This window comes from Myiozetetes cayanensis, unplaced genomic scaffold (assembly GCF_022539395.1).
Source record: "Myiozetetes cayanensis isolate MyiCay16 unplaced genomic scaffold, myiCay2020 scf5-8, whole genome shotgun sequence".
NCBI lineage: Eukaryota > Metazoa > Chordata > Aves > Passeriformes > Tyrannidae > Myiozetetes > Myiozetetes cayanensis.
The window spans coordinates 23,892,900-24,036,169 of record NW_026087742.1 but is presented as its reverse complement, the minus strand read 5'-3'; the positions used below and the strand labels follow the sequence as shown (position 1 = coordinate 24,036,169).

At 44.5% G+C, this 143,270-nt stretch overlaps 3 protein-coding genes across 3 annotated transcripts; 1 reads left to right on the top strand and 2 right to left on the bottom strand.

Moving 5' to 3' along the window:
- The first annotated feature begins 46,124 nt into the window (after positions 1–46,124).
- ARHGAP31 (Rho GTPase activating protein 31) lies at positions 46,125–105,116 on the top strand. The gene is made up of 12 exons (XM_050333151.1): positions 46,125–46,979; positions 82,801–82,903; positions 83,404–83,548; positions 87,931–88,013; positions 88,635–88,742; positions 90,422–90,567; positions 92,308–92,506; positions 94,294–94,418; positions 96,839–96,898; positions 97,717–98,340; positions 98,666–98,976; positions 99,877–105,116. The coding sequence occupies exons 1-12, from the start codon at positions 46,880–46,882 to the stop codon at positions 102,325–102,327; spliced, it is 4,455 nt and encodes a 1,484-aa protein (XP_050189108.1). The 5' UTR covers positions 46,125–46,879; the 3' UTR covers positions 102,328–105,116.
- Positions 105,117–113,786: 8,670 nt separating this feature from the next.
- Positions 113,787–119,289, bottom strand: UPK1B (uroplakin 1B). Its single transcript, XM_050332921.1, has 7 exons — positions 119,214–119,289; positions 118,463–118,663; positions 116,831–116,905; positions 115,982–116,104; positions 115,505–115,684; positions 114,646–114,729; positions 113,787–114,020 (listed from the first exon to the last, which is right to left on the bottom strand). Exons 1-7 carry the CDS (start codon positions 119,280–119,282, stop codon positions 113,970–113,972), a joined length of 783 nt encoding a protein of 260 aa, XP_050188878.1. The 5' UTR covers positions 119,283–119,289; the 3' UTR covers positions 113,787–113,969.
- Positions 119,290–132,828: 13,539 nt separating this feature from the next.
- On the bottom strand, positions 132,829–138,015 carry TEX55 (testis expressed 55). Its single transcript, XM_050332920.1, has 4 exons — positions 137,601–138,015; positions 137,251–137,313; positions 136,480–136,544; positions 132,829–135,409 (listed from the first exon to the last, which is right to left on the bottom strand). Exons 1-4 carry the CDS (start codon positions 137,751–137,753, stop codon positions 135,397–135,399), a joined length of 294 nt encoding a protein of 97 aa, XP_050188877.1. The 5' UTR covers positions 137,754–138,015; the 3' UTR covers positions 132,829–135,396.
- Between the last annotated feature and the right edge of the window lie 5,255 nt (positions 138,016–143,270).

The following is a 143,270-nucleotide window of genomic DNA, read 5'->3' as shown; positions in this document are numbered from 1 at the left end:
TTGAAAACACAGATGGATCCTCCATCTCTTTACACCAAATCGATGCAGGAACAGCTTTTGAAAGAGACCCTGACTTTGATGAGGAGACGTTGCCACTCAACACACACCAACCACAGCAGCTCTCTCTGCACTGCCATTCCTAACAGCCAATATTAATCTCATATCCAGAAGGATGTGAACAGCCCTGCTTTCCACAACCACTCTACTGACAGCGATGTCAAGTCCTTCTTTTTCCAAAAGCAGATCATGACATGTCCTTTGTCTGTTCGTTCTGGGAGGTGGAGGGAGGATGGGGGTGGAGAACAGAGGGCAGTTGTCACCCAGCTCCTTGGCTATATGAGAAAGTGGCTTCTGTTTCCGAGCTTCTCTCTGCTCCACATCTTTCATCGACATCCCATTAAACAAAACCTTCTTTTGTACGAGGGGAATGAATGGTCCGTGTAAGGGTCAAATAGCACTGCCTGCACAGGCTGGGACCTGCCTCACACAGTATGGGCTTGTCCGGGAGACACACAATCGCCATCAGTTGTATGTGCCCCTAAGGCTGCCTTCCCTCCTGGCACTGGACACATGGGGGCAGAGTGCATGCATCCATCCAGGCAGGGAAGGAGGCAAATGTCAGGGCAGTGCTTCCCTCTTCAAGATCCAGTGCTGTATACCTGCAACATCTAGTGGGTGGTGAGGGCTTTTCTGCACTTGGTGTCCCCCACCTGCTATGTTAGCGCTTGAGTGAAAATCTGGGCAGTTTGGTGGAGTTGCAGATGTAAAGTCCTGTACGAAAGAACCACACGTGAAGGTCATATAGGAAATTTTTCTTTATCTGGTGGTGTTCTGATCTCAGTAACAACTCCAGTTGTGATTTAAATGAGCAGCAGCTACAAATCCCTATGGATTCTCCGAATCAGCTGCACGCCTCCTCCAACACAAGCATGCAAAGAGATCTCACAAATGCCACAGAAGCTTTTGATCACCCTCTGCTAGAACAGAATCTGCCTCCTGCTGTACTTTATGGCCTCACAGAAAGGTGCATAAGATGCACGCTGATCTTTGCTGGTATGTACTTAGATGTTTGTTCATCCAGCCTTCTTGTGCCTGTGGGTCCCTCTGACTATGTCAGCTACTGATGCCAGCCTTGTGAGGCTGGGCAGCCAAATCTGGGCACAGCCTTCCCTCTGGAGAGGGATGAATCTGTTGATGAGAAAGCAGAACTTGTAAAGGCAGAGAAGTACATGGTTTCTGTCCAGTTTTATTTGCAATGCCTTTTCCTCTAAGCCTGCAAGTTCTCCCTCTACCACTCCAATGCAGTCCTGCTTAGGTTTCTGCTTGGGAGATATCCTGGACATTACTGAGTCAGTGCATTCAACACTCCTTGCTTGTTTTCTTGAAATCTTCTGAGCTCTGTTCAGGCCAAGGTGATTACAGCTTTGGTGAATGGTACAGCACAAAAAGAAAAAAAGAGTTGAATGCCAAGATAGGCTGTTTCCATGTCCATCAGCAGTGAAGACACATTTGTCCATGGGCAAAATGAGGACATGAACAGGACAACAGGCTGAAAATGTAAGTGTCTGTAGAAAAACTAAGGACTCCTGGTGATTGCTATCTTGTGCTGTACTAGCAGATGGAAAGGACAGTGTGCTGGGCTCTTTGTTAAAGGCATCTCAACCTTTAAGTTGTCAGTTTTGAGTGCTTGTAATGCATAGCTGGTTAAGTTGCTTTTGCAATGTGAAACTCTCTTTCTAGCCTGAAATAGAGTGTTGCAAAGTAGTGCTGGGCCAATGTGAGGTGACAATGACATAGGAGGGCTCAGAAAGCCTTCAAACCTCTGGACAATCCTCTGCATGGGATATACTCATGTTTGTGGGCTGCCTTTAAGAACAAGAGTCACTGTCACCCAACCTGAAACAGGTGGGAATACTCTATGTCCTTTGCTGGTGGGCAAAGCAATGTGATGAGCTCATGAACACTGATATGGAATTCCCTTCCTCTCCATCCTCCTCCATCTGTCGACCTCATCTCAGCACTGCAGAGGCCACTCTGCGTGGGAGACTCAAACGTTAATTCAGACTTTGGGCTTGCTTGGCTCTTAGCACCTCGCCCACACAAATCCTGCCAATAGTCATTATTGTGATGTCTTCAGAGCTACTTCCAGTGAGAAATATTGGGAGAAAAATGATGGGTGGGTGTAACGTAATGTGCTGACATCACATGCACCTTGTACCCCCTCTTTATTTCAGTCTCATTTGTGATGAAAGGTCTCCTTGTTATTTCTGTGCTTCCCATCCCAGAATCAGCAAAGGATCAGGCCAAGGACATGACATAAACATAAATATACAGAGGCCCTGTGAATGTGTGCACCCGTGTGTTTTTCATATGTGGACCTGTGTGCTCACCGACACTACACAGCTGTGCTGCACAAGAAGTAAAGTTAATGTGTTAACTCCTCAAGCAAGTCACAGTTCATCCTTCACCAGTCTTTGCAGGTCTGATTTTGTCAGACAAGACTAATTTTATCAACAAGGCGTTTATATGCAACCTTTACCTAAGGAGAGCTAATATTCTCAATAAGAAGAAGTGTACGCATGTACTTTGTATCTTTTAAGACTTGAATATACTGGGAAGTTGGTGGTGTGGCAATAGAATAACAGTTATTGCTCTAGCTGTGAGTTTGTTTTTTTAACTCCCTCATGTGCATAATCTGTTCTGGAATAAGAGTAATTACTCTAAAGTAAGAAAATGCTTTTATTCTAGAACAGCATTTCCCTGAGGGTGAATTATACTAAGAGCAGAGAATGAACTAGTTTTTATTTCCTTGCCAAACTTCAGGATGCAAAAATTGTTTTCTGATCTGCATCAGAATGAAATCAGATTGAGATTTTTATCCACAAAAATAAATCAGAGAGGTCAGGAAGAGCTCCTTAGCAGCCTGCTGATCAGTGTCAGCAATGGGTGGAGGATCCACAATTTGAGGTCCCTTGACTGATTCATGGATAAACTTTTACTTGGAAACTCTACTTAGAGAGAAATGTCCCAGAAACACTTCACTGTAGTAAGTGTATGTTCTGACTCCTATTGTCTTTTTTTTTTATTATTAGTTGAAATGTCCTTGTCCTTGAGAAAAATTTCATCTTTGATAAAATCAGTTGGTATTTTCCAATGAAAAACTGGTTTGTTAAAAAATTCATGACCAGCCTTAGTAGTATTAGCATAGATTTAATGGTATAATTATCTAACTATAGTTATGCTGGTCAGTTCCCTGAGGTACTGAAGCTCTAAGCTCATTTTTTCATGTGCGTGCGAGCACAAATGATAATGCAAGTCAAGTAATCTTCTCCCTTGAATACCAGTGTCTCATCTCTTCCCTGCAACTACCCTCACTAGTGGGGCTCCGTAGGACCTATGTCATCCTGCCTGTGCCCCCTCCTGCCATGCCCTTCCCTGGCTCCCCACGCATTTGCTAACATCTGGGATTCTCCTGAGGCTTCTGCAGACACTCACCTTTCTAACACGCAAAATCCCCAGCCACTGCATCCCTCATCCCCGTGCTCTGTGTTTGCAGCATTTGCTAGCACCCAGGAGCGCTCTCAGGCTGGTGACCTTGAAGCAGCAAGCTCTGTTACCTCCCCACCAGCCCGCCTGCCCGCCAGCTCGCCTTTGCCTTCCTACTGCATCCTCCCCCTCCACGGGCACACTTTGAGCTTGTTGTAGCATCTGCTGCCCTCTCATTTGGAGTCTCACAGTGAACGCTGCTGCCCTCAGCTAACTGTCAGTATTTATCATGACATCCCATTAGCACAATCCACACTAATGACTGTGAAAGACGCATCTATTTCCATTTTCTAAAGGGCTTCCACTGGCTGAAATCCAGCTGCAGGGTGAGGCTGGGGAGGGTAGCAAGGGGACAAATCTTCGTGTTGACAGAGCGGAGCGTACATATCATTACCAAGTGCTCTTCTCCCTAGCGGCTCAGCAGCTGTCAGGGGCGAGTGAGAGATTCCTGTCTCGGCAGCTCAGCGCTCAGTCAGGGCGCTGCGAAGTGTGAACCGGCCGTGGGAGAGGGGGGAATCGCCTCTCTTTGGCTATCTGCACGCATAGAACAGGTTTCCAGTTAACCAGACCGCAATTTTCCAAAGCTGCCATCTCTCTCTGAAGTGTGTGTTAAGAGTTAAATCTGCAGTCGCATGCCCAGTGTGGAAGAGCCGGGAGTCATTATGCAAAAGGTTAGTAGGCAGCCGTGTGAAGTGTCGTGGGGAGAGTAGCCAGGACTGGGGAGCCACGATGCAGCCCCTTCCTACTGTCCATAGCACTCGGTTCACCCCAAATGTTCAGGTCTCAGCTCCTAGGGTCTAAAATGCTACACTTGGATTTTTCCTCCCCAGATGGCTCCCCGTGAAGAAGGATTCACTTCTCCCAGTCATCCAGGGTCTTTACCCACTCCTTTCCAACACCTTCTTAAAACTAATCCTATTTGTGTCCCTTTCATCTGGCTGAATGGGACTTTACTGCAAAGGAACTGAGTGACTTGTCTATCGCTCTTGCCTAGAGGGGAAATGGGTTCATGGGAGATACTTCTACCTCTTGCTGAGCTAGAGAGTACCTCATTCTAGCTAGAGATATACTCAGTTCTGTTGCAATGAGACCAAAATTAAGGGTTACAAGGAGTCACGGTTGTATTCTGAGCCAAACCCTGATCTCTTGCAGCAATCCGTGGTGGGTGTTTTGGTTCAGGTGAAGGTAGAAGAGCATATGGCAGGCAGAGACTCAGGGCAATCAAACATAGTAGTACCATTCTCTTCTTAGGACCTGACACCACTTTATTCTTGTCCCTCTCACATACCGACTCCAAAACCTCCCACCCACTGCTGGCACAGATCACTCTGCTACCCAGCACATAGGCTACCATACAAGAGAAACCAAGTAGAGAGAGCTTCCATTTCTGCCCGCAGGAAACTTTTCCACAACCCAAATCAACTTTGGCCATGTAACTTACCTCATGCTAAGTTGGAAATATCCTCTTTTGCTCCTACTTATTCCAGCTTGTCTCTCTGCCTCCCTAGCAGCCTTGCCCTTTAGCTACTGATGAATAGCTCTGTTTGCTTTTGGTCATCTATTATCCCACAGATATAGATTTAACTTCTGTAATACTTGCTGTAAATTTGACCTTCTAGCCTCCTGACTGGTCTCATCATTTTTCTCTGATCTACAGTTCCAGAAATTGCCAGAAGTGCTACAAGTAAACAGCTGATGTAAACCCTTGCCAGAGTCAGATTTCCCCCCATCTTTCTCAGGCACCCAAAGCAACAAGAACCATTTTCAGCACATTTTTGTATTAAAACCTTCTGTTTAGTTGGTGCTTCCTCTCACCAGGACCTATGCTCTTATTAGAAACATTTCACATATCTTCTATTTGCTGAGTATGTGCTAGCAATATTTTAGCCTTGACTTTTTAAAATGAATCCCATCTGGACATTTCTTGCTGAGGTTTCCAATCTCTCTCACTCTGTTCCTTGTTTGCTTTGGTCTTCATTATTTCATCCCCAAGGATCCACAAAATAGTTGTATAGTCCGCCTTTGATGTCTATCCTTGTCTCACTGCCTGTGCACTCTCCTTTTGCATTTTAATTCATTGAGAAGTTTCTTGCTTATCCAAATGGGCCTTATGCTGAAATACCCAGACTTCCTGCTGAATAAGATTGTTTGTTCCTAAGCTCTCAGTAATTTTGCTTTAAGAATCGGTCAGTCTTCCTGGGTATCTTAGCCCCTCATAGCAGCTTCTCAAATGATTCTACCTAGAAAGGCTCTAAAAAAGTCTGAGTTTGCTCTGTGAAAATCTGGAGTATTAACTGTTTACCTTCCAAATAATTCTGTACATCCTAAACACGATGATTGTATGGTTACTGTGGTCCAAACTACTTTCTGTGACAACATTCACCACCACTTCCCTCTGTTTGTGAGCAGGAGGAGCATTGCTTAATCCCTGCTAGCATTATGAGGTTTCTAGGACATACCTGGATTTCCTGTTGCCCTCCCAGCAACTGTCTGGATGGTTGATATTCCCTGTGAGGATCAAGGTCTGCACTAAGGAAACTTCTTTTATCTGTTTTTAGAAAGTTTCGTTTATTTCCTCCTCTTGGTCAAGGGGTTTGTGATGGAACCCAGATACAACATCCTCATGTTTCTTTCTCTGATCCTGCCTGTCCTTCCTAAAAAACTTGCAACTTATCCATGACCGTGGCTCCAGTTATGAGTAACATCCTACCATTTCTCTGTGATCTCACATGATCCTTCCTTGCTTGCTGCAGTCTGAAAGATGGAGAGGAAGCTGGATGAAGGTACACACAGTTTTTTGCATATAACTTCCTTTGGGTAAGAAACCTCTTGCACTGTGCTGGTTCCCAGCCATGTTTCCTCACCTTGTGATCATCAGTACTGTGGCACACTGGTTCCTCCCCTGCTGCAGTCTGAAAAACTATTGTCTGGTGTTACTGAGCAGAAGGAAGTGTTTTCTAAGGCATGACACTGAAAAAACATTAAAAAAAACCCCACAGAAAGATAGATATTGAGGTGTTCAGATTCAGAATAAGTCTAAAAATAATAAATAGGCCTTAACAATAAAACATGTTACAGCTATAACCCATTTTTCACTGCTGCCCTCTAAAAAGATGGGTACTATACATCATATGCTGTGACAGGGTGGTCTTGCTAAAAGCAAAATGATGTGTGATGTGAGTGAGAGATTCATGGCACATTGGAGACTGTCTTGTCTTGCTTGTCTGGCTGAGCTTTGTGTGAAACTGATATGCTCTGATTATCTGTGATAATATAACCTGATGGCCAGAGGGAGCTCCATTACACAGCACTACAGCAGAAAGAGCTCTGCAAAGCTTGGCTGAACATTTCTGAGTAGGCTGAGAAACTCTGATGGAGTAGAGGACTACTTCCAGTCTTTCTTCCCCCAAGAAAAGCCATTTGAATGTCTTTTGATCATCACTGGGTGGAAAAATTAGCCAAGAAGATGAATCAGGCCCTAGGAAGAAATGTAAGCAGGTGAATGGGGCTCGGGTGATTTTTGTCCTACATTTTGTGTGCCCAGTGGGAGGTTGCACACAATTCAGCAGGACCTTCCCTGTTTGATGTATTGAATGGCAGACAGCCTAAAGCCTTCTGGACCTCAGTCCAAAGCTAAACCCCAAACACTTCCATCGCAGTTTAGAGATAAGTGAGAGAAGCGTAAGGAAAAATCCCAGACAAAAGCAGCAAGGCAGGCTGGCTGATAAAACTAATCAGGCTGGCAGTGAGGAAGAGCTTTATTGTTACTACCTGGAACTGAAGATAAACTACCAACAAAATGGAAAGAGCTGTTTGGGCTGAGCAGGGAGGGAGAATGGGAAGATTATGGGATGGAGCAGTCCAAGGAGAATCTTTGAAGCTGATTTACTATGTCTCTGGCCTGAATGAAATCCCAGGAAGGTCTGAACTGTACTTCAGAGGTGGGGAAAAAAAGACTGGGTTTTTTAAATTTTTTGTAGGTAGGGGCACACTGTTGTCGAGGGAACAGGGATATATAGCCAAAGGGACAGCTAGCAGGAAGAGCTCACAGCTTTAGTAAGTTTGTCAACGTGTTTGTACACAGGCAAAGGCAGATCAATGCAGGGCAATACATGATATCAAAAAGACATGCTTCCTCCCACAAACAGTCTCCAAACCTGGGCTGAAGGAAGGAAGCAACACAGGTGTTGGTGTCCACAGATAACAGAGTCACTGCCTTTTCTGTCTTTTCATAGACTCAGTGCTCAGAGCTGGCTTCTGCTTTGAAGCACCCATTACCCTCTGCTTCACTTGAGTGGTTGACTAGATGTGCAAAACAGATCCAGATATATCACCATACTGGACCTTGCCAGTGTGTATGGCCGATTGCCCTGGGGTAGGGATGTAAATGTAAATCTGCTTTGCCACCTTTACAAGATTATACTGATGTCCAGACTCTCCAGGCCACAGGCAGTGGCCTTCCAGCATCTTATGGTTTTATTTCTACAGCTCCAAGTGGAGAGTACAGCAGCCTAAAGAACATCATCTCTTACAGAACTGATTGCAGCAATGTTCAACCACAGTGAAATAAGTGAAAAACTAAATGGTCAAAGTCGGTGTGACTATCCATAGCTGCCTTCTTTACCTTCCTGCTAAACATACACTGACTGGTTCAGAAAGCCAGTACTTAAAAGTATCCTGAGGACACTAGAAAAATCAAAACCAAGTAGTTTCTAAAGTTGGAGTTGTAGGGGAAGTGCTGAATTCCTAGCTTCAAAAAGCAAGACAATTTTAGGGGTAGAAGATTATTATCAGACATCTATTTTGGATTTTTGCTTATTACCATGTTCCTCTGACCAATTTACTGGAAAAAAAAAAAAAAGCCAAAAATAAGAGAAGTAAATTAGATGGAAAAATGTCAGTGCACCTTTGATGCAGTAAAAGAAGTCCTGAGACCAGAGCCAACATTGATAAGCTCTGACTTCAGGAAGCCATTTATAGCACAAATGTATATGACCAAAATAGGGTTGGGAACAGTAGCCAAAAGAAGGACATGAAGAACAGTGTATTTTATATAAGGAAGAAAATATGCCCTTGGGAGCCACGGAACAGTACTGTAGAGAGGCTGTCTGGCACTAAAACAGTTCTGCAGAGCTTTCAGGTCTGTGCTTGTTGCAGTGAGAGGCCAGCATCCTCCAGCTTGTTTAAATACACAAACAGACAAGGGTACACGTATAGCAAGGTGCCACTTAGTTTCACAGTCCTGAGGTGAAAAAAACAAACAAGAAGCATATAAAAAATGGTTAATCACGAGAAGAATGTAATCCATGCATATGGGGAGCAACTGTGTGTGTACACTGCACAGAGTGAGGGAGGCAGGACTGTCAGTCTATAGTGACAGTGGGCTTTTGCATCCCCCAAAGTGTAATGGTTCTGCTGAGGCAGGTTACCCGTGCTGGCAGCCAGCCTGATAAAAGAAATCTAATTGCTCACGGGCTCCTGCATAGCCAGCAGTGAATGAGAGAAGGAAGTGCTAGCTCTAGTGTGGGAAAATATTAATGTTGCTTCCATGAGGAAATTAAAAGAACTGGAAAGTTATTCTGATTTATTCCTGAGATAAAGCTGATCACCATTCCTCAGGAAAAAAATAATCCTCTGACTATATGAAGCCAGATCTAACACCAGAATCTACCAAACACTACACACAAACACACACCTAATTGCTCAACATCAACAATGACTTTTTGCTCACAGTAAGTTTAGACCCCCCCATCCTGCCCCTGGCTGTGTCCCTGCCATCAGCCCTAACTCTCACACAGGAAAACAAGCTCAGCAAAGGGAGGTGGCTGTCTTCGAGGGTCACACAGTGAGTCAGACACACAGTGTAATAAGCAAACGTGTGACTTTCCAGATGAGTGCCCAGATTTCTGGCAATACCTCCTCCCCAAAACTGCCCCCAGGCCCTGGGTGGGATTTCACTGCTCAGTGAGGCAATGCACAGTGCGTTTGCAGAGATGAGCCGCAGAGGGTCAGTCATTTTGCTGACAGGACACTGCTTCACCTGAAGGTTGCCAGAATTTCCTCTTCCCTGCATTGATCTTCTCTTAAATGACTCAAGAAAGAAGCAGCCGTGGAGGAAATGTTGACTACCAGGCTGGCAACCTTGATGCAAATGTCCAAAGTGGCCAGGTCTGGGGGACATTAATCCTTTCAATGAAAGATAGCAGCAATAAATCTCCATAAGAGGTGGCGAGGTCTGATATATGAAGACAGTTTGAAACAACTAAAGTGTACTGTAGCTTGCCTGAACGATTCACACCTGCCAAGTGACACCCACACATTTCATTGTGCCTGTCAGTCTACCCAAGCCCAGAAGGGAGAAAAAAAAAAAAAGTGGTTTTTTTGTTTTGTTTTGGTTTGGTTTTGTGGTTTTTTTTCCCTTCTCCAGTTACTGCCCTTCTGCGTGTTTGTGGGGCAGGTAACCTCCCTTCTCCCACTGACCCATTTGCCACAGTGGCTGTCATGTTGAGATGCTGCATCCAGAAAAAAGAAACCCAGCCAGGTACAGGGTTTTTGAAAAGTACGTATGTGAAGGGTAGCAGACACGCACTGAGGAGCCATTGTGCCAGGGCTTCCCTGGGGCAGAGTAGATGGGAATGTTATCTTCCAGAAGCAGTACACAAAGATCATAGCTTTTTATAGATCTAACTTCTTCGGACCAAAACTCCAGGCCAGAGAACTCATTTTTTTCCGAGCCTCATGATTAGTGTCTGACTACAGGTCCTGTAGCATTAATGCCTGTCTGAACACAAGCCGTGCCTGTGGCATGCAGAGCTGATCTTCCCCAACCTTGCTTGCCTCCTGGGGCAGAAAAACCAGTGAGGGCTCCAGAGGAATGCATATTCTGCCTCTGCCGCTTGCTTATTACTTCCACACATCTTCTCTAAGGAAGAAGGCAAGAGACAAAGAGGGAATGCACCTACCTTTCCTCCAAGACCTCCAAGAACAGACAAATGCAATGAGAACTAAATGTGCCCAGACTTAACCTCCCTTGTAGGCTTGGGAAGGGAAAGAGGCTATGGCTAATGCCACCTTGAGATGGAGGGTTTCAGAAAGGGGAGAGAAGAGCTCAGCCAGGAGCTGCAGGAGCAGATCTGGTAGAGTTTGAGGTTGCTCTGGAGATGAGGGTCTCCAAAACATATGCAGGAAAGACAGTGGTGCATACACAACTTTTGGGGGTAACGTAAAGGAAGGTAGAAGCACCCATTGAATGAAGCTTTAAGGAGAAAGCTGGGACCTCTTCATCTTCAATAGGGACTGAATTACTTTGGCTTTATGTATTTTGGACAGTGAATGTAAGGTTTTTTTAATTCTCCCTGCCACAAACATGTAGATGCAGAGAATGGGGGAATGTCCCTCTGCATATGTGTGTGTGTGAGAGAGAGAAAGAGGACTGAAAAAATACACAGTCATCTTCCTTGCTTGGTCTAAGGTATGTGAACAGGGATCTGACTCAGCATTTGGGGTTAGGCACTCCACCAGGGAAAGAAGTAACTCAAGACAAAAGTTGGAAGACAACAGAGTTGCAGGGAATCTTAACATACTCTTAACATATGGTTTCATAAATACTATTCTTCTGGTTCTCTGATTGACAGCAGGTTGTGGTCCATCTAAAACCAGGGCAGCTCAGAGAAGTCTGGCTGGAAGACAGAAGGGGGTGGTCCAGCAGCCTGGCTTAGCACTATATCATTTAAACAGAACTCTGCCTTCAATTCTTCCTGTGAGATTTCATGCATCTGATTTAACATCCTAAATAAGATATCAAATATTAATACAAAATATTACCTCTACCTCAGGGACTCAAAAGCTGTTCTTGCCATAAACTCAAGGCTTTCATTAAATAGGCTGGGGCTGCAGCTGTATTATTCTTATAGAAACAGATCACTTTTTCTGTGTCAGGGCACCGCTGTGGTAGAGTTATGAGAGAGGGAATATGAGAGAAAACATTATGGAGCAAAAGAAATGATGGAAGAAGAGATAGAGGGAACAGAAACTGGAAAGCAGGAGCTGAGGAAAGAGGGATCAGAGAAAGGAATGAAGGTGTATAATTATGGGGAGGGGAGAAGAGGCAAAAGAATGAAAAAAAAAGTGTGGCAATATGTTGCAAGAGAGAAAGAGAAAAGCTTGTTTCTGATTCATAAGGCTATGGCATAGTCCTGAGGGACCAAGGAATTACTCAGGAAATGCTGGGAAACTGCATATGATTAATAATTAGCTACAAGATGGAGTCAAATTTTTTCCCCTTGGCTTTTTCCATTGTTTTCCTTTTGCTCAGATTGCAAGCTGGTTACCAAGCAAGTTAGCCAGATCGACCTTCAGGAGCCAGCCCCTGGGCTGGCAGTCAGAGAAACAGTACACAGGCATTCATACCTCAACTAAGAGGTGAGGTGCAGTGGTGTCCTCTGGCAAACAGACATTAGGACATGGTCTGTCAGTGGTTGAGATCCCTCATAAATCCAGGCAATCCTTACCCTCCTATGGTTTGGGCTATGCGGTCACTCTGACTCAATGAGTAAAACAGCCCCAAACTGCTTTGACTTATCTTGGACTGCAGTGCTGTTTTATCCTGGGAGTTAAAGACCTTTCCTGGCTCTGCAGCTGCCTTTAGCTGGTCCTGCCTTGTACAAATTCTTTCCCTGCTACACTACAGCACAACACAATCTTACCAAGTAATACCAAAGAGTTTTAGTTAAAGACAGTCTTCCAGATGAGAGAAATGAGTTCAGAACTCTCCACAATGCTATGCCACAGATGATCTTGTGCTTATGTTATGCTGATTTTTAGGGATTGCTACCCAAACCTCTAAAGGCAACAATAATGAAAACAGGTGAAGGAGCAGCACAGTGTGAGTTTTGATTCTCCGAGCTCCCCATCTGCTTCCCCAGTGGATGGTCAGTAGAGAGAATAACACATTCACAGGTGGCAGGAAAAGACCTTCTCTTTATTTTTTGAGATTGGATTTTTACAGTGTGACTCACTTGACCAAGTGAATGTAAATGCAGTTCCCGGGTCTGCTGAGTTTCAGGCTAAAAGGAATCACAGTTTGATCAAGCAATCTGACCTTCTGTGCACTGCGGGTCTTTCATATTCTTATTCTGTTGCCACTGTAATGACAGGAAGAACTTGTGTTTCATGAAAGCATCGTTTTTTCAGATGAGTATTTAATCTTGATTTAAGGAGAGCAGGGGATGGGACGTCCATGTCTTATGTCAGCATCTGTTTCCTGGTTAACCACCCTTTCTGTTGAAATTCATGCTTTGCCTCCAGCACAAATTTGTCCAGCTTCAGCTTCCATTCAGTGACTTCTGCACTGTTTCTTTTCTCCTAGATTAGATATCCCTTTAGTAGCTAGCATTTTGTCCCCATGAAGGTACTTGTAAGTTGCAATCAAGTCACTTCTCTGTTCTGGTTTTGATAATCTAAATAAACTCAACACTGAGATTCTCATTGTAAGGCACTTTCTCCAGCCCTTTTAACATTTTAGTTTCTGTTTTCTCTTTGATTTTTTCAGCATCCTTTAAGCAGCAGACATCAGAGCTGAAGGTATTATTCTAGATTTCATCTGACTAAGACTGTTATACAAACATAAAATAACCTCTCTACACCAGAGAAGTAAGAAACACTTATTTCTTCGTAATTGAAAGCTGTTATTATCCCTCTTTGTCACATGGTGGTACAAGATGTTTATGCCTTGTCTGGCATTGCCACTAGATCCTCTTCAGAGTCAGTGTGTCCTGAGATACTTTTGGTAGGAATATCTTGCACTCTTTCTTCTTAGCTTTGCATTGAACCATGTCAAAATTCATTTTGTCCGTAAGCATCCACTTGCTATTGAATGTAATTCAGGGTCCGTGACCACCTTTTCTCTTATATTTAGTACTCTGCCAAACTTTATGTCTCTATAAACTTTACTGGCTGTGATTTTTTGTTTACTTCCAGATCATGAGGCATCAGGCCCAGTTCTGGTTGTGAAGATGTGTGAGACACCATCCCCATTTGAAGAGCTGTTCTCCCTGACAAGTCATTTTAAAGGCCTTACAGCTATTTATTCTTAACCCATTTATGATGTGCTTTGTGGATGTTATAAAATCATCACAGGTCTGTTTTTTAATCAGAATATCATGTGCTATTAAGTGAATAGAAATCTGTGTGGTTATGTTCATCAGCTAAACTTGTGAATCCAGGAAAATCACAGGAGGTTTGACAAGTTCTCCTTCAGTAAGAACATGTTGATTGGCGTTAATTATATTTTTGCTCATTACTTTGTCAGCAGGTGACATCTAGCTATCTGACCTACCATTACTTGGAACACGCTTGCATCTTTTGCTGCATTAATACAATGTTAGTGTTCTCTTGGTCTATGGAGATTTTTCCTCCGTGCCAGGATTTGTTTACTGTAGATTACTCAATAGGTGACACAGTGAACTCTTTCAGGCTCTTGGGTACAAGTCATTCAGATCTGGAAACATTAAAATATCTAACCTCAGGAGGTGATGTACAATAGCTTCAGATGCTAATGGACTGGAAAGCACTTCTTCATCCTCTTATGATTTTTGATTTTTGTTTGTTTGTTTGTTTTTGTTTGGTTTTTGGTGTTTTGTTGTGGTTTTGGTTTTGATTTGGTTTTGGTTTTTTTTTTTTTTTTTTAATAATACAGACCAGAAGAAGTATTTAAGTAAGTCAGTCTCCATTTTTCCAATATGTAATAGAATATTATCTCCACTGGTCATGAACTCATGCAATTGATAGAATTTATTTAGTTCTTAACACACTTAAACTTCTCTTTTATTGTCCTTAGCTCTACCAGACACTTGTTTTCAACTTGCGATTAGTTTACTTTATCAATTTTCTTTATTCACAACTTCTAATTTATATTGATTGTTGCCTGTTTCCTGATACAGTATAACCCATTTGCTGTACATGTCTTACCAATTTCTGATTGCTGCTTTGACTTTGCAGCTGAATAAGGATGATGAGCTCTCAGGCAAAGCATCCCTTTTGTTGATTGCAAAGCTATACTATTATTTCTAGCAAACTTTTCTGTAAGACCTGCCAATTTTCATTCATCTTTCATGCTTAATTTTTCCCCATCAATTTTGCTTGTATTTTTCTTCTACTCTTGAGAAATTAGCCCTTTGCAACTGCCCTCTGTTTGCCCACATTTAATGTAATCATCTTGCAGTCATTATCATCTATAATTTTAGAAACATTTAAACTCTGTCAGCACCAGCATACATCCTTACAATCAAAGCTCATTAAAACAGTGATTTTATTTTTTTCCTTCTGCAGTAGGTATGAAGAAGAGACAGGTGCCTAAAGAATAACCCATCTTATTTTCTGCTTTGATTTAACACTTTGGAACATCCCTGTACCTGCCTGCCTCCTGAGTTTTATTAGGTAGTATATTAATCCATATGCATTCAACATCCTTTGGTTCTGGATTATCAATAACTCTAAATCAAGTAATGATGTCTTTAAGGCAGACTGCCACCTCCACTTCTTTTTTTTCTGCTCATTTTTTCCTAAACCAATTAAACTCATGGATTTTAACATTCTAGTCGTGTGAATTGTCCCACCACGTTTCAGCAATGCCAGTTATATCAATGAGAATTTCTAACTCTTTTTCTTGTTACAGAGTCTCTTTGCACTGCAACATGGGCAGCTGAAACATTGCTTCCCATATATGCTGCCATATCAGCGTAGTTTCTCTGTGATGAGCTGAGTTCAGTGTCAGTTTGTCACTCCTGCACTCTGTGGCTTCTCACAGGTTGTAGGATGTGTGATCTGGTATCGGGATGGTATCAGCATCCTTGTTTTGTAACAGTGCTAGAGGCTACCTTTTGAGATGGCTTGCTCTTTTGCCTACAAGAACCAGAAAAATTACTGCCTTGGAACTAGGCACCTCTCAAGTCTGTCTTCAGTAAGCTCATGATAGGATATTTAGTGCTGAGACATACTAAATAAGGGAAGGCAAAGATGTCTTTGTTTCTCATATTTACAGATGCAGGGAGCCTTGTGGGGGTCATTGGGAAAGGTACCTCTTGTACTTTGGTCCAAAGATGATGAGATAGAGTCCAGGACACAGCTGGGATCTGTGCAACTGCTCTGGAAGACAGGGAGTCGCTTAGATAGTAGCCATAAGGTAAGTCAGAATATTTCCCTCTGTGCTTCAGATAAATGTCTTTCTTGCCTGAATTGCTCTCCCTCTAGTTAAATATCACAGGGTTCATTGAAACTGGCCCAGTGGTGCTGGCCACGTCATATGCTTTGTTGCTTAGTAATAGGCTGAGAATCAGTGACACCTCTCCATCTTCCCAAGGGTTTTCAGAGGGCAGTGTTTCAAGTTGTGCAGGCAAGAGCTTCCAAGGCAGATGAGCAACTGTCCATCATAACAGGATGCCTCCTCTGTAACCTCCCTGGGAGAGATGGTTAGATGGGACAAAAAACTTCGCAGCAAAAGACATCAAACATCAATAATAAATTTCAGACAGGAGATCTGTAAATGCTGATAGTCATACACTATATAAATAAGACTAATAATACAGATTAGAATTTCTTTATAATCCCTTGAAAAATTCTTGGTTTTATAAACAACCAATCCCACAAGTGTTGTGATCTCACTCATCGATTTCAAATCCTTGGGATCACCAGGAAAGAGAAGTTGACCCAATTGGCAAGTGTTTTCCCAACCCATAGCAGGTTTGTTGGGTTCTACAGGAACAGAGTATAGGGAGAGAGGCAGCATTGGTTCTTCCTGGAGCAAGACAAGCACCTGCTTGGCCAGTATCCTCACCTCCTCTGTAAGGGAAAGACTCTTTTGTTACACTTCAGCAATGGCTAATAGGGAACAAATCAAAGCAAGAAAAATCAGCTCTTCCTAGCAAAACACATACCTTTATCAGAAATTTGCTTTTGGTCTATGCTTATCATTAGACTCTCAGCCACAATCTTTTATCACTAAGTGCAACACCAGACAGAGCTGTTATTTGCTCATGTGCCTCAGCTTGCTCTTGTTCAGCACAAATAAACAAACAGTAAACACTCAAGAGGGCAATGAGTGGTTTATCTGGGAAAGGCAGTATGTAGAATGGCAATTAGTCTAAAATCTGATTCTGGTGTATGCTTACAAAACATCCATGCAAAAACATGTGGGATATTGTTGTCCAGCTTGCTGCAAATCATAGCTTCTGTTGCCACTGAACAGGGGTCAGGATGGGTACCTCATTCCTTTGCCCCAGACTGCTTTCTCTGCCTGCCTCTGATTCATCTCTTCCCCTGTCACATTCAATGCATTGTGAACATCAGGTCACCAAGTACTAGCGCTTGTGTCACTCCGGGCTGAGGAAAAGCCCAGGTTCCTGCTGCAATGCAAATTATTCAGAAGATGCTTGGTCACCTCTCTGCTGAGTCAAGCATTTAAAAGAGGATACATCTCAGGAAGGGGAAAATCAGCTGTTTCCTCAGCCTTTCATCTGTGTCTGCATGGTAAAGTGGAAGGGGAGCTCAGCTCCATCTGAACAGTATTAATCTGGCTGGATTGTCAGCAGTGCTATAGGCAAAAAGGTTTAACAGCAGTGTGGCTGAAGAGAAGCATATTTGTCACAAAACCTAGGGCTCCTTAATGCTGGCAGGGGGTTCTGGAGTGAAACCCTGGGATGATGTGGATATGTTGTCAGGTGGTTGTTACCTTTCCTGATGTGCCAGGGCAGACTACTGAAAAAAAAAAAAAAATCACACCATTACATTGTAACATGCCTTGATGGTGCTTAAAGAGCACGCTTGGAGGGAGCCACCTCAGGCCATGGGCACTGCAATTCATACTGCCTAAGCTCTGAGCAAAGCACTGTTTACACCCCAAGTCTCTCCATGCAAATGTGCCCCATGCCTTCAGGATTGGAGTGTCAGGATTTATTCTACCAGACTCTGAGACAATATGACAAATTTGCATCTTCAACTAGATCTCACAAATTCCACTACTTCCCCCAGCATGTAGCTCTACTTTGTTCCATCACTAGCAGCTCTTTTCATTTCAGCAGGACAGCTGAGGGAATAAGATATTCATTGTGAATAAAAGAAATAGCAGATAACACTTCAGGAAACTAGAATGTGTAAACTGTCCTGTGGGTCATATGTTCAGCCTTCAGCAGGAAGAACTGGGAGCACGACCAGAGCTTTACCTTTCAATGGAGCAAAATGCTTCAGGCTTTCATAATTGACACATTTTACTATTCTGCTGCTAGATGTGCAATGATTTAGGAACATATGAAGGCAAGGGTTCTCCAATGTGACTTAGTCTAGCCCCTTCTAACAAAAGCAACTGTACCACAAGGCTTCCTATAAACTGATCAAGTCCTAAGTAGCTCCTCTCTCCCTGGACCCCACATAAGACCAAAGACTATGAAAGCCTTTGAAGCATCTAAACAAAGAGAGGAAATAATTGCCATAGTGGCAGAGAAAGTTCAGCTGCTGAACACTGATACATTCAAAGTAATCATCTTACTGAGCCCTAAATGTTACAGAACCTAAATTAGGTGTTCCTAACAATCAGGTTATTGAAAACTTGTGCTTCATTCCAGCATTAGTCAAAAACAAACAGAGGAAGGAAGAAGAATACAGCACTTCTATTTGTGTTGGTAGAAATATTTATTGAAACTTATGTTTGTGATTGCAGAATTTTCATTCTGTGGTGACTTGTGCTGACTGAGAGTGGTTACAGCTGTCCCACAGGATGGTGAGGCTGAATGCTGAGTGGGTGCTTCGTGTCTTTAAGTCTGTCTATAAAGCACACAGTTTTAAATGATGCTGTATTAAACTGTACTTATCATAATAATATACAATAAATCATATGCCAAAATTATCCAGGCTGGGAATTTTCATAGTGTTTGTCTTAGCGGGAAGAGTCCCAAGAAATGCTAACTTTACTTTTCCTCTTCCAGTTGCTGTTTTATGCTTCCCTAACCTAAGTGTTCTTATTTGTATCTTCTTTAAACTAAGGGATCCCATCCTTCTCAATCTTTCTTTAACAGCAGCCTCCCAAGCAGATAATCATTCATGGCACCTGTCTCTGAAATTCTTCCATTTCTACTGCCACTGCTTGATGGCTGGTGGCTAGGAATGAACACAATATTCCATGTGAAAGCACATTGTTGATTTATTGAATGGCTTTATATTTTCAGTAATCTCTTTCATGCGCACTTTCATGCTACTGATGCTAGAGGAGTAAATGGATAAAAAATGTCTCTCGAATGCACTAAAATGGAAAATCTGGAGTACAATCTCTTCCTCCCCCCTGGAAAAGTAACATATCTGACACCCTCTGTGCTGCACATCCATCTTTCTTTTTCAGAGAGGTGAACTTTTGACTTTCAGTGTGACTTACACAAAAGTTGGCATTTATTGTGTTACTGTCCATTTTCAAAGTACCTGAGAGATGGGATTCAGTCAGCTGAAAATGTAAGTAGCTTTTATTGGGCTGAGATATGCTAAAGAAGGGGAAGCTAAAGGACTTTTTTTCTTTGCCAGTAACCATTTCTGTAAGTGGATTTTAATATCAGGCATCTGTAACTGTTTAAACAAAGTATTCTTTTTTTTTTTTCATATAGAATATATGGGTCATCCATAACATTTATAAAGATATATACCTACACTAAATTTCTGAAATCAGGTCCAGAATATGTTCAGAGGCACTTAGACCAAGTATTAAACCCCTCTTTTTCTTTATGGCCTTTGTTCTGAAATTCCCCCTATGAATATACCATCCCTTGGAATGCAGTACATTAGCAGATCAAAAATGTGTTACGCCCTAAAAAAATAATTTTAAGAGAAGGAGACCCTGTTCCTCCCCATATCCTGTGGAAAATAGAAATCAAGAACTTTTGGGAAGTCGAGAGTCACTGATTCCTTCTGGGCACCTCTGGCATGCTCTTCTCAGCCATCTTATGAATCCCTAACAGGTGCAGTTGGACTTTAAGAGTAGAAGGAGCATTATCCTTGTGTCCCTAAAGTAGCAGTGTGGACACACTCACAGGCATCTGTGGACTGACTGCTGGCAGCCTTCCTGCTGACTCTGAGGTTTTTCTGCTCCTGTAAGGACTTAAAGATGAAGATTCTAGACATACAGGCTCTTCGACTCTATCTATCTTGGCATATGCCAGTGTACATAAAAGAATATGTGGCTCTGTGCTGTAGCTGTCTGCTAGAGCCAATTGACAACAAACAAATGAAAAATACAACTGTTGTCATTATCATCAATTGTTTTCTAGACAATAAGGATCACCCTTACTGACCAGGAGCCCAGTCTCACAGAACGTGTGATGAAACAGGCAGTAAGATGACCTTGCATCCACCTTTCCATCTATTGTCTTCTCCAGTGTACAATATTACAGTTTCTCAGTGTACAGCCATACAGCATGGTCCACTAATTGGTCCAGGAGTTAGTCCTAATAAAAATAGGCAGCTGTGTGAATAAGGACGTCCAATTTACTTTATTTTTGGCATTGAAAGTCACCTGAAGTTATCATTGTTGGTGTAGAATCAATCCAGTCTTGGAGAGCAACCTCAATTTCCATTATAGCCATTACTACAGAAATGAACACGAGAAATTCACAGAACTTTATGATTCACTCATGATTCGCACATTTATTAGCAGGTCTGCTGTACATAAAGATCTTTGCCAGGTACTTGTAACAAGCATTGAGTTATTATTCTGGGCTGGCAAGTATGAATCTTTAACTCTGAGTGTATCTTGGGGATTAAGAACAGTTGTGCTTCTGAATTTTAGCCAACGTGTATTTGATGCCAACCTACCTATCAGCAGGCAGCACAGGTGCTTAACAGACATGGATCTAAAAAGTAATGTCTAAGGAAATTAGAACTTCATGTAAATACCTTTGGATTAAGAGTTTGCTGGATGATACATTTTAAAGTGACATGGAGGGCTTCTCAGTCTGTTATTTGATCTTGCTGATGTTTATCACCAAAGAATCTGAATATTTAGCAGTGAATGCACACAAATCCTGCAATGAGACAGCAGAGAAGTGGTGAGCCAGCAGTGTAATTATCTGCAAGAGACAGTTCCCCTCTGTACAGCTCTTTTAGCATCGCATTCTCCTGCTATGATTAGAGATATTTGGAAGTGGGAACATGAGGAGATAAACAGATGAATAAAATGGATTAAATGATTCAGTATGATAAGGTTCAGGTCAGCAAACATTAGTTTGATTGGTCCAGAGCAGCCTCCATCCTTGTACGTTTCCAAGATCAGAGCGGACAAAGCCCTGAGCAACTCAGACTGATCTCATGCATGACCCTGCTTAGAGCAGGGGATTGGACCAGATGATCTCCTGAGGTTCTCCCTTTCAATCTGAATTAAATTACTCTATGATCCTGTTGCCAGGGTCCCAAATCAGTGTTCTAATGCCAGAGCTTCTTCAGTCTGGCATGCTTTCTTAGCAGACTTCAATCTTGCTATTAGTTTCACTCCTTGCAACAAACACTTTGCATTCTGCATTCAGTGAAACCAAGGGTCTCGAAAAAGAATATGAGCAGGGGATATGTGGCTGTGAAATTCACAGCCAGAGCTCTGACTAAAATTGATGAACAGTAACCATAAAATCCCATCAACTTTACGCAAACACATTTACCTTTCATTAGGAATAGCAAACTACGGTGTCTGTTTTCCACTCATGACATCCCCTCACAAATATACGTCTATCATCTTTTCTTCTAAGTTTCACCCACACTCCAACTTGTTTCATTTAGTCATGAACACTAAATCATAATTTGTTTCATTTGATGTGGACCATCTTTCATCAGTCATATTAAGCAATTTAATTCTATTTAATTTCTAATATAAAAATATTTGTTTGTTTTAATACCCCTTCCTCAGCCTAAACAAACAAAAAATTGGAGAAGAATCAAGTGCTTCTTTCATTCTGAAGAATTAAAATCTCTAAGGGAACAGGCATTTCTCTTGAGCATTTGTTCCTTTGAAAACTCAGTTTTTGTTCAGAAAAAAAGGAAAAGCAAGCCTTTGATGAACATATTAGCAGTTCATTTTAACCAGGAAAATAAATGAAAGTCTCTCAAAGCAAAAAGAGCCAAATAGCCTCTTGAAACAGGTAACTGCCTGCAATGGTTTTTTATGGACTGGTGAACTTGGCACAGCATGCTCCTAACATTGCTTTCTCAAGACACTTTCCCACCTCCAGCTTAAGGCTACTGTGCTATAGAAATCCCTACACCATGGCAGAAATCTCACTGTGAATGTCTGCAATGCATATAGGGGCTATATATAGTCTGAAAGCAGGTTAATTGTCTATAATAGTGCCCTTCACTCTCTTTGTCAAGTTCATTGTTGTTGAAAGATGTCACCCTGACAACTGCTGAGACTGAAATCCCCCATCCTCCACAGGAGAATGGAATATACTCCAAATGTAGGACAGGCTTCAGCAACTTTTCATCCCTCCTGATGACACTGGGTACAAGGGGGGCAGCTGTGGTGACAGCTTTAACCTTGACAGTTCCTCAAGAGCATCAGGAGAGGACCGCTCGTAAGAGATAACCATTACTGGATGGCAGACACTTAGGGTTACTTTTGAGTGGAAGAGATTTGAGGTAGTCACATGATTTCAAAGTCAGAAGCTTCACACCTTTTTGGGTATAAACAGATTTCTATATCTTTTCAGCTCTGTGAACTCCTGGTGCAACACTGTGGGTAAATGACAACTCCTTGGAGTATGAACTGCTGTTCATGGCACAAAGCAGCCAGAAGAAATTATTATCACAAAGGTGATCACAGCCCTGGTGGTGCCCTCACTGACCAGGCACAGTCCCCCAGCACCAGAAAGGGTGTTGATGGAGGCAGAGTCCCCAGACAAGGCAAGGGGATGAGTCAAGTCCAGGTTTCCACCAGGGAACAAGACAAGGCTTTCTACAAAGTGGACTCAGTATATCTCTAGAGAAGAAATTAATTAAGCCAGGGCAGTGCTGAGCACAGGTACACAGGCAACACAGCCCAGGAGATTTATTGAAGCTCAGGTCTGGACTAATGGGCAGAGGTAAGTCAGCCAGGGCAGTTAAGGTCTGCCAGTGCCTTCAAGGCATGGCACATAAAATGTTGTAAATAAAGGGGAGCTCCATTAAACAGAGAATGTGAACACCAACCACAGAGAGCTGGCTCATACTATCTTGTGAATAATTGCCTTAGGGCAAAGTGTGAACTGATTATTCCAAGGTTTTTTGTTGTGCTGGTTTTTTTTTTTTTTTTTTTGTAAAAGATAGAAAGCATTTTCTTTTTGCATTGGGCTACAGGCAGTAATACATGGGCACAAAGGATACACATCACTCAGCAGAACAGCTGTGGATTCAATACAGAAAGGTATATTAGGAAGAAATCATGGGCAGGGGGAGAGGAAGAGTTTAGCCCACGCAAAAGAGCAGAATTTGCAGGACAACCCAGGAGGTGAAAACAACCACTGCTGCCAATTTTCTTGTGCCGAGATCTACATGGATCACCGTCAGGAAGGCATTTCTTTCCAACATATACGTGAAAACATGAGACGCGTCATCAGCTATTTTGCTACGTCTTAGAACACATCTGTCTGATCATTTTTCAGGAGAGGATACTGGGATAGATGATGAACTAAACTGCTCTAGCATATAAACTTCTGCTATTCCTCTGGCTGCTTTGGATATGCAAAGCTTCATGTCCCAGGGAGATAGGTTGGGGGAACCTGAAACATAAGGTGTGAAGATGAGGCAGTAACAGGGATTATAATAACCAGAAGAATCTTTACTTCTGTCTGGAAACATGATTAGGACTTGTTAACTTCTGTGGTCCAGTCCCTAGAAAAATGTGGCATACCACTGTCTCCAAGCTCTCCCTGCATAACACTTCATGTGTTATTTGCACATGAGGAGGAGACTTTGACAGCAGATGCTGCAGGAAAGGGAATCAGTGAATATTTATTCAGATTCTGCACAGCTGCTCATCTCCATTCCTCCCCCACTCTCTTTTGTTTCTTATTCATGAGGACGGGTGTGAATAGGGTTCTGCCTGGCATGTACGTTTGGGACACAGCTGCGGTAGGGGTGTTTTCTGCATTAGGAGAGAGAAGTCTTGTAATTAAAAGCATTCTGACATGCAGTTCAAGAGCTATAAAGCACAGTACATCAGCAAGGGAGCCACTTACATGGCCTGAAGAGGAGAGGGGAGCAAGCTGCAGACACCTCCCATAGACTGAAGTTTATTTGCATGAACCACTCATGAAATAATTACCAAGAGCAACAAAAAGCAAAGTCTGTTTGCTAATGATTCATGAGCTGGATAAAGGGTTGAATTAGTTGGATAATTTATTTGTTAAAATAATCTAGCCAGCTGTAATTAGAAGGCTGGATAGAGTGATCTAGAAAGAGAAGGGAAACATTCCCAATGGCATATGACCTTCCAGAGGGTATTGTTTTTGAACACAAGCATTCCTAAGAGCCTGTGAGCTTGCCTGGGTGCAGGGTGGATCTGGTGGAGGCCTAGGAACCAGGATGCCTATTTTTTTTCTTAGCGTAAGGATCCTTTCCTTTCTTGGCTTTGGCCTATTTGAGCAGTTGGTGCTATTCCCAGTGGCTTTTGGGTATAGATCAAAGCATTGCTAAAATCACTTTCAAGTCAAGCAGAGAGCATTTGGAATTAGATCAGCAACTAGCTTCATTTTAAAAGAGTTAGAAATTTTCTGTTGATTTTTTTTTTTTTTTTTAGATATAGTAGGGCATTAACTTTCCTACAAGTCTTTCCATACGCTTCAGGTCTTCTCTCCAATTCCAGCTCTTTAACTACAGAGCTGAGACAGGGATGCCCCTTGTGTGAGGCACCATCCCCTGGGGACAGTGCATCTAACCCATGATGAATATCTACAGGGCTGTGTGATCGATCCCAGCACTGCTCTTTTAGCTTGCCAAAGTGCTGAGCTCAAATGATTCCTTGTCTGTCAGCTGGCCTGACCCTGACACCAGCAGCAGAGGCTGACAATTCTGCCTTGTCCTTGGCTTTGCTGCAGGGCTGTTTTCTTCTCCACTGAGTGGGGATCATGGAGGTCAAAGAACTTGGCTGAGCAACAGCAGGAGGGGAAAGGGGCCACAGGCAGGTAGGAAGCTCTCAGTGGTGTCATGATAGTGTGAGAAGTAACCCACCTCTTGCTTTGTGCAGAACAGTCACCTCATCCTCAAGAGCTGTCAAGCCAGCTTTTGCTACCGACCTCCTCCTCAGCATTCACCTCCAGCCACATTCGCATGCTAACAGCCATGAAAAAGGCGGAGCAGCACCCTTGGAAGTTATCTGCCTCCCCTGGGCCACTGAGGAGTTCCTCTCTGAGCCCTGTCTCCCTGTTTCAGCCTAGCAAGCTGTGGGACTGGAGACAGGACCCTCCTCTGTCGAAAGAAAATCTCCTGGACAGAAAACAAGCACTGGCTGACCCAAACATCAGCAGTTCTGTCAAGCTCACCTCAGCTGGTCTGTAGTTCAGTCATCCCTCTATTTTCACTGACCTGTCCTGAAGCCCTTGGAACAACACTCAAATGTGCCTTTCCTTGAAGCTGCAGTGGAATGTTGAATGGATTGTTGCAGTTACCTGTTGCAAGATGAAGCAACGAGAGAAGATCATATGCTAACTGTGCCCTTGGTTTTCTAACAAAAGTCTTTTCTAAGTGTTCTCCCTCTAAACTATAAGAATACTCCCTTGCACTAGGAGAGGTGACAAAACTCTCTTTCATACATGTGGGATGCTGCAGTTCAAGACAAGCCCTTCCAGACCTTCCCATTGCTGGAGTGAGCTCTGTTCAGCTTCCAGGGAGGGCTAAGGCTCAGCTGGTGCCAGCCAAAACAGGGTGAATGCTTCATGTAGTGGTTAAAAAGACTTCACGTGGAGAAGCCTATTTTTTGAACAGTTATGCAAATTGATGTAATCATTTCTAGGATTTGGAGATTGGTCTTCTAAGGTATATCTGGGAGCTACAGGGGATTTTGCATCCCTCCCAGGGGAAAATCAGTAGCATTCAAAGAGAAACAAGTCTCTTAGATACTGAAAAGCAACTGTTTGTTGCTATCTATGTAACAGTCCTGTATAGAGGGGTTTGAGAAAAGGGTGGGTGGGGAGGGTTTCCACGAGATCAAAATAAGACTGTGAATCATCAAAGTCACACTGTTGTGAAAATGTGTAAGACCATACTAAGACGTATGGCTAGACTCCTGTTAAGAACTTGGGAAGTAATCTTGCAGCATACTAGTATTGGTATGATCTCATCTTGACAACTGGCATCACACTTCAGAATGTTTGTGGATCAGCTGGGCAGAGTCTGGGAGGAGGGTGCCAACAAAGGGCAGTGGTCAAGAAACCAAGATGTGTGAGATGAGACAGAAAGTACTGGGCTAGCCTAATCTAGAGATGACATTGGTTGAGGAGGAGGATGTGAAGCACAGTCTTCAACACATAAAAGGCCACTGCAAAAAAATATGGGGAAAAGAATTTATATCTGTGCTGGGAAAAGGAAATGTAATGAACTGCGGCAAGAAGAATTCCAGGCTACGGATGCACTGAAGTAGATTGTCTGGGATGGGTGAGTTTCCATCATGGTAACTTTAGATAAATATCTGCCAGGAATGGCCCAGATATAAGAAATTCTCTTTCGGGCAGGAGGTGGATAAAAGGAACGTTTGAGGTCCCTTTTAATTCAAAATTTAATAAATTTTTTTTTACTTGTCTGCATTCAATATGATAAAACCTCACTCAGGGCTTAGGATTTTGGCACTGGAATATGGGGAGAAGGACTGGACATTAGTTCATTGAGCTTTGAGAAGGGAATCAGAGAGTTTTCAAGTCAGAATATGCCATCAAAAACATTAATTTCATGCATTAGTATGCCAAAGAGAATGCTGTCCACACATCATTAGGAGTCAAGACCTTTAAAGTCTGCTCTACACTGGCAGAGAAAACCAAATTTGCCCCAGTAGCCTGTGTAAAAACCATAAAAATAAAATTCTCCCTCATGCCCAATTATAATGCACTGACTACTGAACCTGATTTGTTTGTCACCCTCCAGCCCAGTGATGGTTGCCTTCCAGCAGTGCTGCAAGTACAGCAGAAAGGTGTGCAGAATACTTTGGGATGAGAGTTTCTCCCTACAGAGCCATATGGCCACAAGCAGATAACGCTGTGAGCAGCATTCATTAACAATTTCCAAATCTGCAGCAGCTGGAGCGTGGGATCATCTTAAAACATGACTGATTTACTTCCTGCAGCCTTGAAAAGGAGGGATCGGATGGAACCCATATGCACAATACATTTCTCTGAACTTATCAAACAAAGCCACATGTATCTCATTACCATCACACACACACTCACAGGAGTTACCTCTTGGGGAGGGTACTGGAGAGGCTCACAGGACAGATGTCGGAGCAGCACTGGCAGGAGACCAGGTATCCCAGTTGCTGGTGTGGCTCCAGAAACTGAGCAGAATAGAGAGAGAGAGGAAAGAGTATCTATAATAATGCTGATGAAAACAAAGTATTGGGCTACTATTTTATTTGAGCTACAGCAAGAACAACAATAAAAGCTCTCAGAGGCAAGGACTGTTCTTTCAGCAAAACTGTTCTGTGAAGGCCTGTAATGAGCTGCACTCACCTAAAAATAGCGTTCAAGTTAACACAGTGTACCTTAATTTGTGGGACAGTGATCCATCTTTGTGTCCACCAGATGTTACTTCATTAATTATTGACAACAACGTGGCATTTCTGTAGCACTTCATAGTGTTAAAAGAGTTTTATAAATAGATAGATAAAAAATTAATCAATCAATTTCGTTAGACAATTAACTAGCATCCACCATTTTAGGCTGAGATGATGCCAAGATTTTTTTTTTTTTTTAAAGCATGCAAGAAGGGAGAGACTGAGCTTGCCAGAAAAAAAGATAAATACTTCCAGCCTAAAAAATGTGGAATAATTTTTGAATGTTAAGCAATAGGGTTAAATGTTTAGAGCTTCCAAAAATTTTGGGCACTGGGACGGAATTCATCTCCCTCCCTTGATTGAATGCAGACATTTGCATGTAGGCTCATCATTGTGGACTTCCTTTATAGTCAGCAAAAAGAAGTGAACCATGCCCTTCAAGTGCCTGTTCCTTGTGGCTGATCATAAAAAGAGATATTGTAGATGTCAAGGTCTGACGTAGGCATTGCACAGCTGGGGGAGAAGAATCCTCCCCTGACATCTCCTTTGAAAATCTGTCGGGCAAACGTTTTGAGCTCCAGCCCTGGAGCTGCTGCAGTTTAATTCTTTAAAGATGATGTGAATGGTACCTCAGGGGAAGGACGGCAGGGCAGGGCACGTGGCAGGCACAGGTCCCAGCTAGCGCAATAATGGCACTTCCTCTGCAAAGGCGTTGCGTAAGGAAGGCACCTGCCAGAGGGCATGGAAAGCTCTGCTCCTCCAGTGCCTCCGCGTGGGCTCTGCCTGTGAGCTGCACTGCTGCAGAGAGTAAGTGTCTGATGCCTGGGTTGTGAAGGAAACTGTTGCCCGGGAACACGCGTGCAGGTTTATCCTGGCTTTTGGGTTGTGTTTAAATTGTGGCAACGCTGGGGCTCTTGCCAGTAAGCACAATGGGTAGCGGTCACCGGCAGCTGTGCACGCTGACACCCCAGCTCTGTGCACAGTCTCTGTGGGCTCAGAGGGGCTGTGGTGGTGACAGGAAGCTACAAGCTGAACAGGCATTACTGATAATGGGGAGGGGAGGGAGGAGGGGAGGGAGAGGAGGGAGGGGAGGAGGGGAGGGGAGGGGAGGGGAGAGGAGAGAGAAAAGAAAAGAAAAGAAAGAAGAAAAGGAAAGAGAAAAGAAAAGAAAAAAAGAAAAGAAAGCCTGATAATAAAAAGAAGAGAGTGAAATGCAAGGCTTTTAGGAAACTGCATCTGCAGATTTCTTCGATTCCCCACTGGGAGGGGATGCTCAGTATCTCTCCTTAGAATTAAGGGTCTCATTAGGGAAACGATGCCAGCCCATCTGACTGTCTGAGGAAGCAAGCTGTTGAGAAGTGCATAACAGGGCAGTGAAGAGAGTCTGAAGCCTTGATTGACTGAGCTACTCTTACATTCAGACCTTGTGGCTTTTTATGATGCATGAATGAACCATAGGACAGAGCAAGAGCAAGGAAAATAGAAAATTTCCTTTACCACAAGCCAGTGTTCACTGCTGCTTCTTACTCCTTTTCACCTCTTGCACCTGGAGACTTCTTGCAACCTGGAGAATTACTCGTAGAAGAAATCTGGTTCCCATCCACCTGCCAGGGAAAATTAAGCCATCCTGACTCTTCAGCCAGCCAGGCCATTTGCCTGATTTACGTACTGAACAGAGGAATACCTCCAAGCAGGCAGGCTGATTAAGCTGGCCAAACCTTTTGGCCTTGTCAGTGAAATCTCTCCATATATATCTGTTGGACACTCACAAATCTTGGGTTTGTTTCTCCCAGGAAAAAGCTGAAAGGGTAATTTTCAGGTGACCAACTGAGCTACATCCTGGGAGTTAAAACTATCCACTCCAGAGACAGAGAAATTGCTCCTGAGGGAACAAACATCATTTTACTGCACCCGAATGTTGTTTGCACCATAGCACATAGGGCTCATGTAATGATGCTGCAGAGCCTGGGGATTGCTACCTACCTTTATGCAGAAAAATGGTTTACTTCCCCAAGAAAGAGGGGGAATTTCTCTACTCTGCTACACCTCGAGGACAGGGTATGCTATTTCATCACCTCTAATAGATAATTGCTATTCTGATTATTTTTATTTTCTTTCTATAAAAATAAACAAAGAAAACAATTGCCCTAAATGCTTGAGACCTCTTTATATAATTTCTAGTTAACATTTATTCTCTTTGTTTCCTCAGCTGTGCACAGTGGGCCAAATTCATCCCTCATAAATTGTTACTAATCCCTGCATACACACTTAATCTAATGTTTCCAGAAGACAGAGAAACTACATGACCACTCTCTATCTGCACAGGTTGATTTTAGTGGTAAGAAGCAGATCTTGTAAGTCAGAAGAGCTTCTCACCCTTGCAATCCAAGCTGAGTCTTAGAGCTAGAAACCAGACAAACTTTTTGAGAACGTGATTTCCCAGGGAGATTTTGAGTGTAGGTTGGGTTAAAATTGTGTTTCTTAAGGAATAATGATACTTTCCCATTATGATTGTAGTAAATGTGGAGAAGTAAAGAACAGAGAAGATTTCAATCTTTCTGCAGCCCTCCAGAAGTGTGACTTTGGACTGCTGCTCACATCACCTGAATCATGTTGCTCTTCCCTACATTTTCTTTTAATAAAGACTGCTCTATCAGTGCATTCATTATTCAGTTCCTAGCAGTGGATCAGCTTCACAAGACTCTCCTGCTTGCAATCATTAATAGCGCCAATCAGACCTGAAGCTGAAATATTCCAAATTTCTTTAAACTCAGCCTCCTACCACACTTCAGAATTAACTATTTACACATCTTCTGTTGCTTTATTTGGGTTCAGAACTTCCTGCTATTTCTTCATTAGCGTGGTAAAAGCATGCATAATGATCTAAGAGTTTATAAGCAAAGAGATCAAAACACAAATCTTAAAAGATATTACTTTTCTGCACGAAATATGACCTGGGTCTACCTCTTAGCTGTTTTTCTCCTTTAATCAAAAGTCAGTGCAGGAGAAGAAGATGTATAACACTGATGTGTGTGGCTGTACGCGCAGCATACAAGCGTGTACTGGGGATGATGGAGGGATCCTCCCTCAGTTTGCCTGATGAGGGACTGTAGCCCTTGCACTTCCTAGTGTAAACTCTGGGATTATACCACACGATACCACTAGATGTCAAACTGTGTCCCAAATCCCACAAGTGCCTCTGGTGTCAAGTGATGGAGGCCCTTACGTGCCCGTCCTGCTGCAGCCTTCTCAGCAAAAGTGTCAGAGTAGATTTCAATTTTTCTTCAGGGGAAAATGATTTACAAACGATTGAATTAAAGGGCTTTAGTTACCGCAGACACAGGCATTTCTAAAGGGGTACTTTGCCCAGAGAGGCAGGCTCAGGTGTTATGAACAGCTGCTAACTGTGATTTTGATCTACCTGCTTGGACCATTAATGAAAAAAGAAATTAACACAGGTCCATAGGGGAAGAAGTTCACTTATCAGCAAGAGAGGCTACATTATTTCTTTGTTCTCTCTTGGAAAGTTTCAGCTGCTCTAAAACAAAAATCAGTAAGAAAAACTGAGGAGACTTTGGCGTAGGACTGCAGCTCTAGCAGCACTTGTACATGAAGCACAGAAGTCGTGATTGGCATCTGGATCAAGGATTTCCCTGCACGGAATAAAACCAACAAGAGTTGCTAATTCCTTTGAGTAGATTAGCTGGAAACAGTGGAGGTGCTCTCTTGCAGATGAGCTGAGCACTGAAGTCCCTAACAAAGGGTGTTAACTACCAGTGACGTGTTTCCTTCCTCGGGAAAGGTCCATTGCACTGTTACTCTGGACAGGTTTGAACTCACTGCCTGCCATGAGTTTGATTTCTCAGATGTGTGCTTCTTTTTGTCACCTTTACATTAAAATGACAGCCCCAGATAGGGTTGCTTCTCAGTAGGAGGTGAAGAAAGTCCCATCTAACCGAACGCTTTTTCCATGGAACCATTACTTAAAGGATGAAATCTTGCCTTTACCATGCGTCAGAAAATACAGTTCGTTACGTGTCAGCTTCTGAAAGGACACCGCTTGGGGTCTTTTCAGCCTCACCAGCATCCTTCCTGTGCCTACCAAAAATAAACACACCGAGGCTTTTCTTCTCTAGCACTTTTAAACTTTCTTGGCTTTGTCACAAGTTGTGTCACAGGATGTCCCACACCACCACAACATACCACATCACCACAGCGTGAGATGGGCTGAGATCAGCCATGTGTGGGGAAGTGGCTGGGCCTCTCCTGCCTCTAGTTCCTCATCGTCATCTCCCGGCGGATCAAGAGTGACCAAGTATACCGAGCGCAGAGCCTCCCTCCACAGCCTAATAAGGAGGATTTAATCATCTGGTTTTGACCTTCTCATTTAGCAAAGGTGCCTTACACGTCTGAAAGGCACCCAAGCTCCGGCCCTAAATATAGACACAGTTCTTCCCCTGTCCATTCTCCACATGTGCTCAGTGTGCAAACAGAGGTTAGTCATGGCTCATGTCCCCATTTGGTTCCTCCTCAGCTCCCTCCTCCTGTGGTCCTTGTCCACGGCTACCAAGCTGGTAAGAGGCCCTGAGGCACAGCTCTTTAAGGACAGATGGTCTGTCCAACATGGCATGGTGGCTGTCTGCCTCCCACACAGGCCATGGAGGCTCTGGATGTAGAATCGCCAAAGAGCTGTGTGGGAAGGAAAGGCGGTCTTGGCCTGAAGTCCTTTTCTGAAGACATTATGTAAAGGCCCACAGTAGGTCCTCTTTGGCAGCCCTGTTTTAGTGTGCATGGCACCAGGTCTGAGAGGAGGGTCTCCTTAATAAACAGGCTGCAGAACTAGAATGGTTAGGAAAGCTGCTGGGTCTAGTTACTTGTCCCCAAAGCTGTCTCCTCAGCCCAGAAAATTTCATCTTGACACACAAGGAGGGCCTTCTTAGCAAGTGTGATCTACCAAAACCAGCAAAAAAAGGGCCTTGTGCCAACAAAACCAGGCCAAAACTATGCAACCAAACCTCTAGCATGTTTAAAAATATCTCTGGGTCCCTGTGCATCCCACTTCTCCTGGCTTCCTTTCCAGCCTGCTTCTCAATGTGAGGAATGATTCTCTAGCTAGCCGAGGTTTGGGATGTGGTTGAGACGTTTCTGTGGTAAAAGGGTGGAGTTCTCATGTTTTCTTCTTTTTCTGCAAAACACTCTGGCTCTTGGACAGTGTCTGTTCAAAAAAACCGTCTCGCTATTCCTCTCCACACCCTGGCTCTCCTTCCCTCACTGGAAAGGTAAACGAAGGAGTTCAGGGATGACGGGAGCATGCAGCAAGCCTGCACTTTCCACCAGAGCTCCCATTACAGCAAGGTGTGGCCAGCACACAACATCAGAGGCCAGCCAAGACAAGCACTTCCCTTCAAAGGGCCCTCCTTCACATACTACACCGATGTTGGGACACCCTTTCATGGGATTTCCTTACTATGGCAACCCACACCCACACGGTGTTTAAAGGAAAGATCATTTTGGTGTTATCCCTGTGTCACTACCCGCTCCACTTGCCTTAAGAGTTGCCTCCAGCAACTGAACAACAAATTGTCAGAGGCAGGGATGGGGTCATGGAAAACATCAGGGTGCCCCAGGATAGCAATGAAATGAAGCAGCTTTTGGCCGCTTGACAATATAATTTCTCAGTCATCAATTCTCTCTCTGAATTTTATATCTGAGGCTATATCCTGTTCTGAACATAATGGAAAAGTTATTCCACACAGTCCCATACTTAAAGGACTCTGCCTTCAGCATCCTTCTTAAGTGAAAGATACAGGTGTAAAAGTTAACAGCAACTGAAAGTAATAATGATGATCTTTTTACAGTAAAACATTGGCATGTGACTGTGCTCTTATTTTTCTCAGGCCGTGCGGTCTCACTCGTCACAGCTGGCTCATATGCCTGAAACCACAACTAGTCAAAGTTCAGAGTCAATCCAAGGAGGAGAGGAAGAAACTGCAGAAAACTTGCCAGATAACATAAGATAATAAAGAACCTGAGGAAATTTCAATCTGCTCTGGGATACTCCAAAAAATGGAAAAAGAAGTGAGATTCGCTGAATAAACAATTCATTACAAAATTATTCACTGAGCTTTAGGAGCCTAATGAAAGGAGGGAGAAGGATCCAGAATATTTTACAGTAATAGAAGGTATAATGGTATTGGCACAGAAGGAATATACTTCCTTGGAGAGATGACAAAGAGGATCTGTCTCCTTATTGGTGTTTTTCAGAAGCAGAACAAGAGGTAAGACTGTAGAAGAAAAAGAGAAGCTGTTTTTATCCACAACCTATAGATCCTGGGGCCCCAGAGCTGAGCTGTCACGTCTCATTTTTATATCCTACTCCCAGTGTGTGAGTGTTTTACCAAGATGTTTTTTTTTTTTCCTCCCATTTCATATTTTCAGCAATTGCTATTGTTCTGCAGTCCACAAACGGGCTCTGGGAACCCAAGGACAGCATGAAAAGCTGAAATACGGGAAACATTGTACCCGGAAAGGGCAGGGTGACAGGGGTGACAGAGACTCCAAGGTCCTCTGGAAATGCGGCGCCTAACTACCCCTGATGCAAGAGCTGTACTCAGATGCAGTGGCATTTCAAAACAGGTTCAAAAAATGTTTCTAACCCTCAGGTACTGCGTGGCTGTGGTTTCACATGCCTGTAATAACAGAAAGTAGTGTTAGACTATAGTGAACAGTGTTTTGTAATTTTTTCCTTTTGTTTGGAGACATGCTAAGCACATACTAAGTGTCGGGGGTCTCCACTGCTATCCACCTCTTCTCTGCCATAAAGAACGAACAAAACCAGCAGACATATGAGAAATTGTGCTATTTATTGCAAAAGTTAACCTGAAAAGAGATGATTCACCTCCAACTCATTTGTGAGTAGCCTAGATAGTTTGAAAGGGACACAACTGTGAGTTGGCACAAATTGGGGTATCTTAGAAAAGCATTTGTAAAGTTTCCACATGACTGATATATGATTATGTCTGCTGAAGACAGTGTGATTTAAAAATATCAGATAGCAAAAAAAGGATGATTGATGTAATCTATTTTAATTATGCTTCATATTTGTAGTTATTTCCAAAACTCTATAAAAATTACCACAAAACAAAACTAAACTAAACTAAAAAGGTTGCTTCCTGTTAGCTGGTAATTAAAACATCCTGATTTCAAACTAAATATAGCCTTTCCACTAAATTTGGTAACTTTTTGCTAGCTTGGGCTTTCTGCACATGTAAATAGAACAATCTAATCACTCACATTTATTCAAATCCATAATTTGCATTTACTTATGTTAGAAAATAGTGAATGGCTTTGCTTTTTTACATGATAATTAATTTTTTTTTACTTTGATTTGTGTCAAGCTATTTTTGGATAAGAATTGGAATTCAATTAAGATGCAGAAAGACAGCATTTTTATTCTGCTTTTCATTAGAAAATGGAGCTACTCAGTACTTGTGCAGGATATCCAAGTTGATAAAAAATTATTTAGCAAGATATATCTGTAGGTAATAAACTGAATTGTTTCTTTTTGGTTCATATGTCTTACAAGGCTTTAGAGTGAATAGATCTCACCCTTTCAAGGCTCACTTATATTGAGACCAGTCTTCCAACCTGCTATGAACTTTACAGTGCTAATCAGAGTATTGTTTATTGAGTCAAAATAATAATAAATAATAAATCAATTTAAGCAAGCCTACTAGAACTTGCAGAAAAAGATGCAAATTTTAGGGAAAGGAGCTCTTGGACTTCAGCAAAATTCTCCTAGATGTTGTGCTGGCGACTTGCCTCACTTTGCTGGTGTGAGAGTAGGTCTTTAATATACTGTATCAAAATTTCACATTCATTTTTCAAACAGCTTCATTTTCTAAAAGGAGGATCCATTTCATTTAAAGCTAAATACACAATTAACAAAAAAATAATAAAAAAAGGCTGCTATGATTTTTCCCTCGGCAGTCCTCCAATTGCTCCTACTCCATTTCACATCTACACAGAAGTTTCTGGAAGAGGCTCTTCCCAGAACTGGGTCCACCATCCAACCTCCACTCGCAGGTTTTTGTTGCAAGTTCCCCAAAGAATTAGCACCACCTCAGTAGCGATTTCATTGCCGTCCCTGAGCTTCTCAGAATGTCATTAATCCACCTTCTTCTCCTGATTCTCCTTTTTCTGTTTCCCCTTCAGCTGGAGCTCAGGACTTCCACCACCTAGCTGTGCTGCCACAATAGGTCACAAAAGGCCCACAAGTGTAAAATCTCCTTGGTCAGGCAGTTGCCCAGTGGCTTTCTTATAGGTAAGAGGCTGCAGCACTCTCTTGGGGAGAGCCAGAAGAGGGATGTGGCTGCAGACCAATCCCTCTTGCATCTCCTAAGCAACCACCAAAATAGATGAACAGTCTTTTCAAAATGGCATCATGATAAAGTGATTTGGCAAAATGAGGATATAATTTCCTGTTGACTGTTAAGGCTCCATAAATGATCTTTAGTGATTGAGCACAGTGGATCTGTGTTCTGCAGTAAACAGCAAGTATGAAATAACTCCCTTCTTTATTGCAACACGAACCGAGAGGATCGCACATTTCTTGTCCAGCCTGTGTGCACTAAATCAGGAGCTGCTATAGAGACAGGCCTTTGTTTTTCAGCCTGACATCCAAAATTTTCCAAGCTTTTAGGGTTTGCATCTTTAAAATTTCCCTGTACACTAATGATAGCTGTAGCTTTTTTGATAGTGGTTTATACTGAAATCTGAGAATCTTACAAGAAATCCCCTGACTACAGGAGCTAGGACTTTAAGACGGTTGCTATGTATGACAATAAAATTACAACCCAGAAAACCCAACACATATTGGGTTTTCTAATAACGGTCTTATTTTCTATGACAAGGGACATTCCCAATTGACTCTTTCAGTTTTATTAGGGACGTTTGAGTTATTCAAGTTGTCTTCTGTGATATGTTGAAGTGCAACAGCGTAGGGTCTCGCTCACTGTATCCCACAGACCCTGTCTGCTAGGGGTCAGTCTGAAATGCAGCCTCTCCTTGCTGCATTAATTTCTCCCTCTTACCCGTAAAACTTGAATTGTAACACTTGAATTGTTCCCTGTACTCTCCATATATCTACACATTTTCTCCAAGACTCTTGTGCTACAATGCCCATAAATCAGTGTTGTTTGCCCATGGTGTCAAAATATTATTATCTACTTATTTTCCCTCCAGCTGCATTTTTCCTGCCAGCATGCGTTCCTCCTAAGCTGTTCTTAAAACTTGGTTCTGTTTTCAAATTGCAAATACTTGCTACTGTTACAAAAAGATGCTATATAACTATAACTGAAACCACTGGATTTGTCCCAACATCTCTTAAATTTGTGTGTATGTGGTGATCAGTGGAGTGAGAGTATGATGGCATTGGGGTCACACACACTCCTTCCCTATTCTTTACAGGAGATTAACAGTCCTTTTCTCAGGCAGGACTAGCAGATGCCTGTATGGTTTAGGCAGATACATTTCTAGATTTCTCTTTCCCTAAACTATCATTCTGGTGCTCAGCACCTTTCTTTCCCAGCTGGAAATGTTGGCATCTGGTTTTTCAGGGTTTTTGTTTGTTTGTTTGTTTGTGTGTGTGTGGGTTTTGTTTGGTGTTTTTGTGGGGTTTTTGTTTGTTTGTTTGTTTTGTTTTTTGGTTTTGGTTTTTGTTGTTGTTGTTGTTTTTTTTTTTTAAGTTCTCACCTCTCTAATGCTTGTGGGTCTAAAGGAAAACCCAATCCAGATCCAACTGAAGGATGTTCCTGGAATCTCCCTCAGGGATACACATGTCCTTTTGCTGGCTAGAGAAATTTTGGCTCAGAAGGCCAAAAGAAGCAACAAAGTTGGAACCTAAGGTATGGAACAAAATCAGTTTTGGATGAAAATCTGTGATTTCCAGGCTCTCATCATTTAGGTTGCTGGGGAGCAGGCAGACCTCTCTGTCTTAAAAGAAACTTCTGCTCATTCTCTCCTCTGCCTGTCTGATGGGGTTTTTTGTTTGTTTTTTGTTTTTTTCCCTGCCTTCTTTGTTTTTTACTTTGGCTCCATTTGTTTAAAACAAGCAAAAGTAATCTTAAAGTGGTTCTTGCTTTGCACACCGGTAGAGCTGGGGCTGCTTTTTCGCTTCTCTTACAGTGCTGATGTTGCGGAGAATGGTGGCCAAACACCACAAGAGCACAGAAAAGAAAAACGGGGTGAGGGAGAAGGGCATCTGACCGCACCTGTAACCCTATATGTACATGACCAGCTTCCATTACAATCAGGGCAGATAGCAAAAGCTTTCCAGGAACAACCTGCCACTGAAATACATTCTGACAGGAATACAGGATTAGGGGTGAGGGAGAACAGAGAGCAGATCTTACAATGCTCCTTGCCATCCTGATTTTGTTTCCTCTTGGCACTTCCCCCTTGTCTTCTGACACCTCCTCAAACACAGTCCCTGGGGCCAGGCCACACCACATAGCTCTTAGCACGGGTAAAAAGCCCGTGCTGGAGGTTGAAGCAAAGAGGCACAGTTGCTCCCCGTTTCCCAGTACAGTATGTTACAAAGGGCTGTAGCAAAGCTTGGCCGCCTGACAGTTTCGTTTGCAAGAGCATTGGCTCCTTTCCAAGCAATTCTTTCAGGTCTCATTGTTTGGTAGGAAACAAACAAGGGGAACAGCACTGGGTGGGCACACCAGAAGAGGGTCTAAATATAGCAGGGCAGCATTGAGGGAGCCAGGCTTCTTGGCAAAAGCTTACTTTTAAGACGACAAAACCACTTAGCTAGTCTACAGAAAAGACGCCAGGTCTGCTGTAAGCACCCCAGTTACACAGGAGAGGGTTCTAGATGTCCTGACTGTACTGGCCAGCTACAACAATGCTACACTAGCCATGAAAGTAGCCAGTATAGCTGTGTAAGTAAATGCAAAGCACAGAGAGAACATTACTGGTTCCAGCCTGAAGTCTTCTGAGTACTTTCTGCTATAATTCACACCCAGTATAACTTCAGCATGAGTCAGGAAATAATCTGAACTACAGATTTAGACAATGAGGTGTCAGCAAGCCAAGCCCTTTTGACCTGAGATGGAAAGAGGATAACTTTGTGCCACCTTTGCCTGGAGGTGTTGAGACTCAGCAGGATTCAAACTAAATAATGTTGCTGACAGCACTGCAGGGCTGGTGACGTTTCTGAAAGCAGAGGAAAAGAGAAAGCAAGTGTGCCAAAGAAGTTTAAAAACATCCTCCACAACTTGGCACATCCCCACTGAAAACACATTCCGCTAGAACAGCCAGGACACAGGTAAGGAAATGTTAAAGGAGAAATGTGGCTTTTCCCGAGGGAGTATATGGAGAGCTTTAACATTATGCATCCTGAGAGAGGGGACACTTAAATCTCAGGCAAAAGGAATCTCCCCACATAGCTGATTTTCCTGCCCAATACCTTCAGCATTTGAGAGCACAGTAGAAAGGCAAGTTGTTTTTCCACTTAACCTAGGCACATGTCTGACCATTAAGAGAGGTGTGATGTAAGGCAGGAAGAAAAAGCTTAGAAGGAAGAGGGGATATGATCAGCCTTGCAGAGAAGACAATAGTAGATCATTTGTGCAGACCCACCAGTGCATTTCCTACGGGGATTTAGCTCAGTGAGTAGAAATAAGAAACAACAACTGTGCCTGAGTCTGCCACTTGCAGAAACACCTGGCCATGCTTGACACAGCTGCAAGCACTCCACCCATCACAGCTGACAGCCCTCTTGTAGAGGTGTTTGCAAAGGGGATGTGTGGCTTTTGCAAACTGGTATTTCCACTCTTTCCCTCTTCCTGCCACCAAATCATACTTTGCCTTGTTAGAGACATAGAGAAGGGGTGAAGTAGCAGACTGTCCTAGTTGAAGATCACCACCACAGCTGGTGATTCTTCATTGGAACTCATCCTTGTGGTAGATGTTCAGGCATAATAAAAGGAATCTTAGTTGAAAGCCTGTGCTAAAACAAGACATAGCTCTCTCATAGAAAAGATGGTTCTTGCAAGTGATCAAGAGAAGACCTCAGAATAAAAGAAGTCAAGTTTTAAGTGACTTCTAAAAATAGCATGAAACAGGCTAGCTTTTATCCCTAAAATAGTGACCATCCCCTGAGCTATTTGTTGCCTTTTTTTTCGCAACTGAAAAAAAGATTATTATGAAACAGCCCTTATCTTCTACAGAAAGTGATCAAAATGGATGATTGCTTGAGTGAACCGCTAAACTCATTTCTTTTCTCCCTTTCAGCGTAGTTCTTATAATATAGATTATCTCTCAGCCCTTAGCCTTGCATCACTGTTAAAATAATGCAAGTGCAATGGACTGCTGTTTTCATGCAATCAGGTTAACCCACAACTTCCTTCTCCCACGGAAACATGATCAGCAGAACAGATAATAAGAGAGGTACATGTGAAAGTAGAAATATAGGCAGTGAAGTGGGTGCTGGTGTGTCTTCTGAGTGGTGGCGAGCTGGGCTAATCAGAAATTATATATGTGGAGTCTTTTACAGAATACTACTAATGCTGTTGTTTGGCACAATTGAGAGAGACTAACTGACTAAATCGTTTCTCTTTTTGCATTATAGGCCTCTGGCTCAACAGATTTTTCATTACTGTTAGGACAGTCTTTATAGGTTAAAGGGTAGGGGAAACTGCAATAAAACCAGTGGGTTGCAAATGTGGAGGAAGAGATTGATACTTGAAACTCTTCTGTTATCCCTTAGACTGTTACAGTAAAGCTGCTGGACATAGTGACTAAGCAGTGGGTGTCTGAAGGGATAGATAGATCTCCTCAGGATTTTCTTCCCCAATGAGCTGAGTTTTCTCAGCTCCTAGAGTTTCTATCTGCGCTTGAGAATCCTGGTTATCACTTGTGTTCACAGTCTGGTAAGACATGAGAAGAAATGAGCTTATAGTTAAGGCATTTGCCTTGTTTGCAGGTGCTGTTGATTTGGCTTTTTGCTTTGCTGTAGAGTCACAATGTAGTTTTAAGCAAGTTGTTTAATTTCTGTATTTCTCTTTGGTTAGCTGGTCAGGAGGGAAAAAGCAGGAAAAACATGATCTGGTTTGGTGAGAATCCTTATTTTTGTTATTTGCATTGATGCAATGTGTTGAAGAAATAAAATCTCTCTATGAAATACTACTTTGCTTGTACTCAGCATAGAGTTGCCAGCGCCTCTTCCATGTTATCCTAAAAATTGCTGGCAGGATGCTCTTGAAAAGGCCTCTGTGATTTTGAAATGGCTCCATCATGTGAGGTTTGTGGTCTTCCTGCCTCACCAAATGGGTCATCTCGTTGGTAAGATACTTGGAGAAGATTCAGAACATGCCTCTGAGATGAAGGAATACATTGCTAGCTCTGTGGCTTGTCTAATAGATTTTTTTTTTCTTTGAAAGTTTGCTTTATAACACTATCATATATTATCGAGCTATCAATAGAGTTTTACACAGAGAGACACAAACCCTTTCTGTAATGGTCTTTATGTTGTTTAAATAACAAACAATTGGAGATCCCCGTCAAGAATTAGGGTTCCTCCATGCTAGATGCTGGACAAACACAGGATTAGGCAAACGTCAACACAAATGGTTCAGACAAGTTTGTGCTCTGAGAAAGGGAATGGAGATGTGTTCCTCATCTTGTTTTCTGTATGCAAGATGTCTCTGAAATGACCGTGAAAAATAAAAGAAGGCAATCTGGCTAAAAACATATTTGCACGTTTTGTAGTTGTGCTGTGTATGGTCAGTACTGAATATCATGCTATTTTAGGCTACTTAGAATCATAAAATCATTTAGGTTGGAAAAGACCTTTAAGATAATTGAGTCCAACCATTAACAAAGCACTGCCAAGTCCACTACTAAACCATATCCCTACGTGCCACATCTACGTGTCTTATGTACCTCAGATTTCATTTCACCTGGGACAATAATCAAGGAGGTAGCCAACTCAGAATATTCTGTGATTCTGTAAATATATCTGCTCCCAATATATCAGTGACTACATCTGGTCCTCTGGTCGAAAATCCTTGCCCTATGCCCTAACCAGCAAAAGGGGAAAAAGTACCCTCCTGGTAGAAGGGGCATTCCATTTATTTTCTGGTTGCTGTCGATGTGATTGATATCACAGCATGACGCAGACTCATAACTAGAACCTTCTGGGCAAAGGACTGTTTACCTCCTAGTTACACTGTCATGTCGTGGGCAGGCAGCCAGCAGCAAGGAGAATCAGTAGCACATGTGAGGTGCCTCCTTCACTTGTAACTGAAGTGCTGGGATCTGCAAAGTAGCTAACAAAACAGTTGCACAAGGCAGACAGACACACAGAGCAAGGTGTGTCACGATGGGTCAAGAGGGTCCTCTGGAAGGCCAGAAAGGGAGGTGAGAGCTGAGAACACGGGGCTTGTGTGGCTGGGAATGGGTGAAATTAGGAACAAAGAGTGGTAGGTGCCCTGTGCCAAGGGTCAACCCCATAGTCTGTGGTCTGAAATGTACTCAGAGAAACAAAAGCCTTCATGCCAGCCTTTGGCTTCACAATACTCTCCGGCTTTGGCTACAGAGATGGGAGTAGACAGGAAACTGGGCTGGAGAGAGGCAGGAGAGGAAGGAGAGTATGTTGAGGGGTGGGGAGGGAGGGTGAACTGCCGTGTCAGAGTCTAACAATGAACTGTCTGTGTCAGGAAAACAGACGTACTTGGCAGGGCTATTTTTAGGGGCTCAGATCTCCCCCTCCCTGGGTCTTCCACGCCCCCTCTTCTGTGCTGAGTGGCGCCTGGCAGATGGAGATTTAGAGGCCATAGATAGGAAAGAGCTCAAACACAGCGAAGGAAATGCATCAGGGAGGGGAGAGATGAGTGCCCAGAAATAGCCTGTGCAACGCCTCTGCCGTGGCCCCCGACTCTTGCAAGGGGAAGAAATACTTAGACCTAATGGCCAAAGCTGTTCCCCGGGCTCTCTGATTGCTTTGGGTGTCCCAATACCTTGCCTGTGAGAGCAGAGAGAACTGTACAGTAGTTATCTGTACTGCGTTCATTGACACGCAACACTGGCTCACCACATCCGTTCTCAAGCCGAAGGGTGGGTGAGGCACTGCCGATCAGCAGTGAAGCGGACTGGGGAGGGGCCACACGTTCCTGTGTGAACCTGTGGCCCTTGCTGACAGGGAGGCCTTTGTGACTAACCTGAAGTCCTGACCTATATTTACAGATTCAAAGGGAAGGAATTAAAGTAATGTCGTGGCCCATGGCTTCAAGATTTTGGCTGTGGTACTGTGAGGCAGCTGGCCATCACAGTGGGCATACGGCAGCAAAGACAAGGAAGGAATCTTTACAGGGAGATGATTGTTAGGAGAGCTCTGGCTTGGCTTTGTGTTGCTCTTATTCTGCAGACTCACTTTTTTCTTTTTCTATTTTTTTTAGGAGGGAGAGAAATTCCCCCTTCTTTTCCATCTGTTTCAGCTTTGAACTCTGCTTTGCTTTCCTTACTTTTTGCCTGAGCTCTTTTCCTCTCCAACTTTGCCTGATCTTGTCTGTGAAAGCTTTTCCAGGAGGGGCACTGGCTTACTCCTTAGCCATGCTCACTCAAACTAGTGCAGAGACCTGGGTTGCGCAAATCCAGACTTCTTATTTTTTCCTCTCCGAAGGAGAACATCGCCTCTTTCCCTCAGAAAAATCCCTTGGCTCAGCACTGATTTCAGGCTCCGATATGAAGTGCTTTGTTTGTAAAGCCTCCCTTGTTTGGCTCACGCTCACCTTGCCTGACCTTCTCCTCCTTCTCCTCCTCCTCCTCCTCCTCCTCCTGGCCACAGGATCCCTAGGCAATCCTGCAGTGACCTCCCCTCTGTCCTCTTGCTGAACCTCATCCCGGCACGGGAAAAGCCACCCCAGTAGAGCAGCCTGCCTGGCAAGATCTCTCCTGGAGCTCCTCATATCGTCTTTCACTCACTGCAGCACATGCCTCTTTCACCTCGCTTGTCATACCATTTCCTTTCTTCATCTCTCTCTTTCTTCTGTGGGAATGAGGAGCTGGGCATCAGCACAAGGCAGCAGGGAAAGCAAATCTACAGTGCCTGAAAGAGCCTCTGTGAATAAAGTAAGAATGTTCCCTGTTTTCTTTCTATCTCCTCTTCTTTACTTGTGCTTCAAATACTGCTTTTTCTTGTCATAGGGTGGTAGTCTCTTTCCTTTGCCCACCACAGCACCCAGGTGGCAATGGCTGCTGGTGGATCCTACAGCCTGTCTCTGGATAGTCATGGTCCAGTGTCCTGACTGGGGTCAGGCAGCAGAGCACAGTCCCCAGATAATCAAAATCAGACAGCAGCACGCAATTACTGCAGTGTTCATCGGTCACCAAGGCCCACCACCATGGCTTCCAAAGTTGTCACCTCCCTCAGTGGCTGCAGGCAATGGCCACAGAGCCAACTCCAAGAAATAGCTTCCAACTGAAAACGTCTACTGGCCTGTAAGAAATACCAAGGTGTGAGGGTGATGAGCTGACCCAGCAGTGCTGCTGAGTGCCCATGCTCTGGGCCTGTGGGCTTTGGATCAGGGCTGTGCAAGGGAGGAGAGAGGTTCCATGCTGCATGGGATTCTCCCCACTGCCCTTGAGGCCATAGCTCCCTCGCTGATGACACAAGGAAACTCTATACATGCAGGGGTTAATTTTATTTATTAAATTTATTTTTTTTTTAATGAAGCCATCCTCTTTTGCGGACATCCTGCTTGGATAAACTTGCAAGGGAGGAGTGGAAAACCATATCTAGCACAAGGCAGTTCAGTGGAAGTGAGACAGGAGTGTGGTACAGTGGGTCACCAGGGAGAAGGCCCAGGTAAAGGCTGTGGACACAGACCCTGTTAGTGATGTGACCTCCATCTTATGTAGAGCAACAGAGGAGACAAGCACAGAGAGGTTAAACATCCTGTTTGGTTTGTGGAGGAAGGGGTCTGCAGAACTTCAAAGAAGATGGTATGGTTCTTTGCCGTGGTGAACCTCTTTTCCCACTGCTGGTCCAGTGCTGGGACTCAGCCATGTGGGAGAGGGCTGGTGTCTGCAGGAGGACATGCCTGCTCCACAAGAGGGCAAGGAGAGGGCTTTATCTTCTTACAGAGGGCAGCCAACCACCCGGGCAGTGGGAGGATGGCCTGGCAGGACATCCAGGCCTGAGCGTCCTGTTGTCTGCCCAACCCGTCTGAAGTCTGCCCTTGGCAGGCAGGCAGGATGCGCTGTGGCACGCAATGGCTTTGGCGGCACGCCGGGACTGGGAGGGATCCCGTGCACTGACTTGACATCAAGGTGCTGTGAGAAGCCCAGAATAAATTCAAGGAAGTTTTAAGTGTTTCATGAGGACTGAGGATTCCTGAGAACAGCCACTGGTCTGGTGGTGAGAGGTCAGTTTCCTCCTTAGCCTGGGAGCAGAAGGCAGGGATATGGCAGGCCAAACATCTCTATGACACTTTCAGCAAATCATTTTCCCCTCAACCTGTCAGTCATCAAGCTGTAAAATGGGGATAATTATGATAATTGCAGTGATAAACCGTACAATAGGAGTTATAGTTGCGCAAGGTCCTTCACTGGGGCTCTCAATTGGTTTTCTTGTGTGTAAAGTGGCAACATCCAACACTTCTAAAGAAAACAAAATCACCATTTCAACAGACAGAACCTGAATTGATTTTGGTGGTGGTCAGATCACAGACAGCCTTGATTTTTCTGAAAAATTACTCTGAAAATAAAGGGGTGCAGTGGTGAGTTTGTAGAGGGCTATGGGAGGAGATGGGGTTTGTCGCTGTGCCAGGGTGCAGAGTCCAGGGTTGTGGAGGGATGTGGGTTAAGGGACTCCTTTGCCTTGTTCCTGGAGAGTTTTCCTTTGAACCCAAATTACTCTCCTTGTCTTTGGTCTGATTTTTGGTGAAAAGCTGCAATTTCCTGTTTTTCATTTGCTTGTTTATTTTTCCACCCAGACCCACACAGCTACATTTGGCACAGTGAAGAGGGATCAGTGAAGACTTAGCAGAGTCAGTTTTGCCTCCCTAGGTATGCTGGTGGGCATACACAGCCCTTTAAAAAAGTTTGAATTTCCAGGATAAAAAAATGTGGAGTAAGTGCAAGTGACTGCTCCTATGAGTGGAGGTAGGCATGCACTGAAAAGTGAACTAGAAAAGTGGTTCGTGAGGGAGAGGGGGGAGATGACATAGACAAGACTCACGGCCTGAAGGCAGACCTATCCCGTTTCCCTTCTTGCTGCTACTGAGTCATTTCAGCTCCTTATCTAAACTCCCTTTGTTGGTGAAGGGGAGCCTTTTTTGGGAGCTCACTCAAAAGTATGTGAACTTAGATGCCCGGACAGCATCTGTTTCTGCTTGCCGGGGAGGAGGGAGCTGAAGGTTTCCCTCCTCCCCCCTTTTCTTAGTTTCCCAACTTTCAGCCCCCTCCTCGAGCTTCAGTAGCTCCAGCCTGCACCGTTGCAAGGGAAGGCAAATCCTGAAGTCACAGAGTCGTGTTTGAGGGCAGGAAGCCGCCTCGTGACGAAGAACAAGATGAACAGAGGCAGAGATTTACTGGACAGGCTCCTGGTCTCTTTCCTCCTCGCTGGACCCTCCTCGGGCCTTTGCAGAGCTGAGCGTTGGTAGAGCAGGAAGCGCCTGACCGCTCCACAGGCTGCGTCCCGGCTCGCACTGATTTCCTCTCAGGCAGCCCGTTATCTGCCGACCGTCAGGACGAATTTTCCCTCTTCCTCCCCCTGTCCCCGTCCCTGTCCCCCAACTCCTTTCCCTGCCTTCCCTCAGCCTCTCACGCACACACACACATTTAAGTGCCAAAAACCGTCCTCCGCCCCCCTCCTCAGCTAACTTCCTTTCAGCATTTTTTTGAGCTGGATAATCCTAGGATTTGTAAAACGGGGGAAAGGAGAGAGCGAGTGAGCGGGAGTCAGGACAGGAAGCTGGTTTCTCATTCCTCTAACTGTCCAAAGGCAGGAGGAGGGGAAGGGGGGGGAGCCAAAGAGGAGCCTTGTGCAGACTCTTCCCCGGCCCCTTTTCATTAGTCCGTTTGAACTTCCAGTCTCCTCCGAAAGCCAAGAGGAGGACGACCAGACTGGGACGCTTTCTGCTGGAAGTGGCGACAGCGCAACTGACGAAACCCAGAAGGTGGCCGTGGAGGGTCCCAGGACTGCGCTGAGGGCAAGACATCCCCCCTCCACCTCCTGCCCCCAGTTTGCCAGCTCTGATGCGGGCACCCATCCACCACCCACTTCCCTCTGATGAGAACCCTTCCGGGCTCAGGCTATGATCGCTGCTGCTGCTGGCTGTGGAGCCTCTTCTCACCCTGACCTTCCTCTGCCACAGGAGCAGCCCAACATCTGGTGGGGATTAATGTTTACTTCTCTGGCTGGACGCTGTACAGGACCCCCGATGTTGCTCCCCGGGAGCGGGACACGGGCGGTGGTCTGAGGAGAAGAGCAAGATTTTTGTCACCCAGCGTGAGGTTGGGGGGAGGGGGGCAAGGCAGGAGGGGAGGCGAACCTCTTTTGGGACTAACCTCATGAAGAACAAGGGAGCCAAACAGAAACTCAAGAGGAAGGGAGCTGCGAGCGCATTCGGCTGCGACCTGACGGAGTATCTCGAGAGCTCTGGGCAGGATGGTAAATGCTTCTTTATTCTCACTATGGTTGCAGAGAAGCAGAGTGCACGTCCCTCTTTTTTGACTAGTAGGACAGCAAACCAGATCTTTCCCAAGGCTAAGGGTTAGACAACCTGGAGCTGGTTTATCCCTGGGAAGTGGAGTCACTGTCCCATTACTCACAATGAATGAACGATCACAAGATTGCTTTGGTGATGCGTTTGCATGACCCTTGCATGAGTAGCACTGTGCATGGGGAAAGGACTGGGCTAGAGCTCTTGAGCTGTCTATGTGTGTACAGAGGCAGCCAGACATATGTTGTGATGCCCTCTCCCATCTGCCTGGCTGTGGAAAAGAGTAGCAGGCTTTTAGAGAGTCAGGTTTGAAAATCTGAGCTGTGCTTGGTGTTGTCTCCTCCATGACTTCAAAATCCTGCTGAAGTCCATGAGACTAGAATTTTGTAGTTCCCATGTTGTCCTTTCACTGCTGGAGAGAGACAGGACAGAGATTGGGGTATGGGGTAGAGTAGGGTATGTGTAGGGGGCAGCTGAGCTAATATGTTCACTACCCTACCTGTATCTTCCTCTCCTCCTCCTCCTGACCTCAGTACCCCCAGGTATCTGATAAGAACACTGTAGCTCAGACAAAAGGTAACTCCAATAAAGTCAGAGGGTCCTGAGTTTGAAATGGTTAGTCACTGATGAGGGAAGGAGCAGAACGATTTTTAAAGTGGTTTGGATGACGACAGAAGCTGTTGTGAGTTTGGCAGGCAGAAAGACCTGCAGTTTAGCAAGAGGAAAAAATAAATACATGCCCATTAACCATCTCTGATGTTAGCATTATGATCCAGGCTTAGCATTATGTTCCAGTTTGAATTAACTAACTTTTACCAATGTCAGGTTACTCTGAGCAAAAAAAAAAAAAAGACTTCTAGCAGAAATGTCAGCTTTGTACAGGCAGGGCTGTACAATCAGGTCTTTCATTTGCTGATGAGCATGGCTGATGAAGTGCAGTGTGGAACCGCACTGGCAGAGGGATGGACTGCATAACAGCAGTCCTTTCCATTGCACAGTGAAGAGGGCAGTACATGTAACACTAAGATAAAATGTTATATATGTACATTTACTTATAAATGGGGGAAAACCAGTCATTCTATTTCACTGTGGATTGTCCGCAATAGGTACTGCACCTTTTAACTTATATGGCCCTCAATGGCTATTGAATTGAGATAGGAAAATTTCATGAACTGTTGTCCCTTTGGCAGTGCGAGGTGCAGATAGGTGAATTCCATCCAGTGCTAACATGAACTGCTGTGGTGGATGAACTATTCACAGCTGTTTACAGGACCACTGGAAAACAACTCAGGGAAGGCAGGCACAGGCAGTATATTTACTTGAAGCAGCAAGGGGAATTTTAAAGGGAGAAGCATAGCTACTGCAGTAGAAATTAGGCTAGAAGAGCTAAAATCTATGTTTGCTGGGGAGGAGGGAGCTCAAGGATTCACTCCCCCCTCTCCTTGGTTTCCCAGGTTTCTACCTCCTTCTTGCACTTCAGTAGCTCCCATAGTTTTTTGAAAATAGTTGTTTTGAACACAAGAAAGGACTTTGTCTCAGTTCTCATTTGTGGGTTGGTTCACAGTTCCAACCTACTTATGTCTCTGTGCTGGGGAGCAGTGGGGGAGAATATGAAGTTCCTTTCCCTTTATGCAGTACTGCAGTTTGTTAAATACCACATCCCATTGCCCAGTGCGTTGGGATCCAGAAATGAAGGACTCACTTGTTATAGGTTTATTGGCAAGGGTGTAAGCTAGACTGTACAGTTCGATTCATCAGGACAGGGAGAGAAGAAATGAAAGTATTAGAGATATTCATTTCTTTGCTAGTAGGGCTCTCAGGATCAATAGGAATGTGACCAAGTATGCCAAGGTGGGAAAAAAGGAAGGTTCAGATGTCATCAGGACATCACAAACATGCAACCTGTAACTATACCAAATTAGAAGAGCATTTAGGGTATGAGAGATGATTGATTTGGGGGACAATTGAATTGTCCCGCTAAGAATTATTTCCAGTGACAAGTAAGTGCTCCTGCAAGCAGGAGACTTTGATAGAGACATAAAGTGGTAGTTTTCTTTCTGCTTTAGATAGTACTATGTGTTTAACTGGTGGGATACAGGCTCAGGTTGTTCCCTGCTAGGAAGCAATGAAGTTATAAGACTGTTCATGGTATCTGGAAGTGATGAGGAGCAGAAGAGCACTTTGGCTGCTGTCCAGAAAATATTTTGTTCTGGGGTTTTCTGAAAGCAGGTTTTAAAGTGCACCCAGAAGGGTTAACTGGAAAAGAAGATGCTGTAGGACAGGCAGGACATGAGTCATGTTACTTGTGGTTTTGTGCTCAGGTATGCTTTATGCCATCCTACAGTGCTGTTTTGTGTGACTTGTCCTGCACAGGCAAAGGGATGTGTAGACCTGCTTTGCTGGTGCTGGCAAAAGGAACACAGGGGATGGCCAAGGCTGGTGTAGATAATTCAATCTGACTTTTTTCCCTCTTGATGAGTACATGGCCTTTACATTTAGGGGGTGCTACACTAGTTGTATGTTGTTTTGTGCAGGAGAGGCACAACTTGAGTCTCTACATGCTTGTGGTTGTTGAAGAGCAGCTTGAGCTTTCTGCAAGGACCTTAGTCCCTGTGTTGTTGCCAAATTCCAGTGGAGCGAATTATATTCTACTTAAGGTATCAGCATTTCCTCTCCTCTCATTTAACTGTTTAATAACTTGCTATGATCCACTTCAGAGATGGCTGAAGATCCTGCTGTCTCCCCTACCAGGCAAATATACTTAAGCCTCTATTAGAAAGAACTTCATAATATAATAAAAACTGCGACAGAACTACAAAGTGTTTAAAAACAGCCAAATGGAAAGACTTTAGCAGGTACAGTGGGGTAGCTCAGGAGGCAAAAATGTGATACAAAGCCTAAGTCAGTTCTTCAAATCTGACACAGGTCAGTGGTGATGGACAGATGTTGCTGTCTGGTGGCTGGTTAGAATATCATGTGTTAAATTTACTGTGTTTCAAGACAGTTCCCGTCACTACCACATTTGACCCTACTTGGCCTTTTCCTGCTGGCAGTCTCTACACAGACACTGGTCATGCTCCTTATGGGGGCAGACTGCTATCAGTGCTCACAAGCATTTGAAATCATGACTCAGGCCACAAAACCCACGACATTAAATAAAAATCAGTGCTGGGTTCTTTGTCTGCTTTCTGTTTTCTGAAACTTCAGTGTGCATCTGAGTTATTTTTTCAAATCTAAGCCCTCTGGTAAGAGGGCCAGAAACTTGGGGAAAAATCAACTTTACTTCCTCCCCACTACAATTATCAAACAATGACTTGAATAGCGGTGTGTTTGAGGCCAAGCTCACATAGGACATAAAGGCATGGTGGCTGGAAATACCAATGAGTAAAAGTTGTCTAATTTTACATAGTCCCGACTGTGTTGCTGTCAGCACTGAATCCACATCGAAAGTCAAATGATCGTTTGGATTATCGGAGCTTCACTAGAAAGCAGTGTCTATGCCCAGGCTTTGGACACGGATAGGCACCAATGCAGGAGGAAGTTAATGCCCTCTTCTAAAACATTTTCCTATGTCAAACTTCATTGAAGTGTACAGGTGCAATGGGGCTGACAGATAACAGCCTCGAAGGATTAACATTAGAATGAGGTTTTAGCCTCTTGATAACCAACTTGGTTTCCAGAGGAGAAAAACACATTGTGCCTCTACTGAAGTCAATGGAAGCTGCACGTCACGCCCTCAGTTTCTGTAATAACAACAGTATAATTTCCTAGTGATGGATGGGCCAGCAGAGAAGACAAGACACAAAGTTGTGCACCGTCTTTAGCTGGGGCAGGACAGTCTGAACTGGTTAAGAAAACAGTCAGAGAGAGCAGTCTTGCTTCTGGTTTTATCACAGAAGTGTTGTAAGAGGAGGCTGTTGTAAGAGTCAAAGCTGTTAAAGTGAGAGGGACTAAGTCAAAATGGAGTTTAATATTCCCAATGCTTCTAACTGTGAGACATTCAGACTGGGATTTCAGATACACAACCAGGTACAACTTCCCTTTTTAGAATGGAAATATACACATCATCTAGAGAAATTAGATTGTGCTGGTAAAAGGTAGTCCAATCTTTTGCACAGTAACTTCTTCCAATCTGCACCTACCTTTGCTTCATTTGCTTAGAGCCAGGAAGAATAAGGCTAAATTGTTTCCTTCATTTTTCAGTATGGTGGTGTCCTGATGATGTGCTAGGAGATGCTGCCAGGACCGCAAAAAGCAAAGTCTCAGATTCGATGCCTTGTTCTTAGGGTGCAGGTCAGCTCTATAAGTCTGAGATTCCCCTATTTGCTGGAGAGTTAATTCTGCTGTTGCTGTACCCCTCTGTGGTTTCTTCCACATCTGTTTCCTGCCTGATGTTGTCTGGTTGGGATGCAATGAGCTCAGCTTTTCCTCTCAACCCCCTCCCACACTCCCCACAGCTCCCTCAATGACTCTCATCCTGAGCCTGTAGCACCCAAAGCACTTTCTAGCCCTTCATCTAATGCTGCCTATTGGCTTTGGTGTTTTTTGTTGTTGTTGTTGTTTTGTTTTGTTGGGTTTTTTTTGCTTTAGAAAAAGGGTCATGTCATTTCAGAAGCTTTGAAGCTACCAACTCCCTTGTGCTCCCCACTTGAAGCTGCTTCTTGCCATGGCAGAAAGCAAGGCCAGCCAGCAGCACTCCCTGAGGCTGGGGAGGGAAAGGGAGCTGTTGTCTGCAAATGCAGCACAGAGAGATGTGAGGAAAACCTTACAAGACCCTGAATTGAAGTTTGGGAAAGGAGACAATGATATGGCTAGCCCATATGATACTCTTTTACGCTGTGTGGTTGTGCAATGACTGCTTCTGTGTTGTCACAACTGCATTTGAATGAAAGGATAAGGGAAGTTTTAATTTATCGCTAGTGATCTCAGAAACATGGTAGTGCTGGCTCCACAATCAGGATCCTAAATGTTGTTGAGAGCTGCAGTAGGTACAAATTTCGCTGTAGGATAGGCAAGTAGTTCTGAGGGAAAATTGTAACTGTAATTTCAGCAATAATGTGCTTTGTGCAAAGGAAAGATGGCATTGGATACTCTTTAGGCTGTGTTGGTGCAGCCCCTTAAGCATATTAACTTCTGCCTGATTTTGGTGGTTTGTATTTCATAGTGAAGCTGCCTTGTCCATCCTTGAATGGATGAAAAGACCTGTCACTCAGTAAAAGAGTAGTTTGCTTTGAGAACAGAGTCCCTTTGGAGCCAATCATTAAACCTGCTACCCAGATGTGAAGCAGCTTTTCTGGGTCATGTGGCTTCTCTTTCTCACACTTGCATGTGCAGCTGCATGTGTTTATGGGATAAGAGCATGCAGATACAAGCAGGAGAGTGCTTGCAAGTCCATAGCACAGGTAAGTGTGTACCACACAAAGGTGCATTTCTGTTTGCTTAGTACGTTCTTTTAAGCTGCCTCTCTTGTGGTGATATTTCAAAGTGAATGCATACCCATACTTTTGGATAGGTGCTTTTGGTTAGTGATGCATGCAGAAAATCCTGGGAAATCTGCTGAAGGGTCATTAATGGCAAAGTGGAGGAAAAAGACGCCTTTTTTTTTTTTTTTAAGTCCCCTTGGAAAAATGAAAATGCCACACGCTCATTTAATCTGCTGCAGAAGAATGAAGGGCTGCATTCATCCTGCTCTCAAAATTAGAAACTGTGGCACTGGGGATTTCTGTCTCAAAAACTGATCAAGCTGAAAAGAAACCTTTTTCTGTAGCCAAATTGCTTTCAACCTAGATCTCTTCCCTGACCTGCCTTACTCTGTGGCTATGCAAACACTTGTCTCCATTCAAGGAAGGAAGTGGCAGGGGCTGGGATGAGAACAGGACAAGAATGGCCTCTTGGGCTGGCTTGGAAATGCATCATCAGTCCTTTTTTATTGTGTGATGTGCTGTTGTGGTCTGTTCTACATTTTCACAGTGCTGATATGCTGAGAAGCCCCATGACCTTCTCTCTATGGGGTCTATTCCTGGCTATAGTCATGCAGGCTGTGTGGATATTTAAGGATGCATCCCTCATCTCTGTGATAGGAGTAAAAGGGACAGCTCTGAAGTTGGGGGCAAAAGAAGTGGGATTGTACTATTGCACAGTATAGGAGAGCTGAGGCAGAGGGGCGCTGAGAGGTGAGTACATGTATTGGCAGTGAACAAGCTGGGCTGGGCTTGAAGGGAAGACAGCTCCTTACCCTTTCAGAGACTGCCAAGGCATGTCCAGCAGACAGCAGAGTGAGAAACTCTGCTGCCAAAATGGACAGTGTGAGGGAAATTATTAATAATGTAAATCTTGCTTTTTCTCCACCCGCTCTCACAAGCAGAGCATCACATTTTGAGTCCCAGATACCAGCCTCTATGGCAACAAGTGAGAGCAAAAAGACACTGGGAACAACGGGAGCAGAAGCCATCTGCTTGCTTCTGCTACTCTGCTGTTCCTCCTTGTTTTGGATGATGTTTGTGTTACTTGCTCAATCTGTTTCTGGTTCCTGGGAGCTGGATTTTTTGTGTCTCTGTAGCACAGTGTTACTGCCATTTAACATTCATGTTGCGAGCTCAGCTCCTTGTTCTGTATTGACTTTCCATTGCTAGCAGTGTGTGATTAGCAGAGAGCTCTTCCATGTTGCCTCCTGCTTTACATTTTCCTTACTGAGGACCACAGGAGGCAGATGTGTCGTTTGCATGCACTGAGCCCCACTTTGATCCTGCCTTCTCCCCCACCCACTGCGAACAGCATGAATCACATGTCTTGCCTGCACGTTTGAGATTAGAAAATGTATTTTGATTTAGCAAGTGTTTTCTCTTTGTTGGTAACAGCTGATTTCATCTGAACATGGAAACCAAGGAGTGAACCAAACTTCACTGCTTGTGGTATCACAGCTCTCAAAGGTGGATGAAATGCTGGCACTGCACAGGGTGGATGTACAACACAGGCTGATTTAGACATGATGAAAAAGCCTGGGAGATCCCCATTGGTCCGGGGGGCTTGGATCCAAAGTTTTGGGTTTGGAGAGCTCATGGCACAAACAAAATACTAGAAAGCTCGAATCTGTAACTTGGGCTTTGCATATATATGTGACGCAGTTCTACAGCAGCAACATTTGCTGTTACTCAGGGTTGTGCCAAAAATTTATGTTCCAGTGTTTCTCCTTTAATGGTAGTAAGAGAAATGAAAACAGCCTGCCAGTAACGGCATACCCAGCCCTGCTCTGAAGGGCCTGGGTTGGGGTGGCTGGCAGATGGACTGCCCACATCATGGCTTGGACTGGATCTCTCATCTGGAGAGTGATTAAAGGATGCAGAGCTACCAGCATCTGCCTCCAGTCCTGAACCACCACCAAGGCACCAGACGCACTTAAAACTTTGACATGGAAACCTACAGATACCTTATTAAAATGCAAAGGCTGCTAAATAGCTGCACTGCTGGTTGTTTTAAGGGTGAGTAGTGTTGCTAGCTGCCTACTAGTGGCTCCTCTCCATACATTCCCAGAGCCTCAAACCCCAGCTGTCTTTTGTTTGTATGCCAGAACCTTCAGCTTCTCTGCTGATAACTTCAGTTAATGTGTTTTGCATTGTCAACAAAAAAAAAAAAGGAAAAAGAATGTGCAGCATGTTTACAATGGCCACAGACAGAGAACAGTGTAACATAAATTGAATTTAGTGTTAAATGAAATAACGTTGTGCAACCGTGCTGACTTTATTATTAACTTTCATACTTAATTCAATAATGTAGACCTCTGTTTTCTATATTTATCTGAAACCACAAGCAGTCTGTCTAATCTTCTGCACCAGTGTGATTTCAGATATGAAAGTACTTACCATGGGCTTAAAACCTAGCTTATTGTCAGATTTTGTGGCCTGTGCATATAATGAAGTTAAAGACACCAATACCAAAGTTCACCCTCACTCAAGTTGCAGATCAATGCTATCCTTGTGTGTGAGGGTGAGGAGTTCAGCCCCTAATGCTACAAGTCTTTTGGCACGTAAGAAGACAGGAAAGTCCCAGTCCTCTTCTGTTTCATCCTCCTGCCTTGAACATGACACTGCAGCTGGATTAGATTCCCCATTTTCACCTCAGTGGAGGCCCTTTTGATTTTTACAGTGCACCAAGAGGGGCAGAACGAAATTCATGCTTTTTGCATTTGCCTTCAGTTCCTCTACCTCAGCTGCTGTGTTCCCATTTGGGAGCAGCAGCCTGGCCTAGGCTCAAACCAGCCTTCCTCCATCCTGCTGTCAGCAGCTGATAATGTGTGTGACAGACCGAGTTCCAAGCAATGTTGGGTTGGCTTGGTGGCTGCCTTGACTTAGGTGAGTTAATGTTCATATAGGAAGAGTTATCTTAGCAGCAGCAAAAAATGTTACAGAATCACATGACTACTGAGGTGATCAGGGACTTCTTGAGACTCTGTACACCAAAACCTCTGCTCAAGTAGGGTCATCTTGAGCCAGTTGCCCAGAACTGTGTCCAGCTGAGTTTTGAATATCTCCACAGATGAAGACTCGACAACATCTGTGATTACCATCACAGTAAAAAGTATTGTGTTCAGATGTAGTCTCATGGTTTTTAATTTGTGTGTTTTGTATTGTCAGTAGGCACCACTGAGAAGAGACTGGCTCCCTTTTCTTCACTTCCTCCCATCAGATATTCATTCACATTGATAGATCCCTCCTGATCCATCTCTTACCCAGGCTGAACAATCCCAGGTTCTCCTCATATGAGAGATGCTCCAGTCCCTTAATCATCTCTGTGGCCCTCATCTGAGCTTGCTGTAGTAAGTCCTTCTTGTACTGGACACAGGATTCCAGATGTGGACTCAATGGTGCAGAGGGGAAGGATCTTCCCCCCTCAGCCCCCCTCCTCCTAATTCTTCTGGTGTTCTTAAGTAATTGATACAGTTACTTATCAGAAATTTGCCTTGCTATCCCATCTTAGGCTGTAAAATTCAGTCAATAACTAATGTGCAATTGGGACAGTGTAAAGGATCCTTTCTGCCCTGGTAAACGCTTGAAATGAATTGTCTTTTCATAAAGGGTCCCTGTTCTTTAATGGTTTCTGCAGTTTTGCTGCTGGCCAGCTCAAATGAATTAATGTATGCTTTATATAATACACTGATATGCTGCATCTTCTGAAAGCTGAGTAGAGCCTTGGCTTAATAGAAAGTCTACAAATAATACTTTGAAGCACCACCCTTTCCTCAAGCAGTGGTTGTAACTATCCCACCTCTCCCTCCCCAAAAAGCTACTGTGCACTGAACCAGGACACTGTGGCCAGGCTTCTTTTTTTGTGGTGGCTGTTACAAGCCCTTCTCCAGCACAGGGATTGAGCAAGGGGAAGGGAAACGTGCATCCCTCTGCAGGATTCTCAGCTGTGGCTGCTGCTCTTAGAAATACGCCCTGAGCAGCTGAGTTGGTTTCGTAGCCATTTATCTCTAGCTCCTCTCACTGCCCTCTTCTACACTCAAGGCTCAGCTAACTAAATGCCTTTGGAAATGCTATTATCTCCTGTGCTCTCTGGGGCCAGGAGCAGCGTGAAGATTTATCATGTGGAACAGGAGGCTTTGTTTAGTTCTATAAAGTACAGAACAGTTAAAGAAAGAACAAAAAAAAAACAAACCCTAAACCAAATGCAAAGCTCTCTTTAAATCTTGTGTCCTCTCTTTGCTCTCTCCAATCTGGGAATGTACACGTATTTGGTTTTATAATGTCATTAAATACTGGCACATGAGGAAATGGTTAGCGGAGATATACCTCTATCTCTGAAATAGGGATTGAACATCCAAAAGGCCAGAAGATGTTCGTGATGTAACTAAGTTGTTTAACTTATTTCCTAAAGAGCATTAGACAGGAGACCAGGTCAGATTCTCCAGTATAAACTTCATTTAAAGGATACCACTGCTGGTTTTCACTAAATACAGCAGCATTGGTACTGCCTTTCTATCTGAAAGGTACTGAACGTGCTCACAAATTTTCTCTACATCTGGAATCCAGGGTTGAGAATCTAGGCTAGGTCTGTGCCTGAGCTCGCCGTCTGTAGTCACCGGCTCATAGAAAAATGCTGATTTAGCAGACACAGAACACTGGGAGAGAAGGGGTGTGGGTGTGTGTATGTGTGTGTGAGTATCTGGATAGGAATATTGAAGCTGGGATATTTTTGATACTACTGGTATTTTGCATTTTACCATCTCAGCAGCAAATGTGACTGTCAGTACTGTTGCAGACAGTCATCTTGGCAGCACAACATGGCCATCCAGCATGTGGAAAACCCTTTGCTCCATGTGCAACTAGTGTTTGTTTTTCTATTCATCTTTCATTATGGTGCCACTGCTAGTGGTGGCAGTCACATTTCAAGAGGTTTGGAGGTGTGATCAGGCAGGGTGAGCCTCCTTCTGGAGCCATTGCATTTGTGCTGCAATTTGTGTGAAATAAATAAGCTCTCAGTGGAACTGAATTGTTTTCTTTCCTTGTGCAAATTCAGAGAGGGGAACAGCTTCAGCACTTTGCTCTTTCTCTCTTTATCTTCTCAGTGTGCTCCCCTTGGCACTGCATTTTCCTTACCCTTGCCCTGGTCAGGTAGTTTCAGATACTCAAGAGGCTAAGTGAGAACAAACTCTCTTGTGAGATTTATTGCATCTTCTGCTTCTAATCAAGCCAGAAAAATAGAGCAACAGACTTCCTTCTATAATCCTGTTCTCTCCATTCCAGTCCCAACTGGAAACCAGAAGTACAACAGGGAGGAATGCAGGGGAAAAAAAAAAAAGTTAAAACAAATGTCCTGGAATCTCTAAAAAGAGCGTGGAGGCCTGAGGCGATGGCTCAGGGTTACAGTGGGGCTGTGGAGGATTCTCCCTTCTCTCAAGTGTTTTCGGTTCCCACTATTTAGTTGGAGCTTTTTTTTATCCCCTCCTGTCCCCCTCCATTTCAATAACTTTATTGCCAGGATGGCAGCATGCACATGTTGCCAAAGTCAATACATCAAGCGTCTGTGCCTAAGGCAGGCTTAGGCAGAGAAATGAGAAGAGCTGGTTTTGATCCATTGAGTCCATCATTCTTCCCTCCTGGCTCAATAGTGGGTTACATACTGCTGGCTGAGCTTTGCTGTGTAAAGCCACAAACGGGGTCCGAGTCAGGAAATTCAGTTCTGTATCCCAGTAACTTTAGTTTGGGCTCACTTTCCAGACTTGCCAGAACCTAGATGAGGAATGAGATACTCCTGCTGCCAGATCAGGTGGATGCAGGTGACCCAGTGCCTACTGTCCTCGGAGTGGCAGACACAGAACGGTGGTGCAGGCAGCCCTCTGTTGCTGCTCACAAACCTGCTTGAGGTGGGGAAGAACTGATGTGATAAATACAAAGAAGGGCTATAAGTCCTAATTAGGCCTCATTTCTAGCCTGCTAAAATACCCATCTGTCACTCTGCTGCAATAATGAGATTTGAGAAGATTAACTGGATACTACTTAGGCTTCTCAGCACGGCAGCTCAGTAAGTGTGCTGCTGTTCAGCTTTAAGCCACGCTTGCAGCAATTACACCCTAAGCAGGTTTATGTCTGGTTAGTGCTTGTATGGGAGTGGCCAAAAAAAATCTGCTATAGGAATGGAGTGAGTGATTCAGAAGATGGCAAGCGTGGTTATTGATTCAGTCAACTTGCTGCTTTGGCATCATTTGGAGAAATGTTGCCATTTGAGCACAGGGTAAAACAAGGACCTCAATGCTTTTAAAAAAATCCCTGGCCATTTTTTTTTTCCTAGAGGATAGGGCTTTTTTATACATGTACATGCTGTGCTGTTTCTTTTCCTTCACAGAAGCAATTTCTGCTGGAGCTAGGACTTGTTTTTTTACCCGCTGTCCTAAACTGTCACGTAGCGTTGCGCTGCCTGGCTCAACAGCTGCCACCTCCCAACCTAGAGGTGGGTGGAGTGAGTCTTGTTTTTGCCGTTTGTGAAATATTTCAGGATGTAAGGCACTCATTAAATTATTGATGTTAGCTCTTGGGCATTAAAGACAGACGTGAACTGTGGCTCTGCATCCTAAGTGATTTGGAGGCTTACCCCTGCCCTAATAATGGTTCCCTGCGTGGGATTTTTCATGCATCTCTTACTACAGATTTGAACTCACTGCAGGATGGTGGCAGGATTTAACAGGTGGACAAAAGGCGACAGCAAGGCTTTTATTTCCAACATTATATACCTATGAAGCCAATCTAATTGAGCACTGGCAGAAAAAGGGTAGAGGCATATGTATGTTTTCTTCAGGAGAATGGGAAAAAACAGAAAAATACCTTCCTGCCTCTTGACAGAAAATGTTTGCAGGATATAAAAAGATTTTGTATAGTTGCGATTAAGAAATAGTGCAGGTGCACTTGACATCAGTCTTGTGCTTAAGGAAAGATATTTTATCTTGTGAAGTGCCTTGTTTCTGTCTCTTTCTCCACTCGTGCCTCCTTGAAAAGAGGCTGATAGCAGTAGGACTATGTGCTTTACCTCACAGTGACGCCAGTGTGGAGATTGGGGCATTCAGTGCAGTCCTGTCTCTACAGTGCTTTCAGCTCTTTGGTTGAATTGTAGTGGGGAAAAACAGGATCTTGGCTGATGTGGGACAAGGAAGAGAAGGCAGCAAGCACAGCACTGTGTGCTGCTGAGAACTCTGGGTGGCTTTGTGGGCTGCTCACAGGTTCCCAGGGAACCAACTGCAAACAAAACCCTATGTTAGGGCAGGAAAATCCTCTCCTGTGTTTGCCATGGGTTCCTGTATTTGTGTTTGAATGGGATGCGTTTAAGAGACTTCTCCCTTCACCTCCCCTTCCCCACCCATTCTCCCCTCCCTGTTTCAGGGTGTTGTGGTGGCACAAAATCCTCCTATTTATATGGGAAAGAAGAAGGGGTGAGGGCCATCTCTGACCTTCTCCTCCCCCTGGCAGTTTGCATGTTAACTAGCTCGTCCCTACGAGACAAGCCCGCAGCCCAACAGAGCAGCGATTCAGTGTCTGAACAATGTCCAATTATCCCAGCCCGGGGAGCAAGAGGCCACTCCCTGACACGTGGGCTCCATGTCCCTGGCCAGATGGCTCCTCGAATTCACTTGGCCAGGCCAGTAACGCTGCCTGGGGAATTTGACACGTGTCAGCAGTTTTGGCTGAGTGCTTTTGCGAGCTACCAGCAGCACAGTTGTCTGAAATATTGGGTAGAGCTCCACGTGTGCCCTGAGCAGTGCCGTCCTCTCCACGCCCTGTGCTGAGGCAGTACTGGTGGCTACGAGGGAGCAGGGATGTTCATGTGTCAAATAAGATTTTGCACCCTCAGCTTGGCTTCTTGTGTCGCGCATCCAGGCTAGTGGAGATGTAAGCAGCTGGTGGAGATGTAAGCAGCTTAAAAGAACACATTTTGCTTTTCTCTTTGGATTCCAGTGTTTGTACACAAATGAAGGCCGAGTTTCTCAAATTGGAGTTTGAATTGCATAAAGGAGGTGGCAGGAGTCACATAGATGGCATGCCACAGGCTATGGCAAGCTCTGCTCCTGACACTGCATGACTCAGTGAGAGACCTCAGGGCACTCCTTCATTTTCCAAATCCTACCCCCCTCAGTTATTAAATGATGCTAGTATGTCTTCTTTTTGGTTCAGAGTTCTCAGTACTATTGTTGCTTATTATTATTATTAAATGTGAAGAGTCATAGATGTTTTCATCCCCCAGTACTGAAAAGTGGGCTCTTGCAGCTATGGAGTGCCGCACTGGATGACAGTGAGGGGAGAAAAGCATAGGGCTTGCCCAGCTTGCCTGTCTCAGGCAGGTCCCATACCACAAATCTCAGAGGGAGGTGTGAGCATCAGCAGGGTGGCATTAGTTATTTAGATTGAAAGGTTGCTAGTGCTTCATTCTGAGCTGGTAAGGCCTCTGCCTCAATATGTGACATTTTAGATTTTAAGGGAACATGACAGGCATTTACCACCCAACCTGTGGGGCTAGGAAATCGAAAAAAATTGTGCAGCATGTATCTGAAGTAGCAGAAGAGATTACCCTAAACAGGAATTTGGCCAGGATGCTGTCCTTAGCTCTGCTAATCTTGCAAAAATTAAAAAAAAAAAAAAAAAAAAAAGAAGAAGAAGAAGAAGCAGCCAAGCAGAAAAAAAAAGTGCTACAAAGAATTTCTGCAAGACCGCAATCTTCATTTTATAGACTCTTATTTAGAAAGGAGAATATGCAATAACACAGCTTTCTCTTTGCACACCATGGGACATGGTTTATTACTGGCTTGTGGATAGGACTGCCCCTTACAAGTCACCAGCATCAACTCCAATTGATTCTGGTTTTGGGACCAGGCCCAACCTTAATTTATGGATAGAAGCTAATGATAACACATCCAAAGAAACAGCCGGGAGGGAAGAAGTATGGCAGAGAAATGGAAAAGGACACTGGAGGGAATGGATGGAGAATAAGGGCAAAGGTGGAGTGGAGAAAAGCATGTGAGGAAATTCCAATATGCTTGACATGGAAAAGGGGGAGGCTGGAAAATTAGTCTGAGAGCAAAACTTACTGTATTGGAACAAATGGAGACTGCCAATGAATGGTAGGAGACAGAGGGCTGTAAGCGGGAACAAAATTCAAAATCTTGGCAGCTTTGGTAGTAGGGGTAGAGCAGATGAAGCTACTTTTCTGGGTACAGTCAGCTGGAGGATAGACAGGAGTAAAGGAAGATGCTTACAGTGCCAACAACTCTTGTTATCCAAAACTCCTCTTCCAGATTCTTACTTGAGACAAGGCAAGAGGTAAAAAAATAATTTCTGACTCCTTTCAGCCCTTGAAGCAAGCTTGGCTTTGTGAAGTGCAAGGAGATGCCATTGAGTTACTATATTGTGAGCAATGCATTTTTTCATAACCTAACTACATTTTTTCATTGCCCTTTTGGTGCCTAACTGATGTTATAATGAGCTGCAGTCTCAGATCAGTTCCAAAGTCTACGGATGTGAGCAAGAGCAGCTTCGTCTCACTTGGCTAAGCTTTCAATATTAAGGTTTAAATATGCTCAGCTACATCACCTGCTGAAGGATGCAGTGCCTCATCTTCCTTTGCTTTGGAAGCCTATGCTATGAATCAAAACTCTTCTGATTTTACAGTCTCCAGCAAGTTCCTGCTTTTAGATCATTCAGCTCATCCCCCTCTGAGATAGACCTGTGCAAGGGTGTGAACTTAGCCTGGCATTTTTTTCCCTCTGAAACACGTCAGGCATGTACTAAAATCAGGATACAGGTCATGGACTGAAGTGTGTGACTCCACTGTGTTGGCCGTAGAGAACTGCAAAGGCAAAGAGATGATTGACTTGTATGGCAGTACTGTAGCTATCAAAATCTAAGGAAGTTTGATTAAGTATGATCTCAACGCCCTTTTCCTGCAACACCCCTTCTTGTGTTTGCAATGTGTTTGTTAGTGTCTCAAAACCCTTAGTACAGCAAAATCCAGGAGCAAGAAAGACAAAAGAAACACAGTCCAGAAACACAACTCCTGGGCATATGCCTTTGAAGGAATGTAATGCATTAAAAGATTTTTTTCTTTTGTTACTTCCTCTTTCCTTGCTTCCTCCAATCTTTGTTATTCCCAGCAATGACTGTATTTACTTATTTGCTTCTTCCCCAAACCACTGGACAGACAGGGGCTTCGTCAGGGATTGGTTTAGCCGGAGTGGGCAAAACAATGGGGCTTTAATCAGGGTGCCTCCAGCAGCCACTGCTGGCCAGAGGTTTCTCTGAATTCCCAACATGGAACAGTTGTCTCTTTCATGAAGTGCCTGTGGGATGAGCACAGGATTGCTACACCCAAAGCATTTTCATGCAGCAACAGCTCTCTGAAAGGAAACGCTGCTGAGGACACTGCCTGCAACGCCCCAAGCTACTGGGGTGACCAGTATGAGACAGTATTTCTTCCAGGCCTGGGCTGTGTTTGCCTTCCACATGCAATCTGTGAATAGCCCAAATCTGGAAAGTGTTTAGGAAAGCATCTAACTTTTCCCTTAAAGGAGAAAAAAAGAAAAAAAAAAAAAGAGGAAAAAAGAGAAGATGTCAGGGATAACGAAATAGTTTCCAGTGACTTGATGCAGTGTGGCCAAACCATTTGTAATAATTTCCTTTAAATTTCTTTTATATAGAAAGAATTAAATATGAAATCATGAATCAGGAAGCAGTCATCCTGCCAGCCAGTGACATGTACAGAGAGATCAGAGCAAAGTGAGAAAGACACAGAACAGCAGGAGACTTGCAAAAACCCTTTTTTAGCTCTCTTTTTCTTCCTTTTTTTGTTTAGTGTACACATCCATGTAGAACTAACATTTCTTACCCAAAAGAAGCTGCAGGAATCTCCTGCTGTTCCTTGTCTCTCTGATAGCAGCCCTGAACCTTCCTGTCTTGATGTGTCTCATCTGTCTGTGTTTCCTGATAGATTTTGCAGTCCCCAGTTGTTTGGATACCTGATTCATCTCAAAGGGGCCTCTGAAGCATTAGGTATTTTTGAATGCCTAACCTTATAATTGCTTTGTTTAACTTTGCGACATTCTGAACTCATATAAGGCAATAATAAAAATCACTGCTGTTTTCCTTCAAAGTTTTTTGCTGTTGCTGCTTCTAAATTTGTGTGCACACAATTGCTTTTGCCTTTGTGTTAGCAAGGTTATAACATTCCTGTTTCCTGAATTCATATTCTTCCAGTGTTTTTTTTTCAAACCCTCTGTAAAGATTCCAATCAGGAGTGCCCAGGCTGTTGTGTAAAAGAAGACTGGAGTTAAGCAAGTGCTACCAAATTGATGTTAAGAAATTTCCTCAACGAAACCTGAAATCTGAAGAAACAGACCTTACGTGTGTTGTCTATGAAGGTCTACAGGCCTACAAAGCTGACTTGATTTGCACTTGAGTTTCGCATATCTCAAAAGCCCATTTGAATTACACTCTGGAGCTCTCTCCCTGGCCTCTGCTGTCTCTTGGCCAAAGTGGGAGTTGTAGGTGCCTGTCTGGAGCCCAGTTCATTTTGAACTGATTTCTCTCAGACTGTTCTGATCAGGGTTGAATATGAAATACATATGCCTGAGTTCAGTTTCCCTGAAATACAGGGTGTTCAGCTGCAGGATTTTTATCTGAGTCTGCCTCAGCTTGGCTCCAAGGGAAAGTAGATAAATACTACAGGCCAGGAAACTACAGATGCAAAAAATTATAGGCTTTAAAATGTCACTAGCTGAGCGCATAATAGATATTCTTCGCATTTTATGATTAGCTGTTGTGTTCTTTTGGCCAAAGCTGTTTTCCTGATGCAATTTATAAAGGAGTCTCAGGTCATGGTCAGACAAGCCAGATTCAAATGTGGATTCCCTGGGAACACCACTATCTTCTGCTACTTTTCCTTTGTTTACCCTAAGCAGGAAAAGCTTGCCTATGTACGCCTGACTGTGAGTCCCAGCCTCTTTGCCATCTCCCCTTACTGCCCTAGTCCAACAAGACATCATCCACCCAAATATCTGCTTGCATACTGCAAAACCAAGGGGTTTATGAACCAGGCTATGCAGCTGAATTTTGCCATTATGCCCAGCATTTCAGATCAAGGGACATGCATTATGTATAGGATTCATACAACTGACTCCAGTCTCTGCCCAGAGCCATCCTAGAAACTGGGATGGTCTAAATGATGCATGTGAAACCAGTCACTAAGTTTACAAGGGACCATCTGTGCCTAGGAGACCAAGGCATTGGTCTGTAGACCTTGACAGCTGTGTCTGCACTTCATGCATTTGAATTGATGTGTCTCCCTGCAGACTCTTTCCTACTCTGCTCAGATAGGCCAGAGGCAGAGTTGGCCTCACTGAATGTCCCCTGCCCAGCTGTCCTTTGCTATGTGAAGCTGTGGAGTAGAGGATAATGTGCAGAGCAATGTGGCAAAGCTGGATGGGGCAGGACTGTACAAGCCAAGGGATCCAGTTAGGAACATTGTACTACAAGTCTTCCTATCTAGCATGCAGCTCTCGTCACCGCCTGTGTCCTTTCAAGTGCTCCAACACACAGGTCTCTCACAGTGGGACACAAGAAGTGTAAGAGGCTTGCATGCAGTCAGAGAAGGACTGTCTTCATTTTGTTGCTGGGGCTCTGGAGGGGTTTTCTAGCACCTTGCAGCACTCTGACGCCTTGCCTCCATTTCAGCACACTGCCTTTTACCATTGAGCTCCTCCAGAAGCACAGCATGGATGGCATCGGGCCAGCTTCTGACCTCAGTCATGCTAGTATAAATCTGGGATACTGCAGCCAACTGGTATGGAAGTACTTCAACTCTGCATATACAGAAAGTATTCCCAGCCATAAAGGGGCTTAAGATTTAGGTTAGTGAAACAGCAGATCAAAAGCAACTTCTGTGTGATGTGAGTACTTGCAAATCTCCCCCTGCGACAAAGTGATTCCACAACATCCATGCTTTCCCTGTTACCACCAGAGTAAGCCTTGAATTAGTCCCAGGGAAGTCCAAGGAATGCACCAGAAAACAAGTGGTGTCAAGAGGAAAAAAAAACCCACCAAATTTTAGGTGGATTTATCAACAGTAGGTAGAAGCACTGTTGTTATTTTCTGCAGTTAACATTGAAGATGCTGGTACCATCAATTTCAAGGGAAGTAGCTTGTGTTGGTCTAAGGCTGCATATGCATCAGAGGAGCACTCAAGTTGAAAGCTTCGATGACAGTATCTCGATGGGAGGATCTGGAGACCTGGAGACAAGGCATTGTCTGTTTTGAGAGCTCTTGACCAAGGAATGACCTTCCTTAAATGAAACCAAGCTGCAGACAAACATGATCTTTTGTGAGACTTGCTGCAAAATTCGTCTCTGGCCAGGGCCCTTTTTTTTTGCTGTAATTGAAGAAAATTAATTAATAATAAACACTTGGACAGAGCATTGTGATAGGAAAAGACCCACTGAACATGAGAGATGCAGAGCAGAGAGCGAGAAGTGCCTCTGCTCATTCCTAAATAGGATCACATCTTTACCATAGTGGCTCCCAGGGAGGTGCAGTAGAGCAGTGCTGCTCAGGCTCTTCAGGCTGAAGCCAAACATGTAATTTCAGAACAACTGAGAGGCCACAACTGAAATTCTGCAGCATATTGGTAGGCAAAGCAGAGAGAGTGAGCAGGATAAATATTCTGGAAGCCCTGAAGATCCCCCTTGGTACAAACACTTGGGGAGGGCAGAGTAGTAACATTAAGGCAATCCTTACTGGTCAGTGCAGGCTAAAAGTGTTTCCTGTGATGGGGTGGAGAAATATGGCCTGTTGTTGGTAGTTAACTCTGCTGATTTTCCCATCCCTCCCGTGAACTGCCCTGGGATGCTGTGACAGCAGGCAGACATGTTTTGTGGGTAGTTCCCAGAGCTCAGGCAGAGCCTGCTGGGCTCTGCACAGGCTCTCCTGCAATCTTACAGGGAGCAACATGGGTCAGAATGGCCAGCAGTGCTGTCTGCCCCTAGCCACAAGGCATCCAGCATGACCAAGGAACAACCAGTAGCCAGGAGGGTCTCAGGTCATCACAGAGCAGTCCCGGGGCATCTGAGGAGGTGGCAGGAGGTGTCTGGTGCAGGACATGCCTGTCCATCCCATCCCTACCCTGCCACGCACACACACACACACACTTGTATGTGAGGGAAACCATTTCCACATGGAAGTCAGCAGAGAGTTAGAACAGATGTGAGGTTTGTGCGCTCTGACAGCCCTGCAGTCTGTTGGCTCCGGAGGCAGCAGTAATGCAAATATTTGGAGCCTTACTCCAGACAAAGCAGGGAATGTCTGAAGGGGTGGATATCCATCCCAATATCCAAGGAGAGCCTGGAGTTCCCAGCATGGTTTCCTGTCCTCCTGGCAGCTTCAGCAGCTGCTGGTTTGGAACAAACAGTCTGCATGTCCCCATGTGAGCCAGGGCAGCTGGAGGTGGATTTGTTTTCTGTTGATTTCATGGCAATGTTGCTGCTTCAGGCCACTGCCTTGGTGTGAGGAACAACAACATCCTAGAGGAGACACCCAGTGAATTGCTGACTGCTCCACAGCTACCCAATCCGCATGCCCGGCGTGGGAAGCGGTCAGACCACCCTGACGGCATCAACAAAAGCCATCATGTTTGCTGACATTTCAAGGGAACAGAGAAGGGAACAAAAGCTGGGAACAAAAGCTAGGAACAAAAGTCTTTGATGCAGTTTAGAGCTGCAGTTGGAAGATATGGGCCTGAATCATAAATGCCAGATCCAAGTGCCTTTTTGCTGGGGAGGGATTTCAAACCTCTATCTAGGTCCCAGTGGTGGGGTTTGTGTGATTTCCATGGAAAGAAAATTCTGCTGAAAACTGAGTGCCCTGTGGAATCAAAATGAAAGGTAAAGAAAGGAAACCAATGGTGTTGAGGAGATGGAGGAAGTCAGTAGACAAGGAATGTAAGAAGTTTTGTATAACGGATCTGTGGTCAGACAGGACATCTTTGTCAGGGAATTTGGGCCACTCCTGCCATCCCCTACCAATCTCCCTTCCCTGAAATGATCATAAGTATTGCACTTTCTCCCCAGATGACCTCTTGGTAGCTTCTTGCTATTATTGTGGTATTTAGTTATGAGACAAACATTCAAGAGGAAAGAAAAAGAAAAGAATTACAGAAGTGACACCAAGCCACAAAGTATGGATCCAGTTCCAAACATTCCCAGGCACAGGGGCTACTGAAGTCTGGTCTTTTGGCACAAATTAATCTTAAGGACACACAGGCCAAAAGGTTGCTCTGACAATCTGATCAGTGGTCTCTGACTCAAATCTCCTGAGGTTTTAGTCTGTGTGTCCAGGTTTTGACTAGAAGTTTGTGTAGAGAGGCTCTTTCTGGTTTGGTAGAAGCTTGGGGGGAATTGAGCCTCTCCCAGAAAAACACATTTATGTGAGATTTTCAACTCAGCTTTCGGGGTCAGTGATTCTGACAAACCAGTTGCAATCTCTGCATGCTTTACCGACTTCTGAATTTTTGAAGGTAAGTTTCTATTTGCCTGGAGTTTAGGTACAAGAAAACTAGCCATTTTGATTAGTTACAGACTGGAAATCAAAACCATGGGCTCTAACCTTAGGTCTTCCACTGTCTCAGTGCATGACCTCAGGTTGCCAAATCATTTCTGTTTCTCACTGTTTGTACCTATGGGATGAGAATGATACTTAACCTCTCTTAATTCATGACTCCTTGCCAAGGGCTTAGATTTTTGCTGAGAGAAGCAAAGCACATTCTGTGAGACAGTGCTGAGGTTTCATACTCACAGTGGAGGACGTGAGATACAAGCAGGATTTCAAATGAGGGTCAAAAGCAAACCATAGGGCACTCACCTTCTTTTTCTCTCATTCATATAGACAATATTCTGGGCTTCAGCTTGCAAGGAAGGGTGCTGCTGTCCTCAGAAGTGTACAGGGAGCAGCGAACACTAGCCAGTCAATCATGGTATCGCTCAATGTCCATTAGAGCTGGTTCCTGTTTTGCACTGTACTCCACTTCCCCTACCTCAAGACTTGCTTTCATTCAGAATTGGAATAAAAAAGTAGAAACTCTCCTGAAACAAAAATTCTCCAGAAGGTTATATTACATTGAAAATAATGATATGGGAGTGAGCATATTTCGCCTTCTAGAAACAATAGATTTGAGTGTTTCTTTGATTGAAAAATTGAACAGAATCCCTGCGTTCTGGTGAAGCAGTTTGATTCTGTGAAATGTGAAACTTTCCCACTGGAAAATTATTCTGCTGGATGATTTTCAAGTAGCCCTTCTTCCCTCATGCTTTAGTATCCAATTTAAACTCCAGCTGCCGGTTGTGGTTGTCCCTTGCCATAGTGAGTGCTGGCACTATATGCTTTCCTTTATAATTAACTCAGCAAGCTCTTCCAGGAGATCTTGCTGTGGCTTAAAAGGCATCACCTGATAACAGCATGGGAAAGCTGGCAAGATTGTCTTGTCTTTGGCTTGAGCAGGACTGTTCCCTTCACTGTAATCTCCTGACTGAATTTAAATATCCAGGCAGTATGCCTCCCACCTCCTCCCCTAAGAAGTCACTTCTATATGATACTACACCTCAGTCTTAAGATGTTTTTCCTACCATTCTGTCTAAATATCCTCTCATAATTTCATTCACTCACTCGTGGTTACAACCCCTTGATCACCTGGAACAAGCCATTTCCCTTGGCGGTATTCATACCCTGGGCAGACCACTATTGTGTGCCTTCATTTCTTTTGTGGTCATTCAGGCCATCTGTGCCTATTTACCACCACCACATGTTCTTCCTTACTAGTTAGTCTCTGTGGATCATTACAGTTTCTGCTCCTTTTCTCTTCCTCCTCCCCATATGCAGCATGGTATCCTGTTTTTCTTGTAACTGTAGCCATGCTGTAGGGCTGAAAGACTCAAGGATTTTTCCGTTAATGATCCCCACACCCTTTTCCTGGTCAGTACACTGCTTAACAGGGATTGAGGTAATTCATTCACAAATAACAAGCCATACTAAAAGAGAGGGAGAGGGCAATGGGAAAATGTGGGCTCAGTGGAGCCTATTTCTCTTGCATGATCCTTCGTCAAAGTGCAGCTTTGCTTCCAGAGCAGCTTTGAAAATGAGGTCCCATCCTGCAAAGTACTCACAGGTTTTAGCTGTCACTGCCAGCTGCTGAGCACCTTCAAGAACTGCTGGCACTATGTAGGCTGGAGCTCCCTAAAAAGTGCAGGGAGGTCTCCTCTCCTAGTCCTCCATCCCGTTGCCATGCGAGAACAGTGGCACAGCTCCAGCCGAGTTTGGCTGTGCTTGTCACACCTTCCATGCCCGGGAATGCTTGCTTCAATGTCAGCAGTGTAAACTTCAGCAGCCCTGGCCAACTCTGCTGTGAGAATGTAGGTGGGCTTTTCTCCTTTGCTTCTTATACCCACACCAGCCACTAAGACTTTGCAGTTGCACCTTGAAGAGGAATTTCTTCTTGGGAGGAAAACTAAGTCCCAGTTCTCTCTCTTGCTTCTCTGTGGTCTCTGCCAGACTTGGGGCCACATCTGCTGCTGGCTACAGTTGCATACAGCTGGAATAATTTTGTCAGCCTCTGTGGCAATTTACAGCCAGAAACTGGAAGTGTAACCCTTTGCTTAGTTCCTACAGTGACACAGGAAGGTGACCAGGCCACAGATAGGAAAAGAAGGAAAAAATCATATCATAACAATAAATTTTATTGAAATATACCTGAAGACTCATTCCCAGAGAAACATTAGGAGCAGTCGCTGGCAGGTCTGCTAAGGGACAGGCCCTGTTGTTATTCTTAGGGATCCCTTAGTAAACCCCCTTCCCACCCCACCCTTTTTTGGCCATGGTGGTACAGATGTGGCATAGAAAATGCTGGGAGTCTCTGCTTCCTCAGTCATGAGAAACCTCTGCTTGCAGGGGAAGATGTCCTAAGGCAAACCGACTCCTTGCCCCATGCAGGAGGCCAGGGACCCTGGTGGCTGAAACACTGTGAAGGGCAGGCAGCACTGTTGACATGACTGGCTGTCCTTATCCTCTGCCCTGTTTTGTGTCCCCACCATGATGATGGAGCCTGTAGTCACACGTTCCATGACTGTTTCTTACACTGTGCAGCAAACTGTTAATCTCTGGGTGGGATCTGGGACAAGCCCATCAGCTTCTCTAACGGGAAAAATGGGTTGAATGACATGGACTGGGGAAATGGTGAATATGTGAAATTGTGTCTGGTTAAGTTCTCCTGTCTCTGCTGTGGCAGTGGCTCACATAACGGCAGTCTTCAAGGCTCAAGTGATTCAGCTTGGGGTGAGTTGTGTTCTGCAATTGTCGCCCAGTTTCTCCGCTGTTGATGAAACAGTGCTGGCAGTGGTAGTGATTCCTCCATTTGAGAGAATAAAAATGAAGGCAATAGTCTGGTGTAAAGGTCTTGGCATTTCCCACAGCTTATGACAGCGCTGCTGGAACGCAGGGGCTGTGGCTGTAGCTTTTCTTTTGTGAGCTTACATTCCTTAGCAGTGGGAAATCAGCAGCTGTAATTAGTCTCTGATGTTCTCTGCTAATAAGTGATTTTCTAGGACTTGCAAATACCAGCATCCCTGAGACATAGCTGGATTGTTTTGACCTCTTATCTCTTCTCTCTCCTCCTCATTGCGAGGGGTCCCAGATGTTCTCCAAGACGACTAGGAAAAAAACCCATCCACCCCAGCTCCTCCCTGTTACATCCCTTTCTCCACTACCATTTTTTTTGTTTTTTTTTTTTTTATTCTCCGGCCACTGTGTAGGAAAATGGCTCCTGTTAATCCTCATGGAAAAGGACACAGATGCCATCAGGAAGCCCATTTGCTTTAGGAGGAAGAGGGGCCTGACATCAACAGGAAGCGCTGTGCAGCAGAGCTGCTCCTGCCTCCAAGAGAGGGGGGCCTTGAAAACAATGTCAGCTTGTGGTTTAGGACTCGTCGGCAGGAAACGCATGCACGCTGGTGTTTGCTGTGCAGAGGAAATGATAAGCACTACCTGGCCTGACTTAGAGCAGAGATAGCATGGTGGAAAAAAAAAAGTTGGGGGGGGGCAGGTAGGGGCAGCAGGAAGGTTGTTTTCCTTCATACTGGTTCAGTATGGCCTGTCCTTTGGCAAATGGAAAACAAAATAAAGAGTGAAATATATCGGAATATATCGGGAATCTGTTGGGGGGCTTGGAAACTGAGGAGCACAATTGTGAAGGGATTAGATTTACTACTTTAGTACAGCTTGATATTGCTTTTTTTTCCCATTGTTAGCACTGAGAATGACCCTCAGCTTGATAACCCCTGACATTCACCCTTACTGAAAGGTGAAGGGAGGGGGAGGCTTGTATCCCATGTGGAACTGTGGGGATTTTCTGTGGAGGAGGAAATACATGGGGACAACTGCTACCACTGGGGGCAGGAGGGTCTTGGGAATATAAAGAAGACTATTGTGTAGGTGGATATCTCTCGTGACTTTTCCCTACTATGTGAGGGGATAGAAGGCTTTTGGCGAATAAGACACCATCATGCTGAGTATTTTATTCAATTTTGTTTCTTTTTCTCTTTTACTAGGGTCTGTAAAAGCCATATTGTGCCTCCTTTTGTCACTGACCTGACAGAACTAGTTTCTGTTTCTGATACTCTTACCCCTCTGGAAAGCAGTTGCAGAGGCAGAGTCTCTGCAGCTCAGCTTTGGGAGAAACCATTCTATGTGCTCTGGGTGCATCTCAGTAGTTGTGTGCTGACATCCTGAGGTGGAGGTAGACAAAAACAGCATGGCAGGAAATATTTTCTTCTAAACAATCACAGCCCAGCATCAGCCTCTAGAAAGTTGGGAGGCATTGTGACACCATCTGCAAATGTTGTTCTGCCTCCTCTGCTGTCCTTGATGATTCTCTTGGGCTCTGGAGAGCGAGCAAACTGCCCTCTTGCAACATATGTGAGGCACTGATGTGCCACAAGGCTGGCAGATGGAGCAGTGCTGTGCTCCCTGCTGTTTCTGAAAAATGCCCTGAAGGAGCAGAACCACATCCAGATGCTGGAGCCAGGCTGCTCAGCAGCTTCTTTTAGAGCTCTTTACCCTCCTTGATGTATGGAAAGGAAAAATACAATCCTTCTGATCAAGGCTGTAAGAGTACGCTTTAGAGTACTGCAGCCCCTGGAGATGAAAAGATGTAGCCAAAATGACCCATATCTCATGGGCTGCCCTTCTTAACTAAGCTACTGAGTGAAACCAACCCACTGAGACTGGTTCTGGAGTTGCTGATGTAGAAATCCATGCATACTTGAGGAACACACCCCCAAACCAATAGCTTTCCTTGGCTGAGAGCAAGTACTTCACCCAGAAAGACCTTCAGCACAGTAGAAGGGAAATACAGTAGCTTAATGGCCTTTGCCTGGGATAGGAGAGCATTGAAAATGTCTGGCAACGCCTTATTCTCTGGTTGGCTGAGCAAGATTCAACAAGCAAGAGATCCAGGATGTGGTGATGACCTATGACATCAGCCTACTAACACTTCTGCATCTTTTGACTCTCTTTAGGCTTTGATTGACACCTTATTAAAAATCAGCTATTTCTCTAAGAAGAATTTCCTAGAAATGCACATGAAACCTCTCACACACACATATATACATACATAAATGAATATAGTTGTATTTATGTAAAAATACACTTGTGTATATATATGCACACACATGTATGCTGATACATACATAGATATACATTTATTTGTGTATAGAATTATACGTGTCTGACCAGGTGCTGCTTCTGGCAGAATTTTCTTGGTGCTTCACAGACACAGAAACTGAGCCCACAGGCTGTGGTGATCATATGCCCTGGGCACTACTTAGGATGGGTAGAACAGCAACTTGTTTCAGCAGGAAAACATCAGCAATCCGAGTCACCCACAGCTTAATCCTCTTCAAATAAAGACTGACCTGTTTTCAGCCTCCTCTGAGCAGGGCTAGAGGGAGAATTTCTAGGTGACCTTCCACTGCCAGCAGAACTTTTTATTCTCCATTCTGTGTCAAAACTCCCACCATCATTTTATACTCCTGTAAAGCTGATGAAAATGCTTCTATCATTCTTATACCTCATTTGTTAGTATTTGAATGACACAGTAAAAGGTAAGAGGGTGTAGAACAAATCAGTTTTTTTCCTCTCTTCTGGAAAATACTGCTGAATTCAATGGGACTTTTTGTATGAGTGTGGTTCTTTGAGTCAGGCCCAGGCAACCTTGAAATGAAAACCCTGTCTAAATATATGCTCAGCAACTGAGCAAAGATGGAATGGATTTGGTGCTGCTTGGCTTCAAATTATAGTGACTGATTATTGCTAATGCCTTCACATGCTTGTTTTCAATCAGATTGACATCATAAAGCCTTATTTACTTTTATTCAAAAGTCTGTTTTCATTTGCCTTTCACTTCTCATTTGCAGCTGCTATGGATTTGTATTTAGTCTCCTCATCTGTCTGTCTGTGATATATAACAATCCTCAGTGATTTTTACTGCTTTCTGCCCTAAATTGTTGACTATCTGTAAAACAGCCCATTTGGAATAACCTCTAGAAATTGCTATATTGCTCTTCACTGGGAGAGCCCTAGAGGCAAGATCAGTGAGAGGCCTGAGTGAAAGTACATTGCTGCACAGTCTAGTGTCAGTCTGCATCACTCCATCAGCGTGACAGAGGGCAAAATAAAAAGGAGAGAGAAGATATAAATATGTGCTCTGAGATTCAACCATGCATTTTTTCATCCATATGAGAGCTTGGTCCAGGACCAGTTTCTTTGTTACTTTGTACCTTGCTACCAAAGAGTAACCTGGGCTCTCAGTGAGGTGAGGGGCCTCTGTTCTCCCTGTCACACCCCAGAGCTCATTGGCACTGCCATTCTGCATTAGCTGGCACAGCTGGACACGCACTTTAAAGCTTGGGAATGGCTGTCACATATGCTTGTAAACGACTTGCTGTGTGGCAAGCATGGTAAGACAGCCATGCGTGCTGATGGACTTCCATCCTATCCTTGCACGTTTGAAGGGACAACAGAAATGTCCTGGGAAAGAACAGCAGAGAGAACTGCAGAGCAGCCCACTTTTCTGAAGCATGAGCATGTTCGTCAGATAACAACCCAGTTCCTCGCTTCACCCTGTCTCTTCACCTCCTTCCTAAAGCCTTCCAAGAGCAATTATTTGGGAATTAGTTTCTTTGTCACCACCATGTCATCACTACAAAAGTGGACTAAGGATCTGTCAGACAGTGAGGTATCATGACACAGAAACTACAGACAAATGTTATATCCTCTAGAGACTGCTGTAGATTTCAGTGTATGGAGGTGGTGCTTGTGAAAGGCACAGAACAAAGGACTTCAAAACTGTTTAACTAATAACTGGTATTTTTCAGGGGCACAAGAAGATCTAAGTACCCAGAATTTTTTTTGTAATAGCCCCAAAAGTCTTTCTTATAAAGAGAAGCTTGGAATCCCTATTGCCTGGCACACTAGAGTCCAAATTGAAAAGAACTAAGAGACAAACCAACACTGACAGCCAGGTAGGGAGTATGCCTTGATCCCCTTGAAGTGCCTTTCTCCAGATTCTGTGACCCTAAGAATCCCATGTAAGGATCCCCATGTGTCAAGGGAGATGGTGGTTTCTACACTTTTTTGTCAGTTAAGAAATGGGCATAATGGTTTACAAACTGCCTCCAGAGTAATTTTGGGACTGTAAGAAACTGAGCAAGTCTGCATCAGTTAGCAGGCTCAGGTAAAAGATGGAGACTTAGCTTCTTTTCTAACTTGCTTCAGAAGTCCCTTTAAATGAAAACATGGAGATCAGAATACATTGAGAGAAGGAAAAAACTTATGAAGTCCATATATTTTCATTGCTTTGTTGCCAGCAGTTAAGTATATTAGCATGGCTTTCATAAGTGTCTATGCTTAAGAAGGCAGCGGAGGAAGAAGGGAAAACATGATATAGAAAACATGACATCTGCAGTCCATAACCTTGTTTATTGATCTGGTTGAAAGACAGCAGACACTCAGTAGACTTCAGATGAAGCCTACATCACTGATTGTCCACCCCAGCACCAACACTTACCTACACTACACTCTTCCCTTGCAGGCTGCTTCTCCCAGCTCCCTTGAGCTGCAGCACCAACATTGCCCACCACTCACTCCTGCACTCTCTCAGCTGATGCAGCCTTTGGATTTGTTAGTCTGTTTAGTACGTGTCATCAGAATCAAGGCTAATGACAGAATCCCTGTCTTACAGTCTGCTTACCCTCACAGTATCTAGGCCTTTACAGAGATGGAGGTCAATTCATTCCATGTAACTTCAAAACTATTCTGATATTCTCTATCCTTACACCTGAGTCTGTTTTGTGAGACAGAATAAATTATCCTGTTACTCCTATCTCCAGAATTATCTACCCCAATTGTTTGTGCCGTGGTGAACAAAATACTGTACAATATCCACCCTCATCTGCTGTGGATTAGAGTTGTTAGGATTTAAATGATTAGCTGAGGACGTGCACACCTCATTGGCCTGCCATTCAGAACCTAAGATTCTGTTTTCCAAGGTGATTGTACCACAGAGTCATAAAAGTTAGGAGTGGAGATATCCTGTTCGGTTATCTGGTCTTTTTTGCAGGAAATTCACAGCAGGATGTTTTCCTAACAAACTATTCTAGTATTTAGTACAACCTCTTTCAAAAGTGCCTGCGTGACAGAATTTGCCAGCTATGTCAAGGTAAAGTCACATTTCAGAGGGGCACAGTGACCGCCGGGGCTGAGAGTCAGCATTCAATGTCTGCTTTGGCAGTACTTTCTCTTAGGCTTTCTTTGATGTGTGTTGTCTATGAAATGGCCAGGTCTGCCCTGGGCTCTTTCATTTCTGTCTGGAACACCACAGTTGTCAGATCTGCTCTGGAAAATCAAGTGTTCCTACACGTATTATTTAAGTATGTCAGATGTAAGCAGGGTATAATATCAATGGGAAAAACCCCCTTGATAGTGGTGCCGTTGACTTCATTCAAACTCACACTTGGCCTGCAAGCTGTGTTGAATGCATTTACTTGAAATCAGAATGTCACATCTCAAGCAGCACTCAGCATTTTCACTTCTCACACAGGGCATGGAAGGTGATGGTTTGCAGCATCTGACAGATTTGAGATCCGTTTTTCCTACTTTTCTGCCCACCAGAATCACAACTGTGTACAGGACAGTGCTTTCATCACAGGGAATGTCACTGTTGTGTTAACCTTTGTGACACTGCAGGAACATTTCCCACAAAAGCAGAGGGGAAAATAAATATGAAATGTGTAACTTACACACTGACACAGTTGTGCTGTCTATGCAGACAGGATCACCTTGGCACCAGTTATTCATCTTTTTTGACTATGTTTATGGCAGTTAGGGGGAAAAGACAAGGTGAACTGCAACAAGTTGGTTTGTTTTTAGGCCTGCTTGGTGTTGTTTAGCTATCTCATGCTACTTAAATACAGGTGTGTGTATGCATGGAGGTGGTTGTGGCAGCTCAGCACTAACAGCCAGACTCAACACTGGAATTTGAGGGTGGGACAGTTTATTTTTTTAAAATTCTATAAAATTAACCTAGTGCTGGTGAAAAGTATGCATAGGTATCCTGGAGACTGAAACCCTCTCTTTGTCCTTGTAGCAGTTATGTCCAGACAGGGCAAACCATCCCCTCCCGCAGCTCTGCCAACTTGGTCTCTGAGCAGGAGAGACCCTTTGCAGGGATTTCAGATGCTGTGTTCCCTTCCATTCCCATTTGCCACTGAAAAGGGGACAGTGGAAGGCAAAGGAAGTAATACCTTGGAGTAAGTCAGGATTTTTCCTTAGCTGCCACTGGTGAGGACTATGCATTGATAGGCAATCTGCAATTGTGACTGATGTGCTGCACCAGGGACTGGACAAGCTGCAGGGAGGAAAGCACAGTTTGATCTGCTCTGGAATCTGTTTCTAAGCCAACGTTATGCCTAGTGAAAATCAGGCAAAGTCAGCAAAAAATAAAAATAAAAATATCTAGTGAATCAGCTTTGAAACTCGTGATTTACAGTAGAAAGTCAGGAAATGCAGAAAAATGTCATATCAGAGATACTGACTCTCAAGTATGTTGCCATTTGTACAATCCTGTTCCTTTCCTGTGATTAGGAGACCAAGTTAATACATTAGTTTGTTCTGTTTTGTTATTTTTTGCTTGTACAAAATAACAACTCTTGCTTAGTAGACTGAAACACTTACTTTTGAGAAGGAAATATTTCCTACTTTAGTCATTTTAGTCATTGAAACGAGAGACTATTTGACCTTTATTGTCATGCTATTGACATACCATGATAGGAAGCATGCACTGCTATTGAGGGCAATTGAAGACAATTTAAAAAAATTCTAATATATAAAAACCCCAAAATGATGATATAAAAATGCCCACAACGTTTTTCTTTATAATGCAGTATTCATTTTGGGGGGAAATTAAAAAAAAAAAATCCAAACTATTTCCTGCAAGTCAAACATCAATAAGGTGATGTTCCAGGTGAAATGAAAGGCCTGCATTTATCCTACCATTACTTGAACTAAAATTAAAATAAAATTAGAGAGGACATGAAACCTCCTCTATGTGACAGAAACCAACTATTAAGGAGGTCTTGAATATATCTGTTACTAATGTTTATCCTTACAAGGAGGAAACCTTCCTCTGAGGAAACCACAGAAGGATAAGGGAAAAATGAAGCCTGCTGCTATTCAGTCCAATTCAGTGCAGTGTACCCTGAACCCATGATCCAATAAGACAGTAAGATAGCTTACTGTCTTACTGGGCAGTGTTCACACTGACTGGTTAGGGTGTCTGACTCAGCAGCCGCCTCCCTGGGGTCCTTCTGTAGCCCATGGAGACTCAGTTTCTTCTAGAAGGTGGCACTGAAGGCCACAGGATATTGACTGCATCTCCTGCTGGACTAGGGTCTTTCTTGCTCCTTGCTGGTTTTGGTGGGAGGCCAGGAAGCCATCCTCTCAGCAGTCATTAGATGGGATCACTCCCTCTTTCCCTAGTGTCCTCTCCTACTTGGGTTGCTTGGTGATTTAGATAGGTACATGCTTAAAGGTCTCCCCAGCTTAGCCAAAATGCTCAGTCTAATGCCAGGTGAAGCCTTTGCCAGACAGGCAAAGAATGAGTACCTTCCTTGCTGGTGGGGAGGTTTGGTGGGTGGCACTACTATGGCTGGGAAGGGAGAGGAGAGAGGAGAGCCTCCCTCCATACCAGCAGTGCTGGGAGATGAGAAGTTCAATGCCCGTCGCTGGCATGGGAAGCCAGAGGGATCAGAAGGAGGAAGACCCAGTACCTGACCTAGCAGGAGTAGCAGATGAGTAAAGGAGGTGGCATGAGCTGTGGTCTTGAAAAAGACCTTGATGAAGGTGAACATATATGTACACTGGGCTTGGAGGTGATATCCAGTGAGAGTGGAACGAGTTACTGTGACTGCCTTTCTGTTTTATTTTTGTCTAGGGGAAGAGAAGTATTGTCCTTTGTGTGCACTGTGTTTATAACTCAATTTCCCTTCTGACTGATGCCTTGCTACATGCTCTCTTCTCCTCCTCCATCTGGTTTCTATTGTAGTTTTAAACGAGGACAGTTTGGCTGTCTGGCAGAACAAGCAGGGTCTGTGTGACACCAGCTGCCTCTTCCAACTTCTAAGACTCCAGAGCAGTTTTAATTATAGAAGTGTCAAGACTGGACATCCCCCGACCCACTCCTTTCTGTGTTTGCACGTACAGACCCTGCTACAAATCCCCATCCATGTCTGATCTCCCTTCGAGAGAGACCCAGCTCTGTGATTTACATATGCCCTGTAATGCCAGTAGAGTCCTGTCGTAAAGCACATGCTGGAGTCTGTACCTCCCTACATTCAGGATTGATCACAGCCTTGGTTCATCAGAAGTTTTGTCTGAAATAATCAAACCACCTCAGAAATGCCTGGAAATGGGAGAGAGCAGCACACAGCTGCTCTAACCTCACCTCCCCCAAGTGCCCAAAAGACTCAGCTTTGTAGGAGATCAGAGCTGCTCAGGAATGTCAGAGCTACAGGTTCTGCTCAAAGAAAACATTTATTGTGCTCCAGTTTCATACAAGAGCTGCATTTAGGGGTTTGATTTGCAGGAAGCTGATGCAGTCCCTTCACCTCCGGGAATCTGAGGTCAAAGTCTATAGTTTTCAGTTGGAAGTGAAAAGTGTCCTACGTGGGATTTTTTTTGACATCACAAAAATGCCACAAATTTTGGTGTAACTGGCTGTTTTCTCTTCATATGAGCCAAAGACCTGGTATGGCCGGAAATCTTGTACATGATGAGTGAAGGGCACTGGCAAAGATATGTGAGATGTCCAGGGCTGGAAGAGTGCAGGGCTGCAGTAAGAAATGCTGGCAGAGCTTGCTGCATATTGTCTATCCACAATCTATAGGTTGTCTCTACTGTAGAGTCTTCACTCACTTTTAAAAATGGGTTGAATTTTATACATTTGCTACAGATTGTTCCCCTTGGGCCCCTGTTTTTGCCTACTAGTCCTCAACAGACGGATCTGGCCTTCTCTGGTTTTTGTATGGGGGCTTTGCTTGCCTGCCTGAGGCTTCTTGTCCTAATTTATTCCACGGAAACTTAAAACTCAGCCAAAAAACACATTGTGATTTAATAGGTCTTACTTTCAGAGGTTAAATTAGTCACAACAATTATCGGTATATGCATTTTTTGGTTTTGTTCTTATTCTTAACACTTTTAAAAAGTTTCTAAATTTTTTTAAAATTTTTTTTAAGGTTTAAAAATGTATCTAAATAAAGTATGTAATAAAGGACCTCATTTTTGTGGCAGCTAGTCACCATCATATGAAGCTTGTCTGTATGAAAGACTGGTTAACTTTCAAACAAACCTTGTCACATGGCTATACTGATCAAATATGTTTTCTGTTCTATTAATTCTTCTCTTTTGAGGTTGCATGGTTTCCATTTTCCCACCCAAATAGATCTGAGGTGAAAATGGATCTGCCTAACTTTCATTTTTGCTGATTGCATTACATTTATTTCTAGAGACCCCTACCAAGAATTAAATCTCAATATGCCATGTATGCATAGCTTCTTCCATAAAGAGGTTACAGCCTGACTATCCAGAAATGGAGTGAGGCCCGAAGAAATTTGTCTTTCCCTTTTTTATTTTTAGCATGGTCATCATCATATGATCTGAGTCCCCTACTGCAGTTTCAGATAATCAGGACTTACTCAGAGATAGGAAGGTCCTCTTTCTTGATGGGTCACATGGACTTTTCTTGGCAGGATATTAAGGAAATTTCGTACTACTTTTTTTGCTCTGACTCCTTCCACACCATTAAGTCCTCCTAGGAAGTAGGTGGTGTAGGCACTGAAAGGAATGTTTCCCGTGTTCCTTCTGGAAGGCACTGATGTGATGCCTCCTCAGAAGTCCTTGAGGAGAGACTACTACAACCCTGTGACTATTGTGGACAAAGCCTTTCATTCTGTAGACTTCACCTGTTCTCTTGGTGACCTCGTGGTTACCCCTGAATGTTGCTGTAGTAGGCTGGGGCCTCTGATGTGAGCTCCACTGTTAGTCTTAGTCCAACAAGGCTGAAGTTCTTAAAAATCAGCACAAAGGCTTTGAGTGTACCACAGCATGACTAATGTACCTGCATTCCAAGTCCTTGCTCAAAAAACACATGAAGTCAAATTTTCCCCATTGTTTTGGAGGGATCCTTTGACTGAGAAGCATTAGTCTGTTTGGATTGTTTGGGCTTCCAAGTAATCACTGACACTTTGGGTATTCCTGCATTTGGGTTTGTCAAAAGGGAAGAGAAGGGTCACACAAAGGGACCTCTTTACTTCCCTAGGTAATTGTCAGGAGGCAGAAGGGTCGCACTTCCCTGACTGACTGGGCTTGGTAGTAGTGTGTCACTGAGGTAGGAACCAGCTTGGGAGACCTTCTCACCAGAGCCTGTGCCCTGGGATACTTGGTTGGGACAGGTCCACCCATGGGCTGGCTCTGGCCTCAGTGGCTCTCCAGGAGAAATACAACAATACAATAATGTACCAGCTGTTTTTTTTCAGGCTGTCATTGGATGCCATCTGATGAAGCACATGTTAATATGTCATTATGGTCCTGAACTTTGAGCAGAAGAACTCATGGAAGGTCCAGCCAGAGGCATTGTCTCAGTGGTGGCACAAAGTTGTGGCAATTCCTATGCCTGGCTTTCCAGTCAAGTCTATGACTTAGCCTGTTTTCTTCCATACAGCTTTCCAAATATGTAGTGCAGCAGAGTCAGCATTACAGTGGGGAACTTTTAACTTCTGCATTTACTGACTTTTGTGCCTATGGCTGTGTGAAGCATTGCATTAAATATACAGTAGTTTCTAGCACCTAATAAGGAAGGGCTTTCTTACTGTTATTGTTATAGCCAGGGTTGTTATAGTACTGTGGACGGGGAGGCTTGGTCTGACCAAGAGAATGGGGGTTCTTATACCTATATAATGGGGAAAAAAATAAACATATACTTTGGATCCAGGTCTGGATGTAAATGTCGTGCCTCAGGCTCCTCTCAGCTTTAAGACTGGTTAAGTCTTTGTCTAGTTATGTTACTGGAGTCCTTCTGAAGCAGATGTCAGGTTTAGTCAGTGTGCAGATCTAGTCAATATTTGAACTTTATAACCCCTCTGTGGGAGTTTATGAGCGCTAAACTGTGGGTATGTAGGCTTATATGGAAGTGTGAATGCTTCTCTGATTTTTATCCAAGCCAATCAGACCTTTTGGCACAATTCAGCGAGCATACAGCCCTAGACTGGGGAGGGGGGAGGTTCCCAGGACCTCATGCTTTACTGCATGCTTTCAATTAAAATGAAATAGCTTCTTTTATATTTTTTTTTCTTTTTGAAGGAGAAGAAAAAGGAAGAGAGAGAAACCCTACCTTACTTTCTACAATGTTTCTGTGACTTCAGGGTTAGTCGTTACAACTGAGCATGGCATGGCACAACCATAGCATATCCTCACGACCACTTTGCAGGGTCTACTTTTGGTTTGCCCTGTATTTCTCCCATTGCTGCAGCCTTGCCTGCACCCACAGAGAGCCTCTGTTGTTTTTTCATGTAACTGTCTCCTCTGTGGTGACTTGTGGAAGTTGTCAGTGTGTATTCATTGGGCATCTTGCTTTGCTTTCTTCTCCTAGTCCCCTATGTGCTGAAGAGCTGTGCGGAGTTCATTGAGACTCATGGCATTGTGGATGGGATCTACCGCCTCTCAGGAGTGACATCCAACATACAAAAGTTGAGGTAAGGGCAACGTATTTGGTGTCAGAGGCATTCAGTGGCACTGCTCAGTACCTTTGCGGTGTTAATCCCTCAGACACAGACTGCGGCCAACAGAGCCCTACACTGATGCAGAAGATAAATTGTCTCTGAAGTTGGTAACAGGGAAATACAACATTTCAGGGACAAGTCCTTGACAAAGTAAAAAACTATATCTCCCTGAATCTGTTAATGGGAAAGGCATGGAGGGGCTCAGCACAAATGCTGAGTTGTTCTCTGTCACTTTAAGAGAAAGCAATCTCTTTATATGAGTCTGGGGTCCCCTTATGGGACTATGTTAGGGATAACGGGTAATAAGTTGAAACCTCAGGGCCTGAACATGGCAGACAATCTGGGCCACCCTGCAGAGACATTTCTGCTTTCCAGTTTGTTTTTTCTCTAGCTGTAAAGGAGTACTGAGGGAGGAGTACTGGCCTGCTGCAGCTCTTATTCACCCATATTGTTATGTTTCCATATTGTTTCAGACAAGAGTTTGTTTCTGACCAATGCCCGGATCTAACAAGGGAAGTGTACCTCCAGGACATCCACTGCGTGGGGTCACTCTGCAAGCTGTACTTCAGGGAACTGCCCAACCCTCTCCTCACTTATGAGCTCTACAAGAAATTCACGGTGAGACCCTTGGCTCATCTTGTTCCTCTACAGCCTGTGTGGATGTGCTGCAGATTCCTCCATGACAGCTGCTTGGGATTCACTCCAGTGTCCTGGCTTCTGGTGCATCTATCCATATAAACACTTCTCAGCGTTCTTCCCTTCTCATCTTGTGTTGGCTCTCTTTCCCTGTCCTTGTTTCTTTTCACCATTTCATGTTTATTTCTCTCAGTTTGTCTGCTGTTTCCTCCCCTTCATTTTGCTCATTTTTTCACTGCATTGCTTCCCTGCTGCCTCTCTCCCCACTGTACACCTCCTCTCAGAATTACGAATGCTCTTTCTTTTCCTCATTACTGTCCATCACTGAGTCTTCTGTGTCACCTGGGGCTTGTGATCATAATCACAAGGGTGTGGTTTCCTCATTCCTGTCCCTCCAACTGTCCCTGACACCTGCACAAACTGATTTCTCAGCCCATGAGTAAAGCATCAGCTTTTCTGCATCTGTAGCCTTTTTTACACAGTTTGTAGGAGTGCAAATGATGACGCAGGTTATGCCAGCTATGGCATATCAGGTCTGTCACAATCACATCATAAATACAAATGGCAGAGGAAAGTGGCAACTGGCCAAGCAGAAATCTTTAACTTTGTTTGAAGAGATTACAATTCAGGGAGTAGTTATTTGATTCTGTAAAACAGCCACAGATTATACATGGATGCAGTTGGAGCCCAGGAGCAGATAGCAGGGGAGCAGAAAAATAACACCACAACGCCTGAATTTTTTAAGAGAGTTGGCTAATTTTGATGACAGATAATATTTTATTTAAAATTGGCACAGAAAGCTATGCTTGTTGTTAAAGTTATCTGCTTCTTACCACTCTAAATCCACTTTCAGTTTTTTATGACACCAACAATTTTAAATCCCATCTCTGAGGTTGAAGTCTTATGTTCCAAAGGTCTGCATTTGCAGCTAAAAGAATTCACCAACTTCTATAGATAACTGGGGGGGTGGGGAGTTACTGTATTCTCAGTGTTAGAAACATCCGTTCTTTGTTAAGAATTTCTGTCATCCTACTCCTTCCCATTTGCTGGGAGGAGGAGGGGACAGTCACTGCCAAAAATGTCAGATGTTACAGAGAAGACATACTGCAAAATCGGATGTTTCTGTCTGCATTGCCTCTACCCTGAATTAAACACTTTAAAGTGACACTGCTATGGCACAGGAGGCACTGGGGAGATCCACTGGATCCACACAAGAAGACACTCTCCAAAGAGAATTGCCTGTTGCCTGCTATGGGGAGGGAGAGGCAGGCATATCTATGGATGGGGAAGCTTACTGTGGAGCAAAGCTAGATGGAACCAGCCAAGCACCAACCTGATATAAAAACTCAGATAGCTGTTAGGGCAAAACTGTACTGGGGACCAAGGGGTGGGAAGTGGCTTGCTGTGCTGCCTGACAGATATGCAATAGTGTTAGGTGTCTTGCTGTTTCAATGCCAAATTTTAAGTAAGATTGGTCTATGTTTCAAGGTGACGTATAACCAAATACTCAGGAAAAATTCTGAGCAGATTTGAAAAATTGACCTGTATCCCCAGGATATAAGGATTCCAAGGATATAGGGTAGGATCTCTGGAGATAGTCAGGATGAATAGGATCTTGAAAATACAGGGCATTATTCATCCATTCACTGTAACTGATGAGTTTCATTCTTGTTGAAGCTATTTGGCTGGTGTCTCTCTGGCTATCACTACTGATTTATGGAAGAAAAATGCTCTAAAGGAAACATGACGATTTAGTGGAAACTTTTTTAGGAAAGAATGTTTGCTGAAAAGTGCAGTTTTGGAATGATGACTTGCAGATTTTCAGTAGATACATTTGGTAGATAGCTTTATTCAAAAACAAAACGAAAAAACATTTCTGTAACTAAGTGTTTCTTCTACAAATACTTTCTAAAGGAAATGTTCCAACATTATATCAACACATCTAACTTATATATAATGTCTTTCAGAAAAGGGTTAAATAGCCTAAAACTTATAATATAATTTCCTTAATACATGGCTGAGTGTAATGCTTTTGTCAATGTTGAACAACTGTTTTCAAAAATCTTATGCCAGCTCCCCAAAATGTTATCACTTTGGGCTGACCTAAAAGGGTTTTTTTTTTTTAATCTCTGGCCTTTCAGTTTGTCCGCTCAGCCACAAAATCCATTATTCATGTAATCTACTCAATAGGGATTTATAATTGGTAACCCAGCTGACAGGAAGCACAGTCATATACCAGGAGGAAAGAAAGAAAAAAAGACCAATTCCCCAAGGACACCCAGTAGGATTGTGTGTATGTGTGGGGTGTCTGAACAGGGAAGAGTGGCAGCCGTAGCTCAGCAAGTGAGTGCTGGTAGGAGTAAAGAACACATGTTAATCCAGCTTGACTCAGTCAGAGCTGTCTCTTAGTTGGGATAGGCTGCACTTTGAGTCACCAGGGTGATTCAGAGATTTTTGTCTAAGGAAAGTCAAATTCTTAATGACTAGGGAGGGGTTGGCTATTTGGTCATCACTATGTCACGTTCACAGGTGTAACCTCCCAGTCATGACCTCACTGGCTATCAACATTTGCTAAATGATTGCCATCTTGTGTTCTAGTGATGGATGGTTGTTTCTCAGGATAGATAAGCTGACTCTGCTTGGCTTGTTCTAGCCTGGACATAGAGGAATCAAATACTCCCTCAGAGCAAAACAGCTCTAGGAGGCCAAGCCTACTTTCTCTCTGGACTCTATTCCCCTTGTTAACCAGGGCTTATGAATCGTGCACTCTCATAATCACTAGTGGAGTAAAAAAAAATACTAAGTTACATAAATTCATACCATGATCAACCAGTATGTAATAAATGGCATAATGGTTCTTCCTTGAATTCTGTATTCTGCTGCTGTAATCCACAGTTTTGGAGGGGGCCTCAGATTTCAAAGGCACAGCTTGTGTGGGTCAAAAATGTTGCCCAGAGGTTTGAATAGGTCATGACCTCAGAGAAATTGGTATTCACTTGCTGTTGAGTCATTGGGTCTTTGAGACCTGGAAGTAAAATAAAAAAAAAAAAAGACAAGGAAAAAGACCTGCAGTTATGTGTAAAAAGCACTAGAAGGAGTTAACCTACCTTTAATTTGGGCAAAACAAGTATACCCGCATCTCACATACACCAAACTAGTGAGCTCACTTGTTTTTCTTTGCCATCACATCTCTGTCCTCAAAACTGGAGATATTTATTTTGCTGGTCCTTGTACATGAGAAGCGATCTGCTGGGAAAAGGACAGTGACAAAAACAGAGAGGGTAGCATCCTCAGTGTGGATGTTACAGGAAGATGTTTCTTTGGTTGTGGCTGGTAATTTCAGATTCATAATGTTTAAGCGATGAGTGGTTGGGGAAGGGTTGTTTCCTTCCTTTTCTTTCCTAGCAGTGCTGACGTCCGTCTGTAGGCACAGATTCTGCTGGCAGTGTGGGTCACAGCATCTTTCTTTGAACTTGCTCCAAACTCCAGTGGCAGTAGGGTAGGCAGGAGGTTCCCAGACAGTCATGCATTGTTTGAACTTTCTGGTGGTTTGTCCTTGCCTGGCACAAATATTGAAAGGGAATGGCTGAGCAGATGAATACCAATGTAGTGAACCCCTAGGAATGCAGACTAAAAGTCTATTGTGGCTCTCTAAGCTCTTGGTCTGCAGAGATTTTCTCAAGACCAAGATGTATAGCCTTGATTCTGTCTAACCCTGAGTATAAGAATTTATTAATCTACCTAGACGGTGATTTTGCTAAGGCTTCTCTCATCATAAAAGATGCAAACTCACACAAACAATCCCTATAGCTATCTTCATGTGACAGTCAAAATATTGCTTATTTGAAGAATATGAAACATGTATATCCAAGGTGTTCTCATAACACAGGGCTTGAAAAACCTGTTTGATTTTTAACACAGTTTGGGGGAGTGAGTGAAGGTATCACTGTTTATTACTTTTTTCCATTATTTTCACTTCTCTCTTTCCCTCTCTTTCTATTTCACCCACTATTGCTCAAGTTAAAAAAAGGGAAAAGAATCACAAAAAACCCAAACAAACAAACAAACAACTTCCAAACTTCCATAATTCATAATTGAAGGTCTAAGACCTTAAATGCCCCTCTCCCCTAAACACTGACCACCTTGTCTGAATGCCTGTGGATAATGTACTGAGACATGAAGTAACAGTGCAGGAAATCTCTGCTGTGTTGGGGACACAAAGCAACCTCTTCTATCAGTAGCTCTGTAAAGTAACAAAAGAGCATTCCCTCTGAGACAGGCTGTCTCGTGTGACCCTTTTTAATCCCTTTTCCTTTTCCCCTGAGTCCATTGCCAGGGTGTATTGTTTCCTTGTATCTCTGCAGGAAGCAGTATCACGCTTCCCTGAGGACGAGCAGTTGGCAAGAATTCAAAATGTCATCCAGGAGCTCCCACCATCACATTACAGGTAAGAACGTGTCCCCTGAGGTGCTGGCAATCACTGTGCTGATCCTCATTATCAGGGAATATTGCCTGAAACAGCACCGGGATTCATTTCCAGAAATCAATTCCCCCAAGCTGACTCACCATTTCCAAATCTGACAACAATTTATCTGGCATTTAAATATCATTGAACAAACCTTTGTTAGAGACAGAACAAGATCTCCCTGCCGCAGTCGCTCATCCTCCTTCCCCAGCTCTGACTGCTAGGGCACCCTTGGCCAGTGTCCCAGTGTGGAAAGGAGTAGATGATCTGCTGGAGGTGCTTGAGCAAGAGCTCAGAGCTCGGTCCTTGCATAATCCCACTTCCTCTTCCATCCATCTCCCATCTTCTTTGTTCCCATCTTGCTCAGGACAGTTAGGTTCATGCACCATCTTTGGCAACCCCAGAGCACAGTTGTTTAGGAGTTCACTGCCATCCCATGCAAATGCTGATGCTGTGTATCCTCTGCCCTAAGGGGCCTGTTGTGCCATTGCAGATTCTGCCTTCCTTGAGAAGGGGACAGGGCTGGGTTTGAGCCTTGCTGTCCCAGTGGGCAGGCACTGTTAAGCTGACACATTTTTCTTTCTTTCTCTGAAACCATCTCAGAACACTGGAATACCTGATCAAGCATCTGACTCACCTGGCCTCCTTCAGCAACATGACCAACATGCACACCAGAAACCTGGCCTTGGTGTGGGCTCCAAATCTCCTCAGGTACAGTAGAAAGTCCTCTTGCCCAGAGCACCATGCTGAGCCCTAAGGCGAATGCCAGCACCTGAGCCTGAAGACCCAATCACCTGAGGGAACTGCAAAGACAGGGAAAAGCTGAACAACTAAAGGGAAGAGCAAAGCAGAGGAAACAGCTCTTTCAGGTTGAATAATCTAAGGTTTTACTGCCAGCATCCAAGGAAACTTGTGGTTTTGTGTGTTTCTTATTAAAAAAAAAGTTGCTCTTTGCAAGTTGAGCATAGATTTAAAAATGAGGACTTAGCTCATCACTGGGGAACGTTAATGATATTTTTCGTGGTGCAAGTGCTTCTGCAGCAGAGTGGTGAGAGACAGCAAGGCTTGGAAGGGAGAGCAACAGGGCAAAAATACTGCAGACCTGTGCCCTGATCTGCTAGCCCAAAAGTGAGATGAGCTTGGTGGGCTTAAAATGGTGACCACTGTCAGATCTGAGATCACCAGCTAGTTTTTCATGTTTGCTATGCCTGGCACTCTGATGAGAAGAAGCCTGGATAAGTTCAGGCAGAAGTCTGGCTGATATGTTGTAGAGCTAAGAAGAACAAGAAAAAATAGCATCTGGGGAAAAGAAAGAAATGTTTTATATATTGTTGAACTTGTCTTCCCTGTCCATCCAATACGCCTGTATTTAGAGGAATGAACTACGCAGGGAGAGTCCACGACAGCAGCTGGGCAGGAAAGGTGTTATGGCAGAGCTGGTAGTGGAAGCCCTGGGCTGGCAAAGGACATTGGCTAGAGAGGTACAGGCCTGAAAAGCATTCTCAAAAGAGTTATCTCACCCTTCTCAATCACAAAACTGGCAGAGCAGGCTCTGAAAAAGAATCAAATGTTGACTCCATGAAATATAATAAAGTGGGCCTTTACTACCGAAACAATTTAATTCTAGCATCTGTCCTTGTCAAAAAATATAAAGTCTGTTTCCCTTTGCAATCTTTCATAAGTACAAGTCCCAGGGAGGAAAAGGAAGGAGCAAGCAATGCAACTGCAGTCTCCTTACAGGGTTATCCTCTTGGCAATGCCCCAAGCTATTATCTAACACACCAGTCATTAACTTTACAAAGGATCCATTGCCCAGAGATAATTTCTTCAGCCACACTTTGGCATGTCAAGATAAGGAATGTTTCTTTGCTGAGAGCAAGAGTGAGAATGTGGGAGTACAGGGGGGCAGAGAAGAGACTACTGGGGCACAAAGCGTTGAAAGAATTGACGTGGGGAAGACCTGAGCAGGGTTCTAAGGGATTTCTTTAAGAGATATTGAAACATTGAGTAGGGATCTAGAAGCAGCGTTTGAAGGCTCCTGTGTTGTCTTTCAGGCCCAATTTTGAAATAGCTAAAAGAGGAGAAAGGAGAGACAAGGATGGAGTTTGAGAGTCACAATCTTATCTGTGTTGAAGAATGTAGAAGCCAAGTAGGGAAAATAACACAGTCAGGTAGCAAACAGAGGTAGCAAAGAAAACAAGGAAATTAATTTTTAAAAGAGTGAAAAAGCAAAGAGAGGATGATGGCCTGTGAGGAAAGGAGAACAAGAAGTGTAGCAAGAGTGGGGAAATCATTCCTGTTACAAAGCTTGCAGGAAGAAATCTGATCTTTCCTTCCCAGAGGCTTTATGTGGCAATTCTCAGTACTGGTACACCTCTTTCCTCATGCAGGTCAAAGGAGATTGAGGCAGTTGGCTGCAATGGGGATGCAGCTTTCCTGGAGGTGCGAGTGCAGCAACTGGTGATCGAGTTCATCCTGAACCATGTGGATCAGATCTTCAGCAACAACAGAAAAGCCAGCTCTGCAGAGAACATTGGTAACAACCTCCCTGAGCCACTTCACATTGTCACTTGCCATGTACTCCAGCTCCCCTTTCAACTAATATTTCAAGTACATTAACCCTTACCAGCATCACACACTCCCCCTAAGACACTATGAGCCCAATACCTTATTCTTGTTCTCTTCATCCCTATCTTCAGCATTTTCTTTTTGAATATTACCCTCCTTCTGTGTTTTCTCAGGTTGTCCTACGTCTCATCTTTTGCATGATCTCATTTGGCTTCACCCTTTCCATGAAAGGAAGACCATCTGACAGATTCTCAGTCCTGGTCTAAGCTCTCTCTCTAAGTCCACCAGCCACAGTCTCAACTCTTCTCTCAGGCTCTCCCAGTTACAATTCCTCATACCAACAATACCTTACCTCCAGCCACCATATCCACCCAAGTCAGAGGTCATACTCCCAGGACAAAAGTTAATTTTTTTGCCAAACATTTATGTGTTGCTCCTGATGACATTTTATGTAGGAGTTGCTGTTTTTTTTTTTTCTGGGACATCAATAGAGATGGAACAGCATTAGAGACACTGATTTTGTTGTTTTAGTGATGGCTTTGTCAGCAAAGGCTGTGAAGTGAGAAGGTTTGGATCCACACTGACCTCAAATAATTTCAGAAATATGCACCTTTCTGTTTTACACACTAGAAAGACTTGTAATACCTTCAAAACTCAGGGAGTATCTACCTTTCTGCTTTCCAGCCCTGTGTCAGCTCGTCCTGCCCATCTTTACCTTAACATGTGCTAGTCTATCACTATATCCCACTATATCCAGTGTGGTGCCCTGCTCAACTTGTAACACCCCTGCATTGTGGTGAAGGTGTCATTCCTACACACTTATTTATGCCCTGGCAGAATGCATGGAGTGAGAAACTGCTCCTGTGCTGCCTTAAGAATTGTAGTGAAACACTGGCTAGTAAATTCCAAGACTTCTGGTTGTACTGCAGGTCAGAGACCCAAAACTGGCCCAGCTTTGAGGAGTGCTGAACACTGCTGGCATTGGAGTCAATATGGAGTCAAGAGAGGAAGATGCTGATGAACTGAGTTGATTCTTAGTGGGAAAGTGCCCCTTCACCCAGCCCCTCTGCAGAGGCAGGAACTTGCACCCTCTTCAGCAGTAGGGCTAAGTGCCAGGTGGACTCCAAAGCCTGGGCTTCCTTCACACGCCTTGAGGCAGTCTGTTCAGGACAGGACTGTTGTTGAGGTGGCATATGGGAAGTTAGCATCTGTAAACAGGCGCTTTCAGTTTCCTGGGCTATCAGTCCCACTGTTTCTGTGGCCCTGAAATGTATCAGAAAGTTAAAGTATTGCTGGCTTTTAGAACAATCCCCCTTCCTGAAGCAAGACAAGGAGAAAGATGTGGCAGTGAGAGAAAGAAGTAGGCACCAGATTTGGATCATGGACTGAACTGGTCCAATATCAGGTTGAGGGTGGGAGTGGGTGGAGGAGGGAGGAGAAAAGGGACTGTGTGAATCCTGGTGGTTTTCAGAGACACCTCTTTCACACAGAAGTGCCTTTGGCTGGCAAGCATGGCCCCTGCTGGGAATGCACTCAGATGGATAAGGTTGCTGGAGAGCTGAAAGACTTATCTGACAAAAAGCCTTTCTCCCTGCACGTGCCACTCCTTTCTCCCCTCCACAGGAGATGTTCCAGTCAAATAAAGACATGAAATTCTTTCTCTAGTCTCCCCTCACTCCAGGCTGGAATGTATTTTCTTGATTTTCAGAGAGTGCATCAGTTGTGAAAAGTCTGACCCTCCCCTCAGCCTCCCTCCCAATGAAACTGGTGAGCCTGGAAGAAGCTCAGGCACGGAGTCTGTCTGCATCCCACCCTGCTCGGAAGGAGAGGAGAGAGAACAGCTTGCCTGAAATTGTGCCTGTAACTGGGTCTTTCTTCCACACAGTTGTTGACCTCCCCGACAGCAAGTGAGTGTCAAGAGGAGTTAAAGTGCAAATAAAAAAGTGCAGGCTCCCTAGTGTGATTGGGAATAATCCTTTTGTTAGCATGGTACCCCCACAGCTGCACACATGAATCTACAGCCACCATCAAGAGAAAATTCTGTGCCCTTCTCAAAAGAGGCACAGATGCTACTGAGAAGTATTGCAGTTACTGGGTTCATAGCTCCACTAGTCCTCATCCCTCCATCGGGGCAGAACTCCACAGGCCTCCTGTGGGAGGAATTAATTGCCTTTGCATCCTTATGCCAGCTCAGAATTTGGCCAAACACGGGATGAACATGGAGCAGGTTGGGGCACAGCTCACCTACGTGTTCCACCTGCCGGTGGCTGATCCATGGCATGCCTGGTGCCACTGACCTGCTCAGCTTCATCATTCTCCAGGTTCCTCTGCAATTATGGTCAAGTAGTAAGGCTAATTTTCACTCCCAGCATGGAGAGATATTTACATAGTGGCATCTATGCCAGCTATGTCTATGCCAGGAGAAGAGTCCTATTTCAGCAGAGGTTACTGCAGAGGTTGGCACAGTGGCCCAGGCTAAGTATTTATCTATTGGTCTATCTAACTGTTAATACATGGCCACTCTACTGCCAGGTTCTGATAGATTACAGCCTCTGCAGCAGGAGGCTCATTAATCTACTGACCCATAAAGCACCAGAGAAAAGATATTTATTGTCACTTGATATATTAAAGCAAAAAGGAGCCATCTAACAGAATACTGGCAAGAGGATAACCAGCTTAAGGCAAAAGGATGTATTACCCCTCTAGAGTGCCTTCTCCTTTCTCATTTGAAGAGAACAGTCCTATCCCCAAGATATCAAGTCCTCTTTGTAGGACTGATTTGTACCCTTCTGAGTACTGATCTGAAAGAAAAGTAGAACTATGGGGGTAGAAAGCCCATTATGGAGAGCAAGACAGGGAGATAAGAAAGTTCTTGCTCTGGAAGAGGGGAGTTTGAAGGAGGAATCAGAATGGGTATGTGAAGGAACTGAAACAGAGCCTTATGTAGAAATATGCATAGAAAAAAAAATGGCTTCAGGACTGGCAGTTTCTTTCTACATGAAACTGTGATTTCCAAAGAGACCCAGGGAACTGATGTCCCACTTGCTCTGACAGTTACAAGAAAATGATTTAATTCCCTTAAGCCTTCTCCTATTTGGTTAGTACATTATACTTGAATAAGAATATATAACACCTGTGATTAAATTAATGTTGGCTCGAGAAGCATTAAGAGCTAGTTTGTATTAAGGTATCCTTTTATTTTCATCATAAGATGTGGTCTTTACAGGATAGCTTTGTGCACTGAGCAATTGTACAAGTTCCATCCATTCTCAGGAACTTATCATGCATTGTATCATTAAAACCTGTTAAAAGGCAATTTTTCTTCTGTGTATTGCATGATGGCCCGAGCCTTGGAAACCTCTCCTTTCTGGACACAAGCATGGCTGATTGCTCAGTCAATCACAGTTGCTGTAGCATGATGCCAGACCCAACCATCTGAAGGTTTAGGTGTCTTTCCATCCATGAAGTGGATAAATCAGCAATACAGATAAATCACTTACAGAGTAATTGCTAGCTATATAACCAAGAAGAGTTGGTTGTATAGCACTATGCCTTGCATGCTTTAGAATTAAACAAGGTGTGGGAAGAAAAGAGGGACAGTGTTGAGGGGAGACAGCTCAGAGTTCTTTGTGGGATATTAAAAAGATAAAAGTCTCTAGGGTTCAGTAACCTCATGAGCCTTTTTTCCTTCCAGGAGAAAATTATCCACCAAGTCCAAGAAATGGAAGTCGATATTCAACTTGGGCCGCTCTGGCTCAGAATCAAAGTCTAAACTGAGTCGAAATGGGAGTGTCTTTGTAAGGGCACAGAAGCTTTCTGGTAAGAACACACTTTTCAGTTAAGTGTTTCTCTCTGGAGCTTTGTCCTATGATGTTGATACCATAGGGCAACCTGCAACCACATACCACTAATACCATCAGACTTGGGACTGTCTAATGGGGTCATGCCTGTTGTGTGGTTTCACACACAACACCTCATTTTCATGGGATGGCAAGAAGCAGCCTTTCGGGAGGATATGCCAGACAGCTAGAGTATATATTTCATTTTAGTACCTAAACAGGCTCCTGGTGTCCAGCTGTCAAGTTTGGGAATTGGGAAATGCGGTGTAGGTTTGGATTAGTCAATTCCAGCACAGCCAGCCTCTGCCTCCTAATGTTCCTTACATGGCACTGGGTGAATGGCTGTCCTTTTAGGCTGTCCTTCTGTGTTGCCCTTCCACTAAAGGGCAGTAAGAACCAACTATGTTCAATGTCTTTGCAAAAAACAAGGCACCGGGAGCTCATATGGCTCCTGGCTTTCAGGATTTTAAGGGAAGCCATTGCTTTTGCAGAATTTCCAAGAGAGAAGTTGTCTTTTCTTCTGGCTGTAATCCCAAGTTCTAGTCTCTTTTGAGCTGCAATCTCTTAAACACTTCTTCCTAGAAAATCAAATGACACTGCCAATTCCCAGTGTTCAGAAATTATGACTCAAGTTCTAAAAATCAGGAACTTGACTTAAAAGTAATCACAGTTTTTAAAAGAAAGCATACCATTTTTTCTGAGTGCAGAAAGAAATGTTTTAGGTTTATATGTCCTAGACTTTTTATTATCTCCAAGTCAAGCAATTTGGTTTTTAAAAGAAGATGAAGATGGAATTTTTATTTATATAATCTCATGACTCCTGGAGATGGTCCAGTTTGGAGGACCACTACCAAACATTGCAAGACTTAAAATAAAATAGTTAATGTTGGCAGCATTTCCTACCACCACATATATGACAGGCTGTGTTTCTATCAGAAATGAGTGCGATGCCAAATGCTGAATCCAGCTTTTTTTGGACCCCCGCCTTCCCCCATTTTTGCATGTACAGATGGCCTCACATAGGGTGCCCAGGGCAGACCTCAAAATAGCTCTCTATCCTATTTTGATCACGGGATCACCTTCTCACTTTGATAAGGAATACTCTGTCTCAAAATAGTGCTAACCCAAGGATGCCCAGGAATGACTGCAGCCCAGTGATCGTGAAGGCTGAGCCTTGTTCCGGGAACAGTACTGAGCAACAGGGGGCTGCACATTTTCACCAGTAGGACACATAAATGCAAAACCGTGCACAGAGTTTTCAGTACTGAAGTAGTACCTCTCAGAAGCAGTACTTTTGCACTGCCATGTTATATTTTTGTGTGCTCTTTTCTTACAGCCTAATGTAAGGAAACAGATGAACTTGCTGTTGAAACTAAGCACATGCTTTAACACAGCTTGTGTCCATGCATGCAAGTCTGTAAGTCACACAAAACGCGAGCGACACAGTTTGAATTCTGTTCCTCCTGCAAAGCTGAGCCAGTACGGAAGACATCACGCCATATAAATGTAAAAAGTAGCCAGGACTCCATATAAATGCAAAAAAGTAGATGGAGTTTCTCCTATGCTCATGCAAAACTTAGAGCCAGAAGCCTTAATTATATAAACAAATGAAGTCCAACAAGCCTACTCACTTTCTGCTTTACCTACTTTGTGCAACTCTGTAAACAGCAAACTTTGCTCCCAGACATTTTCCAGATCTCCACAGATCCTTTTTGGGCTGTCAGAGGCTACCCTGTCTTCCTTGCCAGCTACATTTCCTCATCTCCCTTTTTCAGAGCAGTAACAGCTATAAGCTTCCAAAACCTGTCAGGAACAGACCTGTAGAGTGTCTAGTAACAAATGGCAGCTTTTTTCTGGACAAGCAAGTCCAGCGAGAATGACCAGGAAAATAGGTTGCTTACTGCCCTCATAAATTTCCCCGAGCGCTTGCTGGAGGCAGGGCATGCTCACATCAGCAAAAAAACCAGGGAGTGCAACATAAAAATAACCCAACATTTGCTATCAGGAATGAGAGGTGAAAGGCATTTATGTCAGTTTAGTTAAAAAGTGCCCCACAACCAATAGTCCGACTTGATCAGGGAGGGCAGTGGAACATAACAGCTTTTGGGATGCTTAACTGCTTCACAGTGGAGATGGTGTTGACTGGCTGGGTTAAGTATAGCTCTCCACATGTCCAGCAGGTGCAAAGCTGTTGTTAGCACTAGCAGATCCTCAGCTGTATGGACAAGTGTTGTGGGTAATAAGCCACGTGGTGCAGATACATGGGGGGAATTCTTGAAAATGGAAAATTTGATGTCTGCCTGGCATGCCTCTCTGTATGCATGTAGTCTTTGATCTTTATGGGTGAAGCCTGCAAAGTCACAGGATCTGATATCCACTTCTAAAACTCTTTTTCCACAGAAAAAGCAACTATTCGGCCTGCGAAGAGCATGGACTCGTTGTGTTCCCTCCCAGTGGAAGGTGAGACATCGATACCCTGTACTGTAACGGTGAAGGATTGCAGCTCTGCGTTCTCAGCAGCATGGATCATAGAATCATACAATGCTTTGGGTTCAAAGGGGCCTTAAAGATCTAGTTCCAATTCCCCTACTATGGGTAGGGACACCTATCACTAGATCAGATTTCTCAGTGCTCCATCCAACCTGGCCTTGAACACCGCCAGGGATAGGGCATCAACAACTTTGCTGAACGGCCTGTTCCAGTGCCTCACTGCCCTCAATGGATGCAGCAGTCTGTATCTTTGTCTATCTCACCATGGTGTGTATTTTTGTATAGTGATGTGTGCCCCCATCTTTGTGTGCATGCATTTTTGACCCTTTTCTCATTTCTCATTTATCTCAGTGCATGCTCCTGAGAGTTACCACTGTGTCTAGCTGCATCTTTATTAGCAGTTGGATTGCTTTGATTTCTTTCTTGGTTATTCTGGGCACAAAATTCCCATTCATAGGTGAAAAGTGCTTGCAATAAGCCAGCAAAGCCTGGCATGTGCATAGCCCTAGACTTGGTTGCATCTGGTTAAGAAGAGTATCTAATAAAAGCCTTGGGAGATTTCCACTGGAGGGCATTCTATCCAGCCCTGCCTGCCCAGTTTGAAGGAGGCCTCAGGGCTAGAGCCTGGAAGGTCTTCAGTAGCTACTGTCCCTATCTGTCTGGGGAAATGTGAGTGTTAACCAGGGCAGGACTCTTTCCTGGAGGGATTGATGAGGGCTCCTTACAGAGGAAGTTTGTTTGCTAGTGCTTTGTTTTCCACTGACTTCCTCCTATGTTCCCATCTCTAGGGGAGGATGAAAAAGGCAGGTTCAAACGGTCAGTGACTACTGGAGGGTTTTTTGTTCCGACGAAGATACGGACAGGAGGAACAGGCAGCTCATATGACCTCAGCAAGGAGAATGAGTGGGAGCGGGAAGGATCTGCCATGGGGGCCAAAGGAAGCTCAGAGCTGAGTGGAGAGAAAGGTCCCCCTCGGACACTACAGGTGAAGTCACCCCCTGAGCAGCTGAAGGTTTTCCGGGTAGCAGAGGATGCTGAAAATGAGCAGACTTCAGCCAAAGGAGCGCTTATGTTCTACACCTCTGAAACAGCCACCAAGTCAGGCTTCCCAAGCAGCCTCTTTCCCTTGGAGGCCTCTCCTCGTCACCAGAGGAAAGCCCTGAACATCTCAGAGCCATTTGCTGTATCTGTCCCCCTGCGAGTATCTGCAGTCATCAGCACCAACAGCACGCCCTGTCGCCTGCCCACCAAAGAGAAGCTTTCCCTTTCCAGCCTAGAGGAGCTGTCTTCCCTAATGGTGGAGAGCACAAGCCCCTCTGCTATGGAAGCAGGGACACACACAAGGACAGACCTGGCAACGGAGCGGAAGGAGAAACAGCTGGAGCCCACTCTGCCAGTGGCAGCCTCCAGAGGTATATTGTGCTAAGGAGGGAGGTGTGGATACTGGAGGTGCCCCACAGCTTAGTGGCGTGGATGTTTCTCTAGCCTGCTCTTGTGATGGGAAAGAGACCAAGCTGTAGCAGGATGGGTGTTGACTTTGAAAGCAGATGAGGTTGGTGTTTGTTGCAGCAACGAGACTGGGGAAGTGCCCATGGCCTCTCAGAAACATCCTGTTGTGCCTGGAAGGAGTTCTTCGTCTTTGTTAGTTGGTATTGGCTTTTAACAGCACCACTTTGTTTCGGGACACAAGTTTTCAGTCACAAATGGTTACATCTTTCATTTGTGTTTCTGATCCAGGCTCTCACCCTGAGGAACTGGTGGCAACCAGGAAACCTGAGTCCTTAGAAACTCCACAGCCAGCAGCAGAAAATCAGAAGACATGTGGGCAAAGCAGCTGCCTAAGCAGTGCCAAGAGCCCCCAGCAATCCTTAGAGCAGAGTCCCACCTTGGAAAAAACACCAGCGTTGGAGTTTCATAAGGGGCCACTCCCAGCAGACAGACCAGAGCAAGGACAGCTCAAGATGAAGGATGTCTCTTCAGAAGGAAACTGTGCTCAACAGAAGATAGAGACAGCTAAGACAGAAGAAGGATTGTGCCTAAGAGATGTGGTAAGGAAGAAGGCATGAGAGTGAAGGTGGGGGACCATGTCATGGTAGTGACTGAGAGGTTGTTTAAAGTTTAATTGTGTGTCTACAGTTGTGAAAACTACAAGTCTATAGCCTAGGCAAAGCAGGGTCAAGAACTGACCATGAATTGATTTCACTTCTACCCACAGCACCATGTGGTGATTTACCTTTACATAACTACCTACTGTCCCCTTCTGGTTTTCTTCTCCTTTAACTATACAATGTCAGCCCTTATGATCTGTCTGCTCTGAGACTCTCCAGATGTGAGTCTGTCCGGATGTTTGAGCATTTTGACCCACGGTCTCTGAATTTCTCTTCTATTTTTTCTGTCCCATTTGTCCTGGACAGCCTGAACAGTCCTTTATTCTTCCATTCGCTGTACACAATTTTTTTTAAATTCTTACTATTTTTGCCTCCTCTGCATCTCTAGCAGAGCCTTTTCACCAAGTTTCTTACAGTGATACTCATCTCTGGACAGCTATTTAAAGATCTGTTGGCATAGCTCCTTGAATAGATTATTCATTCGAGTTTGTATGCGTTTTGGGAATGCGTATTCTCTGGCAAGGCCAAGCAAGCCTGAATGGGAAGAGATGAGAAATGGGCTGAAATATTCCAGCTACTCATTCAGCTCACTGTTTCAGTACATCTGTCCAGTCCTCATTTTGGCTGCACCTTGGATCTTCTCCTCCATAGCCCCACTTGTTTATAGATGTATTTCCTTCCTTGAACTGGTAGCAGTATGTTTGTCTGTATTTCTGTACCCATAAATGTGCTTATCTAGGACCCTGTCTATTCTGAGAGGGCTGTTTGGGGAAAATTCAGAGGTATTTACTGGTAGAGTTGTGAGCTCCCAAGTCATGGCATTTTTTTTTTGTTTTTCAGACTGAGGAGGATGCGGCAAATGCCCTTCTAGAACCTCTGTGGACAGAGATACAGCAGGAACTGAAAATTATTGAACCTGAAGAGGAGCTCTTGCTCTTGCCAGCAGCTGTCCCCAAGACAAGCCTAATTTCTGAATCTTCTTCTTCAGTAAAAACAGACCTTCTTTCCTCTGGTCCAGGGCAGAATGCAACACTAGCTGAGCAGACATCTGCAAGCAGAGCATCACAGGTGACTCAGGTGCCCTTATTTGGTGCCAGCAGCATGGAGCGACAAGACAGCCAATCTGATGCAGTTGCACAGCAGAGCTGTGGCTCAGCCCTACCTGAACTGAGTACTCTTCCAGCTGGCACAGCCACTCCAAAGAACCACCACCCAGCGGTGGACAACAAGAGTGAATGTCTCGCTCCTAGCCTGGACCAGAAGATTCATAGTCAATCAGAATTTAATAAGATTGCCCTAAGTGATGGATTTTCTTGTTCCAAAGAAGCATGTCTAGAGTCAGGGAGAGAAAAAGATAGCACTTGCCAGCAGCAGAGGGAAAAGGATGGTCTTACTGGAGTCCAGATCCGGAGTGAGAAGCAAGAGATAATGACTACTGATGAAAGGGACACATTCTCCTCCAAGGCACTGAGTGGAGCTGGAATCCCGGAGGTGAAGGAGGGCAATGCTGTTAGCAGAACCCAGGATGCTGGTGACCAGGATGATGAGGACACCTGGACAGATAATGTGCAGAGCTTAGAACTTGTGGAGCCATGGGAGGATCACCAGTGGGTTACAAGCCCTCTCCATTCCCCCACCTCTAAGGACATTCAGGAGAAGATGATACAGGAGTTTCATCCACAGAGCCAGAGAGCTTCAGGCCTTTCTCTTAGACCACGATTCAGTCGCAGCCTCTCCCTGGACAGTAAAGACACAGTGATGAGTTTATGGACTATCCCATTCTCTTTCATCGATGCCACTGACCAGCAGCAACCACACAGTGACATTCTGTCAGTGACTTGTGAGCTGTCCAGAACAAAACCCACCTCTCCCTCTAGTTTGGGCAAAGCTATGCAAGATGACAATGGCTCAAGTCCTCCGGAAGAATCTTCAAAACCTGAGGAGCTGAAGTACGCCCTCAGCAGAGAGGAAGCACCAACTGAGAAAGCAGGACTCTCCAGAATACCTCTTTCAGAGCCAGAGGAAAAGAAAGGGGATGTGAGCAAAGAAAACCCTTGGACCTCAAAGCCTGAGCTCTTTTTGCCATACCAAAATAGCCGAGACAGTTCTTCACAGACAAAGAACACAAAAGAGGAGTTATCCATCTCTCAGGACACTGCCCTGGGAGGAGGAACTGTCACCAAAGCATTGTGCTCTGCCCCTGAGTCACAGCTGAGTAATAAAAGTGAAGAAACACCTCGTAAAGTAAAGACTAGGCCTTCATCCCTCAACCTGGATTCGCTCCTCCCAGCCCCAGATTTCTTCACATTCGAGAGCCTGTCCGTGCCATCTGCCCCTGGGAACCTCCTGTGTGGGCAGAAGGAAGTAAAAACCAGTGATTCTGTCCCATCCCTGCCGACACACTGCCCTGCTGCCAGTAAAAGTGTTCCTTGGGGGTCTTGTTTCAATGCCCCTGTGGATCTAGACTTGGATTACCTGGCAGTGGCCCATGCCAGCACTGGCCGTCGTAACTCTGCCCCTGTCAGTGTGTCGGCGGTCAGGACCTCCTTCATGATTAAGATGTGCCAGGCTAGAGCGGTGCCTGTGATACCTCCCAAGATTCAGTACACCCAGATCCCCCAGCCCTTGCAGGCTCAGAATGCTGCTCCACCTGCTGAGAAGAAGGAGGCAGAAGCCAAACAGACCATCAGGCAAACACCACGGGTGGCATGGAGTCACCTGGAGGCCCCCAAGAGCCCACTGACAGAAAAGAAAGCCAAAGCAGAGAAAGAAAACAGTGACCCAGCTCAGAAGGACTCAGCCTGTCCTTGGCATGGCAGCCTTGGCCCTCCACTGGAGCCGCCTCAGTCCAGTCATTACCCGGCTCTGGATGCCCCCGTTCTGCGTCGCAAGCGCACCTCTGGAGGGGAGACAGCTGGAGATAACCCGCAGTCTTCAAAGATAGAGAGGCCATCAGGGTTCTCCAAGCCTTCCTACAGATCTAGGCCCGGGAGGCCCCAAAGTCTGATTCTCTTCAGTCCCCCTTTCCCCATTATGGACCACCCTACCACTTCAGCAGACTCCAGGGTATTATTATCACCCATAAGGAGCCCCACTCAGACCTCCTCTTTGAGCCCCATTTGTGGCGATCTGTCTGAGGCTTCGCGGACGACGCCCGAGGGGGTGACACTGCGGAACAAGATGACCATCCCCAAGAATGGCCAGAGACTGGAGACCTCTACCAGCTGCTTTTACCAGCCCCAGAGGCGCTCTGTGATTCTGGATGGACGAAGTGGGAGGCAGATTGAATAGCAGCTGCTTCTCCTGTTCCTTTTCTGTGACGGTTGGGATGGGAGCGTCCAAGACCAACTCTTTTGCCATTTTGCTGTTGTTATTTTGTGCAAGATGGACCTGAATCCTCTATGGTTTCCTGCAAAGCTTTTTGCTATGGAAGGTCACAGTCTCTTTGTCTTGCTTTTCTCACCTCTGCCTAGTCCCTCACTGCCTGCTTTATTTTTTCTTTTTCTCTAAGCCAGTCCCAGGGAACTTGCATTTTCTCATGCTTATTGTCTAACAATCCCTGTGAAAGTCTCATCCTCCCTATGGAAGAAAAGGAAAAATAAATCTCGGTATAAGTAGAAAACAGGGCTTGGAGGAAACCCTGTTACAAAACACTGCAGCCCAGGGTGCAGGGGCACAGCATCTTCTGAGGAGGTAGATCCAGATGTTTAGGAACTCCTCCCATTGTTTTCCAGGCACCAGTGAAAGACTGTTTGGTTTAAACAGTGTAAATAAACAGTGCATGAGGCTGGGGATAGCTGAAGAGGAAGGTGAAGCTGGTATGAGCAGGTCACAGTCATACAGGGTGTGAGACACTCAAGGATGTTTCAATGACAAACATAAAACCTGAACACACTGCCCCCAGCTCTATCCTTGCATCAAAGATGTGCTCTTTCCAGCGTATGCAAGGGCTGGAATGAAAGCAGCTGTACAGGAAACGCCTAGTTGTTCTTTTAATCTCTCAAGTCTTGCTCATGAGTTTTGTGTGCTCAGCCACACCTTCCTCAGGCAGACAAGATCCATGTGGCTGAGGAATGAGTGTGCAGCTGATTGCCCAGCATACAGACTTCCCAGGCAGGTATCAATGAAAGCCAAGACATGGTCATAACAAAGTCCAGTATCAACTATTTTCATCCTTGCTTAAAGGCAGGTGACACCTCTGCAGCTATCTCCAGCTGAGCTCCACACTGACAATAGCAGAGAAAAGTGGATCTCCTGTTCTGCACATCCTTGGGCTATTGCCCTCTTGCACCCTGACTGACATATCTTTGACCCTTGGTCTTTCATTGCCACTGTGTGGCATGTCCCCAGGTGCTGCTTATTCCTTTCAGCTTCTGCTCCTTGTGATTTTACACTGTTTCTTTGAGAGCATGGCTGGTTGTCACCTCCCTGGACCTCAGTGCTTTCAGATTGATTAAAAGTATGGTAAAGAGGATGATTTGTGAGACTGCAGAACAGATCATGAACAAGTCCTGAGAGGGAGATTTGAAGTGAATTAAACTCTCTCCTGAAGGGAACATTAATGTTACAGGAAAATACATGTTCAGATATGCAACAGCTGCTGCGGGAATAGAATTAAAGCTTCCTTTATAAAGCCTCTAACTCTACATTCACCACAGGCTCATCTATTGATTGCTTTGTGACCGTGGGTGATTGCAAAGTCAGGCACAGCCTGGGCTGTCTCTGCAATTTAAGTGTCACTAGTGACTACAGAGGAGACAGGAACACAGGTGTTGCTGCCAGCACTGAGATTGTCCCTGTAATGGCACTTGGAGGGGCCATCATTCCTGGAGATGTCTGAGTCTGTAGGCCCTCTGTTGGGTATCGTGGGCTATAGTTTAAGCAGTAACTGAGCATCTGTTAGGAAGTGCTATAGCCACCACAATGAGTATCAGCCAAAATTTCCCAAAGGATGTATGTTTAGGGCTTTTCTTCTGAAGTACTGGCAATTTAAAATGATTAGTAAACTCAGCCCATGAGCTCCTACTTTGACTGTGTCACTTTATCAGTGCCATTGTGGCTGGAGGGCCCTGAGGCTGTATGGTGTTTTCTCTGCACTCCTTGATTGCTAAAGGGAAGAGGTACCAGAGTATTTTTGAGAAGTTCTGGGTCCACAAATGCAAGTAATATATCTTCAGCAGAATTTTCTCCTGCCATATCCAAAGGGAGTGTGAAAAATCAAGAGGGCTTTTCCCTGCCACCAGCTGCAGTCTTTGATCCTCCCCACTGTACTCATTTGTGCATAGTGCCATATAGGAGGGAACAGGGCAGAGAACTAAATCCATCAGTTTTGTTAAGGGAGAATAGTAAAACCAGATGAGAGCCTGGAGTTCTTGTTTGGGTCCATTTTCTCTCACAGAAGTCAGCCTATGCTTTACCTGGGCAATCTGTGGAGAGCAGGCCCAGAACATGCAGCTTCATGACAATTGTTTTATTCTACTCCCAGACCATAAGATGCAGCCTCCTATTAAAACTAGGGGGTTGCCAGTCCTCCATGCTCCTGATAGTTAGCACAGCTCTGTGTTGCATTCACATGGCACCCAAATGACTTTTTCATTGCCTCGTGAGAAAGCTTTTAATCACCATGGCTGGGTTAATGGCAAATGACTTGGAAAGGTGCGATACAAGGTATTGTAAGATGTTAGAGGAAGGCAAAGTTGTGGAAATGATGCCCAGGGGTTTTTTTTGCATCAACAAAATAGTTACTTTGGACAAGGATTTATTCTCTGAGTTCCTAGAAGTTTTGACAGCCAAGGCACCTGGAAGAGAGCTAAATAATCTCACAAAATAATGTATCAAAAGAAAAAGAAAATGTGATGGAACCTTGGCATGTTAAAAACACTTTTCCTTCCCCTCCTTATTCTCATATAAGTTTATGTATGAACAAGAAATGAGGTCTGGCAATTTGTATATAATAGACTGTCTCATCTCTTAACAGCATTCCAGTAAGTAATAGTGCTTCTGGCATAAGTGGTGAAACTCCTGCAAGAGAAAATTATTAGAAATCTTTACTTAATATTAAAGATCAGCCTCAACTAAAATCTGTATCCAGACTATACTTTGTAAGGATGTTTAAGAACTTGAACTCAGATCCGGGTCCTGGATTTTAATTAAGCAGAGATGCTGTAATGATATGTCTATTTTGTAGCTTGATCCCATTTCTTATCTACAATTTCATCTCCAGCCTGCAGCTGATGTTCCAAGAGCACTTAGAAAAAGCCTCAGGTCCTGCAGAGCTGAAAGTACATGCTTAGTTGCAAGGTGCACTGTTGCACAGGTGTTGTGATTCCCAACTCCAGACCCAGCCTTCTGCAGATCCTGTAATGCTTGATGATGGATCCATGTTGATATTGGCACTTGCAGTCAGCTTGAAGGACCAGAGCTTGATAGTTGGCCAGAACCAGAAGACAGAGGCCATCTCCCATTGAATGGTGCTGACTGTGTGGCAGGAGCTTCCTGAGATCCAACTTCATTAAGCTTCAGAATCAGTCCTGATCTCTCTAAGAAAGGATTTGTGGGGTTTTCTCCTTGTTTTGAGATTTGTGTTTGGTTGTTTGTTTGGGGGTTTGTTTGTTTTTTTAATTGTTTATCTGTGAAGCATTATGAAGAGGGATAGATCAGATTTATGGGAGATGAGCCTGGCCCAGAATTTGAAGTTTTGTGTACCAGAGAGCTACACTGGTTGTTCTTGGTATTGAAAAGACTAAATAGACTGGCTCATCATCTGCAGCTCCACAAAGATCATTTCAGGGACCCAGCAGTACATTTCAATTCTCCTGAGACTGTGAACTGTGTAAAGGCTATTTCCAAGTTTGCAGATGGCCCCAGTATCAGACATGACAGATCACCAGCATATGTTGCTTGTGGGCTTTTACCAGTGGAAGTGAGTAAATTGCACTTATTCTTCCCATGAAGTCAGGGGGTTTGTGCAGCTTCTGTTAAATGTAGCTCAGAGTGAAACAGCTAAGCTGGCAAAAATGAGAGTCCCCTGATGGAAAGGAGGGACACGGTTAATGTTAGCTCGTGTTGGAGCTGCCTTATTTGCAGGAGAGTAAACAGAGATGAGGACCGTGTTTTGCCTTATAAATCCTAGTCCTGTGGGCTTCTCATGGCATCACTGCAGAAAGACTGAAGTACTTATTTTTTCACCTTTGGAGATTCAAAGGAACTTAGATCTGCATTAGAGAGCATCCATAAAACCTGCAAGATTTTCCCTCATCCAGAGTCCAAATGGTGCAACCAAAATCTTTTTTCTTTATTGATTCTGAAACGTCTGTCGTGGTGAACAATTTTAAAATTTTTATATATATATATATATAAGATCATTCTATATAAATATATTAAAATGGAAATGTAATTAAAATGAAGGAATTGCCTAAATAGTATTTTACACATCTGTGAAACTTGGGCTGGTGCATGGAACTGTTTTCTGGTGCAACTTTTGCAGCACTGAGAGTGTGAGATCAAATGTGGGCTTTTTGCCCACGAAGAAGCTAATTAGTTCCGGCTAATCTATGGTGGGCAGGAGGCCTGAATACGCCTTTCTGAGCACGGTCTTGTCCCGGGAGAGGAGGGATAAGATCAGGGGAGACCAGAGTGCAAGGACTGATTTAGCTTTCCATCATAATCTTCTCCCAAGCCCTTGAAAATGCAAACAATCTACTGAAGCATATATTATCTTTCAAGCATGCCCAGGTTTTGCAGTTGTCCCTTTTGCTTGTCTCCATCTGTAGAAAAAATGAATAAAAATCTCGGGACGGGGTGGGGGTAGGGGGGCGGTGAGAAGCTGTAGCTGATCCCTATTTGCTTTAGCCTTTCCTTGCTCCCAGTTGATGTAAAAGCTTGGTGATAACTAGTTCTGCTCCAAACAAGGAATGGAAAGCTTGCCACTGAGTTCAACTGGAGATGGAGTAGGACTGTAACAGCCCCAGAAAGGAGGGATGGCTGGAGGCAAGAACTTTCTGAGGGCTCTGTGCAGCAGTCCAGATCTTAGATCTTGTGCTTGCAGGCACTGGTCTCTTTTGAAATATTATTTGCTGCCAGGTCAAAGGAAGGGCTGGAAGTCAGACACTGTGAAAAGGACTGTCCCAATCCCACTAGCCCTGGTTTGTGATTATTTTTCCTGCTAGCTCTGATGAATTGCATTTTTGTTAAGCTTTTTTTCTCTGTGTGGACTTGCCTGCCCCTGTGCCTGATTGTTTAAAGGGAAAAAAAAAGGAAAGAAAAACAAAAGCCACAAAAGAAAGATGTTTTGCCAGGTCTCAGCCATGAGATTAAACTAGAGTTTTCATAAAAAACAGACCTGTGCCCTAGTGATGTTTTGGAACATTTTCTTTTTCCTGGATTTGGTTTATGAATGCAGTGAATGTTTTTGTTTTCCTCTGGACATGGAGTTTGAGCCCATCTTTTGTTGTGTGAGTGGCCAGGGCACTGAATTGTGTTTGTGTGGTTTTGGATGGTGGGGATTAAAGGTTAGGGCCCGACCACACACTTTTCTGATTGGAGGTTATGAAGACTGCAGCTGCTTTGCAGCTCTGAAGATGAAGTGAGGGCTTGTAGACTTCTGCAGAATTACTGTTACCTGACATACTTTAAAATTTTCAAGGGTAAAACTATAATTTTTTCTTAGCATTTCTAGTTCTACCATGCTGAAGTTTCCGTGATGTACAACTGTGTCCTCCCATTTAGCACATGTCCTGCAGAATTCTGCCTTGCCTGTCATAATGCAGAGCAATGCAGAGTGGAGTAGAGTGGAGTACGGAAAAACTTTGGGATCCCAGTGTTTGTATAGTAGAAGCCAAGCTGGAACAGAAGTTACTATGAAGCCTCTGGTACATCATATATGCACTTATGTTGCTTTGTAAAGGACAAGCAAGAACTTAAGCAAATTATGAATTTAATTCCCTAGCTTTTATTAATCCAATCTCTGAGATGTAGCATGGAAGTGAATATTATTAGTATGTGCCTCTTCTGTCCTGAAAACAAAACAAAAAACCAAAATAAGGAGGTGGGGGGGGGTGTTCTTGTGGTTGTAGCCTTAGTGGATGTATTTGCAGTGCAGCCTGCTCACTGATCTCCCTAAAAAACAGATGAATCATTAGGTTAAATGAAATACTTTTTTTTTTTTTTTCCTACTCAGCAGCTGAACTCAGGGCTTGTCTCCCTTTCCTACCTCCTTCATGACTTCAGTTTCCCTTTAGGGAAATGCCTGGGTTGTGCTTCCTGCTTACCATGGCAACTGGCACACAAAGTGAGAGAGAAAATCATGTTTGTTGAACTCTGAAATTGTTGTTAGTCAGAGCCAATTGCTAGTGCTGTACAAGAAACAGCATTTTTCTATTCTTTGTGTCACAGAGTCTAGCAATGACATGAGGCAAGAGGAGAATCCCAAACTGTCGCACAGCATTCCCATGGTTTGAAAATTAAGTAAAAGGCACACTGGAGGCCTGCTCATGCTCCAATCAGCACTGCTCCCTAAATCAGGGTGCTTAAACACATGCAAGTGTTTGAACACAATTTTACCCAGTTTCTTTTGCCTGTCTGACTCAGGACAATTGCCTATGTAGGTTTTATTGGAAGCCACAGCTACAACATCTTAGATACTTTCAGCTAAGCCAAAATCAGGATTAAGCAAGTTCCCAAACTGGCTGTTAATCAGGAAGCAACCTAACCCAGCGCCAAAGAGCATTTGATACTGGTGTCTCACGCATCCTCATTGCACCCTAGAGTACAGAAGCTATGGGCAACAGGACATCTAGCTGCTATCCCACTGGATGGGGCTAAAGGTCACCTGGCAGCAAAGGAAAGGCAGACAGTGCAGGGAAGGAAATTTAGCCCAGTGAAGGAGACTGGCACAAGGCATCAACAGCAGCAAAAAGAACAGGATCATAAAGGTCAAGACAGAGAAAGACAGTGAGATTTCCATCTGAGATTTCCATTCATTAACTTTACATCTGAGCAGGATAAACTTTTCAAAGAACATGCCTCACCACATGAGTTTAGGGTTTCAGTGTTAAGGACTAAAAATGATTGGGACCTGGAAAGCTCAGACCTACCCAAGTCACGGTTGCCTCAAAAGTTAGATACAGGTTGAGTGTCAAAACTTGAATATTTGCTTCACTCTATAATTAAACAGGGTAGGTATTTTCTCATATGTTATTAGCAAACTGCAGTGTGAGATGAACACTTTGCAAACCTAGAAAACTCATTGGAATCATGTTGTCCATCTTAAAATGGGACCTGTTTTCTTCCATAGCACATCTGCTGCAGGGATACATATTTCTATAATTTAAATCCTTTATCTGAAAAGACCAGGAAATATTTGAATTCAGTGAGAGGAAATGATTTCAAAGACAACTTGGTAGCTGCTTAAAAAAGAACCACAGAGCACACAAACATGCGAACAACCAGTGCTGGAGAAAGGAGAATAATGCACGATAATTATTAAACAGAGAAAGTTTCTAGGTAAGTAAAACCCAAAAAGGAAAAAACACCATCACCCAGACAGAAAGTAGAGTTGAACCAGCATGAAAAATACCAGGTAACATTTTCTTTCTCTCCTTTGTAAAAATCAGGAAGACTAAATCAGAAGAAATAGGCGCTTTCAAACTGCTTTACTTGTGGGGGGGGAATTTTGTTTGTTATTGTTGTGCTTTTTTGTTTGCTTGTTTTTTGTTTTGTTGTTTTTGTTTTGCATTGTGAGACAATTTACTTTAAAGGCTAAGGGTCAGATAGTGGAGGTTGAAGAGAGGTGTAAAAGGACTAGTTTTCTTATTTGCAGAGATTTTTTTGAAGTAACTTGGCTTTACAGGCTCCAGACTCTGTGCCAGCCACAGTACTGAGCTAAAGGTGAGTGTTGCTTCAGGAAAAATAGAGAAGTCCTGCATTCTCTCACAGTTAGCAACAGCCCTGGGTAGCCAGAGCAGCTCACTGCTCATCACTTAGCTCTCTTGCAGGGTTTATCTCAACTAGTGAATGTGCAAGAACTGCAGATTACATTGCCTATAATGGAATTTAACCTCTCGTGCAAGTTAACACATTCAGAAACACCCTCAGCTTTTTTTTCAGTTGAGGATTAACCCTCAGCAGTCATCTGCAGCTCCTCTGCAGCAGGGTCTCCTAAAGATAGATGCCCGACATTACAGGGAGAGTTCTTGCAGGAGGTTCCCAGCATACCACATGTTGCAGGGCCTTTCCCCAGTTGTCAAGGAGGGCAGGGCTGCCAAGGGTTGGGAGAAGGAGGCTTCATTTATAGCTAGTTTTAGGTCATTCCTGGTCCCAGTAAACATTTGCTTGGCACAAGTCCCTGTTGCAAGGAATGTGAAAAACTAAGACGCCAGGGCAGTGAGCAGGATGGGGAATAAATCATCAGAGTCAGAGGGTACAAAGCACTACCAGCAGCCTGGTTCCTGGTTTTCACAATGAGGTGGGCAGCCGGATGCAAGCATGGCACATAATGGTCACTGTACATCATCCATGAACCAGCAAGGTAAATTAAAATAGGGCCTGAGAGAGTCTGTGCAAAGAGATCTCATGCAGAAGACATTAAAGGAAAGGTGGAAAGCGTAGGAAAGCCTGTTGGAAAAATGGGCTCAAGACACAAAATACACAAAGGCAGCTCCCCCATTGCTTCATTGCCTGAAGGAACAGAGGCCTTCAGTACCCTCAGCCACAAACATTTGGCGGTGTGAAAAACACCAGGTTACATTTCTGACTGCATGGGAAAGCAGCAGATGAGGATGTGGGATTCTTGTTGGCTTGGAGACCACACTACTCCATCATGTCTGAACAGAGGACGCTTCTCAGCGAGGCTGATTTCTCAGAGCTGGGAATATTACAACAAATTAATAATCCAAAAATACGTTTGGTCACTCTATGGGAGAATTGAAATGCATTTTTATTTCCAAGAGACATCTGCGAATAATCACTCCTACAGAGAACAAATACACAGAGAAAATCTGCAAACAAACCATACTGCTTCCACCTGGAGATTTTTCTTCATTATATCTTATCAGGATGTCTTAGTTCAGTAGTTTTCATGCACATGTGCATATTGCCTGCTCTGAAGACCACATACATCCATATCTTTGGGAAGCAATCCAAACAGCTGAGAATGACCAAGATTTCTTTACAAGTCTCAGGTGACACATAAACCTGTTTGCCACCATTCCTGTCATGGACTCCATCCCTTCCTCACCCTCTCCCTGGCATCCCAAGGAACTTGCAGGAACTGGAATCAACCTTTGGAAGCTGAAAAACAAGAAAAAGCTGTACAGGATTTTTCATTACCCTGCTCAACATCATTCTGCCATCAGTCCAGTCTTCTCCTTCCTTCTTAGTTCAGGCCGGATAAAGCTGGAATTTTCTGGTTGCACTGAGGCATGTTTGGCACCTTTGCATAGATCCACCACTGCCTGGATCACTTATTCACTGCTTTTATTTTTTGAGAACATGAATCACGAAGTGCAGTGGGAGGGAAAGGCTTAGGAAGCAGAAAGCAAATGTGAAGAACCCAAACTTAATTGACTTGAGCTACCATTTATGTAATAGGTCAATGATATCATTTGCAACTGGTTGGAGCAGTTAAGACTGCAATAGTCTATTTAAAGTAATTTCAGTTTCTTTTCTCCTGCAAAATTTTGCAGCATTTCCCCCTATACTGAGTACAGTGGTATAATCACACCACATTTAAATGTAGTAGAAAGCAAGAGACATCTGTGTCTTGAACCAAAGATCACAGGAGGAAAATAATATTTGAACTTACCTGCTTCTGCAGACCTAAAAGTTTTTTCCAGGCTGTATCTACAGAGACATCCGTATGCAGAAGGCACTGCTAGCCTCTAGAAAGTCCCATAGCCAGTTGTTTCACTCATTTGCAAAGCTACTTGAGTTTCAGAAATACCTCTAGCAAGAGGCCCTTACGCAGGAGTGCATCTGTCCACGATGGCTGCCGTGACTGAGGAGTTACTGGAGTGTTTTGGCCAAGCAAAGGCAGAGGCCGTGTGCCTGCATTGTCCCTACTCCCCCATTTCTCTTCTCTCTGCTGGTTGCAGTTGGCAGGCATTTGCAGTTCATGGCAAGTAGAAGAGAACTCAGTCTTTGCTATTGCTCCTTAACTTGGGCAGATGCTGATTCTCTTTGGATTTCTTTACATTGAAGTGTTACTGTTACAAAAAAACCCAACCCTACCACCAAACTACCCCCTCCTCCCCTTCAAAAACAAACTCTAACTGCTGACATCACATGGTTTACATGGTCTGTTCATGACTCATGTCTCACAGAAAAAGTGAAGACTAATTTCCTTACGGAATTTCTGAGAGTCCAGGGTCTCCAAGACAGTCACTACCCCACTGAACCAAGGGAGTGGCAGAACCATGAGGACTTCCAGTTCTGAAGGCACACTCATATAGAAAACTTCTATGTTGCAGTTACCCATCTCTTCCTCAAGCTGTTTGTCCTTATATTTGCCTTTTTCTCTTCCTGAGCACTCTAGCAAAGGACTATTCAGAGTTTCTGTAGCACCATGCATCAGGATGGCATTGCGGGACATTAAAGCCTGCCTTTGTCCCCACCCCAGACATCCCAGATATATCCCTTTATTATTTCCCCTTCCCAAACACACAATCTTGAACAAGAGAAAAAACTCACTTCCACTTCTTTTTAATTAGTATTTTGGTGAGTATACAAAAACAAAGAATCAAGGCAGATGGCAAGTGTCAGGACCTGAACCAGTATAACTTCTGAAGGATTCATCTTAAAATGCTCTATAGGCACATATTTCTCATGATATATTTAACTACTGAAGTGTTCACTAGGAAAGACAGCAGGTAAGTCTGGGCCAAAGTAAGCAGCCTCTGTTGAACTGACTGAGAACTGTAAGTGCTGATGCAAGGACTGGATTTGGTTCAGTTAGCTCCTTGTTTGCATTTTCCAGTGCCATTATTTGCCTTTTGTCCTACCTGATCCAGGAATGTGGAAGGGGAATTACACAGAATATGTAACCATATACATACAGGTAGCTGAAGTAATAAGCACAATAAACTAGGGGCATGGGACAGCCACTTTTGCAAAGCCAACAACAGCACAGGACTTTGTATTCTGCATGAATTGTAGCCTGTAGGTGTGTGAAATCTTGTATGAAGTACGGAACAGCTTTTTGATGGAGTTGCTTTTTAGCAAGTGGAGATTTTCCTGGACTGGCACTTCTGAAGGTAGGAGTACATGCAGTGGTTTCATCAGCAACAGGAGGTAGGCTCGCTTATAGGCAGCATATTGCTGAGGAGTGAGCTAGCCTCTTATTGGGCTTGACTAGCAACACTTTTTCTCTGTGACGTTTTTACTGCTGACACACTTAAACTCTCAGAAAATCTGCCTTATTCTAAGGTAAGGGGTGACAGAGATCAGGAAAAGAAGTTGAACAATATATATTAGAGAGGTCTGCAGTCTTCTCCCTTGCAGCATCCATCTTTATTGGTCACGGGAGGTTACAGTTTTGGTCACATAGCCCTTGCAGGAGCTTTTAGCATTACAATTTAAATTCAACCTAACTTTTTAGAGCCGTGTTTTTGCAGCAAGTATATGTGGACATTTTCTTCAGTGATATCATCAGAGAAAATATCAGATCACTTCTTATCTTATGCTCCAAGGATTTCCTGCACCGTGAAAGGATTGTGCCTCAGCCAGGAGACATGAAGGCTGCAGAACAAGGGGCAAGGAGGGACAAGAAGATTCTTTCCTGCAGTCAGTTCTGTGTGTCAGGTTTTGGAGGGGCAAAAATATATATATGGGAGAGGTAGTGGGAAAACTTCAGATCCTCCATGGCACGAGGAGAATGGAGCAGGAGACAAATGCAGTTTCACATGGCATTCCAGGACAGCGCTGAGTACACCGGGCCTTCAGTATTCAATTCCACTCCAGTAGAACATGGTACCAAGGAGGACGCAGAACTGAAAAGACAAGACTACTAAGTTTCTTTGCTCCCCATTTCCTTCTCTCCAGCTCTCCCCATTCCCATTTAGTCCTATTGCTAGGAGGGACAACAGAAATTCTTGAAAAGCAAAGCTTGTTCAGGCAGAGGAAGCTTAAATTTCTTTATCTGCACAGAAACTATAGTGAAGAAAGAAGATATGTGTACCTGTAACTATTTGACTCTATAATTTGTCTTACTGGGGATTATCTCTCATGAAGCTGCTGAACCCTGAGTACTTAAAACACTTATACAAAATCTTCAAACTACAAACTGAATTATCTATCATGATTGCTTCTTAGATGATCCAATACCCTTCACAAACAAGTATCTGCAAGTTGTGTTTGCCGAGTTGTATTGTTGAGATGGCAGCAGGACACATCAGACTAGAAGGCCATCTAGTTCCTCACCTCTGGAAGCCAGAATGGAGGGGAACTTGTAAATGTAGCAGTTAGTGGAACAGGCTACAGGCAGATTGGTGATGAATGAACATGATAATCTATGGACATTTTAAATGCATCAGTCCTGTCATCCACCTCCACCCAGCTGGGTGTGGAATACCAAGAAAAGAGAAGAGGAAATAAAGGCAAATATTAAGTACTTACAGTCCAGCAGAGGATGGCAAAACCAAACCAGGCAACACCCCAGGCATGTGTGTTCACTGGCCCAGAAATAGCATCATAACAACCCTGTAAGACAACCAGGGATGACTCAATACCAGTTTTGAGCTTTTACTGCAAGGCAACAAGCTTATCCACTTCTGAGAGAGACTGAAGTGACATCTTCCTCTCCTGCAATTTGGGGACCTCATAGGGTCTGAAAAAACCAAGCCAGAGCTACACAGCTTATTGACAACTTGCGAATAACCTACCTGTTTCTAGCTCCAAATGCAAAAATCTATCTCAGACACTTCAAGGACAACTTCCTGTGCTATCCACTTGCCAAGTTCAGTTAGATAACCAAACACAGTTGACACAGAATTTACCTCCAGAGTTAAGAAGCTTTGGGCAAAATCGGATGCTTGAATGCCTTCTAGAAATGCATGCTAGTGCAAAAGCTGATGCTCATGACCCAGCAACCTATTTAAATAGATTAGTTGCTGGTCTACTGTAAAGTTCTACCTTGAAGAGGAGAACTGCTGATTTGCTCGCTCATATTATATGCACTCATCTTTGGGCTAAGTTCGATTTAGCTGCTGTCCATCTACATGTTGTGGATGTCACTTCTTACTGGTGGCATTGGGAGAGTTTTCTTAATAGTTCTCTATCCATCAAGAAAGTCTTCATCCTAAAAAAACACCCTGTCCTGTGTTCAGCATCATGGTCAGGCACTTTTTCTCCTCCAAAAAACTTTTGAAACCCAGAGTTTACAGTAGCGGAGAAAGGCTATTCATGGTTTCTTTCCCTTCCAGAAAGACACTGTTGACTGACATACATTAACTGAAAAAAGCAGGGGTGATCTTACATTGCTGTTGTAATAGCCAGGGACTCCAAGTTTGCAGCCATCAAGGTTGACGGGAAGCCCTTGGGTATTCATGGCACAGCATTGTCGTGGCCAAGGGAAGTCGGCATCGTCGTGTGTGGCGCGGAAGGCAGACAGGTACTCCTGCCAGTCAGAGGGGCCCAGCACCCCACAGCAATGGTTCTGCAGGGGGAGAGAAGAGAATAGTCTTTATGGGCCCAGGCCACAGCCCTGTGCATGTCTGGATGCTGCACTTGGCTGGTTAGGCATTAACTACAGATTTATGGGAGAGATTTTTGAAGTGCCTGCCTTTGACAGACTGTCATCTGATAAACAAGCAAAAGGGGGAGTGTGTCAGAACTTTCTTTAAGGTTCAAGGCAGATGCCATCCTCTTTATTACTGAGTGGCCCCAAGAAGGACTTGAAATTCCAGACCTGCAGAGCATTTAGTAATTACTGACTTTACAGTGTTATCATTACCTGAAGCATGAGTTTATCCCATGTCTTCGTGAACCCTTCAGTCATCCATTTGTCATTGTCATTAGCTGGGTTTGCCTTTTGATACCTCTCCAGCATTTGCTTCAGGAAGAGATTTGGAGTGAGCTACAGAAAAAAACAACAAAGTTGGTTGATGGAAAAACAATGTAAATAAGCGGCCATGTAAAGAAAATATAGGGTTATTTGGGGAGGGTTTGTTTGCTTATTTCAGTGTCTTGCTGGAAAACAGGAATGCTGCCTCTTCCCTGGTTTTACACAAAAGAGAATAAAGAGCAGGATTTGAGGACCAGGAGCAAGAAAGATACAGATCTTAAACAGGCACTACCAGATGTCAGACCACAGGATATGTGCAGAAGCTATGGGTTGCATTTGATATGTTGCTTGGAACTAAAGTACCACAGATCATTTTGCTCCCCACCAACGTCTTCAATAACCCATGTAATCTTTCCCTCACTACTAACACTGCCTGGGGCAATACTGAAGATTTGTCTTTGCTGTGTATGATAGATTAATCAGCCCATAGCTGAAAGACTAAACACTGTATTGATGATTCAGCTAGCCCACGCTATTTCTTCCTTAACTGCAAGGCTGTAAACATTTTTAAATGTTAAAAATAACAAAACTATGTTAGAAAAAACAAAGTTATTCCTTGATTAGAATAATGATGTTGGAGTCTTTCCCTGTAGGGCTGTCTTCTGCTTAGCAGTAGTCCTATGAGTTTACACCATACTATCACATAGGTCATTTACTATACTGAACAGGACAAGTGTGTGCCCTAGAACTGCATTTCCCAGTGCAGTTAAAAGAATACATCAGAAAAGAAATACTCACGAAGTCTCGGTGAGTTGCTGCTGTGATACAAGAAGCCATTTCAAATGCAAAAGTGATCAGCATCAGAATGATGTACTGTGGGAGACAGAGAGCAGAGTTAGTTCTTAGAGAATCAGTTATGTATTTTTTTCAAGATTAAACCTGAAACCCTACTCAAGGCAAAGGCGTCCAGTCTATCATAACCTCTTCAGTCCTCTCTGGACCCCTGAATGTTCATGTAGCCCTTCCCTGTGCTTGTTTCAATTTGCAATCTGCTTTCTTGAAGGTAAATGACTGGAATTGCTCCCCATCTCACAGATAAGATTTCATCAGAACCTCAGGGCATTAAGACTACCCTGCCTTTATGGAAAATACTCTGCCTGATATGTCCTAGAATAACATTTGCCCTTTTTTTTGTTGCATCTCATTTTCAACCTGTGTTTGTGTCATGTCTTCTCCTTCCACTTGACAACTACAGGCTTTGCAGCAAGAAGCTGTTCACTCCTAGCAGGAGAACTTGTACTTTGGGGAAACAGAAGGTGCAATTTAGGGTGTCATTCAGATCCTCTTGATTTTTCATCATCAGGTTTCCTTAACACTCCTACATTGTGAGCAAAGATCCTTCACGAAAACAGATTCCAAGGGTTGTTTCTCATAGTCTATTTCATATTCTATTTCACTCCTTCTTTTCCCTTTTCAGCACAATCCCTTTAACATTTTCCATATTCCCTTTGGAGTTCTCTTGTGTCTATTTCTCCTCTCACATTTTATAATGTTCATCTCTGATTCAAGTTTCCTTTTTTCCCCTAGCTTCTGTCCCTTGTGCCCTCTCATATCTCCTAAATCAGAGCCTTGGGATTTAGCCAAGACACCAAAATTCAGAGTTAAGGGAATTCTATTTCCTCAGCTGTTTGCTGGCAAATTCCCTGGCACAAGAATTCAGATCTCTGAGTACCTCTTGTCTAAAACAGTCAGACTGCCACCCCACAATAATCCAAGGGAGAGCTGATTGCAGAGTTTTCAGCTCCACCTTTCGTTCATACAAGCATCAATTAAGTTTTGCCACTAATGTTTTGCCTGACCAAAGGACTAAGTAAGACACTGTACAAAGATTTGTTCACATCTTAACATTGTCCTCGGCTTATCCAAATCTCTGTCCCCACCCCTGTAATTTCTGCCTGCCTGCTGATGTCTAATATTCTCAACTGCATCCATATTTGGTATACTGACACTTACTAATGCCTTGTACAGAAGTCATTACTTATCAGCTCCTTAACTGAATGGTGTATGACAGCTGAAAAGCAATAAGGGGTGGGGAGAAACAAGGATCTAAACCACATCCCAGATAGATGTGATTGCACAAATGCTTCTGCATTGCTTAAGGGCAAGGTCATGGTCAAGCCAGTCAGCTTAAACCTCCACTGTGGTCACCTCCATCCATTCCCTCAGCCTGGTTCAGGAGCTTCTCATGCATGCATCTTCGCAGGAGTCACCTTCTGGGACACCACAGGCTGTGACCAAGAAGAACCTTTGGCTCCTCATCACTATAAAAGCTGTCTTTGCTCATTGGTTGATTACTGAGGTGATCAGGGAAACTAAGGCAGCATTTGTTCAGTTTGGTAACAATAGGCAGGCAAACTTTGGTATACTTACCACCAGCAGCAAGGTCCTGTCGGACTTAATGATTCCAATGATACCAAGGATAGATAGAGCAAACAGTGCAAAGCCAACAAAGATGCCAATCCAGGCAGCAGCATAGATGTCATTATTTTCTGTGGCTTCCAGCAGAGGGTAGAGACCATGTGGATCAGACACAAAGTAGATACATTCTGCTGTCAGGGCAATGCCACACATCTGAGAAGCACAAGTTTGGGAAATCCATTAGATCAAGCTTCCCCAAAGAAATAGCAGAGACAGAAGCAGGCGTAGACTGCTTTCCCTTCATTTGATTTCCTGAAAAATGGGAGCTACTCAACTCCTCCTCTGCCCAGCTCTACAATTTCTTGTATTGTGACTTTGGAGAAGAACTGCAGGCAAATCTCACCCAGCCCAAACCTGAGAGGTCTGGCCTAGGACTTGAGGATGTTGTTATGAAAGAATGAACAGAACCATTCCATCATTATATGGAGGGAGGTGGCTGGAGAGATGTTAGTCAGCTCCTGATGACAGTTCTAGGACTCTTCCCCTAGAACTTACCTTGGTCTTCTGGATCAGCCCCTGCTGTCCCTTCCCACCAAACTGATCATCTAGGACAGCTCTCCTTTTCCTCTTCTCTCACACTTTACTAGACTATTTATGTGTGGACTTCACACATGAAGAGGGATTTCATGTCTTAGAACTGCTGTTCTTAAGAAGTGTCATATTGGAAGGAAGCCTCCACCCATACTTGTTCCACTTCACTTACCCCAATGACCACATTCCCAAAGACTAATAGACCCTGCAAGATGTGTATGCAGTCCTCACTTTTTGCCATCTTTAATTCTTCATGCAACCTAGGGAGAACCAAATACAGTCCTCAATTAGATCACCAGTACAATACAGTTCACATAGAAATAGAAATTATCCTTGAGGAGAGGGATAGATAGAACTTGCCTGTCTGTACACCTCCCACCCCTTGCTTAATAGTAGTTTCAGAAGAGAAACTTCCCCAGGTATCAATCTGGTAACTCAAACTGTCCCCGATACTTGAGCTACAGAAGACTGGGACCACTTTGTGGTCAGCTAGTGTCTTCATCTCTTTTTTGGGTAGGGTTTTCATCATCACAACAGCACCTATGCCAATCTCAGCTCATGGTGTTGCATTTCCACCTAGCCAGAAACACCAGCTACATCTGGATGGACAGTGGACAAGTTCAGCACCCTCACCTCGCTCCTCTTCCAAAGGGAGGGAGGGAGGGAGGAAGGGAGTAGCTCAGGCTGCAGCTGGCTCATGGGAGTCAGGCCAAGTAGCATTCCCACCAAATTCCTGAGAGTGCTATATCCTGCAGTCTGGAGTCAGGTGCCCCGTGTCAAATTCATCCCCTTCCAGAAAGAGGAGCATAAAGGCACTAGTCAGTGGTGTGAGACCTCTTGGAGAAAGAAGCTCGAATGCCAGCTCCTACAAAGTCCTTCTTTCAAAGGGATGGAGCACATGTGTGCATGGAGAGGGGGAGGGAAAACACCCAAACCCAGAGACAGCTGCATTTGCCAGGTGGTTAAGAAAATATAAACCCAGAAACAAAGGCTGAAGTGGGCCCTACTTAAGCAGACAACAGGAAAACCAGCTTTAACGCCCTTCTTCTGCCAGAGTACCTGCACTAGTGTGTCTCTTGCTGGGATCACTGACTCTATGATTCTTCAGACAAGCTGTGGGAATATATATTAGTAGACACAGATGTCAATGAAGGGGACTTTCCTGAGGAACAGAGAATTGGGAGACCTCTCTAAAAATGCCACCTCTTGCCACCTAAGCAGTTGCCCTATTTGGGGTATACAAGACTATCAACAGTGACAGATGGAAAAGGTCACTATCAACAGTGACAGATAGGTATTTCCTACTACTCTTTCTGCAGTGGTTTGAGGGTTAGGCATAAACAAATCTCCAGTGCTCTCACCATTTTATCAGCAGAGCACATAAGTATTTTCTATTTTCCTGTAATAGCATGTTTAGGCATGACCATTATTTCTAGGGTGAGAAGCCATTTTTAGTCCCAAACAGGTGTTTGGAGGCCAGAGAAATATATATGAAACTATATGGCTCTGTATTTGAAAATGGCAGGCTCATGAGGTCAACCTGAAGCTCTGTTGCTGCCAAACTTCCTGACCAGTGAGTATGTCCAGGGGGTCACATAAAATTGTTTTGCAGGTCAAATCTGGGTCTGGGCAATGTTTAGCTACTTGTTCTGCAATATAATGCTGCAGATTCTGCCAAACCTGAGACAGACCCTGCCTTCTACTCATCAGAAATCTGGAGAGATTGCTGCCCAGCTCATGGACCTATGTGCTGCAAACTCCAGAGATTTTAGAAAAGCCTTTGCTTATTGCAGTCTAACAATGACTAAACATGACAAGCCAGGAAGCAGTCCAAAAAGCAAGGAAATCTTTCCTGCTCTAACGCAGGCACTTGAACTCCGACTACCACATGGAAAAGCAGGTCTGCTTCATCTGCCATGTAGATACCATAGTTGAGTGTGAGATGCCTCTTCAGTGTAACAACAGTGCCCACACTTCGAATGTGGGCTGTCCCCCTGGCCCATGCTTTTGCCTCCCCAGAAGCTGGCTTTCTTCTCCTCCTTGGCAGGCAGAGCCCAGCTTACTCCTGCCTCCCCTTGGGCAGCTATTACTGCAGTCACATGAGTTGGAGAAAGCAATCCTCTTCTCCTAGGCTATTGTAGTTGTGAAGAAAACTGGGCATGGTCACCTGCACATAGGTATCAGCTGGAAAGTGGTAAGTTTCTAGTTCTCCTAAACTAAGTCTAATAGGATTGCAGCCTGGAGGGAATCAGAGGGACTAGGAAGAGGAAAAGGGAAGGAAAAGCCTTTACTGTAGATCTAAAAATAAACACTGTAATGATGTTGCCGTATTTCTGTGAATTCTCCCTCTATCTCCAGGTCATTGGCATTGAAAGAGTCCACTTCTTGGTGTCCACTTCATTCCTCTGTGCTATATGTGGCAACTCCTTGTCTGACCCCTTCTGCATTTCAGATGGTCCAGTATCATCATCATCGATGAGAGACCATGCAGGTACTTTGAGGCCATGACAATAGCTGGGCAGCTGGAGAGCCAATCCTTCAACAGACCCCAGAGGAGAAGCTGTGGAAGATCTGGAGTTTTCCACTTACTGCCTGCTCCTCATGCCTCAGAGGGAAGCTCTGTTAAGCAAGAGCAGATAGCACAGCACTTGGTGCAGACACATGAGTACAGAGGCATGAGGCAAACCTTGGCCAACTTGCCCGAGGCAAGCTGCACAGAGATGTGACTCACAAGCACCCCCTGGGTGTGACACTGGTAGGCAGCCCCCCTCCCAACCCCCAGAGACACAGGTGCATCAGCCTCTGCCTGTGGACACAAATGCATTGGGAGGTAGAGGAGCTTTCTTTCTGGGCTGGTTAACATTAGTTTTATGACCCAAATACAGTTTTCTGGGGCTTCCCCGGAGGAAACTAGAGCTTCAGCTGCAACCACTATCCAAAATCTCCACAAGAAGGCAGCCAGGTCCTGGGATTTCAGCCTTGACCTGTTCCTCAGCATATGCTGGAAACCTTGCAATTTAGCTGAGGTATTCAGTTATCACTACCAGAGACTTCATACTCCAAGCAGCTTTAGAAAGGTGTCTGTTGTTCTCGTTGTACAAAAAAACCCTACATCCCTCTTGAAGCACAAACTTCTTCCTCTTTCTGATGGACTGGTCTCAACCCAGACTGCAACTTCTCCCTGCTCCTCTCCACTCAGACTCCTCAAACACTCCTGACACTCCCTGGGTCCAGATGAGCCTGTCAGAGCCCAGAAGCAGTGGTAGCTCTGACTCCCCCTGCCCCTGCTCCTCCACAAGTTGCAGACAGATCTGTTATTTCCATGCCCTTTGAGCTTTCTTGACCTCTCCTCATTTCCTCTACTCACAAGGGCTCTGTGAGACCTGCAGCACAACTGTGGGAGATGAAAAGCAAGCTCCTTTCTCAGATGATGGCTCCTGCCCTTGTGTTTCAGGTGATAACCTCATGAAGGCTTTGAAAGGAAGACCTTCGGTCAGCAGTTTCTGGATTCAAGTGGAATTTGACCTCTGTTGTGCGCCCCTTACACATTGGTCTGGTTGATCTTTTGAAGATCAACTCTATTTCTGTAGATCAATACAGGACTTCAGTGGCTTTACAGATGAATTTCCCCTTTTTAGCCTAGCTCTACGCCATCTCTTGATAAAAAAGCCATGGGATAAGAATTGATTTCGCATTGTCACATGCAGAAGCCAGTGGCATTTTGACTGTCTTGTGTTTTGTGGTACTTGTCAAGCACTGTGACAAAGGGATGTCCAAACCCACCCCTGTGAGTATTATTTGCTTCTACACCCTGCTCTTGGAGGTTTCTCAGCACGGTGGCAGGGCTTACAGGGGCCTCACATCACCCCTTGCTACCTCAGTGTCCCCATGCAGGGCGTTGCATTCCCATCCCCTGGTGCAAGGAGGCAGAGACAAAGGACCAGTTTGCCTTATTACTCATGGGCTCCGCACGCCTTGGCTGAAGAGCTCTGTACCACTCGAGCGCAACTAAGCAAACCCAGCCGTTCCCCAGCAGAAACCTGGTCCTTGCCCATACACCCCTCCGGCACAGAGGCCCGGGCACCACACCTGCCATCCCTTGTGCTCACCCCGCCCTGGGGGAGAGCATGTCTCCACAGGCAGAAGGGAGACGCCTGGGCTAGCCCTGTGTGCTGACGGACATAAGGCACTGAGGTGGAACCACTGCCGGAGGCGCTGTGCCAGTGCCAGCACTGGTGCCATGGGAAGCCTCTGTGAGCCACAGACCTGCCCACACCCGGACCTGCTGTGGAGTCTGATGCATTAAGCAAGAAATTTTTTTTTTTTTTAATTAGCTACAGTGGAAAATTTAGCCCCTAAGGGGCTTAAAAAGAAGATATTTTCCAAGTGCTTGGGTCATTTTCAGAGTTACGCAGGTTTTAAGAGGATGTAATTTAATATGTTAATGATGAGTTGTTTGGACTTTGCTGTAAGAAATCAAATACTTTACAAATATCGATTCATCATATGTTTACTTATTTTAAAGCAAACACCTCCCGCACACACAAACTCATGCACTCCTCCTGCCCCTCCGGACTTTTCCCAATGCTCCACCTACCCCAAAGCACAGCCACCTCTGACAGAGAACTGCTTGTGCGTTAGGAGTCAACCGCACTCAGAAAAGGAAGAGCCAGACAGTTATTCTGTGCTACCAGGAGAGAAAAATAAAGCAAAAACAAAGCTTGGCATCAAGAAGGGGTCAGAGACTAATTAAGTTTCCTTTGGAGAGAGATTACTATGAAATGAAGCCTGTGTGAACAGTGGAATGGGTAAATCATCATCAAGCATAATTACCTCGGAAATAGTGCTGGGAGGTAGGTTTTTCCTCTCTCTCGTATTAGTTCAGCACAGCCAAAACAAGAGGGTTTTTTTTCCTTTCCTATATTCACAAGTGAGGAGGAATTACAAGATTCATCTTCCTCTGCAACATTTTTTCTTTTCTTTTTCTTTTACACTCAGATTTACAACAGGTTTAATTTTTCCATTCCTTCCTACCCAGTCTTTAGGAGAAAAAATGTGAAACAAATTAAAAGAGCCATAGGGAAGCCAGAGGTAAGAAAAATGAAATACTTAATAATTTACTGCAGTTAACTTTATCCAGGTACCAGACTCCCATACACTAAACACAGTCCAGGGACTAAAATAAAAGACATTGAAAATAACAGCTGCCTTTTCTCCTGACAGACACTTATGGCTCACATGCCTCATTAAGAGGAAGATGATGACCAAAGCAAGGCACTCACCTCTCTTCTTGTGATGTTTCCCACAGAAATCCCAACGCACCTGCAAAGCCAACAAAGCCCCTTTCTCCCACCTCCACTGGGCTTTAAAGAGCCCAGGTCGCTTGAGGAACGTGCTGTGTGATTGGTAGGGTGCCCATCACATGAGTAAAACTTTTTTTCTAGCCAAACCTGTTCCCCAGTCCTCCTGGGACCAGAGGGTGTCTCTGTGATTCTTAGATCGTACTGGAATGCTGTTGTGCCGAAAACACAAAGCTTTAAAGAATTTCTATTATTATACTCTTGAAAGGGTGGATGAATGAGTCACTCAGATGAAGTACTTGAACTTTAAAGATGATGGGCAAATTGGAAGGACGTAAGTATTGCTGGAGTAAAAGATTACAGGACTGCTGTTTCAACATGGATATAAGAAGAATGTACTGAATAGAAACAGAGTAAATTAATTTTAATATTTTCATTTAATTATGTCGCATAGGAAAAAATCCAGTGGTTTAGGTTGGGTCTATTTTCATTTTATTTAGTTTGGGATTTTTTTTCTAAACAGAAGTGTAAGCATTGGCTACTCTGCAAGACACTGTGGATAACACAAAAAGTGGGAAGACCATCCCATTTCCTTGGGCCCCCTGGATTTTTAATATATTCAGTCTTATTAAGACTGAGCAAAGTCAAGCACAGACATACATATTAGTTGGCCTGTGATGAACTGAGAAGGGCTAAGGCTGAGGAACACGGCAAAAAAGGAATGTCCCTCACCTTCCTCTCCCTCACTCATTCCAGTCCAAGACTGCCAAAAGCCATGATTCATGTTCCTGGAGCCTTGAGCTTGTCTCTGGCAAAAGCACAGGTGGTTGTGCTTGGTGTTCTTCATCTACTTGTGCAAAACCCAGCCAAATAAATAATGGGCTTGGGAAGGGTGAGGGGAGTTCCATGTCATTAGAACCTTCACAAGTCAAAACCAAACATGAAAACAATATGGATATATCCCACTGGTAGCCATCCTGGCAAACATTTTGTGTGAAATTATTGAGAACTGAAATAGTTCTAACATTGTATGGATCTCCTAGTACCTAGAGACAACTGAAGAGAGATTCAGCTCTTGCATGAGATCCCTGTGAGATTTCACCCTGAGGAAAGGACAGTGCTTTTGGCATTTCCAGCGCCATGAGGTATCACAGAGATAAACAAAAGAAGACCCAGCCATTGCAGCCTGATCTAGTAGACAGGCACAAGAAAGTGGTCATTTGGCTCCTCAAGCATACAGATGCTTATTTGTCCAGACCTAAATAACTCAGACCTTCTTGTCCATTATTTGTGCTCCCTACATGCAAAGTCTACTTTGGTGCACCCGCCACCATATTTTGGCAGTGTTGGCAGGACCAGCTGTTTCACAGCAGCTGGTGTGCTGAGCTCTAGGCGGGCAGGTTCCCATTGTTGCTGTTGGACACTGAGAGCAGCTAGAGGAGGGAAAAGCAGTGCATCTCCTGAGCATCTCAGTCTGGCTGATCTTGGGGCAGTGATTAGACACAAGCCTGCTGTGGTAAGACACTCCATCACCTCTCAGCACTTCTCTTGGTGTGTGCTAACCAGGTCAGACTGTAAGTTTGCCTGACTGCCCATGCAGAGGAGGGTCAGAGACCTTGTCCGATCAAGGGAGTGTGCAGTGGGGCTGAAAAGCCATGCAATGGGAAGCTCAGGTGACCCCATGGGTACCTCCACTGGGGTGCCTGCAGCTCTTTTAGCCTTCATGTGTCTGTGTCTTTGTCTGTGTCTGTGCTGGTGTACTGCAGGTGAACCAACACTTCTATACTGCCAGATCCATACACTTGTGAATGTTCTTGCACTTATGAAAGCTACAGACTGACAAGTGTGCGCACCCTCTCTCAGAGCCACATGAACACACACGTGTATCTGCACATGTAGAAATCCATACCTGCACGTGCTTTCCTTGCGTATCCAGACATAGGTCCACATATGCAGACACCTCTGTTGTGTGTGAGTTAAAGGCAAAGTGCAGGATTGGGAGTGAAGACACACAGTCAGTCATTTGGGATTTCATCTGGAAGGACACTCAGATGCTGAGGCCACAGCCTGGCCTATTTTCAGATGGAGGTGGAAAATGAAATTTTTCAGGAGATCTGTCACTTGGCTACTGCAATGTGCTCTGTGGGTGACAGGGCAATGTGAGAACATGCCTGTCACGAAGTATGCTGTGTTTATTCAAAATTGGCATGGAAGGCACACTGGAGGATGCCCAAAGTTGCTGAAAACGGATGATTACATGTTGGAGGTAATTCCAATGGATTGGCCCTGTTCTTCACCTCTAAGAATACTTTTTCACCTTACTGAATCCTTTGAATTTCTTTTCTTCATACCGTGGAAATTATGGTTTAAGACTGAGAGAATATGAGAGGGAGGATTTAGGGAGGGAGAGAGCACACAGGGAGGAAAAGGAGCTTATGGTTGAAGTAGTAGACTGCCAGGAGTAATTTCTGTGAGTGCCTCATGCCAGCATCATGGTGGATGAGCCACTCCCATCCATGAAGAGGAGGCTCCTGACTGCATTTGCAATGTTGCATGGGAAGACGAGACCTCATGGTTGAGGGAGAGGACTTGGGAAATCCTGAACCCCGAGCAGTGCAGCTTCAGTGCTGGCCAAGCCCGTGCACCAATGCACAGGTTCAGCTTGACAGGCATTGTCCGTTTGTCCCAGGGAGAGGGGCTTTTTTGATGATCACGCCTCCAGCACACAGTGGAAGTGCATGGCAGCCCTGCTGGGAGTGAAGCCGAGCATCCCTGCTGCAGCAAGCTGAAAAGGGGCTGCCCATGAGTGGAGGGGCTGCTGCCTTTGCTGGCAGAGTCTCAACCTCACCGGCGACCTCCTCCTGAGGGCACTGCTCCCCGCGGCTGCAGCCCCAGTTCCTGCCGCCCAGCTCTGCTCCTGCATTCCCAGGAGGGCTGCAAACAGCTGCTTCCCAGTCCGCAGTTTGACCTTCCTTCCCTGGGCCAGATTTGGGTTTGAGGCTCGTGCCTACCACCCAAGCCCTCCACGTGCCCTGGCTGGGAGCCAGCTCCTCCCTGGAGAAGAAGGGAATTCCTCATGGCTGCCTCCTCTCCCATCTCAATGCATCCGCACAGGGGGCGAGGATGTGGGCTGTGGGGGACAGATGTCCGTTGTGGCCCTTGGGTTTGCAGCTGGCCTGGCCTCCTGCCAGGCTTGCCTCCTGCCTCCCCAGTTGAGTTGAGTCTTTTGCTACAGCTACTTCCCTCTTTTGGCAAATTTTTGCCCCTTTTTTGCCACTTGTATAACTCTCAGCCTCAAGAGAGAGGAATAACTGTGGGGTGCAGAGAATAAATAAGTGAACACCACCTAGTGAGATCAGGGGAGAGCAACTCTGTCTCTGAAATTGTTTACCAAACAGTGCTGAGTGTGGGGAGACAAATGGCATACGGTTAGCAACAACCACGGGCTAATTATAGTGGGTTAGGATAAACCACCGGGTCACTGGGCTGGCCACCCCAGCTAAACCTGCAAACATATATGCTGAAAAGCCCAGCTGTATGTATGTATTTAGTGTAATGTGGAATGCGGTAAGTAACTTCTCTCTAAAACCTTAGATACCTTGGCGAAGAGTGTTACAGAGAACCCAGAAAACAAGTGTCATTGTGATGCTGGTAATCCTGGTGTTTTGCACTTAGCAATGATTATGGCATTGCACTCTTAGTTCCTAAAGAGAGTGCTATAAGGCACACTCTCAAGAATCGGTGGTTTTTAATATTTTGTGGAAAGAAAGAGACACACCATATTTTTATAATTTTGTAGGGTAGCTTTATTAATGAGCTTATAACCATGCCTGTATTTTGGTGTCATTAAGACTTGCAATTTTGGGTGGTTGCATAAAGCCTGAACTACTGGAATCATGAGATTTCATGAAAATCTATTCTTTCAGCCTTTCAGAAGAGACTGTTTCTCCTGACACGTGAGCAAGCAGAAAGAACAACTTGGAGGAAGCTACTCTGCGTGGTAAAGAACTGAGTTCAGGCAGGGAACTGCTTCCCCAGGGACTTTTGGGCTAGTGCATAAAGTGATATTTGCATGCATGGATAAAAGCAGTAACAAATTAAATCTCAGTACCCCGCTGCTAGCAATTAGACCAGCTGCTTAGGTTCCCTACCTCAGTGGTCTCAACCCAAAAGCTGAGGGAAGCAGAGGATGTATATAAAGGTTAATCTCTATTGGCTGCTACTACTGTTAATAAAGAAGACCCTTAGGGTGCTTTCTTGCACACACTGAGAGAGATTTAGGCTCTATATCTCACCGTAAGAATGCCTCTTTTACTCTGCTGACTATGAAAGAAACTCGTAGGAGAGCCTCAACACAGGCCTGAGGCTAATTTCTGCAAAGGAAAATGCAGACCAAAATATCTGCATCTTAGAGCAGCTGATCTCACCTATGTCTTTCAGCAACCTACAGGTCACATTTTTGTACACGCAGAAAGCAGATGATAAAACATGCATGGTGGAATTTGATGTCAAGCCCTGCCTGACTCCCCTCCCACTGGCAGGAGTTTCTCCTGGCAGGGAAAGGGAGCCAAGCCCTGCAAGAGTGACGCTCTTTAGCCAACACCCTTGGTGGCATAAAAATGCCAGTAAAGGGGGCGTGGCTTTCTTTTCGATCTCATCTTCAGATGAGGGCAGGCAGCTCACTCTGAACAGCAGCCTGACCAGAGGGAATCATAGAACGGTTTGGGTTGGAAGGAACCTGCCAACGGGCAGGGATGCCACTCACTAGATCAGATTCCTCAGGACCTCATCCAGCCTGGCCTTGAACACTTTCAGGGATGGGGCATCCACAACTTTTCTGGACAAACTGTGCCAGTGTTTCACCACCCTCTGAGTAAAGAATTTTTTCCTAACATCTAATCTAAACATATCCTCTTTCAGTTTAATACTATTGCCCCTTGACCTATCACTATCTGCTTGTATAAAAAGTCCCTCTCCCTTCTTTTCATAAGCCCTCTTGAGGTACTGGAGGGCCACAATGAGGTCTCCCCTAAGCTTTCCCTTCTCCAGTTTGACCAATCCCAGCTCTCTCAGCCTGTCTTCATAGAAGAAGCGCTCACAGGGAAGGGTCACAGGAGGATTGAAATCTCATTGTGTCTTGGCAAAGGATTGTCTGGGATTTTCAAAGAAATCTCTAACAGAAGAAAGGACTTTTGAGAAAACCGAAATTTTCTGCTTGTGTTTTAAAAAGCTGACAATGTCCAGGGTAGGTCTGCTACACAGTGTCTCCATATTGCTCTTGGTTATGAATCTGAGGGCTTCCTGGCCTCTAAAAGACTGCATATGTCAGTGTCAGTATATCCATTAGGATGCGGTCCCAGCTACCGAATGGCCTTGGCACTGTGATGGTCCTTTGCGACTGCTGGTTCAGTCGAGTTTCATCTAACAGACTGGGAACAAGCTGTTCTGTCTGGACCTAGTGACTGCATTGTTCTTGCTTATGGTTAAAAACCTCTTCTCCAAAATTCTGTGTGTCGGTCATGAGCCACAACATACTTGAAAGAAGCGGTCTTTACTGCTTGTTTGCAAGGGGCCAAAGAAATCTGTTCACATTAATTGATTCCATCTTATTACTGAAGGGTGTTTTGGGACATCTCATTCCTCCCAAATCCATCCTAATGGAGCTAATGCCTCCTCTGCATTAGCTACTTCTGATGTGGGAGGCTGTAAGGGGCTGGCTGTGGAGCACTGCCATCTACATATGGTTGGCTGTCACTATCCAGTTTCCAACACACTTGCTCCAAGCCTGTCTCATTTATCACAGCATCTCCACCATCCCTCTTGTCAGAGGGCTGGAGCACCCAAGAGAAAGAGGGAGGACAGTCAACTGAAAGCTGCATCACAGGAGTCTTGGCAGCAGGAGGAAAGGGGAACAGCAGAGGGGTGTTGGCTGGTGCGACACTGGGATGGAAATAAATAGTATGCACGCCTTGGGCGAGTTTATAGTGCTCCTGGGGTGACAGCCTCTGCCTTGGCAAGGGTGTGGCTGATGTCTAACACCAACTCATTGCTCTGACAGGACTGTAGGCACCATCCAATATTCTTCCTCTGAAACTCTCTTGAGGTTTCAATAATTAACCCTAAACTTCCTAGAGACCCTTCCATGCACCTGGGGTTTGACTCAGTCAACCCAGTACCCAGCTGTACCTGGGTTTTAGTTTCAGGTGGGGGAGGGATGCGGTTGTGCTTTGGGCAATCCAGACCTTATACATGGACCGTTTCTTCTCTACTTGTAGCTGCTCCATGGCTGGACATTAACTCTCCGAGTTAGTCTCCCTGCCTCTTATTAGCCTTTAGAGAAGGCTCAGTCGGTCTGTGCTGCCCTCTCATGGGCACATATAGGAAAGGTTACGTTTCACTCTTTTTTTTTTTGTTTGTTTCAAGATGCTTTTTAACCTGCTATTCAAGAGACGTCTTTTCATATGTGATTTCTGAAAAGCCACTGAGGCTTAGAACAACTTCTAAGAGGTGTATGAAATGTAGCTACAAAATGTAGTTCTGTCTAGAGTTATGCTGGACCCTGCTTAACTCTTATCTTTCTAAAGGGCTTTTCTCTTCATTTGGAAACATTTAGATGTCTAACAGTGCAAAATGTAGGCAGTTGTTGCTCCCAACAATAGGCTGAGTTACCAAACATGTATCGGCATCATGGCACCATAAAACAGTCAAGGAGTCTCTCAAGATATCTCTGTTACTTTACCAAGGATTCAAACCACAGGGCCAAAAGCTGGGTTGTCCAGTGGGCAATACTTGTTTTCATACTGTGGGGTTTCAGCAAACCGTCAATGCTGCCCTCCCCTGAATCTCCTTGCAAGGAGGCAGGATATTATGCTAGACCCAAGGGGATACTTAAACAATAGCTCGATAGAGCCAGCATCGCTCTGCTCCTCAAAGGGGTTGTGATGTTTGTTCACGGTGTTTATGTAACTTTGAGCCACTGTTAAAAATCTTTGGGTCTCTGACCATTTGCCTGAATGTAATATAGCCTTCTCTCTAACGTCAACTCACCTGTCCAAGCACCAAAAGCTCCTCAGGGTGGAAACTGTTTTTCTTCAAGAGCTGCTATGACATGCATTTTTCTCATTAACAAACTACTGTGCTATTACACATGCCTGTATACACCTCTGTTTCCTGTTTTATGCGAGAAGGAAAGCTGGGGGACAGGAAGGAGGAAGGACAGAGGTCATCTCTTTTTCTTACAAACTCCCTAACCCTAATACAGATCCTTCCTCCTAGTTAATAATAAGGATTTTTAAGGTTGGACCTGGTGATTCCAAGTAAGGCATTTGTCTTAAAGGCTTGCAAGTTTAGAGTGAAATTTTCATGGCCAGTATAAATTGAGAGTTGCACTCCCTCAGCTACAATGCCTTCCTTTTTCGATAGCCGTGCACCTTTGTAAGTCCAGCTCTGTGTAGTTCCATATTCCTCCACCTCTTGCCACTTTAATGAATGAATGCAAAAGATGCTTATTTTTGGTCTCAAAGCAACAATGTAAAAAAGTAAGTGAGTCCATCTCATAGCTCATTTCTTCCATGGTATCATTTCACTGCAGTTTATGAAAGGACACCAGCGGTTTCTCTTGTTTTCTACACTGGAAGATAGAAAGTTTACCCCAGGCTCCTGGATGAATAAGCCAATGAGATGCCCTTCCAAGTGCCTGAGAGCAGCAAGGTCTGACAAAGGAGGGTGAGCTCTTCCCCCCTGTGAGAGGAGCTGGGGAACTGATATGGTAGCCTTGAGGGAGAAAGGAAGAGCCATTCTCCTAATTCATACCAGGTGTTTCTAAAACAGATCAACTACTGCAATGTCTGCAGTCAGTTTCCAGTGTTGAATTATGTATATAGAAATCTCTTGAATCTGCTTCGCCTAAATTCATCTGTTTTGCAGTGACACTCCAGCCCACCACCTTTCCCCAGGAGAAGATGGAGCGTGAGTGTTCATCCAATCCATGTCACCCCAACATCTCAAAGTTCTCCTTTTCATTTCTGTATGTTGAGCTATGGCCATGAACTTTTGGTGATGCTGTTACATCAGTTCTGTCCATGAGGACAGTCCCCAAAAAAGGAATGCAGCCATGGATATTAATGCCTGACCTTCAGGGAATGTTTCTTCATTTTTTTCTCCATTTCCTCTGGCTGAAAGAATGGTCAAGAGCAGCTTTCCCTTGAATACAAGCCAAAGGCATGTCAGACAGGGTTTGATCAATTTGTCCTGGTATTCCCTTCCAAGCTCTTCCACATTCTCCAGTCTTCAGCTGGAGGTCTCTCTTGAGCTCTTTGTCGGACTTTACCCAGAGGCCAATTTCTTCCACTTCAGACATGAAAGCCCTGAATAGTTGTTTCTACCTACTTTGAGTTTCACATGATTGTGAAACTTTGAAATCAATGGCATTAAACTAGCTTGAAGTCGGTGTTATGTAGCAATGATTCACATCCAATGAGTCACAATGAAATGTCTCATGCTATAAGCAGCTGGCCATTGAAAAATGTGCCCTCCACCTAACTAAGAAGCAGAGCAGAGTCTGTGTGGACTTTTCAAAGTATCTTTAATCAGCTGTTGCAACACTGGGTGTTTTTTGCATTGGTTAGAAGCAGTACACAGGCAACTTCAGTATTGCTTGGGGCATCTGAGTAGTTTTAACTTCCATACAGAGATGGCAGAAAAAGAAACTGATGTTTTCATCCAAGAGACCTATTTCACAGTGAATATACTTTCCTTCTGATTGCTCCTCTGCATCCTGCTTCTGAAGGAGTACAAGGTTCACAACAGAAACACTCTGTGGGCCATAAGATCATGCCATTTGGCAGATGAATGGGATGTCATGCTTCTGTGGTTGTCCATGGATAAGCAAAAAAAAAAAAACATCTGTTCCTTCAAAATAATGTACTTTCTTGGTGTCCAGCTCACATTGAGGAGTAATCATCCTTGGGAACTACAAATTACCTCCAACTTCCACACCTTTCACTCCATGACCTATCCTTATCCATTAGAAGCACAAGGCAACACAGGTGTGGGTAAAAAAACCACAAACCACCCTTTTTAAAAGAATGTACTTCAGTGCACAGACATCTCCCTTGTGAAGAGGAAAAAGAGCAAACAACAGATGTTAGTCACGTTGCTTAGCACACTCTGGAGGGCATTCAAATATACTGTGACTAGTGTGCTATAAGGACTTATATGGAATAGTTTCAGTCACACACAATGAACTGCTAATTCCTTCAGAGCACTCAAGGCAAGAAATTTAAAGACAGTTTAGTGTCATGTTGATAAATGTCCACTTATGAAGAAGAAATAAGGATCTAATGGTTTGAGAAAAAATTATGGAAAAGGGGCAGTCACTGGAGTTAAAATTACAGTAAAATTTCCATTTTAAATCTAACTTGCCTCCTTTTCTTCATCACAGGAAAGCCTTCTTATACACAAACAGCAGTGCTTTACCATAAAGTAGAATTTTTCTAGAACTAAAGTGTATTTTTCAGAAGAACTCTGAAGCAAATCAGAAAGCACAGCTGTGTGACACTATAATCTTACACACACAATAATCTGCCAACATTCTGGAGGATGCTTTTTTGTTTTCATAAAATTAAGTTCCTGGGCTTCTTTTTGCTTGAAAAACTGCAATTCAAAATACAATCCAATCATCTGAGATGTTCGAGGTGAAGGAAGTGTCATTTCTCCCCAGCTCATGATGTGTTCCCCAAGATTTCTGGTCAAAGCCCTTGCTCAGAGCTGATCAACCCCCTTTTAAGCTGGCGAAAGCTGAAGGACTGGCCTCAGCCCACTGTCTTCCCTAGTCTCTTGCCATCTACACATGACAAATCTAGGCCCAAAGAGCTGTCCTGAGTACTGCCTCATTCATTTTTATACAACTGCTGCTCCCCAAAGGAGAGTGACCTCTCCTCTGAGGAGAGAAATGAACAGAAAACACTGTTTCTGTTTCACTTTTCTGAGAAACAGAAAAGACAGATGCTCTCTCTTATGTGCAATGGGAAGACTTCTTGCTACCACACAGCAATTTTGCTGGCATGAGATAAGGTATCCAGGCCACCAAAGCAAAATTTTGGCCCTGAGATTGCTGAGGAACACTGGGTAGGGCCTCTCTTGCAAAATTTCTGTCATCTGTAAGAAGACTGCTTTCCAGGTCACTTCAACCTACCTGAAAGAGGGATTAAGGATCTTTCCTTGCATAACTCCCTTAATGATGACATGAAGTTGAAGGCATACACTTATAGTCTGAGAACATATTACAAGTCAAAAGCTTCTCGTAAGTAAAACAGAACAACAAACACAATACACAAATGACAGAAGCAGGAAATGCACAGTTAAGGCTATACCCAAAGGAATCCTAATCCTGTTCTACGATGTAATTCAAAGACATGCTAATTTCTCCATCTTCTGGGACAACATGATGACAAATGACCATAGAGATGAGAAGGCTTCAGCCACTATTTTCATCTTCCATACGTTTCTTGTTTCACAGAGATACATTAGGACAGGGCATATATACATAGGGCTGCTTACAAACTGTTGATCAAAAATGTATCAGGCTGAAAAACAACCTCAGTGTCTGATTCTTCCAGTTGCCAAAGATAAGTAGGGATTTGAAAAGCATCTCACCACTTCAGTGGGACCTAGATGCCTAAGTCTACATTTAGCTTCTTATAAAACCAGCCAAGATTGAATCTGAACCTTAAGCCACCCCTAGACTCAAAATAACCTTAAGAATCTCCCTGCTCTAAGAATGATAGGGCTGTTTACCTACCTGGAAACACATGAGTTAACTGATTTTTTTTTAGAACCTTAGATAAAAAGGAAACTCTTCTCAGATATGGAATTTGTATGCCAAATACTTGTCTCTGTTATTCCCAGACTTTTTGGGCCCAAGCTGTGCTGCAGAGAATCACACAACCTAATCATCAGACTTTTAGCTAAAAATAGATAGATGAAGTTTCTATGGCGTTCTCTTCATAGCCATAGAGACAGTCATTTGGGAATACACTGCCATCCATCAGGAAATTAGAGCACTTGCCTAAAAAAGAGAAAAGTCTAGTGACAAAAAACCCCCACTATCTGGCATCTACTGCACATACACAGTACATGAAGCCAAAACAATAGTATGGTCTGTTGCACATTTTCAATAATCTTTAGGCAAGATACAGAAAAACAAAAAGACATCCTTATCAGGGTGGAAACAGACACTTGGATAGTACGAAAATGAGAATTGTGTTTTAAGTATCAAAGGCAGCCTAAATGACGTGTTTGCGAAATGTACCTCGACTGTGATGAATTTCCTGAGCTACCAGTCCTTGGTTTTGGTTTGCTTAGTTTTATTCACCTCCCACATTCCTGGGTGATAATGTTTTCTGAAGCCAGTAAGGGTGTGTGCAACTGTTACTTTACTGTTTTTGTTATCAAGATATACACTGTACTTGTCATGATACAAGTAGGGCAACACCAAAAAGCAGAGTGATTGGTACCTACCAACAGGGTTGATTAAGGGTGTGACAACTGCACCCAGTGTGTGGAAGAGGCAGAAGACAGCTTCTTGCATCAGAGGATCTCTGGGGCCAGTGGGAAAGCCCAGACCCAGCCTATCAAAGTATTAAGATGGGCACTGGCGTTGCTGCATAGCTGCACAGCTGTGAGCCACCAATGCAGCAGGAAAAAAGAGAGGGTTGCCGGTTGTCCAGGGCTGCTCTTAAATTCTACTTGCTTTTGTGCTTGTGTTGCCTGAGCTGTGGGGTTTCTTTGCACAGAAAAACAGAATCTAGGAGTGGCCTAAATATGGGACTTATGCATTTGTATGCACAGAACCCATTGGAGTTCAGCAGACCTGCCTCTTCAAGGTGTACCATACGTGCATGCAGGGTCCATGCACACCTAGATGTGAGTTTGTGATTCCAAACCAATCATGCTGATTTGCAGGATTGAAACCCAAGGGGAAGCAGAAGCATACTGAACAGGGCAACCATGAAAGAGAGATACAAGCAGACGTTTTCCAAGTTATTGCCAATGACTACAAAAGCATGATGCAATACCACAAGAGCAAGGTCAGTAGGGGCCAAAGGGAGTGCACAGGCCTCTTCTAGAAACACCTACACATCTTTGTTCTCCTCCGATATTCTCTCCATTTCTGCCTGCCTGGCATCTATCATAGACTGCACCTGGAGAAAGGAAAAGGAAAAGGGTCATTTGGGAGCTTATTTCCTCACACACTGGTGCCCAGAACTGACCTTACCATTCATCTGCAGGTTTTGCGTTCAGTACACCATGAACCCAGCAGCAAACCACAAAGATGGTGCATTTCCTGACTGACTAGAAGGCAACGAAGGAAAAGACTCTCTTTGTCTGCTTTCTTTTCTCTAACCTCCTCATTTTCCCAAGAAGCAACCCACACTTCTAACTCACTCCTAAACTATTGTCTCATTTGTCTGACTTTGAATTAGCTGTGTCTGAATACCCTGCAGGCTCAGCAGAGACAGCTCTCCTGAGCAGAGGTGTGCGGGCAAGAAAAGTGTTCCCTCCCAGTCTGGGATAGAGGGAGCTGGTGAAGGGTCACAGAGGGGCCCTATTCCTGTCCTTAAGCTTCCCTCATTTCTCAGGTAACCCCAGGGCATGTTCACTCCATCCTTCCCCCAAACACAACTCTTCACCCATACTCCCATACCTTCCCTCCCTCTCCTTCTGAAGCACACATGGTCCTTGCATTCCAGGCACTCTGCTCCTGCCCTGTGCTTTTCCTCCTTCCAAGTAAGACACACAGTGGGAGAAGCAGTCCTGGGTTGACCCTGATTTTAGTGTGCTCAGCAAAACTGGCTTTCTGTTGTGGCCCTAACAGGCAGTCCCCATTGGGCCCCAGCAAGACCATACCTCCATCAATATGAACTGCAAGGGGTCATCAGGCTTAGAGTACACCAGTTTTTCTGTGATCTCCTGAGACAGAGACAGACAGAAGGAAAGAATTATTGATCCGTAGGTAGGTGGGTGGCTGCACTTTCTGCTCCAAGACTATCTGCCTTTTAAAAAGCAAGCATCTCTTCCAAACCCCAAAGATGATCAATGGTCCTTTTCTACTGCTTTTCCTCTGTTTATGCTTAGGAAAGCACAGGACGAAAAGCTTGAACCAAATTATACTGGGGAAAGGATAATTTGGTTCAAGCTAACTTTAGGCCAAGCTTCTCATCTAAGCTTCTGGAAGGAGAAGGAAATATATATTTTACCTGAAATATCTGCAGAATATTATGTTTCTCCACGTAATCAATGGACACTTGATAGGCATTTTCAAATATCGTTGGCTCTGGTACTTCATACTCAGTCTCTGCTGCTGCTGATGCAGCCTCAGGTGTGTTACCATCCTGTGTGGAGTCAGACATGTATATCTTGACTTCAAAACTTGACAGTTCACCTAGAGATGATCTGATCTGAGGTGAGCTTTCCCTGGATATGGACTATTCAGTGAGCAGTAACTGGTCCTCAGAATCTGGTAGTTTCTCAATAACCAGCTTGTTTGCAGACACTGGCAATTCCACTACAGATGGCTGGTGTTTTAACCCCAGGTAAGTCATGCACTGGTGGTGGGGATTCAGTTATAGGTGTCTGGTCCTCAGATGATTCAGCAGCTGGCAGTATGCTAGATTCCTCCACTTTGGACTCTGAATGATTGTTGTGCTCTTGCTAAAATATTTAACAAATAAACAATGAAGAATATTTTAAATATGCATCTCCAGAGGTCAGATACATCACATTACGGCAACCTTCTGCAAATATGCTGCAACCCCTCTTAAGGCATGCATTTAATTTCTGTGACTGGCCCCACTTGCACCTTCTGCATGATCTCAGGAACTCCATTTAAAGCTCAGGCCCAAGCCATCAGAATTGGTCTGTGCCTGATCCTCACTTACTGACTAGTTTTCCTAGGGGCACTCTATAAGTCTATACTGTAGGTAGTTCTGTCTCTATGGAAGTCCCTTGGATGGATCCCAGACCCGACTCGTGACCTTTCCTTGGCTGGGGCTATCCGTGATCCCTCTCACCAGCAACCTGCCTGTGCTGGGGTTTCCCTCCGTTCCCGGCTCCTCTCCCTGCCCGGCACAGCCCCGGTCTCGCTCCCTGGCAGCAAGCAGCCGAAATTCGCGTGGCTTCACCGCTTCCCTCCTCGAGCAGCCGGCTCACAGCGGGCTGTGCTGCATCCACGCCCTGCTCTCCCATTCCCACACCCGTGACTGAGCGCAGGCAGAGTTCTGCCCGGTTTCCCCATCCCGCTCCAAACCCGCCCGGGGCAGGGGGCAGCAGCCACGGCTGCTCCGAGGTTTTGGGGGTTCCGGTGGCAGCAGCGCTGCCTGAAGCAGGAGCGGGGGCAAGGGCGAAGGGGGAGCAGGATCTGCGCCCATCCCTCTAATGGGAAGCGGGGTGCTGTGCCGGGGGACAAAAGATACGGGGCGCTCCGTGCGGAAGCTGCTCGGGGGCAGCGCGGGTCGGTGCATTCCGGGAAGGCGCTTCCCGGCGCCGGGGCTGCCCCTCACCTGCCCCCGGGGCTGCAGGGCAAGGCAGGGGCGCTTCGCGCCCCGCCCGCCCTTTTGCTGCTCGTCGCTCGCCGTAGGGGGGGGGGGCGGTGCGAGACGCCGGGGCGGTTGCCGGGGCAACCGCCGTCACGGTGTGGGCGGGCGGTGCCTCCGGGTCACGTGGGCGGCGAGTGCAGTGCGGCCATGTTGGGTCAGGGCGGAAGCGTCGGTGGGGGGGGGAAGATGGTTGTGGCGGGTGAGGGGATCCCAAAATCCCGGAATCAGTCAGGTTGGAAAAGACCTCTGAGAGCATCGAGTCCAACCTGTGACCGAACACCACCATGTCAACTGCACCCCGGCACTAAGTGCCACGTCTAGTCTTTTCTTAAACAGCTCCAGGGACAGTGACTCCACCACCTCTCTGGGCAGCCCATTGCAACGTCTAATCACCCCTTCTGTGAAGAACTTCGACCTAATGTCCAAACTGAACCTCCTCTGGTGCAGCTGGCATCCTCTCATCCTGTCACTAGCTGCCTGGAAGAAGAGGCTGATGCCCACTTGTATACAAACTTCTTTCAGGCATTTGTAGAGAGCGATGAGGTTCCCCCTGAGCATCCTTTTCTCCAGGCCAAACAACCCCAGTTCCCTCAGACACTCCTCATAGCACTTGCGCCCCAGACCCTTTCAGCTTTGTTGCCCCTTTCTGGGTTTGCTCCAGCACCAAAATGTCCTTCCTGTAGTGAGGGGCCCAGAACTGGACAGAGCACTCCAGGTGTGGCCTCACCAGTGCCGAGTACAGGGGGACAATCACTGCCCTAGCCCTGTTGGCCACACTGTTGCTGATCCAGGCCAGGATGCTGTTGTTGGCGGTGCCTGGCCCTGGTCCTGGCACTAATTCTGTTTCCTGGTCTTGGTTCTGCTTCTGGTCCAGGCAGCCACCCCCTTGCCTGTGTTATTATTGCCCTCGCAGCAGCCAGAGAGGTCTCTTGGTGTGTGCCACAGCCAGAGAGCTGTCTGGGGGGCCTCCCTTGGCACAGGGAAGGGCAGGGAGGTCACCCATAGCCCAGCCTGCCACTGGCCTTCTGTTTTGCAGTGAGCTGAGATACTTCCCTGAAAGTTCCAGTGTCCTTTTGGCATTCCCACACTCCTATGAGGGATGCAGGAAAGCCCAGCGAAGCCATTTGCTGCTGTTGGCCCTGTTAATAATTGCAATGATAGTGAGGAAGCCTGGAGGAAAAGGGCAGAGAAAAGCTATGCACGGAGGGGCAGATGGAAAAAGACATGTCAAATAGCTTGTAAAGGGAAGCAGGGAAGGAAGAGGTGGGGTAGTAGAGTGCCAAGAGAAATACTGACATGTGCATTCATGTGAAAGGTACTTTCTTCTCTCCTCAGTTTTACAGAGACACAGACAGTTGGTGTGCTGCATGATGAACTTCGTCAGAAAAAGCAAATAAACAGATTGCCAGTTTCCCCCAAAGAGGAGATGAAAGCAATAGAGATAAAAGCTGTGCTAGGTTACTACAGTAACCAGCTTCTGACATATTCTGGCTCATGCTCCAGTCTGACAAGAGCTGGGATTGAAACGAATGGATGAAACTGCCATGGGGGCTTATGTGGGGTGAGAGGGAGGGGAAATACAGGACTTCAAAAGCTGTTCTAAACATACAGATGTCACTTCCATTCAGAGCAGCTCAGTTTGTGTGTGTTTTTCAGGGTATGCCATTGAGCTTTTAAGACGAACAGCTGCCCCGCTGCTCCAGTACAGGCTCATGACAGTGCTGCCCATCTCCTCAGCCACGCTGACCACTCAGATCATCTTGCACTGGAGCACAGCTGTTTGCACTCTTGGGATGCCAGGTCATTTCTTGACTCTCCTGAGCCCATCTGGCCTCTCCCACTTTGCCATGTGACTGTGATGGTTCCAGACAGCAGGGGACTTCTGGCTCTTTGAGTGTGAAGGTTTTTTTGGTCTGTGTTCACTTGGGAAGATCTTGAAAGATGCTGAGTAAAATTGATAAAATCGTTGAAGGGTCTTAGGCAGTTGGGTGGGTGGACTTTCAGCGAGATTTCAGGATCTGACTCCTTCAATCTCCACTGATTATCCCATCCTCACATGATGGAAGAGGGTACAGCATGCTGTCTGGTGTTCCAGGTTGTCAGTCTTTGATTAGTGGACCCTGCTATATTTCCTCTGGGAGTTGTGCACCAATGGACCAGGCTTGTGTTCGCAGGTAGAATATTCACTGTTTAGTCTTATATACCCCTTATAAATACTCAGTTCTGCAGTGACCTGTGCAGATATAAACCCACATTTGCAACACTTGTAGCGGTGAAGACTCTTGTAGTTGTCAAGAAGATTTTGCTTGATGAAACTTAAGAAACTTAACTTGTCTAGAAACTTAAGACAGCAACATCCAGAAAGCATTGAGGTGTGAGTTAAGAGATCTTCCCTGCCCTCTAGCTGGGTGTTTCTGCATCTGTAATGCTCACAGAGCTTGTTTACTGGGGGTCTGAAAGGAAAGCTCTGAACAGTTACATCCCTGTCAGTCTCCATGGGGATGGTGTTTGCTCTGGTAACTGCAGTTACAGTTTTATGTGAAGGAGGCATTTTGATATTAGTCGTGTGTATGGGTAGTTGTGTGCTGAGACATCCGCGTGCTGTGTTCTCCACAGCATGACTCCCATGGGTTTCTCCTCTCTATCCTTTACTGGACGGGACTAAGCGGTTCTCAGCTGCCTGCTGGCTTCAAATAGTGTCCTGCTGTGGGTAAATCTAGAGCCCCATGTGTTCCTTTCATCTGTGCCTCATTGGTAAACAGCAGATCTCTCCATTTCCAACCCCACTGCCTACTGCAGGGTTCTGGCTGCTGGGACTGGAAAGCTAGGATTTTGCACAAGGAACTAAGATGAATGACTCTATTAAATAAACATCACTGCTCTGTTTATTCTTTCAAAAGAACAGATTACAAAAAGCAGAAGCTGCATTTTAAATGCATTAAAAATTCTGAGCAAAATAATGCCTTAAATACAATGCTCATGTAAGATAAATCACATGGCTTTTTTCTACCCAGGCACATGGAAAGCAAAAACGTATTATTATATCATTATTTATATGGCGCCATATGCTAAGTCTGGAACTTAAAGACTTTGAAATAAATAAGAAAACACCAGCTGCAGATCAGCAATATGCTCCTTTATTGGGAGTCACTGTGTAACTGTGGCTATCATTCCTGCTGTTAAGTTAAAACTTAAATAAATTGTCAGAGAAATAAGATAGCCATTAGAGATTCAGTGTCTGTCTCCTGGGGACGCTTCTTCTAACAGCTGTAACAAAGACCTGCTGCTGGTTTTGTCCTATCTCTGTAGTAACTCATTGCATTTGTCCCTGCAGTATCACACAGTTGTTCAGTGGAGATGGTTGAGCCGTTCACTATAAATAATGTTGGTTAACAATGCGGTCCCTTTTGGGTTAATAAATTACACTCAAACCACTCCCGAGCCTCTTTGATTGGTTTCTTGCAAGTCTGCAGTGGAGAGTTGGAAGAAATCACTTTCCACAGTCTGTTTACTTTGAATATTTCTTCTTATTTTATTGAGCTGTAAATATACATATATGATAGCCAAATCCTGAAAATGCCTATCCTAAAGTTCTGTCGCTTCATCTGCTACTTTAAAATCATAATGAGATGCACGGGGTGAAACATATTAGAAAATTAAACGGCATTGCTGAAAGGAGCAGAGGGCCTCAGTCAGCACAAGGCTGGGGAATTTGTTCCCCTCCGTTGTGCAGGAGCTGCTGTCGGGGCCCAGTCTGAGGGTGCTGGCTGCAGCAGTGAGCTCACCTGCTGCACAATCCGTGAGGCTGCGGCAGCCCGGTCAGTACCCGCGGCCATGGCCTCACGGTTCCCTGCATGCTGAGATCCCAAGACTCTCTGCCCTGTGGTTTTGCGTGGTGGCAGACAGATGTAGTTAAAGCCTTCCTGAGGTCTGGTAAGCAAAGAGTAGCTTTGTGGCATGGAGCAATGATAAAAACAACCAAAACAAACAGGCTGTGAGGAAGAGGCCTGGGGTCCTTGGTGAGACATCTCCGTGCATCATGTGCTGACTGGTGACTCTGCGTGGGTCATGTGGTTGCCCTGCACATTGGTTCCTTACCTATATGGTGGGGTAGTTGCTCTGCCCCCCTGTCCAGAGGGTTTTTGAGAAAGTAACCACATTACAGGCTGGGAGGAGAGCAGGCATAAGTGCAACAGAGTGGAGAAAGCCAGCTCCCACATGAGGAAGAGAGTGCTGGGATGCAAGGGGAAGAGGGGATGAGGCTGCTGGCTTGCACCCAGACTGCTCCTGCACCACCAGCACCACAACCAGTGGGTCCACTTTGGACAGCGA

Excerpts from the sequence above, each read along its gene's own strand:
- UPK1B (XM_050332921.1), bottom strand. The coding sequence starts at position 119,282 with ATGGCAAAAAGTGAGGACTGCATACACATCTTGCAGGGTCTATTAGTC. Across the intron at positions 116,906-118,462 it reads ACAGGACCTTGCTGCTGGTG|TACATCATTCTGATGCTGAT; the intron begins GTAAGTATACCA and ends TGTCTCCCACAG. Across the intron at positions 115,685-115,981 it reads GGGATAAACTCATGCTTCAG|AACCATTGCTGTGGGGTGCT; the intron begins GTAATGATAACA and ends CTCCCCCTGCAG.
- TEX55 (XM_050332920.1), bottom strand. The coding sequence starts at position 137,753 with ATGTCTGACTCCACACAGGATGGTAACACACCTGAGGCTGCATCAGCA. Across the intron at positions 137,314-137,600 it reads ATATTCTGCAGATATTTCAG|GAGATCACAGAAAAACTGGT; the intron begins GTAAAATATATA and ends TCTCTGTCTCAG. Across the intron at positions 136,545-137,250 it reads TGCAGTTCATATTGATGGAG|GTGCAGTCTATGATAGATGC; the intron begins GTATGGTCTTGC and ends TCCTTTCTCCAG.
- ARHGAP31 (XM_050333151.1), top strand. The coding sequence starts at position 46,880 with ATGAAGAACAAGGGAGCCAAACAGAAACTCAAGAGGAAGGGAGCTGCG. Across the intron at positions 92,507-94,293 it reads GTTGACCTCCCCGACAGCAA|GAGAAAATTATCCACCAAGT; the intron begins GTGAGTGTCAAG and ends TTTTCCTTCCAG. Across the intron at positions 96,899-97,716 it reads GTGTTCCCTCCCAGTGGAAG|GGGAGGATGAAAAAGGCAGG; the intron begins GTGAGACATCGA and ends TCCCATCTCTAG.